Raw genomic sequence first — 131,581 nt, forward strand, 5'->3', positions numbered from 1 at the left:
CCCCAGGTAAATGCTGTCTTCTATAAGTTTCCTTGGTCATGGTGTCTCTTCACAATAATGGAACAGTAACTAAGCCACCAAGCTAACAGAATTCATCCCTGCTGCCAGGTCTGTTTCTGCTCTTGAGCTGTCCAGGTACTGTTGAGTCCCAAGATTCAAAAGAGTGAAGCTTAAAGGGCAGTTGAGAAACAGCTGTCTCCAAGAGAAACCACTCTCCTTTATTAGGTGTAACAAGGGTTATATAACTTGGAGAGTTGGTACATGCCTTTTGGGTGAGCATGCATTATTGGCTGGTGCTGAGGTGGTGGGAATGTTTCATTTGCATGAAAAAGAATTCTATGTGCTTTTTGGACATGTCCTTATAGGCAGTAAAGTTAAACCTGTAATTTGGCCACCAGGCTGTGTGACTACCTCAAGGGTGGCAGACGTGGTGGTGGTACAGGCTACATGCACGGGAACATGCAGGCCCCCAGCAACGTGGGAAGAGTCTTAATCTTGCCTGTCTCAGGATGAGATTTTTCTGAGTTTGGATACGTCTCGACCTCACTTTTGTGTGGAACTGGGTTCCCAAATTACACAGCTTCTCAGCCCCATACACACCTTCCTGAAAATTTCTTCTTATAGACCAACAGTTAATGAATGGATGAATAAATTCATAAGATGACCATTTCTCAAAAAACATTATGAGTGAAAGATGCTAGATAAAAAAGAATGCCTTAAAATTCTACTTTTGTAATATTTGAGGAAAGACAGATCTAATATATAGAAACAGAGAACAGATTTGTTGTTGCCTATGCCTGAAAATAGAAAAGACCAGCAAGAATGGAATACAAGAAAAAGCCTTTGGGGTTTTGGAAATATTTTGTATCTATGTGATGACACAAGCATTTTTATACATCTGCCAAAACTAACCAAAGTATACATTAAAAATAGGTGCATCTCTGGGGCCAATAAGATGGCATAGCATGTGTAGATACTTTTCACGAAGCTGGATAACATGAATTAAATACCTAGGTACCTTAAGTTTCATCAAAGCTGACTCTTGAAATTTGTCCTATGATCTCCACATATGTCTCCATCCCCAAGGAGGAAAAAACGGGAGGAGGGAAAGGGATGAAAATTCTATTTCAATTAAAAATGTATTTAAAAAGAAATAAATATGTAAAAAATTAAGAATAAGGTATATTTCAGTGTCTATAAACAGCATGTAAATTTAGTTCATTAATGTCTTATTTTCGAACAGGCAGTCATTAGTTTTTAAGAGTAATGAAATATCACATTGAAACGGTCCTGTGTGTTATAGACCAGTTGGTCTGCATTATGCCTAAAATGGTAAATTCTATAAACAAATGCTACCTCTGTTTACTCCTTTCTTTAGCTTCTCCTCTGGATTAATTTTATTTAACCTTTATTTATTTTTTTTGCTATTTTTTTATGTTTGGATTGTTTCTAGTACAGCATAAAGCTGTTTTAAAGTAACTGAAATAAACTTATTTGTACTTCCTTTTGCTATAGATAAAAGGGATGTGATTTTACCCCAGTACCTTTACACATAGCATTTTCTTACACACATATATAAAGATGCTAACCACTAAAAGGTTTCAGTGAAACTGATTTCAGAAGGTACCACATTACTATGGTAAGTTAAATAAATGAAATGGGTTTTTTTGTATTCTACAACTCTTTTCCTGAAATAAAATTCAACCAAATAGATTTACCAGTGGATTCCTTTTATATGAGACACCTGGCCAAAAATCATTCTAGACAAATATATAGAAAAGGTATACTGTGGATTTAGGTACTGTCTCCCATTTTTATTGACGACAACTGAGATTAAAAAGTCCCTAAATACAGAAGCACTGGGCCTACACAGGGATATACCGGGTCTTCTTCATATATATTACAGATTTAGCTTAGTATTTTTATGGGACTCCTGACTGTGAGAATGAGTGGATCTCTGACTCCTGTACCTGCTCTTGGGGGTCTTTTCCTCCTGTTGTGTTGCAATGTCCAACTTCAATATGATAGTTTTTGCTTCAACTTATTGTATTTTACTTTGTCAATGTTTGGTTGTTATCACTTAGAAGCCTGATTCCCCGCCACCCCTGAGTGAAAGACACAAAGGGAGTGGATCCAGAGGGGAGAGGAGGTGGAGAGGAACTGAGAGGGGTAGAGGAAATGAAAGCTATAATCAGGTTAGAGCAAATGAGAAAATAATCAGTTTTCAATAAAAAATGGATCTAACTGATGCTTTACAGGGAAGCACCCAGGGCAAGGCTCAGCTCGCAAGCCACATGTGGAAACGTGATATAAAGACTAGTAGAGCAAGGCAATAGCTTAGAGCAGAGCACAACCTTATCTACACAGTGGGAAATGATTCTCTGGACAAATGTCTATTATCTTATTTTTTCTTGTACTTTACAATTCTGATCACTAATTTTAAGTACTAAGAGAATAAACAATGACTAGACAGATATCTCAGAGGTTAAGAGTCCTGGCTACTTTTGCAGAGGACACAGGTTTGATTCCCAGGACCTACAACATGGCTGTTCACAACAACATCTTGTCAGTTCTAAGGGATCTGACACCTTCTTCTGGACTTCATGGGGACCAAGCACACATACTCTTCACAGATATACATGTAGACAAAATGCCCATACATATAAAATAAACGTTTTTAGTTAAATAAAAAATAGAATGAGGAAAATCTCTTAGCTCACTATCTTGTTGGACCCTTGCAGCTCCTTGGAGCCTCCTAAATCAAGAGGATATGACAAAGAATGAGATCCTAAGAGTCTTGTGTAAAAGCTGAAGAACTGGCACACAGAGTAGCAAGTTGGGATAATGAAAGGCCGGATGCTACCCAAAAAATCCACTTGAGAATGTCTGAAACTGACCGATACTTCATCTTAACACTAAAATGTACATCCTGAGGTGAGACTGAAGATGTTATTGAGACTTATAATGTGTGAAGTTGTATGTAAAATTACATATAATAGAGAAGTCACGAGAAAGCCCCTGAAATGCTAATGAGCCCATAAGCCCACTGTCATCAAAATCGCACCATTTGCACAGCATGGCCCTTTAAGACACTCAACTCTCTCTTAGCTCCATCTACATTGCCCCTCCTCTGAAGCTTATACTTTCTAAATCAAATGTCTCTGCTTCTACTGCAATTGTACATCTCTATTCGATTCCTTGTTCTAGACACAAAGACCTGTAATCCTCTGGGAGGGACCTTCTGGGTCCTGATGTCTACTGGCATCACTCCTGTGAATCAAAACACAAAAGATCAGCCTTGAAAGCCTGTGAGTGCAAATGTGTTTTGCCAATAAGTTTTTACCTGTAGGTTAAAGTACTTGTTTATCTCTGGCAAGTTCTATTCTTTTTCTTGTTTTTCATTCTGCTATTTTGAGCTATACCTCTGGCCTGTCTGTGATCATCTCACAGTTACAAAACTTCCATGGAAGGCCACCAGAGACACAGCTGTTTGCACTCATTAGCAGGAAAACAAAGCTCTGTTTGTTCCTCTCACTAGTGTCAGGGGAATTCTGGTTTAATTCCAACACAAGTCAGTGTGTTGATTTCACACAGAGGGATTACCTTGCACGTCTGTGAAATTTCAAAGGCAGTCTCATAGGAGCCATCTGACTCAACACCGGGTGACTAGGGAAAACCTGTATGCATAATACACTGGAATTTTCTTTTAGCATGTGATTAGCAAACAGTTGTGAAGGCAAATCAAGTAAATAAAATACCAATGACATCTTCTTATTTATCTGGAATAGAGTACTGGTCTGAAGTCATCCCTAATAATGCTCCTTGTGTACATTGCTAACATCCCACTAAATGGTAGATCACTCCTGGAAGTGGATACTGCCAATGTTCTGCCCATGTTTCCAATTCCTTTATCATTTCTTATGCTTCTTAGTTCCCTGTGGGCTTGTCTTCTCAATAGGCTGCCTCTGTATCTCTTAATTGGGTTATTATTGGTGAAGAGGCAGACATACAGCTTTATGTTGTCACCTTCAATGCGTCTAGGATTTCCCTTAATGTTTTAGGGGTTCTGACTCAGGCAAACCCAGGGTGTGTGGCTTGCATCATGAAAGAAAATATCAGGATTAGCCAGCACAAGGCAGCATTAGAGATGTGCTATAGGGGCTAGAGAGAGATCTCAGCAGTCAAGAGTGCTTTCTGCTCTTGTCTGAGGACATGAGTTCAGTTTCCAGGATCCATGCCAGGAGGATCCAAGGGACCTGGTGGCATCTCCTGATCTCTATGGGCACTTGCACACTTCCCTCCCTGCCTTTGTCTTTCTTTGTCTCACTGTTTCTCTCTATCTCTCTGTCTTTGTCACTCTGTTTCTCCATCTCTGTCTCCATCTCTCTTTTACACACACACACACACACACACACACACACACACACACACACACACACATTTTAAAAGAGTAAAATCACACCCAAAGCATAAGCGTTGGTTTCCCAAGAGATAGAATTGTAATTAAGTGTCTTAGCATTAGTCATACATATCCATTTGTGGCCTTTAAGATAAATCTCAAAGGGTTGCTAAGAATATCTGCATACCCCCACCCCAACACACACACATTGTAAGGCAGCTCAGGAGATGTCTTTGATTTATGAAATTCCAAACTGATAAGATAAAATCAGGAACTACTATGGTTTCACAAGGGTTTCCAGTGAAATTCCCAGAAAAGTGTAAGCTTCAGTCCTACTGACCGCCATTTATGGTACTGAAAGGTACTGTGTTTACTATTGGAGGAGAGAACTGAGCATCAATATTATCCAGCTACAAACCCTCTGACTATAGCAGCAACCTGCTTGCAGAAACTGGTACCGGTAGCACAAAAATTATTGGAGTAAGCAATCACTCTTTGATTGGAGTTAAGGTCCAATCCATGAGATAGACCCTGTACCTGAAATTACTAAAATAGCCAAGAACTTGAAACTAGATGTGTCATAGACCCTATGGGAGAATCTCATACTATTAGTCTGCTAAATGAACATAGCAATAAAATTACTTCCAGTGACATATTTCTAGCAATTATAGATCAGTGCCTCACACAGCCATCATCAGAGAAACTTTTTCCTTCAGCAGATGGTAGTCAATGAAGAGACCTACAACTTCGCTATGAGCAGTGAAAGACCTTAAGACACTCAGCCATACATGGATGGCATCATCAAACCCATCCCCTTAAGTCCACATAAATCCATGTGGAAGAGAAAGTGAGAAGATAGTAAAAGTCAGAAATAGTGGACCACACCAAGAAAACAGAATCTTCTAGACACACAAAAGAGATGATGTACACAGAGACTGCGGCATCATATGACACCTGCACAAAGTCAAGCCAGACAAAATTTTAGTATGAAAATGGGAAAGTGAACACAAAGTTCCACCCCTAATCAAGAGGCTGTTTGCTATTGATAGCTGCTGGGAGAGGGAAAATCATTTTTCTTTGATGGGGTCTATCAACCACACTATAGGGAAAACCTCATGCTCAGGAGTAGTTAATTGACCCAAAACTAACATGTTTTTTATTGTTGTTGTTCCTGCTGTTGCTGGTGGTGGTGGTGCTGGTGGTGGTGGTGGTGGTGCTGGTGGTGGTGGTGCTGGTGATGATGGTGTGTGTGTGTGTGTGTGTGCACGCACGCACACACGCATGGTTTTTTGGTCTTTTATTGTTGGGTGTTTTTCGGTTGTTTTTTTTTTTTTTGAGATTTTTTTTAAAAGAGATAAGTGACAGGTAGGCTGACTGCAGATCTTCGCTTCTCCCTCCGTTTCCCCAGATTTATTCCCCCAGTCACATCTCCATCTCTGCAGCAGAACACCTGTGGTAGCTTTCCGACTTGTAAGGCTGTTCTCATCTGTGAATTCCATAGGTCTTCTTCTTCTTCTAATCTCCCTCTTCCCACTCATTGCTTTTTCCCTAGTTCCTTAACTCCAGCACTGGGGAATACAGCAGTTGATCAGGCCAGGGAAAACGGGTAAGCCAACTGAAGACCATCAGCACTCCCTTCTCTCCTCCAAATCTAACCCTCTAGTTTCATCCCTACCTCAGTAACAAAATACCTGCTGCAACTTTCCTTCCTCCTCTGCCCATATCTCCTGTGGATCCTACAGAGTTTCCTCTCTGTGTCACCTGGCTTATTGCTTTAAACCAGTCTTCTACTCTGGCAGGCACTCCCAACTAGTCCACAGACCACTTCTGCTAAGAAAGCAGGCAGGCTGCCTATAGATCTTCCCTTCTCTTGTTTCTCTAGATTTAACACCCACCCTCCAGTCTCTTAACTAGCTCCATAGCTGAGGTGGTCTGGGGGTGACCTCTCTTTGCTGTCTCTACCTATTCCAAGAAGGGAAACAAGCAGATACCAGTAGAACACTCTGCTCTCCATCCCCTGAGAACATGTGCAGACCTCTAGACCATCCCTATTTCTAAATGTCAGCTCCCAATACCCACAAACATATTTTACCTGGGCACAACTATCAAATCCACAGGTAATTTCCTACTAGGCATCATACAATTAACTTATTCACTGAAAATTCAGGAAGGAAACAGAAACCAAGAAGCAAAACACCTACTCAACAAAGACAAATCTAGACATCAGTATCAAGACCTACAATCATCATAGAGCGATATGTATCCACAGCAGGCCCTGAATAGTCCAACATAACTGAAACATAATAAAAAGACCTTAAGATCACCTTTATGAACATTATAGAGGTCCTAAAGGAGGAAATGAATAAATCCTTTAAAGAAAACGAGGAAAACACAAACAAAAATGTAAGAAATTGAATAAAATATTTCAAGATCTGAACATGGAAATAGAATAAAAATGAAAACTCAAAATGAAGGAATTTTGGAAATGAAAAAATGTAGGAATTTGAACAGGAATTACAGAGGCAATCTTCACAAATAGAATACAAAAGATGGAAGAGAGACTCTCAGATATTGACAATATAATCAAAGAAATGGATACCTCGGCTGAAGAGAATGTCAAATTAAAAAAACAAAACAAATCAAAACAAAACAAAAAAAAACAACAAAAAAAAAAAACTCCTGACACAAAACATCCAGAAAGTCTGTGACACCATGAAATGACCCATTTAAAAATAATAGGTATAAAGGAAGAAGAAGCAGCCAAGCTCAAAGGCCTAAAAAATGTTTTCAACAGAATCATAGAAGAAAACATTTTCTAACCTAAAGAAGGAGATGCCTATAAAGTTACAAGAAGCATACAGAATACCAACTAGATAGCGCCAGAAAAGAAAGTCCCCTTGGCACATAATATCAAACAGCAAATATTCAGAACAAAGAAATAATATGAAAAGCAACAAGGTAAAAAGACCAAGTAACCAAATCCACATCTGATATAGAGCTAGTATTCAAAATATATAAAGATTTCACGAAACTAAGTCAGAAATGAGAAACAACCTAGATGTCTCTCAACAAAGGGATAGATAAAGAATATGTGAAGTATCACTCAGCTATTTAAACAATGACATCATGAAATGTGCATGCAAACTGATGGAACTAGATAGAATTTTCCCAAGTGAGGTTACCTAGACTCAGAAATATATATTACTATTGAATTATTTGCATATGTTTTCCACTGAATAAATAATAACCAGCCTACAATTTGTACACCCAGAGAGGTTAGGCATAGAATAAAGGACTAGAGGAGGAAATACATGGATTTCCTTGGGAAAAGGAAGTAGAATCGATTTTATGGGTGGACTGGGGGTGGGTGGCAAGGAAGCGGAAGTATCAGGTAAGAACAAAGAGTAAAGATATGGTCCAGGAGGGAACTATGGGGAAAGACAACTCTAATTGGGAGTCATGAGAATGATATGTCCAGCGAACAGTATGGTATATTGAGTTCCAGTTGGCTATCTCTTGTCATCAAATGAAGCCTCTGGTACCTGGGCTAGGTTACATTCAATTGAGTTGCTGACCAAGGGAGTCCTGTGGAAATCTCCAAACAACCCAGGCTGCTGCCATAATGATAGGTTGTTTTCCATAAACTGGCAATGGGGCTCCATTGCTACAGACAACACCCATACAACTAACTGAACATTAAGAAGTCAAGTTGGTGCCTACGTGGAACCTTCATCCCTACATTCTAATGCTTTGGTGCAGGAACATATTCTGCAGGCAACTGAAAGAAAAATATGGACACTATTCCAGCTACAGAATCTTTTACCTACATTTTGTTTTACTGCAAAATATGCTAGGTCAATGGTGGCACAAAGGTTGTGGGAGTAGCCAACAAGTGTCTGATTCAACTTAAGATGCACTCCACAAGACAGAATCTATACCTGACGCTGCTTGAGTAACCAAGAATCTGAGACTAGATAGCCCAGAGACTTAAGGTAAAACAAAATACTACTGGTCTAAAAAAATTACCAGCAAAATGACTCTGACTGATATTCTGCTATACTCATACATGAGTTAGTGCCTCATTCAGTGTCATCAGAGATGCTTCATCCTGCAGCACATGGTCATAGACACAGACCCATAGCCAGACTTTATGCAGAGAGAGATATTGGAACATACTTCTCTAAATGGGATGTCTCCATCAAATTCCTAACTTCAGAGCTCAGAGGACCCCACAGACAAGGAAGCAGAAAGCATGTAATAGCCAGAGAGGATGGAGGACACCAGGAGAGCAGGATCCTCTGAGTCAACTGAGCAAAACACATGTGAATTAACAGAGACTGAAGCAACTTGCATGGTCTCTAGAAGGAATTGCACCAGGTCCTCTGCATATGTACTATAGGTGTTAATTTAGTGTTTTTACAGGATTCCCAGTGTGTGAACAAGAGGCCCTCTTATTCTTGTGCCTGCCCTCTTGAGTCTCTTTTCCTTCTGTGAGGTTGTCTTGTCTAGCCTTGATGTGATGGTTTTCATTTTATCCCTTTATATTTTATGTTAACATGTTTGGTTGTTATGTCTCAGAGACTTGTTGTTTTTTTTCTAATAAGTAACAGAAAGTGGGTAAATCCAGAAGGAAGGGAAGGTAGGGAGGAACTGGGAGATGTAGAGCGATGGTAAACTTAGTCACATTGTATTTGAGAAAATAATCTATATTCAATAAAAGAAAAATTTAAAAAGAGAAAGAACATGAAATTGAGTGAGCAAGAAGGTGGAGGAAGATATTGGAGGGATTGGGGTAGAAGAAAGAATCCAGTTCAAAATATAATTCAAAAAAACTTTTCAAAACAATTTTAAAATGTAATAAAAACACCAGTTGGGGACAGTGGCTCATTTGAAGCACTAGGAAAGCTAAGGCAAAATAATTGCAACAAATTAAAGACCGGTATGGGCTCCAGGTCAACCAAGGCAACACTATAAGACTCTACTTCAAAATAAAAGAAAAATAAAGGAAAAGAAAGAAAACAATACTGAGATACTAGACAAGGGCAATACCTCCAGGCCTTGACAACATACTATTCCGGTGATGTTTTTATGGAAATAGGCATTTCCAGAACTGTTGAATGTGCAATTTATTAGAAAACTTTGAAGTTTATTTTAAAAATCAAATACACATTTATGCTTTTGTGATATAATATTCTTTCATAGAAATTTATCAAAAATAGATGGAATTTACCAAATGATATATTTCACTGTTAGAAATAGCTAAAGAACTGTAGTGAGAATTTTAATTTCTTTAAAAATCCAGAAATATTATAGAAAATGTGTTATTGTTCGAGTCCCAGGTATGGGATATAGGGCTGCTTTAGATTGTCCACGGCAGCTATGATTTGTCTTGTACTTTGGCAGGGTTGTTATTTTGCGAGCTGCAGATAATTTTTGAGAGGATGTGACATTTGGAATTCTGAAGACTTTTCAGGGGATATCCTATAGCCCCAATATGGGGTGATGGCTGGTTGATGTTTGGATGCTGTTGGTTGCAATTTGTGAAGTAGTCCTACATAGAAAGACACCAAGAAGAAATTAGATATCCTGATGGTGGCAAATATTAAACTTACCTCAAAGGACCTGACTCCCCTAATTGGCAGAAAATAGTCTAATTATATTGATGTTGTTCCCTTTCCTACCCGTCTTTATTCAGGGATTCTCTCTCTCTCTCTCTCTCTCTCTCTCTCTCTCTCTCTCTCTCTCTCTCTCTCTCTCTCTCTCTCTCTCTCTCTCTTCTACCTAGTGTTATGGGGTTAAGGTGTGGAAGAAAAGGGGTTGGAGAAGGATGAAAGAACAAAGAACCCACAAAGTAGCAGAAATCTGGTGACAAGAACTCTAAAGAAGATACTAGCTGAATAAACCACAATAACTTTAAACAATGCCAATTTGTTGCATCAAAAGGAGAAAGATGTTTACATTCTGCTATAGAATATTAGCTGAAATAATTTATAGAAAGTAAAATAAAGGATACTTGGCACCTTTGATAAAAGAAAGGTTTTGGGATCTCCAGGTCCTGAAAGAGGCAAGAGGGGCTTCCGGGCGGCCAGCGGGGAGAAGTTGGTGTGCTCCGGTGAATCCAGCGGGCCCCAACGGGAGCCTTCAGGTGCCTGCTTTGGGATCTGAACAGCCTGGGCCACAGCACTCGGTCTCCAGGAAGTGCGGGAGACCTGGTGTGCACCCAGAGGCAGTCTGGGAGCTCACAGCTCATTCCTGTGGCACAGAACTTAGGCTTCAGTCCTGAGGCCTCTGGCAGTAGCCCTCAGACCTCTCCGCTTCCGGATTCAGATCAGCCTGGGCGGCAACACCACATCTCCACGTCCTGAAAGAGGCAAGAGGGGCTTCCGGGTGGCCAGCGGGTGGCCAGCGGGGAGAAGTCTGTGTGCTCCAGTGAATCCAGCGGGCCCCAGCAGGAGCCTTCAGGTGTCTGCTTCAGGGTCTGAACAGCCTGGGCAACAGCACCCTGTCTCCAGGCAGTGCAGGAGGTAAGCTGTGCACCAGAGGCCACCTGGGAAGGGGCAGCTTGCACTGGTGAGTCCAGCATTGACAAGACCAACTAACACCAGTGAGAACTAGATGGCAAAAGGCAAACGCAGGAACGTCACTAACAGAAATCAAGGCAATATGGCAACATCTGAACCCAATTCTCCTTTACCAGCATCTCCTGGATACCCGATCACACCAGTAAAACAAGATTTGGATTTAAAATCACTGGTCATGATGCTGGTACAGGAACACATGAAGGACATACTTAAAGAAATTCAGGAGAAAATGGATCAAAAGTTAGAAGCCCTTGCAAGGGAAACACAAAAATCATTGAAAGAAATCCAGGAGAATACAAAAGCAAATAATGAGGAAACGCAAAAAACACTTAAAGAAATACAGGAGAACTTTGGTCAACAGGCTGAGGTCATGAAAGAGGAAACACAAAAATCTCTTAAAGAATTACAGGAAAGCACAAACAAGCAAGTGAAGGAGCTAAGCAAAACCATCCAGGATCTAAAATCAGAAGTAGAAACAACTAAGAAAACTCAAAGGGAGACAACTTTGGAGATAGAAAGCCTTGGGAAGAAATCAGGGGACAGAGATGCAAATAACAACAACAGAATACAAGAGATAGAAGAAAGAATCTCAGATGCTGAAGATACCATAGAAACCATGGACTCAACAGTTAAAGAAAATGCAAAAAGCAAAAAGCTTGTAACCCAAAATATCCAGGAAATCCAGGACACAATGAGAAGACCAAACCTAAGGACTATAGGCATAGATGAGAGTGAAGATTTACAACTTAAAGGGCCAGCAAATATCTTCAATAAAATTATGGAAGAAAACTTCCCTAACCTAAAGAGAGAGATGCCCATGAATATACAAGAAGCCTACAGAACTCCAAACAGACTGGACCAGAACAGAAATACTTCCCATCACATAATAATCAAAATACCAAATGTACTATACAAAGAAAGAATATTAAAGGCAGGAAGAGAAAAAAAACCAAGTAACATATAAAGGAAGACCTATCAGAATCAGAGCAGACTTTTCAACTGAGACTATGAAGGCTAGAAGATCCTGGGCTGATCTCATGCAGACTCTAAGAGAACACAAATGCCAGCCAAAACTACTACTTCCCAAGGTTTTCTATCTCCAAAGTTGTCTCCCTTTGTGCTTTCTTAGTTGTTTCTACTTCTGTTTTTAGATCCTGGAAATTTTTGCTCAGTTCTGTCATTTGCTTTTTGTGTTTTCCTCTAATTCTTTAAGCGATTTTTGTGTTTCCTCTTTCATTACTTCTGCCTGTTGATCAAGGTTCTCCTGTATTTCTTTATGTGATTTTTGCGTTTCCTCCTTATTGGCTTTTGTATTCTCCTGAATTTCTTTCAATGATTTTTGTGTTTCCCTTGTAAGGGCTTCTAATTTTTGATCCATTTTCTCCTGAATTTCTTTAAGTATGTCCTTCATGTGTTCCTGTACTAGCATCATGACCAGTGATTTTAAATCCAAATCTTGTTTTTCTGGTGTGTTGGGGTATCCAGGACTTGCTAATGTTGGAGAATTGGGTTCAGATGCTGCCATAATGCCTTGGTTTCTGTTAGTAATGTTCCTACGTTTGCCTTTAGCCATCTGGTTCTCCCAGGAGTTAGATGGTCTTATTGTCACTGGCTGGAGCTTCAACCTACTGTGGATCTTTACAGTTATTTCTGTAACACTGGATGACTGAGTTTCTTCTGGCACAGATTACTACTGGCTTCCTCTTTTGTGACTTTGGAGCCCTTCTCAATCTTGCCTCAAGCAATGCTATACTTAGGTTGTCAAGGTCAACCAGGTGTTCTCTGTCTGCTCTATTATGGAGGGAAGAAGTTGTGGTGGGTGTCACTCCCTCTGTTGATTCTCACATAGGACACAGGTCCTACAATGGACTGGCTTGCAGATGAACCGCCTATGTGCTCAGTTCCTGAGTGCAGGCAGACCCCTGTCGGTTTGCACCACCAGAAATCTAAGGCTCAGGGTGTTACAGTACCTAGAAATCCTTTTGTGTCCCTGCAGACAGCGAGTTTGGCCGCGGGGCTTCTCTCCTTCTACAGCTTCCTGGGCAGGACACCCAACTTTATCTTAAGAAGTCATGATCAACTAAGTACATGAGCTGTTTTCTTTTGGGGAGACACCTTTCTGTTTCTAATAAAATCCAAAATCTACATCATCTTGGTTTATCCTGAATTTCTTTTCTTCATCAAGGCCACGAATCCCAGTTCTGCCAGAATGAAGATTCCCTATGGAGAAATGGAACTCCTTAGACTATTGTGGAGGCCAGGCCAACACACAGAGTGGAACTGTGCCTCTGCCTGTAACATAATCATTGCTAACACAGAATGCAAGCAACTAGCGAGATAAATGCTCTCTTTGCTTATCTTCCTATTTAGTCATATGTACATATATACCAATGGGTAATAAGGGGCTATAGCCCATTTAGCACAAGTCTGCCTGGTTAATAGGCATAAAGGAAAGAAGAAGCTAGGTACTCCATTTTTGCTGCATGTTAAAGACAAATGGGAAGGACTGAAGGAATAGGGCGTGGTTGCTGAGCCATGTGGCATGTTTAAGGTCTGGTGTCCAGTTTCTAGTACAAAATGCTAGAAGGAAAGGAAAGACAAGCAATATGAAGCAGGTTAGTTTTGCAATCAAGCCCATCAACAGCCTCAAAATGAAGGTTACAGTGACCTAGTTTTCAAATTGAATCAACAGCAGGCAGACTGAAATACCTACAGTGAGATTAAGGGAGATGCTGAGAATTCTGAGCTCTAGGGACTCCAGAGAAAGATAAAAACCTGTGGCAAACTCTTTCTTGTTCTCAAACACCTGTGCTTCACTTCCTGGGCATCATTAATGGTCCCTCATCCTCATCAGCATACTGCTTTTCCATGTCCCCTAATCACAAGCCACATTTTAAGGAGCACATTTTTTAGATAATACCCACTCCGAGGAAGCTATTGCCGTGGTAGTCAACAGGTGCATGAATTAGTGAAGATGAACCCCTATTGACGAATCTTAACATAGTGTAGAATACCAGATGTAGGCTAACACAAAAACTAGTTCACAGTGTTATGGGATAGATGTGAGTTTGGAGGGAGTCCACTGAAATTTTCAGGATCTTGTGTCCTAAGACAAATGTCATATTGGGGATGCATGTTTAGAAGTAAAAATAGAGACAGATTTTTACCTTCTTTTTTATTTTTATTTTTATTTTTACTTTTTAACACAGGGTTTCTCTGTGTAGCCCTGGCTGTCCTGGAACTCACTCTGTAGAACATACTGGCCTTGAACTCAGAAGTCTTCCTGCTAATTAGCTAATACTGCCCGACATCTTCTTTTTTATTAATTAATTAAATAATTTAATTTTTACATTCCATATTTTATTCCCATCCACCCTCTGACAGTTCCATATCCTGTACCTCCTCCCCACACCACTGTCTCCACGTGGATGTCCCCATCCCCTAGCCCCCTGACCTCTAAACTCCCCGGGGCCTCAAATTAGAGACAGTTTTTTTAAGGAAGGGAAATTATACTTGGGAATAAGAATGGACCAGTGAGCAGGGAAAAGACATGCACTCAAAAGGTGTTGGGCCACAAAGCTCATGACTACATGATATTTAATCTATGACTCCTATTTGGGTATTGTGCTTTGTTTGCTTATTTTCTGAATGTTCTATCTGTTGCTCACAGCTTGGTAGAGAGGGATTTGCAGTCTTTCTTTGCAAATTGATTTCTTTTACATGTCAATTTTGATGTGGCTTTCTCCAGTCCCTGTTCTGATGCCACAATAGAACATGAACAAATTTTCTCCAAACCTCACCTACCTGTCTAGAATGGCATATGAAACCCACACAATGTCAAATGAACTATTTAATGCATGTGGACTATTAGAAATGATTTTTCTTTAATAAAGAAAATATATAATCAAATTGTTTTGTTCTGCTATTCATTTTGGAAGGTATTTTGAAATTTTTAAAAATAAACAAAAAGCTTAGCTTTTTGTTCTGGATTCTAAGCAGAAGTGAAGCCTTTTTACAAAAGCACAGAAATGAATTAAAGGCCTGCTCTGACACCTTTGTGAAGCATTCAAGTATTGGTAGCAAGGTTTGGGGATAGAGACTAGTGGTTCCCAGTACTTGGATAATAGAAAAAGGAGGATGGCAAGTTCAAGCATGCCTGAGATACATAGTGAGAACTTTTCTCAGCAAAAACTAACCAAGAAATGAAAAAAAAGAAAGAGAAGAAATTTTCTAGTTGATATCATTATGAACAAATTTTGATGAATTTTGGAAATCTTCCAACTCAATTACTGTTGGAGCTGTGGTTTACCAAGTAGAAACAGAGGCTATTGTTATTATCAAATGATTTTGTTTTGGAAAAAAGAAAAGAAAACCATCACTCAATGTAATAAGCAGCCAAAGCACTCAAAACAAGATTTAAGTGTATTAATATGTAATATGGCAGGTAGATAGCCAAATCATATTGGGATGGAGCCTAGCTTCTTGAAATTTGACAGCTTCTGGCTACTCCCCTCAAGATTTCCTCTCAAATGGGCTATCCTATTATTGCCCTCTTTCTGTCCCCCAAGAAGAGACTTCTGAAGACAAACTGGTTTAAGAGTGTCAGTATTCAGGAACTTTTCCCCTGTGTCCATGTCCTCAAGGGTCTTCCCCAGTTTCTTTTCTATTATTTTCAGTATGTCAGGAATTATGTGGAAGTCCTTGATCCACTTGGAGTTGAACTAAGTACAAGGAGATAAGAGTGGTAGAACACCAATAGCTTATGCTCTAAGATCAAGAATAAACAAATGGGACCTCATAAAACTACAAAGTTTCTGTAAGGCAAGGGACACTGTCAAAAGGACAAAACGTCAACCAACAGATTGGGAAAGGATTTTCACCAACCCTAAACCCGACAGACGGCTAATATCTAATATATACAAAAAACTCAAGAAGGTAGAACCAAGAGAACCAAATAACCCCATTAAAAAGTGGGGTACAGAGCTAAACAAAGAATTTTCACATGAAGAACTTCAGAGGGCTGAGAAGCACCTTAAGAAATGTTCAACAGCATTAATCATCAGGGAAATGCAAATCAAAACAACCCTGAGATTTCACCTCACACCAGTCTGAATGGCTAAGGTCAAAAACTCAGGAGATAGCAGGTGTTGGCTAGAATGTGGAGAAAGAGGAACACTCCTCCACTGCTGGTGGGATTGAAGATGGTGCAACCACTTTGGAAATCAGTCTGGTGGTTCCTCAGAAATCTGGGCATGTCACTTCCGGAGGACCCTGCTATACCACTCCTGGGCATATACTCAGAGGATTCCTCGGCATGCAATAAAGAATCATGCTCCGCTATGTTCATAGCAGCCCTATTTGTAGTATCCAGAAGCTGGAAAGAACCCAGGTGTCCCTCAACGGAGGAATGGATTAAAAAAATGTGGTATATTTACACAATGGACTACTATTCAGCTATTAGAAACAATGAATTCATGAAATTCTTAGACAAATGGATGGAGCTGGAGAACATCATACTAAGTGAGGTAACCCAGTCTCAAAAGATCAATAATGGTATGCACTCATTGATAAGTGGATTAGCCTAGAAACTTTGAATACCCAAGACATAATCCACATATTAAATGATGTCCAAGAAGAATGGAGGAGTGGCCCCTGGTTCTGGAAAGACTCAGTGCAGCAGTATAGGGCAATACCAGAACAGGGAAGTGGGAAAGAGTAGATGGAGGAACATGGGGAAGGAAGAGGGCTTATGGGACTTTCGGGGAGTGGGGAGGCAGAAAAGGAGAAATCATTTGAAATGCAAATAAAGAAAATACCGAATTTTAAAAAAAAAAAGAGCATCAGTGTTAAAGAATCAGAAGAAAATGGTGAAATAAAGCATTTGGACAAGGGTCTCACAGAACCAGGAATTGTAATAAGTGGATTGTTGTCATCAAAATGTTTTGGAAAAAAAAAAGATGTTTTGGAAAAGGAACTCCTGGGAGGCTTGCTTGTTTATAGGTTTATGCGTGAAGAATAAAAAAAAAATGAAGTTAAAGATGATCATTCAGGACTACATGTTTTCTTTCATGGATTGAAATTTATCACGCAATTTACTATCAAAGTTCTAGAAAATGTGTTCCTGGAAAGACAGTGCCATGTGATGAATTGACACTAGTGTATTACATTTTTTAAAACTCTTAATATAAACTAGTGATATTTGGTCTGTCCCTCTCAAAGTATTCACTGCTTAAAGTGCCTTCTATACCAGAGCGACTATTGTAATTTTTGTTGTTGTTGTTGTTGTTTTCCTTTTTTTTATTCGATATATTTTTTATTTACATTTCAAATGATTTCCCCTTTCCTAGCCCCCCCACTCCCAGAAAGTCCCGTAAGCCCCCTTCTCCCCCCCTGTCCTCCCACCCACCCCTTCCCACTTCCCCATTCTGGTTTTGCTGAATACTGCTTCATTGAGTCTTTCCAGAACAAGGGGCCACTCTTCCTTTCTTCTTGTACCTCATTTGATGTGTAGATTATGTTTTGGGTATTCCAGGTTTCTAGGTTAATATCCACTTATTAGTGAGTGCATACCATGATTCACCTTTTGAGTCTGGGTTACCTCACTTAGTATGATGTTCTCTAGCTCCATCCATTTGCCTAAGAATTTCATGAATTCATTGTTTCTAATGACTGAATAGTACTCCGTTGTGTAGATTTATTATAACTTTTAAGAATGTTGAAAGGTTTGGTGCATCACAGACTTAACTCTTTAGTTATGGTCATTATAACATTAACTCCCTTAAAACTTGGGCAGTGACGTGGTGTTAGTTTTATAAATGGCTGAATTTAGATGCTAAAGATTACATACTTGATCTAGGTTCACTTGGTGGAATTGAATCTACTGATTAATTCAATTGAAGGGCTGGCTTGGACTCCTAATACTTCTTTTTGTCCTAAACAGAACAACCATAGTATTGTGACCGTTGGGGAAGACAGCTATGGGCACAAAAATGAGATTTCCCAACAGTGTGCTTTTTACACAAGCCAATGTAATCCCAAAATCTTGCTACCAATACCTGAATGCTTCATGGATGTGCCATGGTTAAAGGATAGAAAATACAGTCTAACTCTCTAATGACCCCAAGAAGTCAGAAGTTTAAAATGCTATCTCTCTCCAAAGAAGCTCTAACTCCAGCCTTCTAAGGAGCCCCCAAAACTTCATATTCCAGAGCCTGCTCTTTGTTAGAAGCTAGGTAAAAATTCATGAGCAGGTGATCCTGGCCCGGTAAAGTAACTGGAAATGAGCTAATTATCTGCTTATCTTGCTTCTGTAAACTGCTTACACCATCATACCCACACAGGAGTTCACGCAGCTATAGACCTCCAAGAAAATAGGAAACTAATTGGTCCATAATTAATACAATAATTTAAACTGATTGGCCTAAAAACTATGGAGTGGTACAAATCGATTGGCTCGCACTACGCAGGCTCTTGATGCTAAGGAATGATTGGTTTGTGATTCTCGGGCTTTGTTGTAAGCTTATAAAAACTGTCACAATTCTGCACTGGGGTTCCACAGTACTCTACCCCTGTGCGGTGTACGACTGTGGGCCCCAGGGCCTCTGGAATAAAAATCCTCTTGCTATTGCATCAAGACCATTTCTCACGCATGATATGGGTGTCGCTCTCCGAGGCGTGGGGTGCTAGGGCTCCCTTGTTTTTCGGGTCTTACAATGCAGAACATTTATTCATTTCTGTGCTTTCATGAAAAAGCATCACTTCTGCTTAGACTCCAGATCCCGGCCTCAGCTTCCTCTTCCCACATCTGATCCTGAAAAATATCCATGCAAGTCAGCTACAGAAAAACTGTGTTGGCATCTGGATGGGCTGGGGCACCGAAACCCCATAAAGTACGTTTTTATTCCACTTTTAAAATATGTCTGTACATGTTTGCATGTGTTCACAGATGTGTGTATGTGTTTGCACGTGTGGCCTCAACGACAACCCTAGCCATCTTCCTCAGTGATGCCATACATGTTCATTGAGACAGCATATTGCCTTTGCCTTGAGCCCAGCAATGGTGGTAAACTGTTTGGCCAGTAGAGTCCCAGAAATTCTCATGTCTTTGCCTCCCCCGCTCAAGGTTCACAAGCTCACACTATTACACTCAACATTGTAACATGAATCCTAAGGACAAGGAGAGTACTGTATGGGCTAATTTAGACCCCTCCCAATACTACTTAATTGTTTTGAGGTATAACAACCCAGAACAAAATGGGATGGGACAAAGAGAGAGTATGGATTTTGCTTGACACTACTTATATTTTATTATGCTCTAAAATCTTAGGATTATTTCTAATAATATATACATGAATAATTAGGTCAAGAAGGAGCTCTCTGAATCACCTCTGTCACTAATATAAGAGAAGGGAGTCGCCATCCTCCAAACTCCTCTCCCATGGGGAACATATCTATTAGGTAGCTACCATCCCCTCTCTTCTAGCAGAACACAATTAATGTCATAGAAAATGTTCAAGACTGGCTGGGGAGAGAGAACTCTCTATATGTTTTCAACTGTCTAAACACTGAAATGTATGTATTTAATTTTCTCTAGAAATCGTTTATAACCATCTTGCCTTGTCATTGCCTTTTTCAGGATGGAGAAAGTATGTGCCTTTGTGTTTGCAATACATTTGACTTTCTTTGAGTGATTGATAACACTGAAGTCTTAGTTAATAGTGGAAGAATTTTAGTTCTCTAATGTATTCTTTTAATAAATAAATTTAAAGCAGACTGTTTCTCCATCATAATTGATTCTGTGACTTCCTAAACCAGTGTCAATTGTTTAGACAATAGGACTGACTCTGTTGGAAGGGTGATGTACCTGGTCAGAGTGAAGAGAATTTATTTTGAGGGTTGAGGGGTAAATTTACCCCAGCATTAACTCATTTTTTTCAGATGCTGTAGTAAAGTGTATAGCAATAGGTATCTGCAGTTTGGTCAAGGACTCGTTCATGTTCTCTTTCTGGTTCTTGCAAGGCAGCAATGCAAACTTGGCATGCAGCATGTAGGCAATTATGTGTTTTCTCTTTAGTTATAGACATTTAAGTATATAATGTAATATATGTTGTTTCTGATCCTCTGAGATTGGAATGACTACATGACAGATTAATTTAGAGAAAGGCCTTTGAGGAAAATGGAGGTAGGCGTAGATGTGATTTGAGTGAACCCCTATGAATTATAGACCAGAACTTACTCCATGGTCACATTCAGAAAGAGAAGATTAGTGAGATGAATTCTGAGCCTTGGGACTAGATTGGACTTGGAGTTGCAGTTGCTGCCTATTCTTTTCTCAGCTGCCAGCCCTTCAAATTTTCTATCACCCTGAACCCTCATCCATACAGGTCTGACTGATTCATCATGTAGTTTGACATGAGATATCCATCATCCTGGAGTGAATTAAGTCCTTGACAATCATCCTCTCTAAGGTTAGTGCCACTAACCCTAGTCATCATTAGGCAAAGGAATACTGAGAACCATCCAAGTAGCAATTGGTGCAGATAAATTTTGTCCTAGTATATGAGAGCTGGCCACAAGGTGTTATGAGAACAATGAGGCAAAAAGATACAAATTGCAGAGTTGCATTCATTTGGGACTCACAAATCGTGTAATGTAAGTATCAGCAAGACCAGTGAGTAGATCACTGAAATTCAGGTCATAAGAAGACTTATATAGTAGTTAGGATAAATACAACTTTCATCTGAGCTGAGAGATGTACCTGGTTTAATTCAAGGTGAAGTAAAAATATTAGGTACATTCCTGGTGCTGGCCGAAGCACATCTGGCCATAAGCATGTACCACTGGCATGTTGTTGTTTATTTGTAGTATTCAATAAAACTATGTAAAGGAAACAGAGCAGGGATCCTTAGAGGTAGTCATGGTGATTACAACTCAAGATAGCTGCAATCAGGCAAAACTGGATATAAAACACAATAGCTCATTGAATAAAATTAGCCCCTCTTTCTCTTGCAAATAAGTTTTAGTCAATTTGCTTGGTCCACAGTAGGTGAACTGTTTGGGAAGAATTATCTCAAAAGCCCATACCTAGTTAGGACTCCCCCCCCCCTCTCTCTCTCTCTCTCTCTCTCTCTCTCTCTCTCTCTCTCTCTCGCTTGTGGATTATGTGTAACCTCTCAGCTACCTATCTAGTAGCATCATGCCTTCCTGTCTGTTGCCAGCTCACTAGTCATAGCCTAATCTTCTACAACTGTAAGCAACCTTCTACCCACCCCACCCCCAATTTAATGCATTTTATCATAAGTTGCCTTGGTTGTAATATTTTGTCATGGCAATAGAAATTTAAGGCAGTAATTGAAGGCTTGCTCCTTTTATAACAGCTGTCTCACAAGAACTCAAAAGAGTCAGATTATAACTACCAAAGAATGCCCCATAGGTTATCTCATATACCAAATAACTTAAGGACCTCCCTCACATTAATTTCAACCTTCCAAGGATTTTGCCACCTCCCGACAGTACCACCTTAAGAACCAAACCTTTGCCAGGCGGTGGTGGCGCACACCTGTAATCCCAGCACTTTGGGAGGGAGAAGCAGGCAGATCTCTGAATTGGAGGCCAGCCTGGTCTACAGAGTGAGTTCCAGGACAGCCAGGACTACACAGAGAAACCCTGTCTCCAAAAAAACCAAATCCAAAAAACCAAAAAAAAAAAAAAAAAAAAAAAAAAAAAGAAAGAAAGAAAGAAAGAAAGAAAGAAAGAAAGAAAGAAAAAAGAAAAAAAAAAGAACCAAACCTTTAATCACAGTGGACTGTAGAGAGCCTTATTGGAAGACTTGACATTGACCAAGGTGAAGTTCCCCTCCCAGCCTTTGTGTTAGCCTTAATCCTGTCCACCTAGGTTGGAGCTCTAGGACTAAGGTAAAGTTCCTCTTTCTTCCAGATCTACAAATTCCTGAATTAGGCAGGTGACCCATCCAGCTGCCTGAGCATTGGAGACAACGCCCAGTGAACCTCCAGACCAGTTTCCCTGAACACACCCTGGAATTTAGGGGAAGAGTTTTCCCTGTGATTTTATATTTGGAGACACCCCCTCCTTAAACTTCGAGCCTTGATCAGAAAACCTATTGTCTTAGCTCCTTATTCTCTCTAGCAGGCCTGTTCTATTTCATCCCCAGCTTTCCTTCCAGGTAACCTGTTCAATGTAACTGCGAACAGTTACAGTGGACAATAAGTATATACTCAGACCACACCTAAAACATAGCACTTGGTGAGTTATTTTACATGGGAATCCTTGCTTATAAATCGGGCCTTCCATAATCCTTGGATGGAAATGCCAGATGAAGCTTTGTAGGCAGGAAAGGTAAATTTAGGTTAGAAAATGTATCCATTAGTGTGAGGAAAAATTGCTGACCCCTGTAGAAGGGCCCAATAGTGTCAATTTGAAAGCAAGTATTGTGATTTCAAAAGGTATGGCCCCCATAGACTCATGTGTTTGAATACTTGTTCTGTACGGAGTGGCATGGTCAGGAGGTATGGCCTTGTTAGAGTAGGTATAGTGTTGTTGGAGGAAGTGTGTCACTCTGGGGGCAGCCTTTGAGATCTCATATGCTCGAGCTACACCGAGTGTGGCACACAGTATCTTTATGATGACTGTGGTTCAACAAGTAGAACTCTTGGCTCCTCTAGCACCATGTCTTCCTGCATGTTGCCATGCTTCTTGCTGTGATGGCAAATAGGCTAAATCTCTGAACTGCAAGCCATCCTCAATTGAATGTTGTCCTTTATAAGAGTTGCTGTGGACATGGTGTCTCTTCATAACAATAGAATCCCTAAGACACCCAGTGACCAGGAAGAAGAGCTATGGGTCATATCTGAGGAGTTAAGTATTTGTCACTTGCTAACATTGCTGACCGTTCAAACGCATCTTTAGCTAGATCAGTCTTGGGAAATGTCGCTGGTCCATGTCTTTGCAGCCATGAGCATCCTGTATGTTGTGCCTGTTGTACAGGTTGTAAGGGGTGTAGAAGGCTGGTTAAATGGCCAAATCACTATACCCCCTTAGGTGATTAGTGGCACTTTCTGTGATGGGTACTTACTGGTGATAATATGTCATTTATGTATGTATGTATGTATGTATATATGTATGTATGTATGTATATATGTATGTATGCATGTATGTATGTATTCACTTTACATCTGAATGCAGCCCCTCCTTCCTGTTCCCAACTTCATAGAGCTTCTCCCCCATTTCCCTTTCCCCTTCTTCTCTGAGAAGGGGGAGCCACCACCCCTAGGTATCATCCTATCTTAGCACATGAAGTTGCAACAGGAATAGTTGCATCTTCTCCCACTGAGGAGAGACAGGGCAGCTCAGTTAGGAGAACAGGATCCACCAGCAGGCAACAGATTCAGGGACAGTCCAAGCTCTAGTTGTTGGGGGACCTGTATCAAGATCAAGCTACAGATCTACTACATGTGTGCAGGGGCCTAGGTCCAGCCCATGCTTTCTCTGTGATTGGTGGTTCAGTCTATGGAAGCCCCCAAAAGGTCCAGGTTGGTTGACTGTTGGTATTCTTATGACTTCCCATCCCTTTCAGGTCTCTCAGTCCTTCTCTCAACTTTCCTACAAGACTCCCCAAGCTTCCGCTAATGTTTGGCTGTGGGTCTCTGCATCTCTTTCTAAGGGATGTTGGCTGGATCTCTCAGACTCTAGTCATGCTGGGTTCCTGTCTGCAAGCATATCAGAGTGTCATTAATAGTGTCAGGAATTAGTTCTTGCCCATACTATGGATCTCAAGTTGTGCTAGTTATTGACTGGCCATTCCCTCCATCTCTGCTGCATCGTTGTCCCTACACTTCTCATAGGCAAGCCACATTTTGGATAGAAGGTTTTGTTGGTGTATCCATATGTTTATTCTTCCACTGGGAGTCCTGCCTGGCTACAGCAGGTGGGCACTTCAGGCTCCTTATAATCCACTTCTGGGAGTCTCAGCTAGAATCACCCCCATAGACTCTCTGAGGCTTCTCCTTATCCCAGGTCTCTGGCATGTCTTAGAAAGGACACCCATGCCTATAGCTGATTTCTACTCTCTCTCCACAGCACTCCCTATACATGATCCTCAACCCATTTCCCTTCCCATCCTCTGTCCCATCCAATTCCTTCCTCCATCTACATCTAACTTATTTCCCCTTCTGAGAAAGATTCAAAATCCTACCTTGCTTCTTTTGTGTTTCTTTGGGTCTATGGGTTGTAGCATGATTATCCTCTACTTTATTACTAACACACACTTATAAGTGAGTACACACCATACATGTCCTTTTGGATCTGATTTACCTTGTTCAGGATGATATTTTCTAGTTCCATCAATTTGCCTGTGAATTTCATACTGTCCTTGTTTTTAATAGCTGAGTAATATTCCATTGTGTAAATGAACCACATTTTCTTTATTCATTCTTCAGTAGATAGACATCTGGGTTGATTTCAGTTTCTAGCTATTATGAATAAAGCTGCTATGAACATAGTTGAACAAGTGTCCTTGTGAGATGGTGGAACATCTTTTGGGTATATGCCAAGGAGTGATATAGATGGGTCTTGAGGCAGAACTATTCCCATTGTTCTGAAAAACGGCCAAATTGATTTTCAGAGTGTTTTCATTCCCACCAGCAGTGAAGGAATGTTACCCTTGTTCCACATCCTCCTCAACATGTGCTATTACTTGAGTTTTTTTTTTTTTATCTTAGCCATTCAGATAGGTATAATGTGGAATCTCATAGGTTTTTTTGATTTGCATTTCCCTGATGACTACAGAAATTGAACATTTCAGTGTTTCTTAGCCATTAGAGATTCTTCTGTTGAGAATTCTGTGTTTAACTCTGTACCCCATAGTTTGCTGGATTATTTGGGTCATTGGTATCTGACTTCCTGAGTTCTTTATATATTTTGGATATTAGCCCTCTGTCAGATGTAGAGTTGGTGAAGATATTTTCCCAGTCTGTAGGCTGTCATTTTGTCCTATTAAAGATGTCCTTTGTCTTACAGAAGCTTTTTAGTTACATGAGGTCCCAGTTATTAATTGTTGATCTTAGTGCCTGAGTGTTCTGTTTAGGAAGTTGTCTCCTGTACTTGTGATGTTTTTGTGTGACGGGAATATCTTTACATCTTAAATTTACTTTCAAAGTTCTCTCCACCAGCCTCTCTCCCAGAACTTCTTTTTTTTTTCTTACTCTATTTTAATCTGTGAAAAGGGATATATGTATTTTTTTATTCGATATAATTTATTTACATTTCAAATGATTTCCCCTTTTCTAGCCCCCCACTTCCCGGAAGTCCCGTAAGCCCCCTTCTCTTCCCCTGTCCTCCCACCCACCCCTTCCCACTTCCCCGTTCTGGTTTTGCCGAATACTGCTTCACTGAGTCTTTCCAGAACAAGGGGCCACTCCTCCTTTCTTCTTGTACCTCATTTGATGTGTGGATTATGTTTTGGGTATTCCAGTTTTCTAGGTTAATATCCACTTATTAGTGAGTGCATACCATGATTTACCTTTTGAGTCTGGGTTACCTCACTTAGTATGATGTTCTCTAGCTCCATCCATTTGCCTAAGAATTTCATGAATTCATTGTTTCTAATGGCTGAATAGTACTCCATTGTGTAGATATACCACATTTTTTGCATCCACTCTTCTGTTGAGGGATACCTGGGTTCTTTCCAGCATCCTCCCAGAACTTATCTTTTATCTAGATTTCCCTTTCTTTCATCCTTCCAACCATATGGCCAGAAAGTCAGCTGCCCATTAATCTGTAAATATTCTCAACACAGCTTACTTCTCCACCCACCACAGTGGCTGATCAGGGATCCTACTGCTTCAGCTCCACATGTTTAGAGATTTCTCCCTCCGTCTTTCAGGCCACCATTAGTCATCGATAGCTTTCACTTACATATTGAACAGATCCCCCTGAAAACAAATCAGGAGCTTTCTTCTTCTCATACAATTATACATTTACATAAGAGCCCTCCACTGTGTGAATATATATAGGTGAAAAGCATAGGAGAGAGTATCAGTGTACTTCACAAGGAGGACATGAGAGTTTGGCCTACCTGCTCATACAGCTTACTTGTATCCCAGGATTTCTCTTCAATTCCATCCTGGATGTTACATGTCCATGGTAAAATTGATTGACATTAAGCCCATTTGACTTTCTAACTTGGTTTATCACAAGGTACCTACTCATAAGAGTTAACTCAAGGTCCATTATTTTCCACCCAGCATCAAGTACACTACCTTTTGTATGGCCTTGTAACATACTAGGCCCTGCTTCTCAAAAGGCATATAATTAATTATTTTAGACTATAGGTTCTTGTTCCAGACTCCTAAGACATAGCCTGTTTTTCTCCCATAAGATCATGAAATCCACACTGCATTGTTTTTCATCACTGACAACTGTAACACTATCTGGTCTAGTCAGTAAGTGACAGCACAGATATGTTTGTTTTGTTTTCCTTTTTTCCATTAGGGGGAATGGTCCATCATACCTCTGCCCATTGAGTTCCTCTATTGGTACATTCTCTCAAGTTTCTATCCCTGAAGACGTTAGCAACTGATCCACACCTAGCTTTGTTCCAGGGCTTAGTTAAGCCCTGCTTATCAGTCAGTACAATGTACTCTTTACATACTGGATAGTAAATGCCTCAGTCACAGTTTCACATACTACTTATTTTATTCTCAGGTCATGCCTAGTACTATTTCTATAATCCATGTTTTCCAAGAATTAGACACTATGGTGTGATTAGCCATGTAAGAGCGGTATTATGAGCAGCATATGTAAGGAAAGTTGAGAGGGAACCAGAAGAAGCTGGAGGTTTCAAAGCTTATCTGAAAGAGAGAGCAGAACAAAGTGGAAATAAAAGAAAGGGGAGATTAAATGTAAATACCCAAGACTGAAGTCCAGTTCTTACCGTTCAGTAAGCCAGAGTTACCAACAGGCAAGTCCTACATCATTAGCAGGACCAGGTTATGGGAAGTGTGGCATTTTCTTTAACTTGGTGCTGAATTTCAGAGTGCTAGGTCAGTCCTATACTACACTAGAAGTAAACCTGGCAGATGTGTTTTCATGACTTTCACAAAAGCTTTGTTTTCTTTTCCAGGTAAACACTAATATATATGTAAAAATGCCTAATATCATTGGGCTCATAGATCCTTGTTAGAACATTTAAATCCACCATGGGGGTGGTTAAGAAAAAATTTTCACAGTTTACTATTGATCTTGTTGAACAAGGACAGACTCTTATGGAATGAAAGATATGTCTTTTTTTTAATTACTGTAGATTCTTGCTGTGATTTTAATGGCTGTGCTATTCCATATATAAATATAAATATAAATATAAATATAAATATAAATATAAATATAAATATAAATATATATATATATATATATATATATATATATACATACATACACTGGACCTTTAACTCCAAGGAAATTGTATTAGAAGGTGTAGACTTTAGAAAGTGACTGGGTCATGAAGACTCCTTTTTCATAAATGAGCTCAGTACCCTTATAGATGCAGATGCAGACATTGATCTACGTCTTCTACTATGTATTGGAACAGCAACAGGTTATATCTTTAAAGAAGAGAGCATACGTCAATATGATAACATCTTGAATTCATAGATTCTAGAACTGTGAAACATGTTTTTTCTAAATTCTGAATTATCCCAGTCTGTGTTACTTTGCTACTGTGGGAAGATGTAATATGATAGTCTTCAAAATGTGAATAACCTTTTCATTAAAATGCAGGGAGGGGCTACATATTCAATATGAGGAACAGTGTCATATGCTGCAGGCAATTGGAGTGTTGAATAAGTATCACACAAGAGTGGCAAGTCCTATTTTAGAAATAATTTTGACAAATAACTTTGTTATTACTAATTTTTTGACAATTTTATAGAAGTAGGAAACAGCAGATACTTTTCACCTTGAACTCTGCTTGTGTCTTTGCAGTTTGCAGATCTAGTTATTATAAACAATGTGCCAGTCTAATTATTTCAATCACATGAGATGATTTAAATGTAATTCCTTTCAGATAAACAGTTCAATTAAAGCAGCAGAGTCTCATACACTTCTAAATTTAGACAAAATATAACTTTTGGTGATTCATTTAGTTTCTATACTTTGGATTTCTATATCTACTTAATGTTTACAGCACGTTGTTGTGGATTGCCCTGGTACTGTTTGTATTTCGGTGTCAATTCTGCTTCCTCAAGAGGGGATGCAGAATGAAAGCAGTGCTAAGAGGAAAACTCAGAGCTTTGAGTGCCTCCAAAAAGAAATTCGAGAGAGCTTACACTAGAAGATTAACAGAACAAATGAAAACCCTGGAATAAGAAGAAGCTAATTCACCCAGGAGGAGGAGAAGACAGGAAATCAAACTCAGGGCTGAAATCAATCAAGTAGAAACCAAGAGAACCATACAAAGAATCAACAAGACCAAAAGTTGGTTCTTTGAAAAAATTAACAAGATACATAAACCCTTAGCCAAACTAACCAAAGGGCACAGAGAAAGTATCCAAATTAACAAAATTAGGAATGGAAGCGGAGATATCACAACAGAAACCGAGGAAATTCAAAAAATCATCAGATCCTACTACAAAAACCTGTACTCAACACAACTGGAGAATCTGGAGGAAATGGACATTTTCTTAGACAGATATAAATTACCAAAATTAAACCAGGATCAAATAAACCATCTAAACACACCCATAACCCCTAAAGAAATAGAAGGGGTCATAGATAGGCTTCCAACCAAAAAAAGCACAGTACCAGATGGTTTCAGTGCAGAATTCTATCAGACCTTCAAACAAGACTTAACACCAATACTCTTCAAACTTTTCCACCAAATAGAAACAGAAGGAACACTACCCAACTCCTTCTTCGAAGCCACTATTACACGGATACCAAAACCACACAAAGATCCAACTAAGAAAGAGAATTTCAGGCCAATTTCCCTTATGAATATCGATGCAAAAATACTAAATAAAATTCTTGCCCACAGAATCCAAGAACACATCAAAACGATCATCCACCGTGATCAAGTAGGCTTCATCCCAGGGATGCAGGGATGGTTCAATATAAGGAAATCCATCAATGCTATCCACTACATAAACAAACTCAAAGAAAAAGGCCATATGGTCATCTCATTAGATGCTGAAAAAGCATTTGACAAAATTCAGCATCCTTTCATGCTAAAAGTCTTGGAAAGGACAGGAATTCAAGGCCCATAATCTAAACATAGTAAAAGCAATATACAGCAAACCGGTAGCTAACATCAAACTAAATGGAGAGAAACTTGAAGCAATCCCACTAAAATCAGGGACTAGACAAGGCTGGCCCCTCTCTCCATATCTTTTCAATATAGTTCTTGAAGTCCTAGCTAGAGCAATTAGACAACAGAAGGAAGTCAAATGGATACAAATTGGAAAGGAAGAAGTCAAAGTATCACTATTTGCAGATGATATGATCGTTTACTTAAGTGACCCTAAAAACTCTACTAGAGAACTCCTACAGCTGATAAACAACTTCAGCAAAGTGACTGGCTACAAAATCAACGCAAGCAAATCAATAGCCTTTATATATTCAAAGGATAAGCAGACTGAGAAAGAAATTAGGGAAATGACCCCCTTCACAATAGCTACAAACAGCATAAAGTATCTTGGGGTGACTCTAACCAAACAAGTGAAAGACCTCTCTGACAAGAACTTCAGATCTCTGAAGAAGGAAATCGAAGAAGATCTCAGAAAATGGAAAAATCTTCCATGCTCGTGGATTGGCAGGATTAATATAGTTAAAATGGCCATCTTGCCAAAGGCAATCTACAGATTCAATGCTATTCCCATAAAAATCCCAACCCAGTTATTCATAGAGCTAGAAAGAGCAATTCTCAAATTCATCTGGAATAACAAAAAACCCAGGATAACTAAAACTATTCTCAACAGTAAAAGAACTTCAGGGGGATTCAATATCCCAGAATTTAAACTCTACTACAGAGCAATAGTGATAAAAAACTGCATGGTATTGGTACAATATCAGGCAAGCAGATCAATGGAATAGGATTGAAGATCCAGAAATGAACCAACACACCTATGGTCACTTGGTCTTCGACAAAGGGGCTGAAAGCATCCAGCGGAAAAAAGATAGTCTTTTCAACAAATGGTGCTGGTTCAATTGGAGGTCAGCATGCAGAAGAACGCGCATCGATCCATTCTTATCTCCTTGTACCAAGCTCAACTCCAAATGGATCAAGGACCTCCACATAAAACCTGACACACTGAAACTAATGGAAAAGAAACTGGGGAAGGCCCTGGAGGACATGGGCACAGGAGAAAAGTTTGTGAATAGAACACCAATAGCTTACGCTCTAAGATCAAGAATTGACAAATGGGACCTCATAAAACTACAGTTTCTGTAAGGCAAAGGACACCTTCAAAAGGACAAAAGGTCAACCAACAGACTGGGAAAGGATCTTCACCAACCCTAAATCCGACAGAGGCCTAATATCTAATATATACAAAGAACTCAAGAAAGTAGAACCCAGAGAACCAAGTAACCTCATTAAAAAGTGGGGTACGGAGCTAAACAAAGAATTTTCACATGAAGAACTTCGGAGAGCTGAGAAACACCTTAAGAAATGTTCAGCATCATTAATCATTAGGGAAATGCAAATCAAAACAACCCTGAGATTTCACCTCACACCACTCAGAATGGCTAAGGTCAAAAACTAAGGAGACAGCAGGTGTTGGCGAGGATGTGGAGAAAGAGGAACACTCCTCCACTGCTGGTGGGATTGCAAGATGGTGCAACCACTTTGGAAATCAGTCTGGTGGTTCCTCAGAAAACTGGACATGTCACTTCCTGAGGACCCTGTTATACCACTACTGGGCATATATCCAGAGGATTCTTCAGCATGTAATAAGGACACACATGCTCCACTATGTTCATAGCAGCCCTATTTGTAGTAGCCAGAAGCTGGAAAGAACCTAGATGTCCTTCAATGGAGGAATGGATACAAAAAATGTGTATATTTACACAATGGAGTACTATTCAGCCATTAGAAACAATGAATTCATGAAATTTGTAGACAAATGGATGGAGCTGGAGAACATCATACTAAGTGAGGTAACCCAGTCTCAAAAGATCACTCATGGTATGCACTCACTAATAAGTGGATATTAGCCTAGAAACTTTGAATACCCAGGACATAATCCACAAATTAAATGATGTCCAAAAAGAATGGAGGAGTGGCCCCTGGTTCTGGAAAGACTCAGTGCAGGAGTATAGGGGAATTCCAGAACAGGGAAGTGGGAAGGGGTGGATGGAAGAATAGGGGGACGGAAGAGGGCTTATGGGACTTGTGGGGAGTGGGGACCCAGAAAATGGGAAATCATTCGCAATGTAAATAAAAAAGAGGAGTGGATCATGTACTGCACTCAGGTGATTTCATGTGAACCTTCTCCCCATTTTAACTGGTCAAAGAAAGGCTAAAGCCTGTGATCGGGCAATGGAAGGGTAAGGTGGGCCTTTTAGAGAGGGAGAAGAGAGGAAGGAGAGAGACAGACAAAGAAACAGAGGAGACAGAGGAAGAGGAGGTAGAAGGAAGATGGAGGAAAACCACGTGGCCTGGAGAAGCTGTAAGGAGCAAGGGATCTCATAACTGGGGACTAGAACAGGGTAGTGGTGAATCTGCCCAATCTAGGTGTGCAGCTTGTAAATAGTATAACTGAGTTGTGTGTTCCTTGCAGGGGCTTATTGGGGTGGGAGAGTTACTGCAACAGTATGTGGTTGCTTTTATACTGTTAACTGCCATGAAATTTAAATACACCCAAGTATAGATATGTTAAAGTGTTCCATAATATTCTGTCAATATGAGTTGCACAGCAGTCTACCAGAGTAAGAGCTGTAACTGGCTCATGAATGTATGTTTAGCATTGTTGATACTGCCAGATGTTTCTGCAGTGTGGCTATAGCAGTTCACATTTCCATCGGTGAAGTATAAGACTTTTAGTTGTTCCATCTAACCCCACAGACAGCTGGAATTTTGCTTTCTTTAGATTTTTGCCCTTTGTGTAAGAACTGCCCCGTTTTAAATGAGACTTAACTGAGCTGTGATTGGTTAGCAGATAAGTGCTCTGAGAGCTTATTCACTTGAGATAGTTTGATCCTGCTACAGAACTCAAGCTGTGATGTTGATTCATTTTATTGACTATATATTAAGACATTCTTAGTGTTTTATAAATGCACAGGACTTGGAAAGGGGCATTGGAAGTGATCCCAAAACGGAAAGTTAGCTTTCCAGCCAAAGCTGAAGTGGTGCATGGATAAAAATAGACATTTCAAGGGCCAAAGAAGTGGCCAGAACTAGAGAAGAGAATATATCATGTTTTTATTACTGAGAACAACTTCCCACTCTTAGTTTACATATATCTATAATTTCCTTCCAGTGACATTTAGAAGAATATTCATTTAATTATGAAAAATTTGGACTTTTGTCAGATCAATAAAACAGAGATGTTCAGCTAAGTAATGCAATGTTATTGAGCTTTTACTATTGGAAGGAGGAGGGTAGAGAAGCCACTAGTCAGAATAACAAGAAAACAATATTTGTCTGATGTATTTAAGTGGAAGTCAAATTTAAAGATAACAAACATGACCAGACTAGTGTCTTCTTTATAATTTCCTTTAGCTACTACCAAAATTTCTTGATTTGGCCATAAGGCTCTATTTCTAATGGCAAAAATAATTTTAAAATGAGCAGACACCTAATAATTGCTTTACTTGTACTAGATTAGTAGCATAAAGGAGCCTGCATCACGCTTGGGCATTTTCCATTTCTGGGAAGCAAGAACTAAATATCTGATCACACAGTTTACTTTTGCTGCTTTAAGTATAGCAGTATGGCAGCAACTAAGCAAAGTGGGATACATTTCTTTTCCTTGTAATAATTTCAGGGTAAGTGTGTTTAGTCCTTGATTTGATTTTTAGATGCAATCACAAAGTCCTGGTGCTCACTTCCTGACTCAAGTCTTCCATTTCCACAACTGCTGTTTAATTCAAGGAACAGGTGTCATGATCCTGACTTCCCCTGCCCCCAACCTGACAGACTATCGCCAGGTCAATCTTGATGCAATTTTGCTTTGATAGCATATTTCTCTTAGTTCAAAACTCATAGAAACAAAACAAAACACACCCCTCCAAACTGAAAATATTGCTGATGAAGATGCACCCTAGTTTAATATTAACAATTTTCCCCAAATACTTCTACATACGAATCCCCTAATTCTAATTGTGCAATATCAAATAAGCATCGAATAGTCTCATCTCACATATTTGCTCACAATCCTCTCAACATTAATGCCTATCCATTTTTTCTCTGTTTTTTCCTTTGTTTGTTTCTTTGTTTCTTGCTTGCTTGCTTGCTTTCTCTGTGTAGCCACACTGTGCTGGAACCTGGACAGCCTCAAACTCAGAGTTCCACCTGCTTCTGTACCCCACTCCCTAAATTCTCGGATTAACAGTGTGTGCCATCACCACAAGGCACTGAAAAATTTTGGTCTTGGCTTTAAAGATGGCAATTTCCCTTCATTCTTGAGTGCTACTCTATTTCCAAGTTGTATCAAGAAGACTGCAAATATTTACAGAGTGCAAGGTGACACAGTAGACTTGAAAATGGATGATACATTCCTTAAATTGAAAGAGGACAAACTATAAACGTGGACATTTTAAATAGATTTCAAGAATACGTTGGTAACTTTTTAGCATGCATTACACACCAGGCCATGAACTAAGTATCTTTTTTCCAGACTTGCAGGTTTATTTCTGTAAGTAGGCACAATAATTCAGTATTCATAGGTGATGGATTTGATGCTACAGATCTTATCAAAGGTCATCACACCAATAAGAGGAGAAGTGGGGTTTGAATAGTCCATATTCTTATCACTTAGGCTGTCTCATACTTGAGAAGGAATACGAAGTGTCAGAGAAACAGAGAAGGTTGTATGGCAGGAAACACCTGGAATGTGGGCCCCTGAGTACACTAGTGGGAGACTATCCTAATCACATTAACCAATGTGGGAAGAAACTCTCTAATTTTGGCTGGATCATTCATTGGGCAGAGGACCCAGGGAACATATAAAGTAGAGAAAATTTATAGAGTACTAGCCTGCATCCATCATTTTGTCTCTTGGTTATAGATTCGATGCGCAAACTGCTTCAAGGTCTTGCTGCCTTTGCTTCTCCATCATGATGGACTATGAGTTAAAATAAATATTTTCTCCCTCAAGTTTATTTTGTCAGAGTATTTTATCACAGTAACAGGAAACAAAGCATAATTAAACAAAGGTTGGGAACTAGCAATGCAGAAATAATGTAGAACGAAGCAAAAGCCAGCAAAATCAACATTATGGTCCTTCAAATACTCTTTTTATATGGACACATTCACCCAGGTTTGTTTGTTCGTTCATTCATTCATTCTTTCTTTTCTTTTCTTTTTTCTTTTGCCTTGTCAAAGTTGAATACACTTCAGGGACTAAGTTATACCAATTAAGTTGAAAAGAAATCAATGCAACCATGCATGTAGCAGATGTATTAATAATGACTAAATTTTAAAATAGGCAATGACATAATTTCATGATATATTGACTCAGGGTTGTCTTCACAGACCACTACTGATAAACAGGTGCTATTAATGCCCTCTAATTGCACTGAGAATAAAAACCACACTTCTTCCAATAGCCTCAAAGGCCAACATGGAGGAACCCCTGCCCAAATTCCCAGAATATGTCTATGTTCATTTCTTTCTTTGTCACTGCATTTTCACTAGCTGGCCCTCTCAGATCCCCTTTCCACCCCACACTGATCCAGTCACTAGTCTCTCCAACTGGACCTCTCTTCCTCTGCATTCATTCTGCACTTAATTATATAAGAACCAGATATTAAATACTTTAATTTATTTTACTGCCCTTAGTTAAAGAAATGTAAATTTTACAATTATATTTAATGAAAACCCTTAAGGGGAGATAATCTTATTAGCACATGTACTTTGAGAATTAATTTGAAGTGTCATTCTGGTTGTTAACCTTAGCAACACAATGGAGTGAATTTTGGAGAACATTTGTAGTCTTCTGAACATGTAAAAAGATACTGTGAGAAAAATATTCTGTTAAGACAAAAATTTTAAACATGTGCAATCTGTCCCATTTGTTTCTTTAAACATAGGACTTTAAGTGTCTGTTAACACATTTAAATCTTTTGCATATTTTAGATATCTTGTCAGATAATTTTTGAGATTATAATATAATTATATAATTTTTCCCTTCTCTTTACTCTTTCTAAACCCCCTTGCACTATTTAAAATTCATGGCTTCTTTTGCATTAATTGTTGTTACATAAATATGCCTATATATTTGTATATATACATATGTATATACATATTTATATATCAATTTTTTTCTAAATACAATCTCCTCCTCTATATAATGTTAATTGTATGTGTGTTTTTAGCACTGGTCATTTGGTATTGGATCCAATTGGTATGTCTGTCGATTTTTTTTAAGATTTATTTATTATATATTTACATATATACACTGTAGCTATCTTCAGACACTCCAGAAGAGGGAATCAGATCTCGTGATGGTTACGGATAATGTGGCTGCTGGGATTTGAACTCAGGACCTTTGGAAGAGCAGTCAGTGCTCTTAACCGCTGAGCCATCTCTCCAGGATGTGTTTGTTGAATTTTAAAGAGATAAATATTCTATGATAAGACTTTGAATATCTTATATAAACATCTATGCTCAAAACTTATATTTTCTAAAGGAACCTGAAGCTGTTAATTTCTGTAATAAAATAGTATTACAATAAGAAATAGAATGCAGAGTTCAGTGACTAAGAGCACTGACTGTTTTTTAGATTCATATTTAATTCCCAGAACCCACACGGCAGCTCAAAACCATCTGTAACTCTGATTCTAGAGGATCCGATGCCCTCTTTTGGCCTTCATGTATACCAGACATGCACATGGCACACAGATGTACATTCAGGCAGAACACCCATACACATAAAACAAAGCAGTGGAATAGGTTCACTTAGTGACTCTGTGATCTTGCCAGTACTACAGGTGGGCATTCAGCAGAATAGTATCACCTCCAGCAAATCTCATCCAAAGCCAAGGGGCAGCCTGTCTTCTCTATTGAATAAAAAATGAATCCAGACTACCTTTTAAGGTCACCTTCTTTGAGAGGTTTGCACTGGGTATTACACTTCTAAATTGGGTACTTCTAAATTTTTGTCAATCACTGCGTAAAGCCACAGAAGGCCATACTCTCTCCTCTGTCTTCTTCACTCAGCTCTCTAAGGGATCCTGCTGCCCAATGAAATTTGAGATCTACTGATCCAAATGTGTACTTTTGCTAATATCCCTTCCTTTTTCTATGACATTTGTTTCCCACACAGCTCTTGTCACAACTTCCATTTACAAATGGCTGTCAGTTTCAGTGTCCAGGCCAGGCAACATGAGAACAAGAAACAGATCTTTCCTGTCAATTACTTTTACCCCAGACCGCAACACAGTGCCTGGCACAAACCTGGAACAAAACTCTTTCTCTAGTAAGATTTTCTTTGTCAGAGTGAGTCACACAGTTTTTGCTATCCATGATGATATTTTTGGAAGACAAAACCAGTTGTTCTAGTTTAATCAAGAATGAGCATCCCAGAGCTTTTCTCATTTGTTTTATTGTTGGTTTTCTTTTGTTTTGTTTTGCTTTTTTTTGCATTCCTGAGGGATGAAACTATGATTCACAAAGTAGTCCCTGGACATGGAATGATGTGAATGGAATGGTGGGTAAAATTCTTGACACTTTAGCAAAAATTGAAGCTGGACAACCAAGAGCTATTGTATTCTTTCTAATCACACAAAAGCACTTTGACAAAAAAGCTAGGTTTACTTTAACAGGTCTTTGATTAAGTGGTAAAAAGTATTAGTATCAAATTTCAACCTGTGGATACACATCTTTTTTTATATTCTCTGTTTTGAAGTTTAGAGTGAGCATTAGGCCTTGTACTGCATAATAAAATATTATGGTAAAATTATATTGAAAGGACATTTCTACAGTTCTTTGAATTATGCATTAAGCAAGCCATTATTTTAAAAAAACTGGGATACTCATTTAATTGGAAAAATGGCTAGCTAAGGTTATGTAGATCTGGAAATTTGCAAGATATCTTCCTGCTAAAACAAAGAGGGAAGGAAAGTTGACACTTCCAAGAAATCAACTGGTGACTGTCAAGACAAATTTGAGCATATAAAAGAAATTTCAAATTCTATAAATTTGTATTAGTTTCTAGTACTTAAAAGGGTTTTTTTCTTGGTGAGCCCATTCCTTGTGCTTATGTTTATATCAACTATCCTACTCAATATCTTTGTTATGATTGTACACATGTGTGTGTATTCACACTTTATATTTCTTTAAAAGAATTTAAGTTTTTTCAGATAAATAAAAGGTGAATAACATTTACTTAGCATATGTTCTGGACCATATACTAATACACTTTAATTCATTTTATCTTCCTGATAACCCTGTGAGATGAGATGGACATTATTATTTGCATTTTGTGTATAATAAGAGCATAATAGTAGATGAAACATAGGCTTCAGTGATATCAAAGATTGAGCAATCATTAAGAGACTTATGCTGTGTTGACCATTTTACATTTGTACTTCATGGCTATGGGGAAGAAAACAGCTTCCATAAATGTTCAGATCTATGTCAGTCCAGTGATCTTCCAAATGATGTACCTGGACCAACAGTACCAGTATCCCTGAGAAATCTTTAGAAATGGAGACAGGCCTCACAGGAGCTCACAGAAACTGAAACGACAATCATGGAACCTACAGGGGTCTTCTACATATGCATTATGATTATAGGCTTAGTGATCTTTTATGAGCCTGATGATAGTAGGAGTCGAGAGTGTCTCTGAATCTTTTGCCTGATCTCTAGAGCCCTTTCCTACTACTGAATTGCCTCATCCAGCCTAGATATGAGGGTTTGTGCCTATATTTATTGTAACTGGTCATGCCATGTTTGGTTGATATCCCTGGAGGGCATGCACTTTTCTGAAGGGAAAAAGAGGAGAAATGAATTTTGAGGAGAGGACAGTAATACTGGGGGACTGGGAAGAATGGAGAGAGGGGAGGCTGGGATATATTGCATGAAAGAAAAATACACAATAAAGAAAAAAAGAAGTAACAGAGACATTCAGGCCTTGTTCTAGACCAGTAGAATCAGAAGTTTGGGTGTGGGATTCAGTATGTTGTGAAGCCCTAGAGGATTCTGCTACACCATCAATTGGAAGAAGAACTAAAGTATGCCAGCACTACTTCAGAAAGCCAAAGCAAAGGGCAGAACCACTAAACAGTTGTGAGGATTCTGTAGCTATAGTAACATAGATAATCAAGCTAAACACATCACAACTACTGTGTCAGTTAGCTTATGTCTGCAACTTTACAGTGAAGTAGACTGGGCTCAGTTCTGTCCCATCTGGGTGATACATTCCATATTATGAATTTGAACATGTGAGAGAAAAATATTTGCCATTACTAATATTTGGAACGCCTATGTATGGTCACTATTCATCTAACGGCCTCTTGCTCCTTCTTTGATGACAGAAAGATGAGTAATATGATACCTTCCACCCCCCAAAATATCTTAATCAAGGACATCTACGATCTAATTCCCTGGAAGCAGAGTCTGGAGTGGAAATTCTGATGTAAGTGATGTACTGAGGAAGCATTCTCAGAAAAAAGGAAACAGATTAGAGCAGTGAGGGGAAGCTAAATACATTGGTTGCAGGGTGGCAGTGAATGTGACTTCCTGGCTAAGAGTATTCTCTGAACACTCATAGCAGTATTTTAGAGAAATACACAGTGGAGAGCCATTATCAGAAAACCATAGTAACAACTGGAGGTGGGCAAAGTGAGTGGATAAATGTAGGCAAAGAGATGCAGATGGAGCACCACTGGGAACTACTACATGGATGCTTTTGTAACTCTTCATAGTTTTAGATGCTGGTAACTAGGTATCGATGCCTCACATGGGACTCTCCTATCTGACCCGACAGAGTAATAACTATGGACCAACCACTTTCCTATTCTCAACCACATCTGTGTATAAATCAAGCCAAATGGCTATATCCTAAACAGTTTATAAAGAAGTGCTTAGTCCAATAAATTACCCTTCTTAGTTGGATGTATATTAATTTTAGAAACACAGCTATTTCTTATTTCTCTGTAAAAATGAAGCTACAGAATGAATTATATTAAATCCTGTTCCATTTTTAAAATTCATTTGCCTAATGGTTTTGTTCAGAAAACAGTTGTTGCATAAAATCATGGATTAGAAACTAAATCTGGTATTATTGACAAAAATCAAGTAATAGGTCAGAAACATTTGAGCCCATGACAAAAGAAAATGAGGCAAGATATTGAAATGATTATTGAATTGTGTCTGTAGTTCTTGTCTTCAAGTGCAAGGTGCTATTGATAAACTTCCTGATGTAAATTGTTTAAGGCTGTTTTACTTGCCAGGGGATACTAGACCTGTTTGTGCTTCAAAACAAGGCACCAATCCAGGCATATGGAATATTGAAAAATGGCCCCATTTAGGGGAAAGTTCCAAGAGCGACACCAACAAATGACACTTCTGGAGGAAAGACCTGGAAAGGTACCATTGAATGATGTGCTCATTGATGTACTGATCAGTCTCAACGTTGACTTGAATTTTTTACTTAGTACTTTTGCACACATTACAGCTTACACAATCCCATGTGGCATTTCTGTTTGTAGGATCCCAATCATTGTCACTTGATTGACTTTCTGTTCCTTCATATTTGTCAAAAGATACTAGTCCTAAAGAACTGCTGAGTCAGGCCATGTCTCAAGGTATGGCTTAAAGAATTAATCAGTGACAACTTCTAAGGCAAAAGGGTCCTGAAGGAATGTGGCCTGGATAGCTTCACTATATATACATTCACCACTCTTATTACACATGCAAGTAGAACATGGTATCAGTTGTTGATCTTCTTGGAAACCCTTTTTATCCCAGGATTTTATAATAGCCAAATAATTAGAATTACCAGAGGTTGGACAGCCCAGAAACCTCAGCTAAAATCAGACATAATGGGCCAAAAAAAAAAGTTAATGGAATACTACTTAGCTAATAAAAACAATGACTTCATGAAATTCACGGGCAAATGGATGGATCTAAAAAATATCCTGAGTGAGGTAACTCGGTCACAAAAGAACACACATGGTATGCACTCACTGATAAGTGGCTATTGGGCAAACAGAGTGGAATACCCACGATACAACTCATGGGCCACATGAAGCTCAAGAGGAAGGAAGACCAAAGAGTGGATGATTCAGTTCTACTTAAAAGGGGGAACAAAATAATCAAGGAAAGTAGCGGGTGGGAGGGACTTGGGAGAAAGAGTAAGGAAGGGGAAAAAGAGGAGAATTAGGTATGGGAGGATATGGAGGAGATATACAGAGGGTCAGGAAATTGAACAGACGTATATAGCAATAGGGGATGGGGAAGTGGGGGTAGCAACCAGAAAGCCCCAGATGTCAGGAAAGCAAGAGCCTCCCAGGACCCCACAGGGATGAATTTAGCTGAAAATCCCAACAAGGGGAGAACCTGTCAAGACCATATCCAGAGGTTAGGTGTGGTCCCCCAGTTGAGAGATGGGGCCACCCACCCATCTCCAAAATTTTAACCCAGAATTGCTCCTGCCTAAAGGAAATACAGGGACAAAGAGTGGAGCAGAGACTGATGGAAAGGCCATCCAGAGACTGCCCAAACCCAGAAAATACTGTGGATGCCAAGAAGTTCTTGCTGACAGGAGCCTGATATAGGTGTCTCCTGTGAGGCTCTGCCAGATGCTAACCAATACAGATGGGGATGATTACAGTCAACCATTGGACTGAGCACAGGGACCCCAATGGAGGAGTTAGGGGAAGGACTGAAAGAGCTGAAAGGGCCTTATTTGGCATCAATGGGAGGGGAGGCCCTTGGTCCTGTGAAGGCTTGACGCCCCTGTATAGAGGAATGCTAGGGCAATGAGGAGGGATTGGGTAGGTGGGTATGAGAGCACCCTCATAGAAGCAGGGTAGGGGGGATGGGATAGCAGGTTTGCAGAGGGGAAACTGGGAAAGAGGATAACATTTGAAATGTAAAAATAAATAAACTATGCAATTAAATTTTTAAAAAGTCAATGATTACTAATGCTATTTTTCTTTTCTTTCTTTCATTTTTTTTTCCGAGACAGGGTTTCTCTGTGTAGCCCTGGCTGTCCTGGAACTCACTCTGTAGACCAGGCTGGTGTCAAACTCAGAAGTCCGCTTGCCTCTGCCTCCCAAGTGCTGGGATTAAAGGTGTGTGCCACCACCGAACGGCTAATGCTATTTTTCTTAGATAGGGTTTTACTGCTCTAAACAGACAACATGACTCAGGCAACTTTTACAAGAACAACATATAACTGGGACCGCCTTACAGGTTCAGAGGTTCATTCCATTATCCTAGGCAGAAGCATGGCGGTGTCCAGGCTGGAATGGTACAGGAGGAACTGAGAGTTCTACATCTTATTCTGAAGGCAAACAGGAGAAAACTGCCTCCCATGTGATTAGGAGGATGGTCTCTTTGCCCACCCCCAAAATGACACCCTTCCTCCAACAAGATTACACCTACTCCAACAAGGCCACACCTCCAAATAGTGCCACTCCCTGGGCCAAGCATATACAAACCACCACAATATTCTGCTATCTTCATAGGTTGGAGCCTAGCCCAATGATCATCAGAGACTTCATGCAGCAATTGATGGGAGCAGATGCATAGACCCACAGTCAAACATTAGGTGGAGCTCAGGGACCTATGCAGAAGAAGGAGAGGAAGGGGTATAGGAACCAGAGGGGTTGAGGACACCACAAGAATACAGTCCACAGAATAAACTGAGCAGACCTTATAGGGGCTTACAGAGACTGAAGTGGCCATCACAGAGACTGCATGGGTCTGTGCTAGGTCCTCTGCATATATGGTATGTTTGTGTAGCTTGGTGTTCTTGTGGGATTCCTAACAGTGGGAGTCTGACTCTTTTGCCTACATTTGGGACCCTTTTACTCCTAGTGGGTAGCCTCATCCAGCCTTGATATATGTTCCTAATCTTATTAAAACTTGTATGCCATGTTCAGTTGATACCCCTGAGAAGCCTTCTCTTTTCTGAAGGGAAACAGAGGATGAATGGATCTGGGGGAGAGAGAAGGAGGGAAGGAGACTGATTGGAATAGAGGGAGAGTGAACTGTGGTGAAGATGTAATACATGAGATAACATGTATATGAAATATCTGACTTTAAATTGTTTTTCTGGGAGTTGCTAAAAATTTATCACCAAAAAAATCCAAAACCCTACGGATGATTCTTTCTCAACATAGAAATCATTGCAGCACAATTATGCGTGGTTTTCTAGTCCCGATGTCACAGTGTAAAGACTATTTTTATTAATTAAATGGCTATTTTTATTAATTAAATGGATAGGATTTCATGTATATGTTGGGACCAAAGGGTCATTGTTCACGTTTTGTTAATCTTTGGAGTTGCAGCAGTTATATACAGGGGGATACAATAAGGAAAGTGTAAAAGAGAAGAAAAAAATAGAATTGATAAAATTTAAGGTCGAGCTGTCTTCCTTCACTGTTATTTTTTCCTGATGCTGTAACTAACATTTTCTTTAAAAGTTTTCAGATCTAACAATTCCCTTCCAGTTTTGTTTGAAATGGAAATTAAATCATGTGGACTACATAGCATAAAGAATTTTGAGGAAAGAATAACTACATTTTTAACTAAAAAATTTACAAGTTATTTCTGGTTTAGGAACAACCCTAGACCATCAATTTGGTTCAAAGAAAGTATGATATCCCATCACCATTGGAGACCATGTGGTACTTGGAAGAATATGTATGACTTTGTGTATTTGCCCATGTGTGGATATGAAATCCAAACGTCAACATCTGATTTCTTCATCAATTACTCAATTACTAACATGCCCTATGCCATGTTAGGGTTACAGGTACACAAACCACACCTAGCTTTTTAAACACGGAATCTTGGGATCAGAATTCAGGTCTTCATGTTTGTGTGGCAGGCACTTTACCAACTTAGCCATTACCCTGGCCTCACTACTTTTAAAGTAGTAGTTTGAATGTGAGCCTTCGTATTCCATATAGCACCTGTTGGTTGAACTGTTCCAGTTTTCTTTGCTAAAAGAAGATATTCCAGTAAACCTTATTTTCTTTGTCTCTTAAGTGCTTCCAATAAACTTCAATTGATGTGAACGTCACTCTTGACATTTACTAGAAAGTTTGACATTTTCCCTCATGTTACAGAATGTATCTTCATTGTATATCTAATTTTTATTCATCTCTTGCTTACTCATTTAAGTCATCAGTGTCTATTAAAGAATATCTGTCGACCAGACTGAAAACATTTTTTAAAATAGGGGTGGAATGTGAAGTAAATTACATTACTTGGTCAGGTATAAAATGTGCTATTTTAAAAACAACCTCCTATATTATTTAAATTATCAACTAAAATATTTATAATCATTTCATAGTCATCTGATGATTTCATCACCCACAAAGGAGATCTATTCAAATTGTGATGATCACAACTAGAGAGAAAAAGGCAAGTGAAAAATTGGCAAATAATAGACTTATGGAAAAAGTCAATGTGTGATATGAGTAGATTTTGATAAGCACAGATGTGAAAAAAATAAATTGTTCCTAATGAAAAAATTATAATTATGGACTATGTTAGTTTGTAATGGACCCACATTTCTGGATGGGTACCCACAGTTCTACCATATGTTAACAAACCTTTCCAGTTACAACATGAAGTAATCGACACATAGAGAGATGGATGCACTTGACACGACTTCAATCTTTCCATAAATGATTAGAAAAATACTTCAATATGGGCAAATAGTCCTTTTTAAAGAATTACATAATCGTTCTGTGACTGTCTATCTTTCCTCATTGGTCTGAAAATTGAACTCATTTGCGGGATGTATGTCATTTGATTTCTGCATTGGTCTTGAGGCCCATGAACTTACTAGAAGTTGACTTCCTGGCAAATGTTTATTTATAACTGAGCATGAATGATCACTTATTAAGGTAATAAGCACAGATTACATTTAATGAGTTAGACATTATGCATTGTAAGCATAGTGTTTAATGTTTAGTGGAAGGAAATGTGTATGATAATTAATATGATACCAAAATGTCACTCAGAAGTTGTGAATTGAAGAGAGTGTTTAAACCAAGTCAAGCGGGATAATAAAATGCCAGGCACTTAAGCTAAAAGCTTTAAGAAATTCTCACAATAGCAAAGCAATTATATCATTATAACATGCACTAGGGATGAGTTTACAACTTTAAATTCTTCTCTTTTTCCACATAAATTGACTTATTCTGTTGCTGAAGAGCAGGTTTTTGTTTGTTTGTTTCATTTCATTTTTTGTTTTTGTCCTCTTGACAGGCATCAAAACTTTGGCTTCTGGAGCATAGGTGAGTAGTCTGTCAGCAGGGCTACCATCACAGCCTGGGATGACAAAAGAAAGAGAAAACAAATGGAGAACCATTAACAACAGTCTGCCTTGGGAACCAAACCAAGAGAATTTGATTGCAGTTTTTCAGGCTTCGACTTTCAAATGTGTTTTCCCAAGGAAAGAATAAGGAAACAGGTCTCAATTAATACTTATTTTTGTTTAGATTAAGGAAGGTCAAGAGGGATTAGTCATACCCAAATATTTTCATGAACACCATCCTTACTTAAGACTCATTACAGGTAAGAGTCTTAAAGTGTCATGCCATGGCTCTTGCACAGAGTGAGTTTTCCAGTCATTAGCTGGAACATGGGCACTGGCTGGTCTTAGAGCGATATAGTGCTCCCTAACTCAGCTCCCCTTGTTTACTCTGTGGTTTTGCCATTTGTAACCTAGAGAAATTTGAGAGAAGACATATGTAAGTAATACACATAAACTATTCAAGATAATGAATGCCTCCTCTCTGAATTTTTGTCTCCTGGAGCAAAGAATTAGTTTTACAGACAAGAGGATAACTTGGTCTTGGGCTGGCAACCACAGTTACTGTCATTTTTACCTTTCCCAATATCCATGCTAGAGACAGTAGAAATGTTACCAGAAACAATCACAATAATTATGCGTATATTCACTAATATATAATCTATCATGCATAATATACATCACATATAAATTAGTGAATATATGTATAGCTACCATATAATAATATATAACATATAAAAATAATATATTAAGAATATATAATATGCAAATCAAAACAACCCTGAGATTTCACCTCACACCAGTCAGAATGGCTAAGGTCAAAAACTCAGGAGACAGCAGGTGTTGGCAAGGATGTGGAGAAAGAGGAACACTCCTCCACTGCTGGTGGGATTGCAAGATGGTGCAACCACTTTGGAAATCAGTCTGGTGGTTCCTCAGAAAACTGGGCATGGCACTTCCAGAGGACCCTGCTATACCACTCCTGGGCATATACCCAGAGGATTCCCCAGCATATAATGAGGACACATGCTCCACTATGTTCATAGCAGCCCTATTTGTAGTAGCCAGAAGCTGGAAAGAACCCAGGTGTCCCTCAACGGAGGAATGGATACAAAAAATGTGGTATATATATACAATGGAGTACTATTCAGCCATTAGAAACAATGAATTCATGAAATTCTTAGACAAATGGATGGAGCTGGAGAACATTATACTAAGTGAGGTAACCCAGTCTCAAAAGATCAATCATGGTATGCACTCAATGATAAGTGGATATTAACCTAGAAACTTGGAATACCCGAGAAATAATCCACATATTAAATGATGTCCAAGAAGAACAAAGGAGTGGCCCCTGGTTCTGGAAAGACTCAATGCAACAGTTTAGGGGAATACCAGAACAGGGAAGTGGGAAGGCGTAGATGGAGGAACAGGGGGAGAGAAGAGGGCTTATAGGACTTGTGGGGAGTGGGGACCCAGAAAAGGGGAAATCATTTGATACGTAAATAAAGAATACATCAAATAAAAAAAAGAATATATAATATGTAATTATATAATATATTTTAGTGAATATATATTTATATTGTTTTATTATATTAAATATATAACATTTAATATAAGATATGAATATATGTTATATGTATAATATTACATGTATTATATGTGCTGGATATTACATAAATTATGATATCTATGACATATATTATAATATATTATATGCATTATACAAATATATAGCATATACATAAAGGATACATATATACATAATACACATATAAAATATAATATATGTATTATATTTTATACATATTATATATAAGTACCAAAATGTTTACTCATTTTGGTACTTGTCACTATACTAAATACCATATTATGTGTAAGTGAAAAAATATTTGCTGACCACTAGGCTAAAGAATTGGATGAGTTAAAAATGAACTTCCTGAATTTTTAATCTTAGCCATTCTGACTGGTGTAAGATGAAATCTTAGGGTTGTTTTGATTTGCATTTCCCTAATGACTAATGAAGTTGAGCATTTTTTAAGATGCTTCTCCGCCATCCGAAGTTCTTCAGGTGAGAATTCTTTGTTTAACTCTGTACCCCATTTTTTAATAGGGTTGTTTGGTTTTCTGGAGTCTAACTTCTTGAGTTCTTTATATATATTGGATATTAGCCCTCTATCTGATGTAGGATTGGTGAAGATCTTTTCCCAATTTGTTGGTTGCCGATTTGTCCTCTTGATGGACATTCAAAAATTCAGGAGACAGCAGGTGTTGGAGAGGGTGTGGAGAAAGAGGAACACTCCTCCACTGCTGGTGGGGTTGCAAATTGGTACAACCACTCTGGAAATCAGTCTGGCGGTTCCTCCGAAAACTGGGCACCTTACTTCCAGAAGATCCTGCTATACCACTCCTGGGCATATACCCAGAAGACTCCTCACCATGTAATAAGGATACATGTTCTACTATGTTCATAGCAGCCCTATTTGTAATTGCCAGATGCTGGAAAGAACCCAGGTATCCCTCAACAGAAGAGTGGATGCAAAAAATGTGGTATATCTACACAATGGAGTACTCTTCAGCCATTAGAAACAATGAATTCATGAAATTCTTAGGCAAATGGATCGAGCTAGAGAATATCATACTAAGTGAGGTAACCCAGACTCAAAAGGTGAATCATGGTATGCACTCACTAATAAGTGGATATTAACCTAGAAAACTGGAATACCCAAAACATAATCCACACATCAAATGAGGTACAAGAAGAAAGGAGGAGTGGCCCCTGGTTCTGGAAAGACTCAGTGAAACAGTATTCAGCAAAACCAGAACGGGGAAGTGGGAAGGGGTGGGTGGGAGGACAGGGGAAGAGAAGGGGGCTTGCGGGACTTTCGGGGAGTGGGGGGGCTAGAAAAGGGGAAATCATTTGAAATGTAAATAAATTATATCGAATAATAATAAAAAAAAAAGACAAAACCAGAACAGGGAAGTGGGAAGGGATAGGTGGGAGAACAGGGGAGGGAAGGGGGCTTCTGTGACTTTCGGGGAGTGGGGGACCAGAAAAGGGGAAATCATTTGAAATGTAAATAAAAAATATATCGAATAAAATTAAAAAAAAATGAACTTCCATGCATTTTCTTATTTAATGAAATGACCTGCTAAGGTGGCTTCCTTCATTATTACTTAGAAATCAAAAGGCAGATAGTGCAGAAATCGGTCTAAACCCAAATTTTCTTAAGAAACAGTTTTATTGCCTCTGAGGCAATTCTCTTGCAGTTCAAGCAAGTATCCTGTACAAGTGTCCACAGGTTACAGCAGAAGTGCAGTTTTGCATTTCAAAGAAATTCACTGAATATATTTTTAAAATTATTCTATTGTAATTTTGTCTATCTGTGTGCACCAGTGTGTTGGTGTGTGCATGTGATTATAGTTACGTGCCAGTGCCCACAAAGACCAGAAGAGAGCTCTGAAACACCCGAGGTGGAGTCAGCAGGTAGTTAGTTGCTTCCTTGTGGATGCTGTGAACTGAAGTCATGTCTTCTTTGTAAAGCAGTGTACATTCCTAATTGAGGCATTCTCTCTCCAGCCCCATGAATGTACGTTTAAACAGCTAGACTGTGCTGCATTGTTTCTATGCATCATACAGATTCAAAACATTGTATGTTGTATGAAGGGGAAAACAATATGAACTGTAAACAGTAAAGATGAGGTGCAATTCTTCTGACTGCATGATGGTAAGCAGTGGATCTAGATCTGGACTTGCTTGTCCTGGGAATCTGACCTCTGTGCTTAGCTGACTCTTACTTGCTTAAATCCTTAAGACCATTTTTTTTCTGTTTTAACCTCAGTTGTTTTTTTTTTTTTCTTTCTGTGAGTAGATTTGCTTAAGGTATTTTTTTTTCCACGATCAGGGGACCAAATTTAAACCCGTTTATCAAAGCCTACATTCTCAAACTAGTATCATATATGCCTTCAGAGTGAAAACAAATGAATTGATTAACTATCCAGGCCATGTTGCCAGCATTCTCCCAGGCATAATGGAGAATATTACCAGTCTTTATTTTTAGGAGTGATCATTTTCTTTCATTTCAGAGTGAGAACAATGAATAGAGAAAGGAGCAAAATTACAAGGTGTTCCTTTTAGGCAATAAAATTTTAAAGTGGTTAAAAGGATGCTGAAGATTGGACAGCCCAGGAGACTGTGGTCAAGCAGGACCCCGAGAGGACATTTCAGTGTTATGGGGTGGGGGAGGGCATGTAACAGGTAAAACTCTTCAATCTGTTTTAGGGCATAACAGATCTGCATCTTAGGTTTTCCTTAGGTTATTGCTCAGAGTCATACAACTTGTCAAGCTTAGCTTCACAAAAACAAACAAACAAACAAACAAACAAACAAACAAACAGCAATGGTTGGTTTTACCAGAGTCAAAAATTTCATCTTTTTTGTTAAAAGTTTGTTCTAAGTAGTGTTAGAGCATACTTCTATAAAAATTGTTTATCTGAAATTGCAATTTAACTGGACATACAGTATTTTAGATTATAGTCTTAGCTTGGAGAGGAGAGAATGATTTTCAGTACTATGAATTATATTTGCCAAGGTGTTACATACTTAAGGATCATCCAGGTAACAGTGCTTTTAAGTGTAGCATTGGAAAAGCCTCTTTAGGTAATTTTAGTACTATGGGTTAAATAGATATATACAGAGGGAAAATATACCAGTAGGTTTATAATTATGCTTTCTCACTAATCACAGAAATATATAAAAACAAATTTTCTGGGGAGGGACGTGTGTGCTTTCTTTTTCTATTTTTAAAGATGTGTACATTATGGGGCAAATATTGTGTTGGGAGTAAGTAGATTTGTTCAAAAGTACTTAATGTGGAGGCCTTATAAAGGAACTCTAACAGCACACTTTTGCTTAATGATCTTACACAGGTTAGGAACAGGCTTTCTCTGCATTCTTAGAGTGATAGAACTTAAAATAGTCATTGCATGCATCTCAGATGTGGAAGCCAGGTAGTATCTTTTCTTCTTGCTCATATCTTGATTTTAAAAGAAGTTATATAGTAGAAAATCATTCCCTAGAGTATTGCTGTTCACTAGAACTGTCAGCATTGGTGAAAATGCACTGCCTATGCTGTCTAATATGGTAGCCACTAGCTAAAGACAATATTGAACACTTAATGTGAGGTTTGAGGTTAGTTTGACCAAGGAATTAAATCTTTAATGTTTTAAAGTTTAATATAAATTTAAATAGCTATGTGTACCCAGTGGCTCCTAGAATGACAGAAAAATTGTAGGATATTGTCCATTTAGAGCATCCTGAAAAAACAAATTATCACAGCAGTGCTGAAACTAAAGGCCATTCTGAACAAGCAGAGAATAATTTTATGGCCTTTAAAACAGAAATGCAGTCCAGATGACCTCCAAGGTCTCATCCTGCTTGAAAATGCTCTGCACTTAGAAATTGTAACAGGCTGTGTGAGGGCTGCATATTCTTCTTTTGTATTTTCATTTTTAAATCTCGCAATGCTGGGCAGAGCATCTGGCAGAGTTTAGAAGCTCAAATCACATGGCTGAAATGAAATGAACTCCAAGGGACCTCCAAATCCTCCAGCACAGGCACAAGGACACAGCTGTCAGTAGCCAACTGCCACCTTCTCAGCATTCATGTCAAGAATATTAATTAATCAGTTATGCCTTTCTTTCTGTTCTATACCACAGACACAAAATTCCCCTCCACATAGGACTCAAAGTAGCCTATAGATGGCATTAGTGACCTAAATGAAATTATCCTTCATTTGTAATCTCTGTGACTCAGTGGGCTCATTTTATGGGTAAGCTCATTGAATGTTGAGACAATTTATCCAAGATGACACAGATAGTTTGTTTGGAAGCCCCCTGGTAGAAGGGCTTTCTTGACTGCCAGTGCAGCAATGTTAGACTCTCTACATTCACTTCAGCAGCATAGCCCTCCCTTCAGAATTTCATTTAAGCTAAATGTTTGCATAATAAGAGTGGTTCAAGGCAATGGGCATGGTGAGACCCCAGTGAGACCTAGGTGGATAAAGTGGGCTGTCAAAGGTCACTGTGTGGATGTATGTTCTTATAAACATGTTAACCACATTAACTCATTATAGATTTAACTTTGGAAGTAAACTTAACTTAAACATGTTGTATAATATATGCTTTAAATGTTCAGAAACACAGACTATCTATCTCCACAGTTGAGATTTTAACATGTTTAAGCAGTTCCCCTAGTATGTATACAACCTTCCTTAACACATTTATTTAGATCATCTTTGGAACTTCAATTGTCTTCTGGTAAAAAGTAGAGTTTGAAGGCAAATTTTACTATGTCTTTTCCTAAGGTGAATGTTAGAGAACTTCCACTTTCTATTTTATGTCATCTAGACCTTTAATACTCAAAATGTGGTCCTTATGACAATGGCACCTGAATTATCTAGGCTCTCATTAGAAATACCAACTTTCAAGCCCCTTCTCAGAATTACTAAATCCAACGTTTCTCATAACAATATACTGAAACGAACACTAAATCTTCAGTGACTAACCTAGATGACAGAGCAATTGCAGCTTTAACTAAAATTAGCATCCTGCTGTTAACTGTATCAGATCAACCCTGAAGAAAATTATGATGATAATTATGATATTTATACCACATTAGGTACAATACTAAAATTCTCAAGTCTTATTTAATGATCACAATGATCCTATAAAGAATTAAGAGATAGTCCTTCCCAACTTTACCATACTATGGTGGTTAGAGCTAATACTACATTCTCCAGACTTCTTGATGCTTTACTGAAAGAATGGTAATAAGTTACATCTAGTGAAGATTGGGTATACAAATGAACAGCATGCAATAAAAACCATTGCCTGAAAGATTGAATCTTCTGTTCCATGTGCAGGTTAAGTATCTGTTTCAACTAGTGCATCTGATTTCAGTGGCCCTAGATACCAGGCTGTGGGTGGTTGTATTTGTAGCTTTTCTGACAATAAAACATCTACAATGATTTGGTATATCTTTTTGTGGCCTGTGATGTCCTTGATATGTGATGCTCCTTAATGATTCAATGTATCCCCTCTACCAAGGGCTCTTAATATCTGTTAACCTCTTTGCACTCTCCACCTAGGATGGAGTCTGTTGTTTGCAATTAAGACTCTGCTAGTACAGTAATTGAGATAAGCTAAATCCCTTAAAAATGGAGGAGCTAACTTATGTGTATATTCAGTTTTCCATACACATTGCCCAAGGAATATTGTAAAGCAATATCATGTTAATATTTCTTAGCATGCCAGTGGAAAGATGACCAATGGCTTCATCTTGAAAGGGATGAATAACGTCTGAAATTAGATTTTGTCATGAATTTTAGAAATGTTCCATACTTACAAACAAATTTATCTCTATGACCAAACTCAGAGAACTACAGTTCTTTGGTTAATATATGAAGAAAATAATGAAAAAGGAGAAGAGTCAAAGAAAGAAATGATATTTTTGAATGCCCATTTTGTACTAGGCACTGAATTACCAAATCCAACGAACACAGACATATTAAGAATAGTTGCTGATGGCAATAAGAATTTTGATTAAAATTGATGATTTTGGGAGGGGATCAGTTTTACTTCATTCCACTATTCTATGCATGCTTGTGATCTTCCTGAACAAAAATAGAGACCAGCTTGACAGTTGGCTCAGCAGATGAAAACAACAACTTGCCAAATCTGAAGGCCTGTGTTTAAACCCCAGAGCCTACACAGTAAAAGCAAAGAACTGATTCCTATGAAAAATTCTTCTTACCTCCAATTACACTCTTTGTTAAGTGAACACTCCATCGGGAGAACAACAATATCAACCAATCAGATCCCCCAGAGCTCCAGGGACTAAGCCACCAACCATGGCTCTGACTGCATATGTAGCAGAAGACATCATTGTCAGGCGTCAATGGGAGGAGAGGTCCTTGGTCCTATGAAGGTTCAACAGATGCCCCAGTGTAGGGGACTCAAGGGCAGGGAGATGGGTGGGTGGGTGGAGGAACACCCTCATAGAAGCAGGGGGAGCGGGGATGGGATAGAGGGTTTTCATGAGGGGGATAAACTAGGTAAGGAGATAATACTTCAAATGTAAAGAAATTTAAAAAAATAAATTATTAAATAGAATACAATTTAAAAATGTAAAATAGATGCCAAAAGAGCACTCCGTATACTTGGATAACCTTGGATGCTTATTCTTTACCTCAAAGCATGAATAACCAACTTGAAAGCATGCTTAGAGTTTCTTACCCTTTCATTGCCCCCTTCTTCCTTACCATGATTGTCCACTTTCTATTTTCTGCCTCTGGGAACACTAAGGATCGTGGAGAATAAAACACTTCATCGTCCACTTCTTCTGGCTTTCTAGGCAAGCAGTGTAAAAATGTCCAGTCAGACGCAGCCACTTTAGCAGTCTAAAAAGGTGGGGATAAGATCATATTTTGAGTATAAACTCTTACACAGGGCAGTCATATATAGCTTCTTTGATGTGTAGTGATACATTTTTCCTGGCATGATATACCACTACAAAGCAAAGGGGCAGAGTGAAGTTTTTAGTTGAGGACACTAAGGATAATGTATTAATCCCTCCAACCTATGGCATTTTGTAGTCACTCTTTTAAATTTGGGCGATCATCACTCCAAGCTAAACCAGTCAATTACTTTTCTGATATTCTACCTGCCGAGGCGATGGATATTTTAGGAATGAACCCGCATAACATGTATCTGATAGCAAAAGTTGCCAATATACTAAGAAGTTACTTCGTTGCAATGGCATTATATTTTGAGCTGTTTTTCAAATTATGAGTTTTGGCATATGAAGCATACCTTGCCACAAATTAAAATAATTTTGAAGAAAGCAGTGAGGTAGGAGTGCATTAAGGAGGACTCCAGCACTCTGCACTGCTTACTTTCTTCAAATGCAAATGTGCTAGCACTCTCAATTTTCACCCGCAGTTAATTCCCAAAAGTAACACCCCCCATCCATTTCCGTTTTTCACTTACACATTTAAAACTACATTGCCTCATACTTCCTTACCTCAAAATTACTGCCTTTGTACTGAAATTTTATTTCACTTCTAAGTTGAGAATAATTGAGCTTCTAATGTACTGGCAAATGAGATGAAAAGGAAGGAGCATTTATACCTGTCATATGTCAGGAAAATTATTATTCTTCCAGCTTACAGTACAGGCACCAGAAAATTGTCCAAGCCAAGCATGAGGCAAAGTATAGGTAAGTTAAAATAGCTCCACCAAATATTTGAAACATATATGACAAAAGATTAACCATGCTGTATAAAAAAAATCATACAACCACTGATAAAGGGGAACAGATAGGAATCAAGTAAAGATATGACAAGAGATATAAGGACATAGAAATGGAATGACCAGTCAATATGAAAAATGCTTAGCATAATCAGAAATTAGGCAAATTTTAGAAATCACAAGATGCCATTTCTCTTCAATTTGCAAGATGTAAAATATAAATAACAAAGAATGGTGTGTGTGGAGAAAGAACTGTAATTTACAGTTTTCATCCTGTTTGAATGAATGTCACTGGTATTTTTTCAAGCATATAGGATATAAAAAACAATCCTTCCTTCAGAAACATATTCTCTAGTAAAACTTCACAAAGAAATATGAATAAGATTCTTCTTTGTAGAATTGTTAGAACTTAAGAGTTTTAAATCTATTAATAAGAACCACTGTAGGCAAATTCACTTGTGCTTTGAAATTCTAGGTGCAATACTGCAAAGAATAAATTATCTAATAGAATTATCCTCTGGAATTGAGTTGTGACCGGAAGCAGGTATCAGGAATAGTGGTGATGTTTCTCCATGTAGATGCTAAGAGTAAGTTCACATTGTGGAAATGGGATCATTATGGTTTGTGCTATTTTGTTTACAGGCATGCCATTCCTTAATACAACTTTTTCAGGAGACAGCAGGTGTTGGAGAGGGTGTGGAGAAAGAGGAACACTCCTCCACTGCTGGTGGGATTGCAAATTGGTACAACCACTCTGGAAATCAGTCTGGCGATTCCTCCGAAAACTGGGCACCTTACTTCCAGAAGATCCTGCTATACCACTCCTGGGCATATACCCAGAAGACTCCCCACCATGTAATAAGGATACATGTTCTACTATGTTCATAGCAGCCCTATTTGTAATTGCCAGATGCTGGAAAGAACCCAGGTATCCCTCAACAGAAGAGTGGATGCAAAAAATGTGGTATATCTACACAATGGAGTACTATTCAGCCATTAGAAACAATGAATTCATGAAATTCTTAGGCAAATGGATGGAGCTAGAGAATATCATACTAAGTGAGGTAACCCAGACTCAAAAGGTGAATCATGGTATGCACTCACTAATAAGTGGATATTAACCTAGAAAGCTGGAATACCCAAAACATAATCCACACATCAAATGAGGTACAAGAAGAAAGGAGGAGTGACCCCTGGTTCTGGAAAGACTCAGTGAAACAGTATTCGGCAAAACCAGAACGGGGAAGTGGGAAGGGGTGGGTGGGAGGACAGGGGAAGAGAAGGGGGCTTGCGGGACTTTCGGGGAGTGGGGGGGCTAGAAGAGGGGAAATCATTTGAAATGTAAATAAATTATATCGAATAATAAAAAAAAAATGTTAAAAAAAAAAACTTCTTTTGAAACTCTCCGGGAAGTGGAGAGGTGGGCCAGCAGTTTAGAGCACTGGCTGCTCTGTCAGAGGAGCTGGGTTTGGTTTCCAGCACCCACATGCTGGTTCACAGCTGTCTGTAACTCCAGCTCAAGGGTGTCCAGTGCTCTCTTCTGGCTTCTATGGGCACTTCATGCTAGCAGTGCACAGACATTCATGGAGGCAAAACACCCATACACATAAAATAAAAATGAAAGGAAAACCATTTTTACAAACTATATATCTCAGGGAATTAATAAGAAAAATCTCAGTTTTGTTAAGTGGAAAAAAAACCAAGTGAGAATAATATGTCTAAGGTACCATGTAACAAATATCAAACCAATACTTATATGTAAATGGGCAAACTCTATGTAAGTGGGCAAATAATTCTGAAAAGAAATACATCATAATGTTAAATAGTAGCTATCTATGGAAATAGTCACGAGAGAGAGAGAGAGAGAGAGAGAGAGAGAGAGAGAGATGAAGAAAATAAACATGTTGGTTTTATAACTTCTTAAAAGGGGAAAATATTTTTGCTTTGTTTTTCAAACTTTGATATGTAATAAAAAGAAAATGATTTCTATTACTTTATTCATAAATGTGTTTTTGTATAATCATTATCTCCAGCATGACCCACTGAATCAGACCCTCTGGGGTTGGGACCATCCAGCTGAGGATAACTATACACACTGGTCATTCTGATGATTGCTCAAGATTGAGCATAGTGTGTGCAGAGGAAGGTATCATTCAGTGGTAGAGTTTTTTGCGTAACTTGCTCTAGGCCCTGGGCTCCATGCAGATGCCCAGCACTGCAGCCAACAAATGAAAGAGGTAAGAGGAGAGAGGGAGGCAACCAGGAAGGAAAGATTAATATGCAGTTTTTCTTATCTTCCAGGAAGGTATTAGATTGAAAGGGTGTCCCTTAGGGATCCCTGGGGACAGTTGACAAAACTACCATGGGTTTAAGAAACATTAGAAAATAAAAATAAAAGCAAGAACTAATATTGCAAGCAGTTTGGGGGGTTTTCTTATGGAAGAAATCTTAAGAAATTATATATACCCTAAGTAACCCAATGTATCTGAACTTATGCAGAAAAAAGCATTTTGGAACTTCTGTTGTTGTTAGACAGAAAAAGCTTCCTCTTCTACAGGCCAGGCTTCAGATTTGTCTAGCATACCTGTCTTTTCTATAGAATATTGCTATATTCTATAGAGAGAGATCTTGTTGGGTTGCAGTGAGTCCTTAATAGGATATGAAAGGTCAGTTGACTGTCCCTAAAGTGAATGAATGATGAGATAGTTCTAGGTTTTATGAGTGCAATTAATGAACCTTCAGAGAAGCATCAATTTGTACCTTCATTGTAACCTGGTAACCTTGGAAAGCTTGAAGACGCTTTTTCTTCTCCTCCTCTTGTCCCATGCTTATCCAAGTATCTGTAATTAATACATTGCCTCCACGTGCTGCTTCCAGTGGATCATGTGTCATTGACAACTTTGTACCATTCTAGCACAGAGAAGTTTACTGGTTAAAAAAAAAAAAGCAAAAACTTCATGGACCAGAGAAAGACAATTAGAAGATTACAAATAAAATGCATACCTCCTTGGCATACTGTTCCGCTAGCTTGACAATATTAGGATCTGGCTCATAGCCCTGAAAGAAGAAACATTAGCTGTTATTTAAGTGTTAATTATACATGACACTATTTAATAGCTCTTATATTTAACAACTATCTAGTATGTCTTAAAACAAAACAAAATAAAGCCTAAGAATAGACTCCCTCTTCTCTTTTAAACCATGTGCCTTATCTACATTCAGTAGGGCACACAATGGTGTCCTTTGGACTATCTGTCTTCCTCAGTCATAAAGACAAACAGAACATGGCACTTTCTACCTCATGACAGGCCTCTCCTTGACCTTTTAATGGCACGAGAATGCTATATTCATAATTGCATAACCTAATGCATTTTTATCTATGCCTTTGTACGTACGCATGGCTCTTTTTAGTCTAACATGCTTTTCCTCACTCTTTCCATGAAAAAGTTTCGAAATCTCCACTTTAATGAGTACTCCACAGAAATGCCCACTGTGGCCACTTCAGCTAAATACAAATGGGCTCCTGCCTTATTTCCCAGAGAGTGGGACTTGCTTTAAAAGGTCATTTATACATATGTTTGGAATAGTTTGGAGAGCTAAGCAAGGTACTCATTTTTAGGATGAAATGATTTGGCACCCTGGGAGCCGTGCTCACTCACGCTAGTCCCACCTCTAATGGACAATCTGCAGGCAGCTAATGTAGCTAACGCTATTGCCGTGCTGCCATGAACAGTCTTTCCACACCTTCCTGTCTGTGTAAATTGTTCAGTACTTGCTTCTTATGTCAAAGCTGATTAAGAGCCTCAAGCCTCTCTGCTTACATTCCTTGCTTCCATCTCCTTGAATTCTTCTCAATATACTGACACAGGAAAGCTAACCTTTCTTGTCCTTTTACACATTTTGCCCTTTTCTACAATCCCAGCCTTTCCCCCTTGAATATTTTCTCCCGAGTATCTTCATCAGAACATGTCAGCTCATGAGCTCGTATGGAATTCATGTCAGTTCAAACCCCACAGTTAGACCTCCTCCATCTTTCTAATGTTTTAAGGTCATAGCACCTATTATGAATCGATTTTGTATGTTTTAAGTATGGGTTTCTGCTGAATGTTATGATATCCCTTTCACACCTCCACTACTATGAATAATCATGATAAAAGGACTTGCTTCCTTAAGTTGCTATGGTGATGCCAACGGCTTTCATCTGTCTTCCCTCCTCCTTTGGACATGCCTCATTTATAGAAGGTCACCTCACTCAAGCAAACATACCCTTCTAGGGCCCCACATATTCAAAGAGTGATTAATAGGAAGATATTAAAACCAGACCCTTTCCACCCAAGCCCAGACAGATCTAAATGACCATTCCATACAAAATGCTCTGTAGGTCACCTAAGGCTGTGGGTTAGGCCGCATCATGGTCAACTTTTCCTTCTGAGCACTCCTACTTCCTTACCCTGCCCTTTCCCCTGACAGCCTTTGAGTTCAAGGACATACTGCGATGGGCATGTTAAACATCCTACACACTAAGCTCTCAGATTCTGCTTTCTGAGATGCTCAGCTTAGGACAGGCATGCTCAGGTCTGTTCATCTGAAATCTGGATGTTTTTTAACACATACTTGTCTACCATAGTCCTTTTCTCCTCACCAAATTCTGAAAGAAAGACACTGCCAAGATAGTGATTAGAATAGCCGTAGACATTTTAAAGCAAACTTCCATGAGCTTTTGGAGTATGGTTTACGGAGCTTTCAATGGAAAGGCAATTAATAAAGGTTTGTGAATTTGGAAACTAATGCTGTAAATACTCATATAGGTAAACATGCATAAAGAGCCATGGATATTACTCCAGGTGCCTACTGCTCTGAAAATGAAGTCTTGCCTTCAGGATGGAGGAATTGGACTCTCTAAGAATAATCATTCTTGGAGAAGGAATCAATATGTACTTAGAGAACTGAGAGAGAAGCTTGAAAATTAGAAAATCAGCCAACCTTGCCCACCATGAACTGTGACTTACAAGGCAGAGAGAAATTCTTCACTCACCTCTCAATTTTCAATACTAAATCACCCATTGGCTTTTACATAAATCTTAAAACCAGATGAAGATGGTGATTAACAAACCAGTCTAACAATGTTAAATTCATCATCATCCATGGCTTATGGAACACTGTTGAAAATCATGGACAGAATGATATATTTTTGGAGCATGTAAGTTATTCTTGGTTGAAGCATGAGGAAATGGATTACTTATGATTTTGGAAACTCTTCAGTGTTTCTTAAATTTAAAATAAATCTAGCTCTATCTTTAAGGCAAATAGTTCTATTAACAAGAGAAGACTTACAAATTGATGGCCAACTTCTGCATTATCGACTTTGCAGCAGTATTAAAAAAAAAACAAACAAACAAAACCAAAACCAAAAACCTCGCTTTTACCAAGATTTAAGTGGATTTTGCTGCACATTTATCATTTAAATGAGTTTCTGTATATGAACATTACTGAAATTACTCTGTAATATTGGAAAATTTCTTCTAATGTTAATAAAACATTTTTGACATGTAATACAATGTTTAAGCTGTGATTTTTTTCAACAGAATGGAGCCATTCCAAAATCTCCTTATAGCAGGGAACAATTATTTTCAATGCACATTTTCTCTGTAAAAGTAAATGCACTCACATTTTGTCTTAATATGGAGACTTTCTGCAAACTAGCATTCTAGTGAGACTGTGCTCAAACATGTCTCACTTGAGCTTCTTCCCGAGTGCATGCTAAATGAAAGGAGGAGGAGGATTTGTTGGAAAGGCCATCTCTCTGAGTCACTAAAATTTGCTGGAATAGGTGAATCTCCAGAGCATGCTATTATTGCATGTGCTTACCATTTGTTCTACAGCATGACAGGCGCTTCTGGGCAAACAATGTCCTTGGAAAAGTCACGCTCTAGAAGTAGGGCATAACTCAGTGGTAAAGTACTTAGAAAGAACATATGAGCCCCTGGCTTTGATGCCATGACAACACACACACACACACACACACACACACACACACACACACACACACCAGTGGGGACCTCAGAATGTAACTTTATTTGGAAATAGGACCTTTGCATATATAAGCACTTAAGCTGAGGCCTTGGTGAGTGGTAGTAGGTCTAAATTTAATAGGCCATTGTTTTGACAATCAGGGACATTTGCACATAGAGATCTATGGACCCAGAATGAAGGTGGTAGAAGAAAGGCTTGGAATAATCCAGGAAGAAGCCACTTAACAAATGGAACTTGGCTAGACTGTGTCAGCACCTAGATCTCAGGCAACATGTTACTGTGCTTTCTGAGCCACCCAGTTTGTCTTAATTTGTTCCAGCCTAGGAAATTAAGTAAGAACAATGCATTGACCCAAACTGACTCAGCTAGAACAGGAGAGAAAATGATTTTATTTAATTATTTGGAACAAAATAGGCCACACAAATGTGTCACCAGCACAGAACTTACAGCTCCTTTTTTCTTTTCAGGAGGCCACTCTGGCTACCAGACTGCTGTTCTCATTGTAGGTGAAGAGAACTTGCCACTCTACTTTGCCTGTCGTCCCTCAGCAATAACTGGTCCAGAAGGATGAAAACCTGCTCTCCAGACTCCAGGTTGGGACAACTCTGAAGCATACCTGACACTCTGAAGCTCATTTGTTGTATACAGTTGAGATTTGTTACATTGGGCTGAACATGCCATAGCACTAGGATGACAAAATCCTCCTGCTTTTCTAAACACTCTTGAAATCTTAGCATTGACTCTTTCTCATCTCTGGAAACACCCCAGGTCTAGGAAACCAAGATGCTTGGTCCCTATAAATAGTACTCTTCCTTGATTTTCCCTTTTCCTGATATCTTCCTATCACTTCCCTTTGAGTCTCCTAGGCATGGATATGTTAGTAGGAATCTCGACTGAAGACCCTGGACAGAGGTGGGATAGGTGAAACATTCATGAGATACTCAAGAACTGGGTGATCACTATCGGAGAAAGCCAGAGAGTCATCTTCACACTATGTTCCTGGTAAATAAACATCTCGAATTCAAGAAACAGAAGCATGGAGAAAAAAATTGAAGTTCCCCTATATTCATCTCAGAATGAGCCTCATGAAAAACATCAAATATGTGCTTGGTGAGTGATACACTGACACGTGATCATGGTGACCAGCTGTGTACTAATGTGAAGGCCAATTCTCTGTCTGGAAATCAACATTTAGTTTCCAAAATGGTTTCTACACAGGAAAATTTCCCTTCTAAAAGACTCCTGAAAGCACATGGGAAGCTAAATAAGAAACATAATGGAGAAAAGGGAATAGCAGATCTTGTAGGGAAAAGTCTTACTTTTACCAAGTCCTGTTTATTCTGCACAGAACAAGGATATCATAATGTAAGACTACTTCTAGGGGGATGTATGTTAATATACAGATCAAACATCTATGTGTTAAGAAATTCAAACCATATTAAAGAACATCCCTTGAAGAAAAAGAAGAGGGAGGAGAAGGAGGAGGAAGAGGAAGAGGAGAAAGAGGAGGAAGAGAAGGAGGAGGAAGAGGAGGGGGGGGAAGAGGAGGAGGTGGAAGAGGAGGAGGGGAAAGAGGAGGAGGAGGAAGAGGAGGAGGGGGAAGAGGAGGAGGGGAAGAGGAAAAGGGGGAAGAGGAAGAGGAGGAAGAGGAAGAGGGGGAAGAGGAGGGGGAAGAGGAAGAGGAGCAGGATGAGGAGAAGGAGGAAGGAGGAGGAAGAGGAGGAGGGGGAGGAGGAGGAGGAGGAGGAGGAGAAGAAGAAGAAGAAGAAGGAGGAGGAGGAGGAGGAGGAGGAGGAGGAGAAGAAGAAGAAGAAAGAAAGAAGAAGGAGAAGAACCTTTCTTCTCTCTATCCTTTAACCTTCTAGTTTATACAGAGACAACAACTATGACAATTTCCTTAAATAACAAGTGTTCAACATCAAAACGATCATCCACCATGATCAAGTAGGCTTTATCCCGGGAATGCAGGGTTGGTTCAATATACGGAAATCCATCAATGCAATCCACTACATAAACAAACTCAAAGAACAAAACCACATGGTCATTTCATTGGATGCTGAAAAAGCATTTGACAAAATTCAGCATCCTTTCATGTTAAAAGTCTTGGAAAGAACAGGAATTCAAGGCCCATACTTAAACATAGTAAAAGCAATATAGAGCAAACCAGAAGCCAGCATCAAACTAAATGGAGAGAAACTTGAAGCAATCCCACTAAAATCAGGGACTAGACAGGGCTGCCCCCTTTCTCCTTATCTTTTCAATATTGTACTTGAGGTACTAGCTCGGGCAATTCGACAACATAAGGAGGTCAAAGGGATACAAATTGGAAAGGAAGAAGTCAAACTATCATTATTTGCAGATGACATGATAGTCTACCTAAGTGACCCAAAAAACTCCACTAGAGAATTCCTACAGCTGATAAACAACTTCAGCAAAGTGTCAGGTTATAAAATCAACTCAAGCAAATCAGTGGCCTTCCTATACTCAAAGGATAAGCAGGCTGAGAAAGAAATTAGGGAAATGACCCCCTTCACAATAGCCACAAACAGTATAAAGTATCTTGGGGTGACTCTTACCAAACATGTGAAAGATCTGTATGACAAGAACTTCAAGACTCTGAAGAAGGAAATGGAAGAAGACCTCAAAAAATGGGAAAACCTCCCATGCTCATGGATCAGTAGAATCAATATAGTTAAAATGGCCATTTTGCCAAAAGCAATATACAGATTCAATGCAATACCCATCAAAATCCCAACTCAATTCTTCACAGAGTTAGAAAGAGCAATTATCAAATTCATCTGGAATAACAAAAACCCAGGATAGCTAAAACTATTCTCAGCAACAAAAGAAAGTCTGGGGGAATCAGTATCCCTGACCTCAAGCAATACTACAGAGCAATAGTGTTAAAAACTGCATGGTATTGGTACAGTGACAGGCAGGAGGATCAATGGAACAGGACTGAAGATCCAGAAATGAACCCACACACCTATGGCCACTTGATCCTCAACAAAGAGGCTGAAAACATCCAATGGAAAAAAGATAGCCTTTTCAACAAATGGTGCTGGTTCAACTGGAGGTCAGCATGCAGAAGATTGCGAATTGATCCATCCTTGTCTCCTTGTACTAAGCTCAAATCCAAATGGATCAAGGACCTCCACATAAAGCCAGATACTCTGAAGCTAATAGAAAAGAAACTCGGGAAGACCCTTGAGGACATCAGTACAGGGAGAAAGTTTCTGAACAGAACACCAATAGCGTATGCTCTAAGAGCAAGAATTGACAAATGGGACCTCATAAAATTACAAAGTTTCTGTAAGGCAAAGGACACCATCAAGAGGACAAATCGGCAACCAACAAATTGGGAAAAGATCTTCACCAATCCTACATCAGATAGAGGGCTAATATCCAATATATATAAAGAACTCAAGAAGTTAGACTCCAGAAAACCAAACAACCCTATTAAAAAATGGGGTACAGAGTTAAACAAAGAATTCTCACCTGAAGAACTTTGGATGGCGGAGAAGCATCTTAAAAAATGCTCAACTTCATTAGTCATTAGGGAAATGCAAATCAAAAACAACCCTGAGATTTCACCTTACACCAGTCAGAATGGCTAAGATTAAAAATTCAGGAGACAGCAGGTGTTGGAGAGGGTGTGGAGAAAGAGGAACACTCCTCCACTGCTGGTGGGGTTGCAAATTGGTACAACCACTCTGGAAATCAGTCTGGCGGTTCCTCCGAAAAATGGGCACCTCACTTCCAGAAGATCCTGCTATACCACTCCTGGGCATATACCCAGAGGATTCCCCACCATGTAATAAGGATACATGCTCTACTGTGTTCATAGCAGCCCTATTTATAATTGCCAGATGCTGGAAAGAACCCAGCTATCCCTCAACAGAAGAGTGGATGCAAAATATGTGGTATATCTACACAATGGAGTACTATTCAGCCATTAGAAACAATGAATTCATGAAATTCTTAGGCAAATGGATGGAGCTAAAGAACATCATACTAAGTGAGGTAACCCAGACTCAAAAGGGGAATCATGGTATGCACTCACTAATAAGTGGATATTAACCTAGAAAACTGGAATACCCAAAACATAATCTACACATCAAATGAGGTACAAGAAGAAAGGAAGTGTGGCCCCTTGTTCTGGAAAGACTCAGTGAAGCAGTATTCAGCAAAACCAGAATGGGGAAGTGGGAAGGCATGGGTGGGAGGACAAGGGGAGAGAAGGGGGCTTACAGAACTTTCGGGGAGTGGGGGGCTAGAAAAAGGGGAAATCATTTGAAATGTAAATAAAAAATATATCGAAAAAAATTTTAAACAACAACAACAACAACAAAAAAAAAAAAAAAACCAAGAGTTCATATATGAAAGACCATGCTTCCCATACATTCTATGGGAGTGTATAACCAGAATTAAAAAAAAAAAAACATGTAGGGGTAGGCTTTTTTGTAGGCACATGAGACTCAGATTTAAAATCCCAAAGAGACACCAGTGATGGTGTTTGAAATCTAAATCTGGATGCTACCAATGGGTCCTTCACATAGGATTGATATTTTTTCTTTATTTTTTTTTAAATCAAATTGCTGTATTAGAGAAATTACAGCACCGTTTCTATGCCTTGAAGATTTTACACTGTCTGGTTTTCACTGCTTTCTTCTGCCTCCTTTCTTCTGTGTGGTAATAATGCACAAAGATACCAGTCATCATAATGTCCAGTATCAGGGCATCCAAAGGCAGAATTCAGATGGGCTGTTATCACAGACTCATGAAATAAAAGGCATCAGCTAAGACTAGTTTCCAGTATAAAAATGGAAAATTGGGTTCTTAAGCTAGAAATTGGGTTCTTAAGCTAGATTCAACAGAAGAGTTGGTAATATAGCTTAAATTACAAATCTTCAGCTAGCTTTCCTTGATCAGAAACTTTATTTCTACTGGGCAATAGCTTCTGATCAACAAAAAGTTTTTTCAGGCAAGACAGTGTTCCTACCTTTGGAGTAGCTGCTTGAAGGTGCATCCCGAATTTTGCAGCACTCATCATGATGGAGTGCAGGATATTGTTCCCATCCCCTATCCAGCTGAGGGTAAGACCTTTGAGAGAGCCATAATGTTCCTAAAAAACAAAAGGTAAAGGGATTAGATACTTTCATGGAACAGTTACTAGAGTTAAGATAAAGGAAACATTTTTTCCTCCAAATAAATGCCGTATTGGAAGGATAGACCACATCTGGAATTATATTCATTAACATGAACACACAATCACAAAACTGTAGAGCTAAAAGGTTGTAATATCTTAAGCCAAGACATGGTCATGAGGCTTCCATCTTCTGTGTTATCATTTAGGGAATTAGCACTTTCAACGTCCAGATACTAGCCTTGCTGCTGCTGCTGAAACAAAGAAAAGAGGCAGGAAGTCACTAATTCCATGTAACTTGCATTTGCTATTGTAAAGAAGTGGCTGCTCTCATACACAAGAAGTAGTATAACATATGTGATTCTGAGAGCCTTGCCATTGAGCCATTGCCACAATCAATGGTCCAAAAAAAAATGCCCACCATTACATTGTTTATGGATACAGTTATGTGTAAAGTATAAAGGCATTCCTGGGGAGTTATGAATACAAATACCATTGTAATGGCATCTTTGTAGGGTAGGCGTAAAAGAAAAGATATAGTCTGTTTATTTCAACTCAATTATTTTATTTTAAAGCAATAAATAAACCTAAAGTAATTGCTTCATTCCTTGAGAAATGGCCAAAACTGCTCTAAAGATGGGGCTCACTAGTAAAGAGCTCTCCAGTTATGCATGAAATGTCTGTAGGCTTAATACATTTAAAGTTAAATCCTTGTGAAGATGAAAAAAGGAGAGAGGCTGAGTCATTTGGAGATCGCGGAACTAGTAGGTGACTAAGCTAGGATGTGAAGGCAGGTTCACCTCACTTAGACCTGGCAATCTTCATAACTTGTTCTTCAATCACTGCAATCATATCTTGATGTCTTGGCCAAGCATTGCACAAGGGCCAGCAGGAGACTCTATGATGAGTAGAACAGTTCATGCTCCCTTGGTGAGTTCATGATTTAGCAATGATACAGTCCCAGAGGGAAACAAGAAGTCATCTCATGTCTACATAAGGTTTTCCTCAAGAACAGCAACTTTCTATCTGACATTGTTTCTTCTTCTCTGTGGGAATCTTGTCTTCACCTCTGAACAGCATTTCTTTGTGTTTGACCTCTCATTTAAATGGTCACAGATCATTCAAATGAGAAGGTATCCAGTATGCCTTTTCTCTTCAAAATCATCCAGAGACATGGAAACCATGATTGTTAAGACTCTGAGTGAAAAGAACATGTAGTTTGGCTGGGTCAACCCAAATAAATAGTGTAAGTCTTAAAAGTCATTCAAGTGTCTGATTTGGGCACACATGGCCGAATTAGATTCTTAATACTATAAAATCTACATGTTCTTTGTTCTATTTTTAATCAATTTATAAAGTGGCAGAAAGTGCCCCTTCCTATTATTAAATAGTAATAGACCATATTGAACATTTAAACTAAATTCCTGTACTCTTCATTTCCAAGTTAGAGTCTGGTGTCTGTAGGATCACTGTATTAGTTACTTTCCACAGTGGTAGGATGAAATACCTGACAAAAGCAACTTAAGGAAGGAATGAACAGGCTATGTGGGGCTCAAAGTTTCAAGGATACTGTCTATCACTGTGGGGGAGTGAGGGAAGCCAGAACGTGAGGCAGCTGGTCACATCGCATCCACAGTCAGGAAGTAGAGAGAAAGGGGAGTCCTAGAAAGTAGCTCACTTCCTCCTTGTCCTTCACTTTAGGGCCCCAGGTCATGCTACCCAGAGTTAAAAGTCACTCTTCCCACCTCTACTGATCTATTGTAGACAGTGACTCCAAGACATATTTAAAGGCTTGTCATTTATGTGATTCTAGATCCTAACAAGTTGATCACACAGTCACATAAGTAATGTTGATTCTACATGCAATTTCATTCCTTATTCATTCCTTGTTAAATTGAGCAAGAGAAAGCAAAGAGATTGAAAAGGCAGAAGATGCAAGAAGGGCTAGAAGGGGTTTGGAAACAGAATTGGGAAGAAAAGGTCATACAGTCTGTTTAGAGCAATGTTCTACTTTCTAGTTCTGTGGTATTCACACATACGCATACTTCTACAGATAGGAGTTATTCATAATAAAACCTAAACATCATTTAAATAAATGGTTCCACTTGTTGATAGGAATTATTTGTTAACTTTTCTGTTTTGTAAAGCAAAGAAATACACCAACCTGGAGTGTAAGATAATCAGCCAGGATCTGGATAGGATGATACAAGTCTGACAGTCCATTGACAATTGGGATGGATGCTTCTTTAGCCAGGGTGTCCAGATCGGATTGTTTATACACTCGAGCTAACACTGCATCTGTCATGCTAGATAAGACACTGTGGGAAACCCAGAAGAGACATTCTTAACAATTGTTCTCAATAACCATTCTTTAATACAAGTTCCTTAAAGGTATGAACAAGTGCCAATAAATGAAAATGGGTGTATTGCAATGTACCTAGGAATGTGACAGATTGAAGGCTAACACTAAATATATAGTCATTATGGAGGGCAGATGTTGTTCCACCTGCATCTTATTCAGTGACCATGTTACATTTCTGTAGAGCTAAGAAATCAATTTTAAACCCAGCAGACATGATGATAAAGCATGACTGATAAATGCCACTTCTCAGTTTACCTAGGTTTAAAGGGGCAAGACCAAACAGCAAGACATTCAAAAGAGCCTTCATGACTTGGTATATGGCAAATTTTCTTGTACATTAGCCCAAAGGGGGAAATTTTTCACTGTTTTCATAATCTATAAAGCATCCATGTAGTAGCTATGGAAGCACACACAGAAACCCCACAAGAGAGAACCATCAGTACACAAAACCATGCACTGACAGACTCTGGATGTCACTGTCTACATCTATAGCTTCAAGGCCAAGGGCACCTTCTCCTCAGGCTGTTCCCATCCAGGGACTTGGCTCGGCAGAGGAGAATGGAACTGTATCATTAAGTCTTTCCTCTGGAGCCCCCCACATCCCCGTCAAACTTTTTTTTCAAAGCAACAGTGCCATTTAGTTTTCTCCAATCCATATCTTCCTTCTTACTTTCTTGTGTACATGGGTCCATTCTGCATGCTGGCATGAAGGCTCTATCTCAATCCCTGCTTCATGTACTCAGTGCTCATAACTGCTGAGCCATCTCTAAAGCCCAGTAAAATAGTTTATAAAAATATATGGTGTCAGTTATCTTTTGGTTGTGTTTCAAGCATCACCAACGCCGGTGGGTTTCAAATCATGCTCCACAGGAAAATCATTCAGAATGTTTTTGAAATCTTTGATATTCACTCCATATAGTATATTTTATATAAGAAAAATCAGAAACTCTAGGGGATGGTACTTAAGGATTGGTGCTTTTTGATGACTTGTTTTGCTTTTTTTTTTTTTTTAATTTTCAAGGAGATGTCATTTTTCAGCTATGGCTGAGAACTCCAAAATAGTGCATTGCTTTTCAGACCAATATTGGCAGCACCTGGAATCTAAGCAGCTGCTCAGTATTTCAAACTCCACCCAGATTTACTGCCACAATCTCGATTGTGACTGGATCTCCAAGTGGCAAACTTGCACATTGAACTTCTTACTAAAGAGGGAACCAAAGCTACTACTGTATTTCAAAACTACCACTGATCCAGAATAGTGTCTGGGTTGTGACTGTATATGAGATGGATCCCTAGGTGGGACAGTCTGTGGATGATCTTTCCTTTAGTCTCTGCTCCACTTTGTCTCTGTATCTCCTCCCATGGGTATTTTGTTCCCCCTTCTAAGACAGACCAGAATATCCATACTTTGTTCTTCCTTCTTCTTGAGCTTCATGTGGTCTGTAAATTGTATCTTGGGTATTCTGAGCTTTGGGGCTAATATCCATTTATTAATGAGTACATACCATTTGTGTTCTTTTGTGATTGGGTTACCTCACTCAGGATGATATTTTCTAGTGCCATCCATTTGCCTAAGAAGATACCAACAAGTGCTTGCTGACAGGAGCCTGGTATAGCTGTCTCCTGAGAGGCTCTTCCAGTTCCTGACAAATACAGAGGTGAATGCTCACAGGGTCCCCAATGGAGAAGCTAGAGAAAAGACCCAAGGAGCTGAAGGTGTTTGTAGTCCCATAGGAGGAACAACAGTAGGAACCAACCAGAAACCCCAGAGCTCCCAGGGACTAAACCACCAACTAAAGAGTACACATGGAAGGCCCATGGCTTCAGCCACATATGTAGCAGAAGATGGCCTTGTTGGACATTGTACTGGCTGGTTTTGTGTGTCAACTTGACAGAGGCTAGAGTTATCACAGAGAAGGGAACTTCAGTTGGGGAAGTGCCTCCATGAGATCCAGCTGTGGGGCATTTTCTCAATTGGTGATCAAGTGGGGAGGTCCCCTTGTGGGTGGTGCCATCCCTGGGCTGGTAGTCTTGGGTTCTATAAGAGAGCAGGCTGAGCAGGCCAGGGAAGCAAGCCAGTAAGGAACATCTCTCATGGCCTCTGCATCAGCTCCTGCTTCCTGACCTGCTTGAGTTCCAGTCCTGACTTCCTTTAGTGATGAACTGCAATGTGGAAGTGTAAGCTCAATAAACCCTTTCCTCCCCAATTTGTTTCTTGGTCATGATGTTTGTACAGGAATAGAAACCCTGACTAAGACAGACATCAATGAGAGGAGAGGCCATTGGTCCTGAGAAAGTTGGATGCCCCAATATAGGGGAATGCCAAGGCAGGGAAGCAGAAGTGGGTGGGTTGGTGAGCAGGGGAGGGGATGGAATAGGGGGGTTTCAGAGGGGAAATGAGGAAAGGGGATAACATTTGAAAAAATCTCAAATCTTCTGAGTCATAGAATGATATACCCACCTATATTCCCCAGTAAAGTCTCTTGCATTAGAACAATCAGTTACCCCATCTATCTAATGACCTGGGGACAATAGTACTTTGTTGAGTCTTTTGTTACTACACAGAAGCCTGGCTCCCAAATATAGAAGATGACTTCTGAATTCCTGAGTGTTTCAGATAACCTTCCAAAGTTTAAAAACCACTCTTATGCTGGTGGGGTTGCAAATTGCTACAACCACTCTGCAAATCAGTCTGGCAGTTCCTCAGAAAACTGGTCACGTGACTTCTGGAGGATCCTGCTATACCACTCCTGGGCATATACCCAGAGTGTTCCCCAGCATGTAATAAGGACACATATTCCACTATGTTCATAGCAGTCCTATTTATAATAGCCAGAAGCTGGAAATAATCCAGATGTACCTCAATGGAGGAATAGATACAAAAAATGTGGTATATATACACAACGGAGTACTATTCAGCCATTAGAAACAATGAATTCATGAAATTCTTAGACAAATGGATGGAGCTGGAGAACATCATACTAAGTGAGGTAACCCAGTCTCAAAAGATCAATCATGATATGCACTCACTGATAAACAGATATTAGCCTAGAAGCTTGGAATACCCAAGACATAATCCACATATGAAATGATGTCCAAGAAGAACGGAGGAGTGGCCCCTGGTTCTGGAAAGACTCAGTGCAGCAGTATAGGGGTATTCCAGAACAGGGAATTGGGAAGGGGTGGATGGGGGAACATGGAGAGGGAAGAGGGCTTATGGGACTTTCAGGAGTGGGGAGCCAGGAAAGGGGAAATCATTTGAAATGTAAATAAAAAATATATTGAATTAAAAAAAGAAACAATCTTCTAAGGCACTATTAACAGTGTTTAAATAATTTCATATCTGCTTGGCCTTTTTGAGAATCATAATACAAATTTTCTTCCCAGAAGCATGTAAGTTTCTTACTCTACTGTAGAAAAGTTACTCAATGGAACTGGACAACTTAGTAAGAAAATTCTCTATACTTTACTATCACAAAGGGCCTGGAAGTGAAATATTGTAGTTACACTGCAAACCATCATGCAGAAAGCAAAATCAATGTACGCAGTATTCCAGCTCCTGAGTCATTTTGGAGAGGTATGAATGAACTCATAAAATGCTCTACAAGTTTGATGTTATATCAAGTTTTAGCATATGCTCTACAAGTTTGATGTCACAATAAAGGGACGGAAAGATAAAAAGCCAGCAGATGGGACTGAAGGTGTAAGTCAATAGAGTACTTGCATAGGGCTCTAGCTCTACCACTAGCACCAAAGGGAAAAAGTTAGGCATGGTAGTGCACACCTGTATTTACAGTACTGTGAAGGTTGAGGTAGGAGGATCACTACCAGTTCAAGGCCAGCCTTTGTTTCATAGTAAGACACTCCCTCATCTACACACCACACACATGTACACCAAGTATAAATAGATGTACATTCTATTTCCATTTGTAGGATTCAAAGGAAACTGTCATTTGGGATAATCTCTTTTATGATCATGCAGATCCCATAGCCAGAAAAGAAGTTTGTAATGACAAAATGGTATACTATCCTTCAGGAATGAACTTTTCTCACTACTGATCTGTTACAGCTATTCAAATCCCTGAAAGAATCCTTGCATTCCAATAAAGTTCCTCTTGTGGAGAGAGAGAGAGAGAGAGAGAGAAAATATGAGATAACAACTCGATGTATTATACTGGGTGAATTAAGATTTTAGACACACATTAAGTATTTTCCTTTAATCTCAGGCAATTACCAAAAGTGAAAATATAGAAGCTGTTGTTTTTAAACCCCTAGATTCCTTCAAGAATCCTTAGGATAAGGAATTAGCTCCATCACAATATTCTATTAAAATATATATGTGGAAAAGAAATTATTAAAGGATATTCAGATCATCATCCTTGGCAGGATAAAATGAGAATAACTCTGTAACATCACATTGTTGCTAGGAAGCAAGAGAGGCCCTTAAATGGCAAGGGCACTGCTGATGAAGAGGAAGTTATCTTAAAGAAGCTTCTATTTTTCAAGCTATAATTATTTATAGCAGTAAAATTTGTTCTATTTGGAAAAGGCCTTGATACTTGTACAAAATGAATTAATATAAAGAGAGTATACAAATATAAAAGGGAAATATGAAAAATGACTGTTACCTCTACATTTAAATGTATTTAAACAAATGGTAATACATACATAGGTACATACATATATAAATACATATATGTATTTTCAAATAGATATTTTATGGGTATTTTTGCTAAATATTTTTTCTGAATGTTACATACACACACACATCACATATATTATTTTCAATCTGCTTAATACATAATGAAGTAAGCTAGTTTATCAGACATATGGTTCTTGAAACAACAGAAACTGTTCTAAAAATAGGCTCCATCACCATCTGTGGTCTTCTACAAAGGAGAAGTAGTAGAGAGTCCAGCATTTAACTAGCACCAGTCGTCATGTGATTTCCAATGCAATTGAACTGTTATTCCAAAATAAAGACTTAGTTAACTATCAATCTAAAGGTCCAGATTCACTTTCTTGTTTCTCTGAAAGGGAAATCTAACTAATTCTAACTCAATGCCATGAAACAAGGTCCATACTTTAACACATTGAAAGAGGGCAAATGCCTTTTATTACAAAGCTGTGGTAATGGTCATGTGCAGTCAAAAATTAAAGGCAAATAAATGGAACACAAATAACACCTCATCTTCAAAATTTCTTAAAATCCAAGAATGGACATGAAAGATGACAATGAGGAGCCTGTAGTAAACAGAATAATGGTTCACAAAGATGACCATTTACTAATTCTCAAAATCTTTACAAAATGAAGTACACAGATATAATCAAAGTAAGGGTTTGGATGGAGGATGATCCCCCTGGGTTGGATACCATATGATCTACATACCTTTATAAGAGAAAGAAACAGATGAGAAATGGGAGATGATGCAGTGGTGAAAGCTTTGGGTGTGAGCTGAAGGATGTGGGCAACCTCTGGAAGCTGGAAAAGTGAAGGATTTAAATCTGCCCCAGAACCTCCAGAAGGAGGCACCTCTTGTAAATTTCAGAACCCCAACACAGTAAGTTCACTCTTTAATTGCCTAAGTCATGACATTTGGGATAGTATGTTAAAGAAACAGCAAGAACCAAATATAGCCCCATGACAAAACTGAAAACTATTTTGATAAGATACACAGCCAGGTAGACAACAACTGGACTTCATCTCACCTTGATCTTAGCTACCAGTTCTCACTAACCAATCAGAATCAAGTGTTTAACAATCCATTTAAATTGTATCCCTGTCTTCCTAAGATTATTATTTTTTCCTTTCCATCCTGGTCAAATTACAAAAACCTTGAAAGGATGTTTTTTTTTTTTTAAAAAAAAAAAGGAGGTATAAGAATAAATAAAATAATATCAATGAAAGTACTAAGAACATTATAGCCTGTTTTATCATCAAAATATCAATTGACTCTGAAATCAACACGATATGTTATGGGTACAATTTCCTTTGTGATTAACCATAAAGGTATTTGATTAAGTTAGCAACCAATACGGAAATGTTTGAGTTGGGCTTTGTTCACTTCTTACACATTTGACTAGATAAGCAGTATGGGTCTTTTTGCTGTTTGTAGTGCTAGGGATAGAACCCAGGACCTCATGCATGGTACAAGTGCACTACCACCGAGCTATTCGGTCAGCCCTTGCATGCAAATTGTTAAAGAAGTGCAAGCTCTGAATGCACAGCAGAGTCACTACGAGGGCTTGCAAAGCATCATCAGCTCCATGCCTCATTCAGAGGTCTGGTTTATCCCCGAAGAGGTCTCATTTCTAAGAAGCACCCAAGGGTTGCTTGTGTTTTGCTTTGGTAAACACGTTTTGAGAATAAGCGATTTAGAAGAATGCATCGTGAATTATCTTTAAAGGAATGGTACATGTTTGATAAATTAATATGGTTAATAGATTGAACTGTAAGCAAATGACAGTATAAGGAATATTTCTGTATTCACAAAGAGTTTCTTGGGCATTCATGTACCATAAAAAGGAAGCATGTCAATCTTTATTGAAAGTACCACTCAGCCCTCCTATAGCCATAAAAGCTGCAAGTGAGGTGCCATCTAGTGATATGGCTATAATGTGGGCCAACTGGGAGAAGCAGTTCCCAGAATGCTTTTTGCATTAGGAATACTTGGGGGGGGAACAAAGATATTAAAGATGCTTTATGTGATTAGTGCATATTATTTTCTGTAACATTGGTTCCCTCATGCTTAAAGTGTCTAGACACAGAGAATTCTTCCTTTTTATGCTTTTAGGCTAATGAAGATCATGTTAAAATATAAACATTGAAAACAATGACAAGCTTGCAGCTAGAGCTGGAAGCTTCCTGCAGCTCATCATTTCAACCCTGGCTTGAAACATCTTAAGAGCTTGATTATACTCATTACAAAGGAAAGGCTGACAAGTTAAAAATACTTCCTGGCTCTGGAAAAATTTGTCATTTTGGTCTCTTTTCACTTCTATTGAATAGAAATGGAGCTCTGCTTGGGTTCCAGTAGATTCCTGCAAGTTCTCAGATGCTCTCAGGCCTCCGCCAACAATTATAGCAAAACAACATTGGCATGATCTGTATTTCTTGTATTTAAAATGTTCTGCAAACAACAGTGTGCCACATGTATTTAACAGCTAATGTTGGAATTTTTCAAAAGATATAGACAGCTTAAAATATGTATCCATCCTATTTTGTGTAGTTGTTTGACATGTCAAACATCATGTGTTCCTTTCTATACAGTAAAAGTTAAAATGGTTGAATTCTTTCAATGTGAAGATTCTGTAGGACAATGAATGTTACCTCTCTTTTCTTGATGGTGGTGCTATCATTTCCAGTAACATCTTTACAGTGGTTATTATCTAAGGGACTATTACTGTAATAATCAGAAAATAGCTATATCATTTAACAAAAAAAAAACATGTCTGCTTCTGGTGGTGGTTCACAGCTCTAACACCAGCACAAAATATGCTGAGGCAGGAAGTTGGCTGAAAGTCCAAGGTCAGTGTGGTTTGCATGGTGATCTCAAGGCCACCAAACAATACAGACCAAAACTGTCTCAAAAGGGAGTGGTGGCAGGGCAGGCTAAGCACTTAGCCCAGTGAAAGAGTGCTCACTTTCCATAGGCAAGGCCTCAGTATGGCATTAAAATTTCTCTCGAATGTGATTTTAAAACAAATCAAACGAGGCATAGAGCTTTTTACAATAATAGTGAAATCTGGCTCTGTTAAAGAAATGAGATGATTCTGGAATGTCTAGTCATCAAAGATGGATGGAGTTTGTTTCAAACTGAATCAGGTGGAACACATATCACATTTGCCAAGTATGGGAGGATATGTATATCCATAAGGATAAAAACTGTTTGTATTAAAGCTTTCTAATATTTTAAAACCCCTGAGTTTTTAAATATGTTAAAATAGAAGAATATTAAAATTTTTAATAGGACCAATTTCCAGTCAATTTGAAAGAGATATCTTAAGCTGGGTAAGTTCTTGGTCAGAAAAGCCAGTTGACATTAAAAAATGGAAGAAGGCTGTTCTGTATATGAAGAGTGCTTTGGGGCTGGAAAGATGGCTCAATGGAAATAACTCTTGCTATTTCATTGAATCTGGGTTTGCTCCCCATCACTCACAATGTGCCTAACAACCTTTTAGAGTGGGATCAGATACCTTTGTCTTATGTCTAAACATACATACATACAAAGTAACCTACACACAAAATATGTAAACAAATACATCTGTAAAAAATGAGTGTCCTAATGATTGGCATATCCATGCAGAATTCTGACCATCTTGGAAGGGTGATATAGAAGAAACTTGCCAAGGGTGGTTGATCTAAAAGCACATTGCTTCTGTTGTTCTTTGGTAGGTTTTACTTCCACATAAGACTAGAAACTGCTTTGGGAATAAAACACTTTTAAAAACAAAAAACAAAACAAACAAACAAACAAACAACAACAAATAATCAAGTCTCACATGATCCCTGGGAGGTCTGGTGCAGAGTCTGGCAGATTAAGTGAACATTTTTTTGTAGTTGTTGGTTTTTAAACACAGGTCATGGTCTGAGACAGATCTTAAAGGCCAATGTAAATGTTGATGAGATAGACAATCACATGGCAGTTTTCATGCCTTCAAGAACTGGTTGAGGGATATCTGACATTGGTAATGAAAACCAGCCACAAGGTGCCGAGACTACAACAAGACACGGATAGATAAAAGACTAAACAGGGTACGACTTATTGGGGATTTTTTTGATGGTCAAGTGAAGAATTAAACTTGAGTAACAGGGAATTCATTCTTCAGTGTGACCATGAGAGAGGTGGCTGGCAATCAGGCTGGAATGTCCCTGACCATATGTTGACACAATTTAACTTTAAAAACATCAGCTATATTCCAGCACCTATGATGTGAGGATTTTGTTGGAAAGATCCAGAATACTATTCTCATGGGTTTTGTGTACTTATCAAGAGACAGGAATGATTTAGGGGACAATCAGGATCACCACAAATTAGCCTGTTCACAGATGCAGGAAATCAAGATAGATTTCCTACAAGGTTATAAAAGCCAAAGGCAAATGTAGGTTTATTCTAATAGGGTCCTGCAGTTTGTTTCTCCCATTGCTCCTATCCTACCCTCTTCCTGACTGTGGACCTTCTGGAGGCCAGTCTGTTATCAGTCACACATAGGACTTGAATAGCTGACTAGGAGACAGTGGAAGGAAGTTTGGTTATACATAATAACATCAGGGAGAACATTTTGAGGTGAATTCTCTCTCTCTCTCTCTCTCTCTCTCTCTCTCTCTCTCTCTCTCTCTCTCTCTCTCTCTCTCTCTCTCTCTCTCTCTCTCTCTCATGTTTTTCCAAAATAGTCCAAGGCCCTACAAGACACAAAGGCAATCTTTCCCATATAAATTGATCAATACTATCTAACTGAGTGTGCTTTCTGTCTGAGTAGGACAGAAAGTATCTCAGCTCTCTAGCATCTCTAGTCAAATTCAAATAACGGTGACCTGTTCGCATTGTATTAAGAATAAAAATTGATAAAGAAACAAAAGGTATAACGTCAAGAAATTGAAATGCAATCTTATTAAATGGGTTGGTGTTAAAGAATTAGGAGTGAATTCAGTTGCCATATTGCTTTTATTACGAAATTACCTCTAATGACCAGCTTATTTTGGCCTAGATGTTGGATTCTGAGTTTGAGAATCACAGAGAAAACCCTTTATGGTATAATGGTATTTAGAATGAGCTCCTCATAAGGTCCCTTAGTAATTACAGAGTTGAAGTCTGTGAAAGCTATCTAGGGAACCACAGAAGAGGCTGGAGCCGAGTCATAAGAGTGTCCTGAGATTGAATTAAACTATGACTCGCTTCAATCAACATTACATGAACTCCTTTTGTACCCATGTCTATTACAATATGAACTTATTTCCTTTAATGAAACCCATGAAATATTATCGTCTCTATTTTACAACTCAGGAAACTGCAAATCAGAAATAATTAGCACAGCCCACAGGGGCTGCTATGTGGGAAAGCTTTGAATTGAACTCAAACTGGTCCCACTTCAAAGTCCTTGCTCTTTACCCTACACTGTGGTTCGTTTCAGAGCAGGATTCAGGCTTAAAAGAGCCTAGAGTTTTGTGACCATTTAACCAAGACTATACAGCTCTTCGAGACACATCATAGCAGTCATAGCAATTTGCTAGTATCTACTTACGCTCATATTTCTTGTTAAGTGCAACTTTGAAAATATTTTATACAAAAGGGCTAAAAATGTTTACCTTTCTAATGCTAATGTCACTAACAGAAATACTTTTAAAATAACATTTCATCTTTTTGCAGCATTCCTTTCAATAAGATGGTTGATTGCTCTCTTAATTGTTCCCCATGCTCAAATCCCTCCCCAAAGTTTATTGTTTGAATATCAGTATGGCATGGATAAGAAAGTCTCCCCTGATGCACAAAGATAAGTGTGTACATGGTCAGAGTAGCTTGACTCATGTCCCCTCAATACATCTGGCTGTTCAGAAACTCAGAATGTGACCTTGCTTGGAAGTAGAATCTTTGCTCAGTGTTAGAAGATGTGCCCAGTCCTGGAGTGACTTGAGATGCCAGGGTAGATTGGTAACCAGGGGAGAGCTTTCCCCTTCGCAGAAGAGAAGGGAAGAGGCACATTCAGGAAGGAGCTGTGGGAGGGGGAACTGGGAGGAGGGAGGCTGCAATTGGAATGTAAAGTGAATAAATAAATAGATTAATGGGAACAAACAAAAGAAAAAGAAAGTAGCATTTGGAGACTACATTAGTTAAGATGAAGTGCTACTAAAGTAGGAGAACTCCTAAAGCCAAGAGCTGCTGTTCGTGTTGAGGGGAGGACATTCATGGACACACAGAGAGGCAAAAGGCTGAGGTGAAAATGGAAGCTAACTTTGAAATGATGCAGCTACAAGGCAAGCAATATGAAGAACTGCTGGGAGACACCGAAAAGGGAACCAGGATGCTGGTGACATGTGTCTGGGTTTTGTATCCTCTAAAATTATGACAGAGTTAAAAAAAAAAGTCCTTCTCTGAGTATATGGCAATTCTTTATGGTAGCTCCAGAAAATGAATACGGTGGTTTCTGCTGGCTTTCTTAGTGTCTCAACAGCGGACCGCTCTAACAATCACCACCATAAGTAAATTACATCTGGAGTGAAACTAATTAGAAGTGAAAAACGTCATACTATTTGGGTTTTATATGGAGCCTCTCATACACGTGGCTCCTGAAACCATATTACTAAGTACTGTATTAAAGTGCAAATGACTGTGAAGCCATTATGCACCTTTCAATCCTGCACTCAGCACATTAGGCACGAGCAGCTGTCATTATGGTAGAAACACAAAAAGCCTGGAACTGGAAAGATAATGCCCACCACTGTTGCTCAGCTCCAGCTGACAGTAAAATTCCAAAGAATCGGTTGGTGATTTGAGTCCGAGTGGGGTTCACTCCTTGTGTGACTCCTAAAAGTACAATTTCAGAGCAAGGGAAAAAATAGAGTATTCAACTCTTAACCCCAGTAGGACACCGTAGAATCTGAAAATACCTTCAAATTTGAAGCACATTTCAGGGGATGTACAAGGGCATACTTTTTATTTTCTGATACATTAGGGGTTGGGAGAGAGTTGCTAAGAAAGATTTGAAAGAAACGGACGAATGCAGCAAAGCTGATCTTATTCTCTGGGGTCCTAGTATTTCAGTGGTCTATGCTACCTGAAGGAAATGACTAAAACTTTAAGGCTGCTCTTGCACAGTATAGGATATCTTCAAGTTCTTTGGCTAGTTTTTAAATTGGGTTTTGGTTTGTCACTGAGAACCCACCCGCTTTTCAGTGAACACTAGAGACAGAGAGACAGAGACAGAGAGACAGAGAGACATAGACAGAGAGAGACAGACAGACAGACACACACACACACACAGAGAGAGAGAGAGAGAGAGAGAGAGAGAGAGAGGCGAGACTGGAGAGACTGTATATCCTCGGGAGCCTTATCCTGCTTTGAACAAAAATTAAAATATGGAACATTTGTTTAGAAGGATTACAAAGCTCTCAACAGAACCATTGTGTACAACCAAACTTCCTTTTACTGTTTCCTGAGCAGCAAGGTTGAAAAGTTTGGTTGTGCAGGAAAGAGCTAATATCTTGAAACCTCTATCCTTTGGAGGCCTGCTCACACGGGTGGCTTCGGGCTGCTATCTGAAAATGTAGAGTCTAGAATTTTCCTGAACTAGTAAGTATGCACATTCTCCTCCTCTCTTCTAGGAGGCTGGAATGTAGATCTGTGCTCCACAGAGTGCTGAAGTAACCAGTCCCCAGTGAAAACCCTGGGATCTGTTTTTCTGGAGGAGTAATTAAGTGTGCTTATGTTACAGCTGCCAATAAAAACCTTGCAAACTGTTTTGCTGAATGATCTAAGTACACCCTGTGTGATTTCTGTTAGTGGAAAATTAGAGAAACTTATGCCTAGTTTGGTCCACATTTCATCCCATATGTAATCCCCACCCCTGACCCCCCCCCCCCCACCGCCGCCTTGCCCGCAGTATTGAGAATGAAACTCAAGGCCTTGTGCATACTAGGCAAATGCTCAGTCACTGATTTGTACCCTCAACCCTCCTTTTGCAATCTGCACTTGGAGTTTTTAGCTGCCAGGAATCTTGGCCCTGAAGCATATGCCTCCTAAAGAATCATTGAACCTGTATGTGATGTCGAGAATCTTCAGCATACCAGCTTCCCCCAAATATCATTGGACAGCTTAGGCCTATTGTCTTCATTGACCCACCTTCAGACTAGACAGTATTCAACCCAGGCTTAGTAAAGGGGGACTTATCTTCAATATCTTGTGTAATAATGCAACATTATCTTGTATAATATTAAACAGGTTTATATTATGACAAATTAAGAAGAAAAGTCGAATGTTTTCTCATTAATTGTAAAGTCTTCTTTGGGGTACTTTTCTATTATGGATTAATCTTTAATATCTTGCTTGACCCTAAATATGATTATTTTTAAATGTGGAAAACATATGTGACAAGAGAGCTGAATGAGAAAATCATTCAGAAGTGCAAAACTGTATTCTTCAAACAAAGAAAAAAGGGTTCAGAAAGCACGTATCCAAGAATGGGGGTCAAAATGTTAAGGAACTCTTAAGACTCAATAATGAAACAGATAACAATTTTCAAAATGGATACTTGAGTGAACATTTCTGCAAAGAAGCTACATGCTGGTCAACATGTATTACAGAGCATGTCCAACATTGATCCTAAGGGAAATGCAAATGAAAACCACCCAGAGCTATCACGTCTCACCTGTTAGAATGTACAGCATCAGCATTGAAAAGACAAAAGAGAAGTGGAGGTGAAGGTGGAACTACAGCAAAGCCTTGGGTACTGGATGTGAATGTAAATAGGTTTAGGAATAATGTGTGTCCTCAGAATATTGAAAGGTGCTTATCATAGGCTGTGCTACTGTTAATTCTGGCTACATATTCAAAATAATTGAAATTAGGACTGGAAAGGCATTTGTATTTTCCCATTCCTGGCAGCATTAGCCATAAGAATTGAGATGGGGAAGCCACCAGACCAACACAAGGGTGGACAATGAAAGTGTAGATGCATGCAATGAAGTGTCAGTCAGCCTTCAGCGAGAGGAAATCCTGCCATTTGCAGAAGCACATGTATGCCTGGAAGACAAAATGCTCAAATGAACTAGGCCAGCTTCAGATGGCCACATGGTACAAATGCTAATCAGGTGACATATTTGAAAGAGACAACATCACAGCAGTAATGAGTATAATGGTGTTTTCTAGGGAGCTGAGGAAATAATGACATGGAAGAAAATTAGAATTGCTGTTCAATAGGCCTAGACAGCCTGATGCTATACCAATGGGATGGATACGCTTCAGGGGCATTCCATATGATATACCTTGTGATGTTTAGATAGTTATTATTCAGTTTTCCATTCCCTGATTGATTTTTGTTTTGTTTTGATTTTCTGAGGTAGTCTAGGTGGCCCAGACAGACTTCGAACAAAGGATCCACCTGCTTTAGTATCCAAGTGCTGAGATTATAGGTACACAGTACACATAGCTTCATTTAATATTCTTCCCTTTACTAAGCTTGAGGACACACATATTTATATACACCTATATATGTATATATGTAGTTTTTAGATTTAAAATATATTTATCTGCTAATTTTAGGACATTTCGGGCTTTCCTTCTGGTGTTAAATAACCAGCTGCTGCCGTCGGCCTTTCTCCAGAAGTTCATTCTCTATGTAATGATCTTCCTATAGCTCTTTATATCTGGGTCTCTCATTTAATTGAGCTCTTGACTTGACCGTCACATGCGGACTTGACCATCTCATGCAAGGTAGCTTCTATACCAATGGCAAGTCACCCTACCTTGTCTCCATCTTAACCAATTTTTCAATCTACTCATATTTACTTATTTAACAAAGTAATTGCATATATTCCGACCCCATGAAAGATCTTGTTTGATATAATCAGCATTTCATCCTCAATGCTAAAACAATTATTGTTTTAAAAAAAACTGGCATGTAACAAACGTTCTTGAATAATTAAATCATTTAGAAGAATAAGTGATATTCTAGAAACAGCATTTAACAGTTATTGAGAGAAGGGCCAGTTTTGCCTTTATCCCCCATCATTGAGCGGCTACATCTATTGAATTCCCACCCCAGTTTCATCTTCCACCAACACACAGGCACTTTTTATTGTCCCAGGCCCCCAAAGCAGCAAGACAGGTAGATTGGAAAAGCAGTTTCCATCAATCAGTGTCAGCCATGCACTGTTCTCTTGACTAGAAAGGGCGAGTACTGTCATTCAAACACCACACAATGCCGGTGCATCTTCCAAAGTTAACGTCTACAAAAGGCAAAGGATCCCATTGCTAAGGGTTGCTCAGTGCACACTGCAGGATAGATGCCATTAAGATTCACTTCCCTCCTCCTCCTCCTCCTGTTCAATCACTTCTCTGGAAGGCAGTGAATTGCTTTAGTCTTTTTCAATTTGGGTTTATTGAATTTCTGAACCTCAGAATACCTTGTTTGTCAGATAGTTTGGCAGATTGAGCAGTCATGGGATACACAAAAGAAAGTCACATTACAACAATAACTACTACTCTTTACTGGCAGCCCCATCTCCCAGCCCAGCTTCTTCATATATTTGAATACATGTCTTCTCTTTTTACGCTAATTGCATTTGCCCTTGAGGTATGACCTTCCACAATTCTCTCACAGGGAGCCTATGGAGTTCCTTTTTTAAAACCACTGAGCGAATACATACTTCTCCAGCTCTCAATATCACCCAAGACTCATCTCCACTGGCATGTAAATATATGTACTTGGAATGACATATAGCCAATAGCTAACCTATTCCTTTTCCCAAGAGCAGAAATACACACACACACACACACACACACACACTGCTGGCCACACACAAATAAAAGAAACAGATGACATCATCCCACCCCTCAAAAAAAAAACTGGACCTTAAGGATTGAAAGTCCTTCATTTAACAGGGGAAACAATATTTAATTAACAAAGCAAAGCAACCTGTTATCTTTTAAAAGATCAGAACTAAGGCTGGTTCTTGAAATAACATCTGGGAACTTCATTTCGGGGAGTTCCCACCATTTCCAGGAACTGAGAGCACCGTGCCTAAAATGTTCTTATAAACAATATGATGTGAAGTAAACATATGCTTTCTGTTGGGGGCATGGGGCAGGAATTTGGTTACATGTCAGATAGGCTGTGCTAATGTGACCAGTCTTCAGCAAAAATTGAGAGGTGAGTCTACTGTGGGTCTCTTTTGTCCACTCTTTCATATTCTGTGTTACATGGCTTTGCTCAAGGAATTAAATGTGGCTCCACAAGGACAGGTTTGGAAGCTTGCACCTAGTTTCTCCTGAACTCTACCACATGTGTTGGTGTCATTGCTGATCGTATGTGGTATTTTATTGTTAAAAGCACTTTTAACCATGGGTATGACTACAAGGGCTAATATAGCATGTCAGCAAAGACCAAACCTCAGCACAGTCTCGGGGAGCTCTAAGTCAGGACTTTCTACACCATTTCTTTCCATGGATAGAAGCAGAATCCATGGGTAATCAACACATGTAAAGGCTGACCTAACAGCCAAGTTTCATTACTTCTGTGCAACACAGCTTCTTTGTCTAAAACACTGGACCGATAACCTTTACTTGGCAAAAGTTTTACAAATGTTTACCACAAAAGCTCTGTGGTAAACATCCTTGAAGACATATTGTTGAAGGAGTAACTACTATTTCTATTTAACCTTGTAGGTTAGGTTTAGTGGTCAGAAAGAATTACATGGATCCAATTTTACCCTTATTCTACCATACACAACAATAAGAAGTGATTATACGAACTCAGAGGGTCACAGCTCTGTTGGAGCTTGTGAATAGATTGCTTTGCTCAGGATATAGGTGGAGCTTCTCTAACACCTCATGGGCTGTGGGGACTACTTGGAGGGCAGACAAAGAAAGCACATGATAATATTCATTCCCAGCTCTCAACTGTGCTTAGATATTTGACTCTGGATGCTTTGAGCATCCTTAACAGTCCACTCAATCCTGGACCTTAATCTTGCTCTAGCTGCCAATCTGTACTGCTTTCCCTTTTCTTGGGTGCTCATTCAGCTGGGTACTGCTGCAACCATTAGTTCATACCGGATTTATTCATCGCTGCTCACCTGGTGCTTTCTAGAGACACTCCATCAAAGCCGTTCACCTAAGTGTAGCTTTGTCTTCTTCCTTTCATTTGCTTTGGTTATTTGCTTATGAATTAAGTCTGCTTTACTTTTGTGGAATCAGAATTACTAGGCAAATATAATCTCAGTTAGTAGCAGCATACTTGAAAATATGCTCTAATATGTATTCAGTTTTTCTCTGTGTCCCATGCTGTCCAGAGGACAATGACATCACCTTTTAGTTCTCTCATTGCTTTATATAAAATAATGTAACACCTTCAAACATTAAAGGCTTGAAGATGAGTTGTTGAATATCTATAACAAGTCAACTAAGGCAAATTCTCTAGCATATATTGAAGGAGCTGCTGTAAAAAGCAGATATTATCTGGATAGAGGTGCTTTGTGTTATAAGTTGTTTAGGGGAAAAGATAGGCTTCTCTACTGTTACAAAACATTTAACAAAGACATTTTCTTTGGATTTATGAGCTAAAGGTGGTAACAGTCCTAACATTATTACACAGGAAATCAGAAGACCTATGTTTTTATGTTTCAGCATTGTATCGGGAGCTAGAGTCATTTTGTTGCCCCAGTTTTCCTCTAGCTGAGTATGGCTTACTAGCATTGGCCAATGTAGTATTGCTTCTATTAATTGTGGTCCTTCTCTGGAAGTTGGGTAAGAAATAAATACAGCCTTCTCATACTCTCTTCTCCTAGGTTTTGGTTGCAGATTAGTAGACATGGTGACCTTGAAGAGTATATATTGAAGGGTGTAGAGCCATTCTATGCTGATTTCTCAGTGAGTATGTATTTTAATGGTCTGCCATTTTCTTTTAGCAATCTGTGCTACATTAATACCTTAGACGTTGAGACTCTGCCATCACAGCTAGTATGTGTGTTCCTGGTTATGTTGTCTCACTTTCATATGTCAATCTGTTTGGATTGTTACTAGGGTTAAAGAAGTAAGGATAATACTTACCCATAGTTAGTGTCCAATAAGTGTTACCTACTCATAATATTGATGCAGATGATCTATGACTCACTGAACATGACAGTTTCCTTACATTCTCACTTCCTTGATTGTTAAATGTAAGAGTCATCTTGATAAGATTTTTAATTTTATTAAATTTTCAACTTTATAACAATCCTTTATAAAATTACTAAAAGGGGTGAACAGATTGTTCAATGGTTAGGGGCATTTCTTGTTTTTCCAGAGGACCCAGGTTCAATTCCCTCTCAACAGAGGGAACTGACAGCTCAGAGCCACCTTAAATATTAATCCTGGGGCATCTAATGCTTACTTCTGGTCTCAGAGAGTACCAGATGTTTGCATTGTGCACAGACATTCAAACTAGAAAGTCATCTATACACATAAAATAAAAAATAAATTGCTAAGAAATAAAAACTTCAACATCATTCTTGTTAGTTTTCTTTGTCTTATCAACTTAATAGAAGCTAGAGTCTAATAGGAAGAGGAACCTCAATTGAGAAAATTCTTTCATCAGATTGCCTAAAGGAGCATTTTCTTGATTGCCAATCAATAGGAGAGGGCCCCACTCAGTGTAAGTGGTGCCCCTTGGCGGGTGGTCCTGGATGGTTTAAGAAAGCAGTTGAGCAAGCCATTAAATAGCATTTTTCTATGGCCTCTGCTTTAGTTCCTGCATCCTGGGTTCTGTCTTAAGTTCTATCTTGGCTTTTTTCATTTGTTTAAGAAAAGGTTTATTTCATCTTAAAATGGACTTACTTACATGGACTTTAAGATGTAATAACCCTTTCCTGTGCAAATTGCTTTTACCTTGGTCTTTATCATAGCAATGGGAACAAACTCAGACACTCATAGAAAGGGACTACAGAATGAAAGCATGGCATTTCAAACGTTAAATAAAGAGCCTGGTAAAGGGGGAAAGGCACAAAAGACACTGAGAGAGGAAACCGTTATTTAAGGAGAAGCATCATCTTCTTTTTGAAACTAACCTACCAGAGTTTGAAATAAACTTTGGAAAGAAGAAACGTTTTACAAACCGAGCAGTGTCCATGAGACTTTCATTCACACCCAAGTGAATATCTTGTGTGGTAAGAAAAGAAGGGTGTCCTCCCAGAAGAGCAAAGCCTATAACAAAGGAAAAAGACAGTTAATGTTTTGAGAGGAAAAAAAGAACTAAAATGTAAACCAAAATAATGAGGCATCAGAATTAGCACCAGCTATCTCAATTTAAAAAATCCTCAAATCTCTTCATACTCCCTGGTAGAAAATTCCCAAGCATAGCAAAATTAACTACCTTTTGAGTGCATGCTTATATCTCACCCCTATTTTCTCAAGAGGTAGCAATAATGGGACATTGCTCTCTTTAGGGAATTATGTGTACTTTTTATCTCTTCAAATTATGGAAAGACATCCTTTTAGGAGGGCAGAGAAATAAACTGAAGCTATATGGGATATCCTGGATTAGAGTGGGGGTATTAATCAGTAATGAAAAAGAATGACCCTTCAGAAACATTATGCTAAATGAAAGAGTAAATATTGCTGAGCAGTGGTGGCGCACGCCTGTAATCCCAGCACTCTGGGAGGCAGAGGCAGGTGGATTTCTGAGATCAGCCTGGTCTACAGAGTGAGTTCCAGGACAGCCAGGGCTACACAGAGAAACCCTGTCTCGAAAAAACCAAAGGAAAAAAAGAGTAAATATTTAGTGTTGGAAAATGTCTAGGAATAAGTATCGGAAATAGAAGGAATTAAAATCACTGATAAGTGGATATCAATTAGCCAAGAAGCTCCGAATTCTCAAGACACAATTAGCATATCAAGTAAAATAGCTGTTGCTGCAGCATGGAAGGATATTATTGAAATATTTTACATCTTCATAGAGCTTCCAGGTCACACAGTCATACATGATTGTCAACCTTGAAGGGCACATTTAATAGCTTCATTTTCCTATGCATAAATAATACTTTAAGTTATTAAAGTATGCAAAAACTAAAAATATAAATCAAGTGCTGAGATGACAGTTTAAAGTCACTAAGAGAAAGGGTTACTGGCCTTCATCTTCTAATGAAGACAAAGCTAAGTACCAACTAAGAGACATTACCTCCCTGCTCTGCCGCTGCCTTTGCACGATTAGTGCATTACAGATGCCTGAGCACAGGAGCCTGGCTCCTTCACTCTTCTCACAACACATTCTGTTGATAGGGTGATGAGGACTAGACACATAGGAGTCCGCCTCAAGCCCCAGTTAAACTCTGTGAAGACAAGCAGCTGAGGCTTTTGACATAGGATCTGAGGCAAATTTGTGGGAGATGGTGACAGCTGACAAGAACTTTATTATGCCATTTGAGATAAAGTCCATGTGCACATCTGCTCCAGACTATAAATGCAAGGCAAAGAAGCATAATTTCAAGATAAATACTTGTCTAAAGTATTTTGCAAATATACTTTGCCCTTTACGTTGTAATATGTCAAATTTATGTCCTGGAAAATATATAACTGTCATAACTTGCTAATTCCATCTGTTTGGGGATTTATCCTGAGAGAAGGAAATCATTAATTGTCCATTGAATTGAGTGAGGAATTCTAGACTTAGAAATGGAAGTTTGGCTAAAAAATGAAAGTTTGACTCAAAATTTCCTGACACTATTCACTGTTGTATTAACACAATTTTAATAATAATATTTCAATATGGAATATTTCCTGGCTAGATTTTTTTCATCAGTTTGACACAAGTCAGGGTCATCTGGGAAGAAAGAACTTCAATTGAGAAAATTCCTCTATAAATTGGATTTTAGGTAGGCCTATAGGACAGTTTTTTATTAGTGATTGATGCAGGAGGGCCCAGCCCACTGTGGCATCATCCCTGGGGTAGTGATCCTAAGTTCTATAAGAAAGCCGGCTGGGCAAGCCCGGAGGAGGAAGTCAATAAGCAGCATCCCTCCATACCTCTGCATCAGCTCCTGCCTCTGGCTTCATGCCTTGACTGCCCGCCCTGAATTCCTTTCATGATGAATTTTGACCTGACAGTTCTAATTAAAGTGAAATGAGCCATTTCTTCCTAAAGACGTTTTCTATATAGTGTTTATACAATAATGGAAACCCAAACTAGGACAGAGTGTTATTCAATATTATTAAGGAATCATTTTGTTAATGATAATGCAGCTACAGAGGAAAATATTTGGTATGCTTTAATAATATTAAGGAATGTTTTTGGGATAAAATGCCATAGTTTTAATTTCATTAAAAATACTACACTAATGAGAGGAAGTAGGCAAACTAAGGCAAACAATATGCTAACAATTGTTAAGATTAATATAAGGAGTATTGTGTGTTTGTTATGCTAATCTTTCTACATTTGTATTTACTAAATAAACTTCTATTATAAAAAAAGCATTAAAAGCTACAACAACCATCCTTTATATAACTATACCTGTCATTGTACTAAAAATTAGTGTGTCCCGAATCATACAATACAAATCAAGAGCACTTGCTGTCACTGTATACACTCATCTCCATTGATTTCCCCCTTAGAAACACTCTAGCAGGTGATATTGTAGAAATTTTATAAAAAAAAAAATAACTCACTGCTTTCCTGCAACATATTCTAGTGGTGAAAGACTGACCAAAAAGTGAGTAAGTAAACTGAATATATTATAGGTTATATACTGATAAGGGTTATAAAATTTGAGTAAGAAAGTGTGGCAGGAAATATAAGACCAGAATTGCCATTTTAAGTGCCATGGTCACTGAAGCCATACTGAGTGAGGGGTATTTGCATGAAGGTTGAGGAATACTTGAGTGTGAACCATGAGAAACATATGATACAGGGGACGACTAGTTATATGTCTTGTGCAATGGTCACAATTGGCTGATATAAGAGATGGCAAAAAGATGGGTGTGGAAAATAAAGAGTATGTGAAAAGTAGAAGGTGGGAAGAAAATGCAAAAGCTGTAAGTTTTGCCTGAGAAAAATGGAAATATACTAAAGGTTGGACCAGATGAGTAACACAATTAGTCTTTGGTTTTAATGGAATATATAAATGAAGGGTCAGCATCAAGAAGGCCAGTTAGGAGAGACATTTGTAAAATTTGAATGAAAGTTCAGAACTTAGACCAAATTGATTGCAGCTGAATTAGTAAGAAAGTGGTTGTATGACTAATATATAAGTATTTTGAAACTAGCCTCAGTAGTCAACTGTTGGTCCTATTTCCTACCTCAATGTGCATATTACAGCTATCAGAGAATTTCCACTTACCAACATCTGTATCCACACATTCTGCTTTATCACTGTTTATCACTGTGCTTAGGCACAGATAATCTTCTCATCTCTTGCGTTTCCATGTCTCTTCCTACTGTCTTACTGGCAAGTCTAATTCACCCACATTCTTTAGATGTTCCCTCAAAATGCTTAACAATGTGTCATCTTTGTCTCATACTTCCATTCATAGACTTGAAGCCAACCCCTTTTGAGTGTTCATGGACATTATCAATTCTTGATTTCTTATGTCTTAACCTGTAGGAACTATACTCAATAGTTAATAAAAACACTTTTCCTTGGTACCACATTCACTTTCAAGAATAACTTTATTTCTTTGCTCCTCTCTAATCAGCCCTTTCTTCTCCTCATTTCCATCAAACTCAGCTCTATAAAGCATTGCTAGCCATCACTGAAGCAAAACTCCTTTCATCAACATTGCCATGACCTCCATGTTGTTTCATCTTTTTACCCCTCTTTTTTTTTTCTCAATCGCTTCAACAAAGCTGTGCACCAGTCTCTTCTGGACAAACACTCATTGTATAAACCCCAGGATGACGCATCTTCTTGGTTTTATATTTACATTGATAATTTTCTTTCTTGGTCTTGATACTTGAAAGTGAATGTAGTGCTTTATTTAAACACCCTTGATTTCTGGTTTCTATTTTCCATGACTTGTAAACCTTGGAGCATCCCAGAGTCAATCATTGGTCCTCTTCTCTCTTCACTATATCAAGTTCTATGGTTTCAAATGCTATCTCTATGATCATGACCCTTACACATCTGTATTCTGGATCGCACTTGGAAACTCCAGACTTATATCCAAGTTCTTTTACAACATCTTTCTTTGTATGTCTAACAGAGATCTCAATCTCAATATGAGCAATGAATGTCTGTTTATTCCCTTTCAGCACACTCCACCTGCAGCTTTCGACAGTACTCAGGGAAAGATCTAGAAGTCATCTTTAACATCTATCTTTTGCAAGTAAATTTAACCTCTTTGGATCTCCTTTCAAAACATACTTAGGATCTGTCCTTCCTAGCTTGCTCATTACTACCACACTGGTTCTAACCCTGCCCCTACCTCACCACCACCCACCCACCCCCAGCCCTACACCCCCACACCTACCCCACCCCCTCCTCCAGTTCTTACCCCACTGATGCACTTCGATGTATTTGTCTTGTTTCCATACCCCTTATACCCACAGTCTATTTTTAATAGAGTAGCCAGGGTAACTTACAGAATGCAATTTAGACTGTGATCCACCTTTCCCCAGAAATGCCAGGTGATTTTTCTACTTCATCCAGGGTAAAAGCACCAATTCTATTAATGGTGCAAGCCTTTGTGCCTCATCATTAAACCCATTCTCTGTGCTGAAGATATGCCTTTTCTTCAACATACTCTATTTTTTGCACATTTATTATGTCTATTGTTTCTTTACCTACTAGAAAGTAAGTTCCATGAGGGCAGAAGGTTTCCTATGCTTTGTTTACTGTTAATCAAGTCACAAACATTTAATATAAAGATGTCAAATTCTAAGTGTATCAGGAATATTTGTTGAATGCTTTGATGGATGAAGGAAGGACATTGACTCTGGAGAGAGGGCCCATTCCCCAAACTGATAGCTCTTGCTCTTTTCATCTCCACCAAACTTTTTCTTAGTGTTGATGAAAAGAACAGAAACTTCAAATGCCTGAAGTCAACTACTTCAGTGAAGTCAGTGATAGTTGAAAATGCTGACCATTCCTGAGCACTACATTTGTGTATAAACATGCAAAGTTAAGCTAAACAAAGATGGACACTGAATACTCATCAAGAAAATATTTATTGTGCACTTCTACCATATGCCAGGGCCAAATGATAGGCACGACTGAGGTTTAACAGTCATTTAACACACAATGACTGTTAAAGGAGAGCTCATTTGGTAGACTGCTTGCCAAGTGAGCATGAAGACCTCAATATGATGCTCAGAAGCTATGTTACAAAAGAACACACTGGACACAGTGTAATGTGTTTATAATCCCAATGCTGGCCAGGTGACACAGGCAGATCCTCAAGGCCAATCAGCCTAGCCCAGCTTGCTAGGTCCAGACCACTGAGATGATTGGTCTCATAAGATAAACAAATAAAAAAGGTGGATAGTGGGTGGGGAATGAGACCCTAGGTTGTCCTGTGCACTGCACATGCATATACATACATGCACTCATTTGCACACAAACATCTGAGCACATGGCAGTTTAAGACTGCTTGTCATGTCTGATCCACATTATAGCCCATCAGGTAGAAGTCATTCTGTGGCAGCAACTTGGGACTAATCTGATACCCTCAGACTTCCCTCCTTGTGCTACAAAGTAGATTCATATCTAGCATGGACTTTAATGATGGAAGTAGGAAGAATGGGTCAGAGGAAACATTTTTAAGAAGGCTTTAGATCATGAGAAAGACCAAAGGTGTGGGGCTTACCTTAGAGTTTCTATTGCTGTGATAAAACAAATGACCATAAACAACTTGGGATGTAAAGGGTTTGTTTCATCTTTGACCCATCAGGTAATTTTCCATTGCTTAGGGAAGTCAGTGAAGAAACTCAAACAGGGCAGGAAGCTGGAGGCAAGAGCTCATGCAGATGCCATGGAGAAGTGCTGCTTACTGGATTGGTCTTCAGGGCTTACTTGGGCTGCTTTCTTATAGCACCCAAGACTACCAGCTCATGGATGGCACCAATCACACGGGGCTGAGCCCTCTCACATCAATCACTAATCAAGACAATGCCCTATAGCATAGCCTACAGGAAAATATCATGGAGGCATTTTCTCCATTAAGAATCCCTTCATCCCAAATGACTCTGCGTCAAGCTTGATGTAAAACACTAAGGGTTGGATAGCGACCACTTCTGAAAAGGAATTTTCCTTTTTTATTAACTGGTCAGAAAGAAACTCAGACCCCTATGCAAAGGTTCAAGACAACTGTTGGCTAAGTTATCAGGCCTGGGTCATGATGATTCAAAGGTTGTTAAAGGATCTGAAAACCACCGGAGCAGCTATGGTGGAGGAGAGGACAGAAGGATTTCTTTCCATTCCCCTGCCACCCCTCTTTCAGAGGAATCCTTTTCTGTCTTACATTTGCTCCTGCTTTCAAAGCAGCTATTTTTGTTCAGTGGTTTTTGTTCTGTTAATTTCTCAACTTCAGTTTGAGGAAATGCAGTAAATATTATGTTGCTCTTTGTTTTCTTTGCATATTTTTGTGGGCTTCGGAACAGGGGATGTAAGTGAGAATTCATTCAGTATGAATAGGAGGGTCTGGTGTCTCTTGCTAGTAGAATGGAGGCTGTCATTAACCTCTCTATGATTTGCCATCATAGCTTTAGAATAACATCCCATTTTTTGTATTTGTGTCTATGTAAAAATAATGAATTTGAAACAGATGCTGCAGCACCAACTTCAATTTCACCTTGAAAGTGACATGCCCATGTTAAATAATGGGGAGAATCATCGCTTGGTATTCACTGTGCATTTTTTATCAGAGACTGCATTTACTAAGATTAAAAAGTATCTGTCAATCAACCCAATTAATTTGCAATAAAAGAATGCAATTGCCAGTAGATACACAGGAGAATTGCCTGGTTTGCCAGGGAGACATACATTGAGGGATGCAGAATGAATGATCTAAAACTACACACAAAGACAGAGACATTATCTTACCAATATAATGCAGAGGAAAAAGGCCAGATACAAAAGAGCACATGCTGAAAGGTTCTTTCAATATAAAGGTTGAAAAAGGCAGAACTCATCTGTGGTGGTAGAAACCTAGATGATAGTTGCCCTTGGATGGATGCAGAGCAGCTTGATGAAAAAGCAGGGTTGATGCAAAGAGCTTCTGAATGCTGCTAACGTTCTGCTTTCTTGGGCATTTGTAACAGTAATGTATTTATTGTAAGAATCCACTTAACTATCATATACTTATTGATATGTACAGTTTCCTGTAAGCTTGTTAGACTTTAATACACATGTCTCATAAATAATGAATGTGAGTAGATACCAACGTTCTATTTCCTGAGATAAGTAGAAACGTTGCTGGATCCCTGGATCTCAGGCTTAAGATAGAATCCTCAAGGACTAGACTGTAAGAATTAGCCCATCCCAGGGGATAGTATAATTCTGTTCAAGTAATAGATGATTAGATACAATCAATGTATTTTCATTCTAAATACCAAGGACATATGTTGTATCTGTTGAGAAAGTCTGCCAAAGGACCACCATTACTATGCACACACGGAAGTGGGGATGCAGTGCTGTGAAAAGGTGCACAAGCAAGATCCCCATGCCTATCCCCCAGTGATGCACGTTTACTTAGGAGAACACTTTTGTCATGGCATCCATTGGGCTTTGTCGGGTTTTGTAAGCATGTAAGGCAGCTTCTCCCTCTGATTGGTCTGTTACTGAGCTTCGCTGGCAGCATTCCATGTCCAATTAGATCCATAGGGATTTACTGAGGATAATGACAACTATTCTATGAAGCATACATTTTAAAGGGCAAATAGTCCTGTCCCCGTGCATTTGCTAATAGAGTTCGCAATATTGTTTTAGAGTGCTTCTTTATAGACAATTGTCATCTAACAAAATGCTTAGTGCCATTTGTGGTGACAGTTTCACTAGAATAAACTGGGACTATCTCATGCTTCGACTGAACTAGCTATTTTTAAAACTACACTTAATAATAGCATCCAATCACATGTCTGCCATATGTTAGCTCTCTGTACTTGGACCATTTCCTAAACCTAGTTCAACATGCTTTCCTCCCTCTTATTTTCATAGCATTGTAGTGAGGATGGAGTGAGGTGAACCGTATAATTAATATGGAGCACTTGCCATAGTCTTTATCAAAAATCACATGATAGCCTCATTCTTGACATTACTGACAGATCTAATACATCATTATGGAGGAAAATGTTCAAGAACATTTCAATATCAAGCATAATATTTAAACAGAGATAATTGTAGAACAACCAAGACATATTCATTTAAAAATTAAAAATTCAAAACTTCCTATATACTAATTATTTTGGTGGCTTGGAAAAAGGCTATCTCTCTTAAAGTAACAACAGTTACACTTTTTAAAAGATAAAGTACTTCTAGATTCATGGAAGATCAATATTGGAAGTGTTTAAGAATTACTGACAGGTTTCTTCATTTCTCCCCACTGTCGCTCAGATGCCAAAGAGATGTCTTGCAGGAGCCAGATTTAAAGAGAAAAATAGAGCCATCTGTTTCCTTCCTAGAACTTCTAAGATCAGGTGACATCTTACATATTGCTCCTCTTCCTGTTTCCTTCTCTCAAAGGGCAAAGAAAGTATTTTAATAAGAAAAGTGGCCTTAGCTGGGGCGGTGGTGGCGCACGCCTATAATCGCAGCACTTGGGAGGCAGAGGCAGGCGGATTTCTGAGTTCAAGGCCAGGCTGGTCTACAGAGTGAGTTCCAGGACAGCCAGGACTACACAGAGAAACCCAGTCTCGAAAAACCAAAAAAAAAAAAAAAAAAAGAGAGAGAGAGAGAGAGAGAGAGAGAGAGAGAGAGAGAGAGAGAGAAAAGAAAAGAATAGAAAAAGAGGCCTTGAGCTCCAAATCTTGGTGTTGTTTTTACTGAGTGAAATTAGAGGTCACTTAATCCTTGTGAAATTCACTGGTTTTATTTTGTTTTGTTTTGGTTTGGTTTGGTTTGGTTTGGCTATCTGTTTGATGAACTTCATTATTGGTTGCTATCACAGCAAATCATAAGTAATAGAGGAGTAGTTAAGATCTAAGCCTGAGAAAGTGCTCTCTGATGCTTTTAAGGCATCTGAGGATTGAAGAGTCTGCCAATGTCTTTGTGGCACTTCTTTCTCAACTGTGACTGCTCATTTGGGTCACACTGTTGACTCAATGAAGATCTGGTGGAGGAGAAATACAAGGAAAAAGAAAAGAGGTCATTCATGGCTTGGAAGTTTCAAAATCGACTCTTTGAAACTCACTGTGGAGATAATCTATTTAGAAAATGACAACCACTTGCATTTTGCCTGCATGGAGTCTAGGCACAAACAGTAGTAATGCATTTGGATGTCAGAGCAGGTTTGTTTCTAGCTAGTCTTTTCCTCACATGATCTCTAATACTTGAACCTGAAATGGAAATGAAAAGAGCCCAAGAAAAGAGGTAACAGCAGTAGAACTCAGTGGACCACTGTCACTGTGCATGCTCTGTACGCCCCAGACCAACTTCCAAAGGATGGGGAACATGGAACCCTCATAGGCGTTTGAGGAACTCCAGTATTGAGAACATCTCTTTTTCAGCTTTTAAAAAAGAACTCTGATAGGTAATAAATGTTCCAGAGTTCCCTTGCACTGTCCTTGAGAAAAAGAACACTTAGATAAAGATGACCTTCTGGTATCTCCATTCCAGTGAAGTGTGGAATGCTTTAAGGAGCTAAAACAAGAGAATCTTAAGACAGTCTTGCAGTCAGAGTACATCAAAGCCTGCATCAAACTGCTGATCCAACACAAGTGCAGACGTCCCAGGAGGCCCCAGGGTAAACATTCATTTGGTGGTGTGTGATGACCAAGCACAGCAGCTGATCCCTAGCTATTGAGACATTCTAATATCTACTAGAGCTTAGGTGTAACCAGTGAGAGAGGGGGGCAGAGATCTGATACCCACAACAGAAACTTCTAAATATATAAGGGCTGCCTAATGCAGAAGAGGTTCAGTTCCTACCATCTAATAGTATGGGAAAAGTTCAGGAGTAAAAGTTACACATTCTTCCCCCCCCCCCCCCCCCCGCATGTGTTTAGGACCACAGGATTTGTGTCTAGTTACATTTTGCCATCAATGAGAAGCAATGTCTGAAATTTCAAGTCAAGATTCTAGTCATCGTACAGATGAAGCTGATCTTTCTGCATATAGCTTTTTACATGAATTGAAAGACACTTCTGTACTACTGCTTCTAGAGAATCACTTGCTCTCTGTGGTTGTTAAACAGACACACAAAACTCCTCACCAGGTTAAGCCCTCCAGATCTCCATACTCTGGCTAGCTCTTCAACACAAGTGTGAGCTTGTCTGTAGACTTACCTGTTTCTGTGGACAGTCTTGTTCGAGTACTTCTTTTCTCAAAAATCATTCCTAAGGATTTCCCTTGCAATAAAGGTAAATACTGAAAACCAAGGACAAAAATACAATTAAAATGCAAGGCATACTTACTATCCAACATCAAGGATTATATTTCAAAATGCTAATAAAAATACAAATCAATTTACTAATACTTATGAATAAGTAGTCACAATATTGTTTAAAAGTAAATTTAAAGGTGTTTTGTATTTGCTATACACATATTATTAGCATGAAATTAGAAATTAATATTATTTTTGGTTACAGGTTTCTCATGTAGCTCAGGCTAGCCTCGAACTTCCTGTGTAGCAGAGGTGGCCTTTGAACTCCTGATCATCTTATCACCACCTCTGAAGGCCTAGGGTTACAAATGAGTATCACTATGCTTGAGATACAGTATTACTGATTAGTGGGATCAATTTGGGAGCTTGTTCCAAAGCATAATACTTCACACTGGAGGCATTATCTTACTTAACTATACTGAAATTGCCATTACATTTGATTCAGAAGGACTTTCTCAATTAGTAAGATCCTACTTTGCCCTACATAGGACACTAAGAGTCCTACTTAGGACACTGATGAGCCTCAGTTTTTAGCTTCCTATTTCTTAGTCTCCCTCACTTGAGAACATAAAGGCGTTCCTGGAAGTGACTTCGAATCTCTCTGGGAGCTTGAGTGGTAGGCGGAGCTCTTCTGCTGCCCTCCTGTATTATTGGACTTCCGCCTAGGATGTATTATCATCTTCCGGGTCTCCAGACAGCAAAGCATTAAAGGACAATGATCTGTGATCTAAAAATGCCTTTCCCCCCATTTCAGGTGTTCTACAAGAACATCAGCCCATAGACATTGGAGCATATCCTGGTATCTTTGGAACGTGGAGAGCTAACCAACTAAATAAGGAAGTCAGAGTCATACCAAACTTCCTCAGCCTCTGACCAAATCTTAAAAACAAACAAACAAACAAACAAACAAACACTTTGAGCCATGCAACGTGACACATCCCAGCACTGAGGAGGCCAGCCTGATTTACATATAGAGTTCCAGGTCAGCCAAAGCTACAGGGTAAGAACCCCGTCTCATAAACAAACAAGAAAACAACATTTGAATACAAATCTGCTTTCACAATTAAGCATTCTAAATGAAGCCACTGCATTAGCATTTTGAAAATTGCTCAAAATGCAGAACAATGCCCTTGGCTAAGCACTGCATTCAATTTCTTCCCCTATTTGACTGGAATTTACTTGTCTCTTTATAATTGGAATGTTTTTAATAATAATTTCATCATTATGAAGATCATCCTAATGATGAACGTATCCTGATATATAGCCAGAACAGAAGTGTATTGCTAAAACAGTAACATATTATCTTTAAGTTTTAGCTGATAGAAAACACAGAGAGACAAGGGACATAGAAGAATAAAATCTTTCTAGACAAATGATATCTCAGTTTCATATCCAGTTACTAATGCATTTAAGCATTCATCTGAAAGAAAAATTGCAAGAACTTGTCATAGAATAACTGCTTTTCATGCTTGTTTATATGCCTGGATACTCAGTGCTAAGCAATTACCTTGCCTGTGAGGTTTCATTACTTAGCTACAATTCAGGAATTTTAATCTGTTCTCTTTTGCCTCTGCTTTAGGGAAAGCTGCCTTAAAAGGGGCCATTGCTTTGTAATGGGAGAGAAGAAAAGGCAAATATTACATACTTCTCCTTTCTGCTTGATCCTGAATTTCAGGTCTGCAGAGAGCCATAGCATGTACTGAATCTCCTCTCCTGTGAAGTTCTTCAGGGTGAGGAGGTCACGGCCTTTCAGCTGTACTTGACTCTGTACTGGCTTCCCACACCTACAAGAGAAGGGAAAAGTCAGAAGAGGACCATACGTATTAAAAAAGAAAGATCAACGCTGTGAGGTAGTCAGTTGGCCTATTCTTGGAGTCAAATGTTAGCAAATCACATAGTGCAGCATGTCTCTATGCAAAGCGTTAATAAAACTAGTGTAGCTCTGGTTTCCATTTTAGATATGCAGAAATTGTTATGTTTGAGAGAATAAAAAGACTTTGTGGAAAGAATTCGAATTCTGGCACACTTGAGTTAGCTGGGTGGACAACTTTGGGGCTTACTAAATCATGCAACTTCCAGCAAATTACCCACCCTCTCTCTGTAGATGTTTCTCATCAACAAAAAGAATGTAGTAGTTTTTATATGTCATTGTGGAAATATAGTTATTTACATCATGTGAACCAGTGCTCAGCATAATACGCATTATGTAGAGCTTGCCTAAAATCAGTGCACATGAGCTTTATAATACACAACAGAAAAGTGCGTCATTTACCTCTATCCCTGACAGACCTCTTTATGAAGACTTGTACTTCTTTTGTCACTAGGTGAGCACACAGTCAGCCCTGTAGATTTTCTAGTATCTTGCAGAAAGATGTTTTAAAGTTCTATGGTTCTTTTTTGTATCTATGGTTATTTTGTGTATCCCAAGAATGAGAGTAAAATAATAAACAGCAATAATATAACGATGGTAATGATCTCTTTAGTTTGGCAAATTCATTGCAGGCTGGCACCTTTGTTTGTTTGTTTTTTTCAGGACAGGGTTTCTCTGTGTAGCCTGGCTGTCCTGGAACTCACTCTGTAGACCAGGCTGGCCTCGAACTCAGAAACCCGCCTGCCTCTGCCTCCCAAGTGCTGGGATTACAGGCGTGTGCCACCACCGCCTGGCAAGCTGGCCCCTTTTGCCTTCAGCTCATATCTGATTCAGATTGACCTCCCTTATTGAGGGAAGACAAGCCAGGACCTGTTTCCTTCAGTTCCTCAAGGTGAGGTCACTTTGAGAGCAAATCTAATTGTTTTTTAGTTTTCTAGTATTGGTGTAGGTGTTTGAGAGTGACTGTTTATATTGTATTTAAGGGAGTCCTCTAGAGAGACTCTCCCAGAACAGTTTTTGATGGAGATAAAACCATTTCCTAGGATACTAAAGGTTTTATATTTATCCAGCCACCACACCCCAATGAAGCCTTTTCTCCTATCCAGGACATCACATGCCATGATCAGAAATAATGCCATGCTATTGATACTTTCTTATTTCACCCTGGCCCATGGGAAATGCTCATATTGCTTCACCTGACAAGAGTAAGGTCTATTCTATTAAACACTGCTCTTTTAATCTGTCTTCAAAACAGTCAACTAGTTAGTGCCTATTATTTTATTCTTCCTGCCTAACTAACTTAGTTCCCTTTGACTAACATCTCTCATCCTTCCATCTCACCTTGATAACCACTGTTCTACTCTCAGTTTCTAAGTTCAACTTTTTCACATTTCAGATACAAGTTAGAGCCTGAGGTATATGTCTCTCCTGTTCATGGCTTATTTCACTTACTATATAGTATTCTAGGTTAGTATGTGTTGTCCAAAATGCAAGAATTTCCTGCATTTCAGTGTGTGTATATATGCTGCACATCTCAATCTATCCATCTGTTGATGAACTCTTGGATTGTTTCCTTATCTTGCCTTTTGTGACTAATGTCTGTCAAGATGGCTGGACTCACATATTTAAAAAAAAAAAACCCTCCCTGTTAATCTTCACTCCTTGGCTTGGTTTCTGTAGCCTATTTTATAATATGTAAGTGATAATGCATATATTATTTAACTGATTCTTATTTATTTATGAAACTGATTCTTGTCTATCTGCTTTGCAAGTCTGTTTTGGAGATACTGACTTCTAGCTTGAATCACTGAGAGCAATGTTAGTACTGGCTTGGCCTGGGTACAAACAAAGACAGGAATAGACCTTCTTAGCATTCTGTTGCATTGTATTACCTGTTATTTGAGTTAATCACTGTATGAAATGTATGAAATGAGCAGCTTTTATTAAATTGTTCCCAGTGTCATGGTGTTGTCTATATTTAACAGTAACTGATGCGTATCACACTAGGGGGGATGAATACTAATTAGAAAGACTGAGAAACTGTGGCAAATTGATTTAGCATATCTATTAAACATTAAATTTTACAAGGAGCATACTAACTGCTACAAAATGATCATACTTGAATTCAATCATAAAAAACAATTTGAGTATATATTCCATTGAGATTTACATATACATTTTTGCAATATGACATGGTCATAGTTATGAAAATCATAAATTCACCCAAGTTGTTAATTCTACTTCATAATCTATGATAACTTGGGCAAATTTCACTAAATAACTGTATAGTAGAGTTGACTTGTTTGTCTAAGTTCAATAAGTGAGTAAATTTTTTTCAGAACACATGATAGGATTGAGAGTCTGTGAGGGAGTTGGCTAACGAGTTGGCTGTATTAATATAAGATACTAATGATGCATTTTAATCCATATAGAAAGAAATTCATCTTTTCAATTTTTGTGTGGAACAAAATTTTGGTCAATACTCCTATTTTAAAGATGTAAGACTATCCTCAACTTTACAAAACGCATGAATAATACACTCTATAAAAGAGAATTTCTTTAAAGCAGCCATCTTCAAAGTTTTAGGTAACTTTCAGTGTGGGGCTAGAGAGACAACTGAGCGGTTATTAGTGTTCACTGTTGTTGTGGAGGACTCAGGGTTGGATCCCAGCATACATATGGGAGCTCACACTGCCTCTAACTCCAATTCCAGGAAATCTGATGTCCTGACCTTCACAGGCTTTGAATGTATGTGATATACATACATACACTCAGGCACACACATATGCATAGGAATTTTAAAAGTATTTATAAAAATTTTGAATATAAATCTATATCATACACTTATTTATACAACAGAACTGTTTTGTCATGGCTTTGATTGGGCTTAGTATTTTCTGTAAGCATTTAAGAGTTAGCACAGTGACATATTATGTATATTACAAAGCATAATGAAAATGAAAAGTAAAATATTTAGACTAAGAACAACAAAATACTTAAACATAATTTTAAATATGCAAAACATTTTCCCACGAAGTTTCTAGAACAGACTGTTCTTTTCTTCTGCTAGAACCCTAGTTAAAAGCATATAGAACTCTGTACAGTGCTAGTAAGACATACACCAGATAGCTTCGAGTCATAATATTTATGGAGAAATTTGGACTTCACATAATAAATTTTGTTATACATTTGATTCTGATAATTTTTCATATTTTTCTTTTTTATTTATTCTTCTCTCATATATTGCATCCCAAATGAAGTTTCCCCTTCCTGACCCCCATTTTCTCTTCCCATCTCTCCTTTCCTTCACATCCATGCTCCCTCCACCTCCCCTTAGAAAAGAGCAAGCCTCCCAGGGACATCAAGCAAGTATGGCAAAACAAACTACAATAAGACCAGGTACATATTCTCACATCAAAGCTGGACAAGGCAATCCAGCTGGAGGAAAAGGGTCCCAAAGGCAGACAAGTCCCCAACCCCCACTGTTAGGAGTCCCAAAAGAACACCAAGCTACACAACCATAACATATATGCAGAGGACCTAGGTCAAACCCATGCAGGATCTCTGATCTTTGAGAGCACACTCGAGTTCTGTCACTTGTTTGTGGGCTATGTTCTTGTGGTGTCCCTGACCTTTCTGGCTCCTCTAATCGTCAATTCCTTTCCTCTGCAGGACTCCAAATGCCAGGCTGTGGGACTCTGCACCTGTTCCCATCAGTTGCTGGATAAAGTCTCTCTGATGATGTTTTATTTTAGGCTCCAGTCCCAGCACACTCTGCAGGCTGGACAAAGTGTAGGTCAGAGGTTTTGTGGCTGGGTTGGTGTCCCAGTCCCTCCACTTGAGGCCTTGTTTAGTTACAGAGGATGGACAGTTTAGTTCTGATAATACTAATTAATGGTCACATTAAGAAGCACTTGGCATATATATGCACTGGTGCTGTAAGTCTTTGTAAGTAAGTCTTTGACTAAATTGTGCATTTCCAAGGTAAACTGCAACTTTCTTATGGGGCTCTGTAAAATAAGGTTTCTAAATCTGACTTTAAATAGAGGTGTGGCACATTAATCTTTACCACTTCACAGTTAGGGAAGTTTTGAAAATACATTTTCTCCTGGAATATAGTCTAAACAATATGTATGATTAGAGGTGATAAAATCTTTAGACTCCATGTGTTGTGATAACATATTACTATTATATGGCTTGAGACTTCTTCCAACATTATTTTTAAAGGAAGAAATGTGAGGTTGGAAAACTCCACTCTGTGTTTCAGGGAATATAGGAAATATCACTATAGCTGCTAGATTCACATTCATTAACAACAGGAAAACTAACTCGTGGACTCATTTTAAGGCCTTAATTTTGGCCTGGCGTTCAAGCTTAGGATTCTGGTTATTTGTGGAATCCACAAAAGCTGGGCTTACAAACCTGTGTCTTTGATCTTTCTACCATAACCTGAAGGATTCTCCAACCTCTGAGCATTCACAAAACTTGCAGTTTTACTAAAACAAACAGCAAAGCTGTAGAGCTGGGCTGCAGTGGTGACTCAGCTGGATGATCTTCCAGAAGACCCAGATTCACTCCCTAGCACCAACATGGTTCTTCACAAACATCTGTAATCCCAGTTTCAGGGCATCTGGCACCCTCTTCTAGCCTCTGGAAGCATGATGATGATGATGATGATGATGATGATGATGATGACAACGACAACAACAATAACAATAATAATATAACCATAGACCTTTGAATTATATTGTTCTGGTTGAGTTTCACAAAATGAAAAGAATAATTTTTTTCAAAGACCTTAAATTTTATTCCTAATTTCTATGAAAAAACAAACAAACAAAACAAAACAAAACTCTGAGGGCCAATGCCTTCTAGTGATTTAAAACTTCTAACTTCTAGATCTTACTACTCATTCGAAAGAAAGAAAGAAAGAAAGAAAGAAAGAAAGAAAGAAAGAAAGAAAGAAAGAAAGAAAGAAAGGTTGCAGGTCATCCAGATCTTCCTCATATTTGCTCTTGTATATGTCCAAAGTCAAAAGCTCACGTTGAGATTCATTATAAGATGTTGATATTGGTATTTCTCAACTGACAGAAGATGTGAGTACAAAGGCACAAGGGGCAGACAAGCATCATGTTTGACTATCTTTTGGTCAAAACCTTTAATGTTTAATTTATATACAACAGAAACTATTAATTCTTCCCGTAGAGTGTGAGAAGACAGCAGATTCTCTCTACAAAACATGCTAGATTCACAACAGCAGCAGTTCTCATTGCCCAGAGAAGGTTCTAGCAACAACCAAGAGCTGATACACTTTCCCCACTGAAGGGTCCTTGTGCCTTTTTTTAAAACTTTGTTTTGCAGTAAGAAAATCTAGTCTCCACAAATGGTGAAGTGGAAAATACCATCTTAGTAATTATAACTCCTGCACCATACAGATGTGATGTGTATTTAAAATTATGTAGTACCTGTCCTTCTGTGGCTGGCTGATTTAACTTGGCATAAGGTCTTCCAAAACTTTATAAGACATAAAAGGGCATTTTCTGCCTCAGCATGATAGTGTTAGCTTATAAGTAACCATTAAGTCTGAAACAAGACAAAACTAGCCTTAATAATTAGTGGAAAAATCACTATTATACTGTGGCTCTAAAAAAATTATTGCCAAGCATTAAAATCACTCTTATTTTCCACTATAGATGTGTAGATAATCCCAAAAGCAGAACAGCAAATGTATCTTTAATATACTAGAATACACACACACACACACACACACACACACACACACACACGTATATAAACTTGCAATGCTTTGTTTCTTCATAACATCTACCAAGAGTAGTTTACACTGTGCTTGCTTTTTTATCATTCATCTTTCAACACAGAGCAAGCTTCTTTTCTATTATTTGGTGAATTCTCATGTTCTTTTCTAAGACTGGATTAACTTCTAATGGTTTGTCCTTTGCACACTCAAGGCTGTATATTATCTCTCTGAATTCCCTTAACATCAACTATGTAGTCAGGACCACTGCCTCATAGTCAAGTTTGTTCTTTCCTTTCAACTATTTTCTACGTTTCAAGCAATACATTATTCTTCACTGATTTGCTCTGCCTGTATAATTAGTGTCTTTCACACAGAGGCTCAATCACCAATCCCATTGACAACTGTTTTTTTCTACAATTTCAAGTAGGTTCAACTCAAAGACTTGTGAGGCATGCAGAATAATTGTGGCCTAGAATATTGCTAAAGCTGAAGCTCTCCCTAGGACTCAGCTACTCTGTGACAGCATTGGTTCTACTGAGAACAATGAATGGGCACATATTCAGAAATGAAAGCACTATAATTGTACATCCTACACATACCTCTCTTTAAGTGTCTAGACCCAGGAAAAACTGATGGGAAAAACAGATAGGATCCATGTATGGACACAGCATCAAGATGGCTGAATTTTAAACATGATAATAGCGGTCCACAAGCCCCTTTTTGACAGAATAAGTTGCTATGGTTCTCAATTCCAAAAAGGGTAGATAAATAGATATGTTACATTTTAAGACACCAATATATGAGGGCTTGACTGATTGACTAGAAACGAGATTAAATGTAGTCAACTGATAAAGAGAGTCGACTGTTTATACCATTCAAAATTCATTAGAGTCGTCATTACGTTTCTGAATTCTATCCAGGAGGTGGGGCAGGAAATGTTAGCTTGGGAAAAGGTTGTTTTTCATAGATATCAAGAACTAACCAGGAACATGTATCATTAGAAGGAAAGCAAACACAATGGCCTCAGTTTAACTCTTATCCTGTTTATTATCAACTCATAGAACTTGCCTTGGCTACAAAATGAAATTGCCACACCCCTTTCCTAAGATCATAAAAATTACAGAAAGGTACAAGAGCTCCACATCTGGGCCATATGAAGCTACCTCTGACACAAACCTCTTGTCTCCTGGTCCTTATTAAACATTGTCCTGCTTAGGGGTAATGAACTCCCATTCAAATTAGTCAGGGAAAGATGCTGCCATAAAGTTACTAAATTCCATTTCCAGTCAGACCTGGCCTACTTTAAAGGCTCATGGAAACCAAACCAAAGCACAACTAACTCTTTTTAAAAGGCTATTTATTGCATTTTTGTTTGTGTGGTTGGTGGAGAGGTATATGTGCATGCCAGAGCAAGTGCCTGCTTGGGCTAGGGGCGCTGGAGCCCTCCTGGAGCCATAGATACACAAGTTTGTAAGCTGACAAATGTGGGTGCCAGGATCCAAACTCAAGACCTGCTCCAAGAGCAGCACAGGCTCTTAGGCATTGAGTCATCCTCTAGCCCTGCACAAACCACTTTTTATTTTTTCCATGAAGCATTTACCTTTTGCATACTAAGTTATATAAGAAAGAAACTAAAATTAAATCAGATCTGAGCTACCTTATCATTCTCTCCTTCTTAGAAATACATTTTATTTTCTCTTATTGAAATACTGGGGACCCCAGGACTTTTCTTGTGTCAGAAAAGCTCCCTACCAGTGAATTACCTCCACAGTCACATACTATCACTCTTCTGTTCACATATAACAGAAACTATACAATCCTGGGGCCAATGAGAATCATGTATACGTTTCCTATGATATCAAGGTGATGTGTGCACTAATTACCTGTAGTTGGGATTTACTCAATATATCCATGAATCTTAAAGTATTGTTTGTACCTTGTAAATGTATACAAATAGTATGTGCCAAATTCAAAGCAAAAATCAAAGATTTAAAAGCCAATATGCAGTCTAATTGGAGTCATAACCTTTGAAAAAAGCACAAACAGTTCCCTACATTACATCATGTGAAAACAATCAGTGCAGAGGCTTCTTACCTCCATATTACTGAATACTAAGACAGTGACTGAAGATTTGCAGATTGGTTTTACATAAATATCTAACGGGAAGTGGGAGAGCTTGGGCTACTGGCACAATAAAACCTTTCATCACTACAGCCTGCATTCTCCACTTCTGACAAGCTATTTAGGAGGTAGGGGAAGACTTGGATGTGATCTCTGGTATCATCATATTTCCTTGGAAGAGAAAATGCATGATTTGAGTAAAATGTGTGCAGTTAGAAACTGACTTTTCCAGAGCAGGAAAAACTTGAGGGGTAAATGACCCCCTGGTCCCTACAGAGAATTGGAGATAAAGACTTTAGCGTCTGCAGACCGTAAAGAGAGCCAATGGGTTTTATGGCTAAAATCCAGATGCTTCTTTATGTTGCAGTAATGTGAAAGGGTGCATTTCCTTATTTTGTTTATATTTATATATTTTGTCTCTATCTAAAAAAGGGTATCAGACTTTCACAGGTTGGTCACCCTCATCAATTTGGAGGGATCAACGGGCCAAAGTAGGAAAACTACTTTTTTAACTGAGTTGCAGTTCTGGCTTAGCCCAGACACAGTAACAAGCTATGACCTTGAGAAGGTCATTTGCCAGTTCTGACCTTTCTTATCTGAAAAGTTGAACCAGGGAACTAAGCCACTAAGCCAATGATTCTTTATGCTTTTGTCTTCTGAAACATCCACGAAATTAATAAGCACGAGAATTTGCAATATCTACTTTAAATCGCATTCACTTTCTTTAAAAGGCACATTAGAAAGAAGACAAGGGACTTTATTTTTCACAAAACCCTTGAATGGATTCCATTGGTGTGAACAGAAATCCCCAAGTCCTTTTCTGAATTTACAAACTTTTTTTTTACTAGCAGTTATAATAATTTTTAACAAATTATTTAAAACCTTCCTTATTGGTGCTATATACACATATGCACCATAAGTTATTGTTGATAACTCAGTGACTATTTCTGAAACATTTTAGAACATCAATATGCTAAATTGTGGAAAGCCTTTGAGAACTGAAGAATGTAGAACAGCTTTGTGTAGACCTATTATTAAAAGCCTGAAGACTTTTCTTAACTAAAACATGAGAGTACTGAAAATATATGGCTTCCATTATTTTAGTTAAATTGCTAAATGGTAGGTTGGAAAAATTACACCATTTGCCAAAGGAGATCCAGTATCTCCATTCCAGTTTTATCCCATGCCTTGTATGGTTTTCTGAGGTCAGAATAGGAAAAATGTTTTAGGCTTTTTAATTTTGGACATTAAAACACAAAGATCATTCAGTCTTGTCTCTCTATGGGCAGTCTGTAATCACTTCACCTGAGAGTCCATGTGTGGGGGTGGATGTGGGGAGTGGAGATGAAGGAAGCATAATGAGTTATGTGAGTCTTTATGGAGGTCTGGAATGAAATACCTGGAAACCAGTCACCTCCGGCTCCAATCTATAACCTCCACAGAATTGGCTGGCTTAGTTCAATATTCTCTGAAGAAATTTCTATTTGGAAGATGAAATTGAAGTGAACTTATAAATTGGTCTTCTCTGACAAAGAAGGGGATTTTTAGTGGTTTCTTTAAAAGCTATAAGTGGTTTTCCTAACAGGCAACAAATCATAGAACGCTATTATCCCAACCCAGCTGAGCTCCACGACCACATGCTTGAGGTGGCGTGCCTGCTGATTCGCTGTTTTCACCATCCCTGGTGTCTGATCTTATTGATTTTGTAGAAAAAGAAAAAGAGGAGAAAGAAAAAATAATTGACTAAAATTGATTGATCCAAGTGTCTGTGTGGATGGCTTCGGCCTCACCTCAGCTGTTATTTTATTATGCACATTATAGTACATGAAGATTCACTTCCAAACTCTTCAGTCTCAGCTCTTGGGGCACTGCCAAATCCTACCCACACATTTCCTGTCCTATTGGTAAATTCAGATGGTGTGTTGTGTGACAGGGATCCTCCATTTTCCTCCAGAGATGGTAAAGAGAGGAAAGTCAAATTTGGATAAAGCAAAAGGGTAACGGTGCTGACAAGGAGCTTTTTACTGTTATGAAGGAGGCTTATCAAAGTCTGAGGGTCAGGATCCAGACCAGCAGATTGTAGTAACTCTATATGGCAGACAATATGCCTAAATAATGCAGTAGAGGTGCCAAGTACACACACTACATGAGAGTACCCTATGAAAACCATTTCAGTGTCTATTCATAGCTTCTGCAACATTGTAATGATATAAACAATACAAATAACTTAAGAGAGAAAATCATTTTCTTCAGACTTTTGGAAACTTCAGTTCATTCTGTTGGAAAAGATGTGTCAAACAAGAGTCACTCACATCATGGCGGCCAGAAAGCAGAGAGGACTGACAAGGGTTCCGAATGAGCTAATTCTGACACATCTCGAACTGTGCTTTAGTAATATCCTAATAGCTGGTGCTCATCTCCCTCAAGTTAAAGAGATAAACCATTGCATGCTATTATGTTAGCTTTAATAGGACAAATACTATTGAGTTTCTCAAAAGTCTAGGTGGCTTTCATATTTCCAAATACAGATTTGGGCTACTGTAGCTCGAATTTTCTACAGATTCCATTTAGATTTAGAAATATCTAGCTAGGTTTTTAAGAAATGCAATCTGGTTAGCAGATATCAAGAAGAAAATATCAGGGGCTAGAGAGATGACTCAGGGGTTAAGAGCACTGACTACTCTTTCAAAGGTCCTGAATTTCAATTTCCAGTAACCATATGGTGGCTCACAACCATCTGCAAAGATATCTGACTCCTTCTTCTCGTGCATCTGAAGATAGCTACAGCATACTTCGATATAATAATAAATAAATCGAAGAAGAAGAAGAAGAAGAAGAAGAAGAAGAAGAAGAAGAAGAAGAAGAAGATGATGATATCAGTGCTGAGGCTGGTATGCACCAAGAATCCTAGTACTGATCAGAGGGCCACTATTTGACAGAGGTTTTACTTGTAAAATTAATGTGCTATGTTACAAAAAAAAATAATAAAGTAGAATGTGTGTGCGCGTGTGTGTGTGTGTGTGTGTGTGTGTGTGTGTGTGTGTGTGTGCGCTAAAAGGAATAGATGGCTAAGCTTTAAAATTGATTATTTATTCAACATAGTACCTTCAATTCAGTGATTTTTCTGTGTTAATATCTATGGAGTAAATTGGAATCACCCTTTTATTCGATGTTACTCAGTGAGGTGGACTGAAAAACAGGGAGCGCTCATCTGTTATTTTCCAGATTTTGCGCAAATTATCTCATTGATTATCACTGGAGTGTGACTTCATGTGGCTGGAGGAATGAAGTATTTTATGTCCTACTTAGGGTTTCTATGGCTGGGATGAAACATCATGGCCAAAGCAACTTGGATAAGACAGACTTTATTTGGATCATGCTTCCACATCACTGTTCATCACTGAAGGAAGTCAGGACCAGAACTCAAACATGGAAGGAACCTGGAAGCAGAAGTTTATGTAAAGGCCATGGAAAAATGTGACTTACTGACTTGTTCCCAATGGCCTGTTCAACCTGTTTTTTTTTAATAATAACCAGGATGATAAGTCCAGGGGTGGCACCACCCACAAGCCCCATCAATCACTGATTAAGAAAATGCCCTACAGGCTTGCCTATAGCCCAAATTTCTGGAGACATTTTCTCAATCGAGACTCCCTCCTCTCCAAGGACTCTACCTTGTATCAAGTTGATATATAACTAGCCAGTGTGCCTTATCTACCATTGCATTTTAACATAATGCATAGTGAATGAATCAAAATAGGCACTCAATAAATATTTGCTGAATGAATGATTGAATCACCCTACAATATGGAGCCTATATTATACCGCTATCCATTGTGTAGGTGAAGAAACATTGCAGAAAAGTTTAGTGACTTGCTCAAGGTCCTGAAGCCAATTAGTAATGCTAAGCCTGGAGCCCAGGTCTGTAGATTTCAAAACCTCAGGATAAGAGGTATACCTTAAGAATCATTTCTATAGTTTGTTAAAGCCTGAGTTTTGTTTTTCTTTTTTCAGGTGATCTTTAAAGTTTATATGATGTCACTGTTGCTAATGGATAGACCCTTTAGCCTCTCTGGGCTCTACTTATCCTACCTCTAAAACAAGAGAATTAATTATTAGATGACTTGAGTTGTCAGCTAAGTCTCATAACATAGGATTAATTTACAATATCATGAGTAATATTATGCTTGCATCTAAGAGCCTTATATTCAACAAAGAAGGGGGTTCTAAAGACTCCATCTAAGTCCTGTGAACTTAGGTCTATCAGGTAGCTGAAAGCAAGGAAGCCCAAGACCACCATCAAAAATACATTTCTTAAAAGTGAGAACCTTCCCTTAGTAATCCAGAGAGGTTGTTTTGCAGATTGGTTACAGTGAGTAGCTCATTTAGAATGTACACAAATGGAAGATGTCAAGAGCATTTAGTCTGTTGTACAGTGCCTTGGCAAGCATGGGAAAATTCAACTACAGAATGTGTGAGAGATGTCTCATGCAACTGTTAACTGTGGTGCTACACTTACTTTGCCCAAAGAGGCATTCCCCTGCAGAACATATCCAGTGTTCACTGCTGACCAGATCCCAGCCTCTGTCACTTACCGAAAATGCCGAACCATGGAAGTGTGACCCTTTCTAAGAGCTGCATTGTTGAGCAGGATCCTCAAATTAGACAGCATCTTCTTTTTTGCTAGAGTGGAGGAGAAATCTATGGTCTAGAGAGCTCCACAGTCAGGCAGGCAGTGAGGGCCACCAGCAAGCTAAGAATGCTTTCAGTTGCAGAGAGGGAGCAAAGGTCTCAGCACCCTTCCACCACCTTATCAGATCAGCCTGGTTAGAGATAGAGCAGGGCAGGGTGCAGGGGCACTTGAACTTTAAGCCTAACTCCAGCGTTGTTTTTTTTAAAGAACGAATCCTAACTCTTTCAGAGACCAGCCCCTTTATTTTTCATAATGTATTTATGCTGTCACTTGCTTGGATAAAAATCAGTTGACAAGTATCCATTGAGCATGTAATATATGCAAGGCACTGCCGTGCTGGGGCTGCTGTGAAGGTACACTGGAATAACTCATTCAGAAAATGTAAATCGACAGTACAAAACCCCAGATGGAGCTATGACAGCCCTGTGTATTCCTGTTGATTTCACTTTCCTACCTAGCACTCCCATCCGTTCCACAAAAACAAATAGAAAGGGATGGACTCAAAGTGTGGTTTCCATGGCAGCAAGTTAGAGAGGTGTAGAGGTATAATATAAAGATCTCAGTTCTGGGGCTCCCTTTATGTCTAGCACATAATAGGTGTTTAATAAGTTGGGAGGCACTTAATGATTCTGATGCGAGTTTCCATCACGTACCAGTGAATACACCACCACGTCAGCAACTCCTCAGGTCACCAAGGGCCACTGTATCACATTTGTCCATTTAGCCATTTAGTCCTTGAAATGGACTGACTTAGCCACAGCTTGAAATAGACTGACTTTAAATTCTCATCTGTGTCAGACATCGGGGGAGACTAGAATTTCAAAAGAGGAAATGATCTTATCTTTGCAGAGATAAAGATTTCAACAAGGGTGATCACATTTGTAGATAATATTCCTGTATAAACTCATATGAAAGGTCCAGATAACACTGTCCTGCATAACACAGAAGAGGGAAACCTTTAAGCCAAGAAGGGTGGAAGACAGGGGCAGAGGGAGAGGGGAGGCAGGTGCCTCCCATTGTCAATTCATAAGTCTTAGCAAACCCTGATGTGAACTTGCTAGAAGTGTATAGAATACCACCAGTAAATGCCATTTGAAACCCAGCTATGGCTGCTTCAGGAGCAGAGATGGTTATGAGATCATCATTGTTATTGCCAGGGAAATAAATCTTGACAAACTTGCCTTCTACTTATGGGGAATGATTTTGGATGAACGGAAAGAAACTCGAATTTCCAAACTTCTGCTAAACCATGTTGTGGAGAGAGCACTCCAGGCAGAAGCAATTGTTTGTAAGAGCCACAAGGAAGGAGGAAGGGTGTGAAGGTGTCAAGTAGGAGCCTAGGTAGCTGCTTGTCGGAAACGATAGTAAAGCGCCTTTGAAGTGGAAAGGCTGGATAGCTGGGCAGGTCTCGGGGACTGAAACTATTCTCATACTGCAAGGAAGGAAAGTGTTTGCTTTTAAGGAGTCTGAAGAGCACACACTAAGAGAAAGCTCCCATCTTCACCACCATATCCTTAGTCATTTGTACTTACCAAACAAAGCATAGGAGTAAGGTTTGGGTACAAGGGCAAGCTTTGTCTGTAGTTTTATGCTAGAAAATGTGGGCAGCATTGTACAAAGTAACTCACCAGCCCTTCTACTTTTAAGGAAGTAGAAGCCCAACATGAGAGGGGGCTAAGAGAGACTGAAGCTAGCGCAGAGACTGGGATAGAGGAGTCGCGCCACAGTTGGGAGGGCGCACATGGCTATTTCGTCGAATCTCAAAAGGTAAGCTATTTCAGTGGAATGGAGAAGTATATCTCAAGTAGCTCACTTCTGCTGATAAAACCATACATGGAGCTTTTTACCTTGCAGGCTTTTGTGTTTGTATTAGTTACTTGTCTCCCTGTTGCCAGGATACACTAAGAAAGGGCAATTTAAGGAATAAAAGAATTACTTTCGCTTACAATTTGATAGAGAAACTTCATTATAGTGAAAATAGCATATGGTCTGGAAAGAGCACTCCAGGCAGGAGCAATTGTTTGTAAATGTCACAAGAAATGAGGTAGAGGGCGAATGTACCAAGTAGCTGGTCCCATTGTATCCACAGACAGAAAGCAGAGAGAGATGAAGGCTAATGCTTAGCTCATTTTCTTCTTTTCATTTAGTCTAAGACTCAAGAACTTGGAATGGTATTGCTCATATGCAGGATGGGTTTTCTGCCTCAAAAAACCTAATTTAGACAGAGCATCTGACAGACCCAAACATTTGTTCCCATGGTGGTTCAGAGTCCCATCCAGTTGGGTAAGATTTACCATCACAGTGTTCAACCTCAGAAGTCATCCACGTGTAAGGATTGATCTCTCCATTTCTCTGATTTAGCATCACTATACACACACACACACACAGAGAGAGAGAGAGAGAGAGAGAGAGAGAGAGAGAGAGAGAGAGAGAGAGAGATATGCTAAATCCCTGTTCTGGGCTCTGAGAAATATAGTGATAAACAGGGAAGATGAGCCATTGTCTATGTAATCTTCATGATTTGAAATGACCTAAGAACACCCGCTTCTGTCTCTGGACATATACCCTAACTGAGCCCAAGTGGCTTGTCACTGATTCTTTCACTTCAGGGCACATGAGACACCCACTTCCCTAGCTTGGCATGACTAAGATGTTCTATTAGGTGGGTTTCCTAATGGAGCTATTGCTCTTTGGTGAGTTACTAGAACTGGGGGCTTCCCAGAACTGCAGAAAACTAGATACGATCTTACAGGAAATCAAAGGAACTCAGTGCAGACTCAAAGGAACAAACAGGCAGCAGATGAAAGGTAATCCCAAATGACCGCACCAGGAAGGGTGGACATATTCTACCTACTGACTGTGTAAATGAAGCTCTATCACCACCAAGCATACCAAACCATGATGTGTGTCCTGTTTCCCCTGGTGTCACCCTTTACTGCACTCACAAATATGCCCCACTTTCTAATTCAAACTTTCTGCTTGAGATTCAATTTCCCACTTTTACCTCCATGCCCCTTATATGAACAGTTATAAAGTATGCCCAACACATGCCTCTTAACAGCCTCCACTGGAATTCATCTAATTTCTTTCATAGTGCCTAGTAAGTTGTATTCAGTATACCCAGTATCAGTGGCTTTCCTGTCTCATTTTCCTTTCTATCCTGTTTCTGCTTTCTAAGATCATGTCCTGGCTAAATTTATGGCAACCCATGATTGAAACTAAAGCCATCTGAAATGTAAATACCTCAAATTATAAATTACCAGCATAAGATCATGCTGTAGACAAGCTTGTAGGGCAGTGGTTCTCAACCTGTGAATTGCAACTCCTTTACAAGCCTCTAACTCCTAAAATATTTACATTACAATTCATAACAGTAGCAAACTTATCATCATGAAGTAGCAATGAAAGTAATTTTATCTTAGGGTCACTTAAGTATACTTTCATATCATCAGCGAGACAGCAGGTGTTGGCTAGGATGTGGAGAAAAAGGAACACTCCTCCACTGCTGGTGGGGTGGCAAGATGGTACAACCACTCTGGAAATCAGTCTGGCGGTTCCTCAGAAAACTGGACATGACACTTCTGGAGGACCCTGTTATACCACTCCTGGGCATATACCCAGAGGATTCCCCACATGCAATAAGGACACATGCTCCACTATGTTCATAGCAGCCTTATTTATAATAGCCAGAAGCTGGAAAGAACCCAGATGTCCCTCAATAGAGGAATGGATACAGAAAATGTGGTATATTTATACACGGAATACTACTCAGCAATTAAAAACAATGAATTCATGAAATTTTTAGTCAAATGATTGGAACTGGAAAATATCATCCTAAGTGAGGTAACCTAATCACAAAAGAAAACACATGGAATGCAGTCACTGATAAGTGGATATTAATTACACCAGAAGCTCTGAATTCTCAAGACACAATTAACTTATCAAATGATTCCCAAGAAGGAAGAAAGGAGAGGTCCCTGGTCCTGGAAAGGCTTGATCCAGCATTGTACGGGATTACCAGGACAGAGAAATGAGAGGGGATGATTGGGGAATGGGTGGAGGGAAGAGGGCTTATGGGACTTATGGGGAGGGGGCAACCAGGAAAGGGGAAAGCATTTGAAATGTAAACAAAGAATATAGAAAATTTAAAAAAATGAATGTAATTTTATGGGCAGGGGGCGGGGGGGGGTGTCACCACAGCATGAGAAATTGTATTAAAGGACAACAGAATTAGGAAAGTTTAGAAGCACTGATAAAGTAATTCTTAATTATTTTTTGATGAGGGAGAGCCCAGCCTGTTGTGGATGGTACCATCCCTAGTGGTTATGAGTTCTATAAGAAAGAAAGCAGCACCCTTCCATGGATTCTATATCACCTTCAGTCTCCAGATTCCTGCTCTGCTTGAGTTCCTGTCCTGACTTCTTCAATGACGAACAGTTATATGATAGTGTAAACCAAATAATCCCCCACCACGACAACTTGCTTTTGGTCATGGTGTTTCATCACAGAAATAGAGTCCCAAACTAAGACAAAGCTCTTTCTTGGTGTCTGCTTTTTGGGGAATTCAACCTTATCCCATATCTACATTTCCAACATTAAGACACCCTGATTCTATTGCTTTCCTTTAAAGTTCAGAGCTTAAAGCATCCTACCATTGATTTTGAGGTTATTAGTCACACCATCTTAGTCTTCCATACCTACCACACTCATTCTCATATTTAATACAAGTTGGCTTGAAACCACTGGGAAATGCTTAATAACTAGTTCTTTAAAAATAAGAAGTTCTGGATGACCGTTTTGATGTGTTCTTGGATTCGGTGGGCAAGAATTTTATCACATGCTCCACTATGTTCATAGCAGCCCTATTTGTAGTAGCCAGAAGCTGGAAAGAACCGAGGTGTCCCTCAACAGAGGAATGGATACAAAAAATGTGGTATATTTACACAATGGAGTACTATTCAGCCATTAGAAACAATTAATTCATGAAATTCTTAGACAAATGGATGGAGTTGGAGAACATCATACTAAGTGGGGTAACCCAGTCTCAAAAGATCAATCATGGTATGTACTCACTGATAAGTGGATATTAACCTAGAAACTTGGAATACCCAAAACATAATCCACATATTAAATGATGTCCAAGAAGAACGGAGGAGTGGCCCCTGGTTCTGGAAAGACTCAGTGCAGCAGTATAGGGGAATACCAGAACAGGGAAGTGGGAAGGAGTGGATGGGGGAAGAGGGGGAGGGAAGAGGGCTTATGGGACTTGTGGGGAGTAGGGACTCAGAAAAGGGGAAATCATTTGAAATGTAAATAAAGAATACATCGAATAAAAAAAAGAATATATCTAATAAAAAACACATTGCAGTGGAAAAAAAATAAGAAGCTCTAACTCATACCACTTCCTTATTTGGGTCCTATGGATATTCCTGAAATAGCCAACTGGAAGCTATGGATGTGACCTCAATAATTACAGAGTTTGGAAAAGTGAAGCAAAAAAGAATTGTTCCTGCAAGCTGCTTTGATCAGGTACCAGGGGCACGCTGCTGCCTACAACCAATTCCTACCCTTTGTCTCAAGGCTTGGAAGGTATTACAGAAGTCACACTGTTAAGGGCCTTGAAAACCAGTTGGGGGAGTTTATGGTTAAATCTATAGTTAAGAAATTATGGTTAAGGTTCTAAAGCAAGGTAGACCAGGGGGCATACATACATCATCTTCATTGAGTCTTGAATCTGGTACTGTCTTTTGAGACATGCAGTAAGGACAAAAGTGGAGGCAAAACATAAAGAGGATATTGTGGGGTAAGAAGGAGCTGAACATATGGAGAGAGAAATAGAAAACAAGAGGATTGGTGGGACATAGATTTAGAAAATAGAACTCATCTTTGAGGAAAACCTATCAGCTACTAAGGGAGGGCATATTGAGAAGTTCGGGAGATGCCAAGTTGCAAATTTGTACTATGATGTTTGAGTCTAAAATTCCAAATACCCAAATATTAATGCCAGTCATCTCACTTTGCTGGCAGTTTCAGCTAATGAGCCTTGGGTATGAACCTGAAGTATTTCTGTGAAATTGCCATCATGCTTCCCTAGTTAAATCCAGGCACTGAAAAGAGAGCCAATGTGATAAAAATAAAAATATGAAGAGAATGATGTTGAAAATAAAATGTGACCTCTGTCTGACTTAGGGGGGGAGGGGAATTTGGCCCAGTCACATGAAACTCTCAGAGTCTAAATCTAAATTTCTCTCTCCCCCCTTCCCCTCCCTTTCGCTCTCCCCTCATCTGTGTGACCAGTTATAATGCTTTACAAAGGTTTAGCATGCTAGCCATGGATGAGAAAATATATAATAAGTTGGTATAGCTAAAAAAGAGGGTGATTGTAGCAGTGATTTTTTTGCTACATCACTCCAGCTTCTGGCAAATAGCATATGCGCACATGCCCAGGAGCTATTTTTCGGTCCCAAATGAAAGACACACACATTGGCTTATTTTTTTTTAATATTTTTATTTTCTATATTCTTTGTTTACATTCCAAATGATTTCCCCTTTCCTGGATCCCCCCTCCCCATATGTCCCATAAACCTTCTTCTCTCCATCCCTTCTCCAATCACCTCCCTCCTTTTTCTCTGTCCTTATATTCCCCTCCAATGCTAGATCAATCCTTTCCAGGATCAGGACCCTCTCCATACTTCTTCATGGGAGTCATTTGTTATGCGATTTGTGCCTTGGATATTCAGGGCTTCTGGACTAATTAATATCCACTTATCAGAGATTGCATTCCATGTGTATTCTTTTCTGATTGGGTTACCTCACTTAGGATGATATTTTCCAGATCAAACCATTTGCCTAAAAATTTTGTGAATTCATTGTTTCTAATTGCTGAGTAGTATTCCATTGTGTAAATATACCACATTTTCTGTATCCATTCCTCCTTTGAGAGACATCTAGGTTCTTTCCAGCTTCTGGCTATTATAAATAAGGCTGCTATGAACATAATGGAGCATGTGTCTTTATTGCATGCCGGGGAATCCTTTGGGTATATTCCCAGGAGAGGTATAGCAGGGTCCTCCGGAAGTGTCATGTCCAGTTTTCTGAGGAATCACCAGACTGATTTCCAAAGTGGTTGTACCATCTTACAGCCCCACCAGCAGTGGAGGAGTGTTCCTAGCTCAGTGTTTGAGCACTTCTAAGCTTCCATCGGTTAGCATGCCCTGCCCACAAGTACTCCTTGCTCAACACCTTCTAAATCTACTTTTAACTTTACTGCCCTGTGACCTCCTGTGAAGCTCACTGGTCTTTGCTGTCCAAGACACTTCCGGGAAGCCCTTCCAGGCTTTACTCCTACATTTCCTCCTCCATTTTGGATCATCTCCCCTCTGCAGCTCTCCATCTCTTCTGTCTGTCTCTCCCAGGGCATGGTGATTCTCTCTCTTCTTTCTCCTGCATCTTAGCCCTTGCTACTCTAAGGGTCCCACCCTGTCCCCCTTTGCCTAGCCATTGGCTGTGTGGCAAAATGTTATTGGCGATCAACTCTAGCTGGGGACAAGCTTCCTTTACCCTATGTGCAGGACACTGCAAGCAGATTTTTTTGGGTAACACAATTAGCAAAAGAACAGCATTTCTCCTCCCTTTGACCACTGAAAAGGCCATTTCTCTCCAATATACATTTAACATAAATGTAACAGTCATATAAACTATGAGGCATGATATACACTAAAAGCATCCAGTCCATCAACTTTGTCAATTTTGATAAAGTATTCTACCATCATTCCTAACTTAAAGAGTTTATAATTCTATACATGAATTATGTTTTGATTTGTAACATCATCTTAACCATGTTTGAATATTATATCATATCTTTTAATGTTAAACAACTTAAGTTTGCTCATGGCACTATAAGTACTCGTCAACCCTGTCAGAAATCTGAGAACAAATTACTTATTACCTGAGTATATGGGGAGCACCAAACATAGCTTCTAAAACTTAAACAATTATAGAAACAGCTGACTACCTGGACAGTCCCCTAATTTCTTATGAGGTTGGAACATCTGTTTTCATCCTTTTGGCCCAGAGCCATCTGGCAGACCCAGTAATGAAGTATGAGTATAAAGGACTAGATTACTCTGTATTGGTAGAGATTAGTAGTTGACTATCCCACATCTGTTTGTCCTTTGGAGCAATATTTTGTCTGCAGATGAACTAGGCAATTTCTGCCACATGGCTACCTTGCCACAATAAGCAACATCACCTGGAGGTAAAGATTCTCTATCTTCTTTGAACTGTGAGAGGGGTACTGTTAGAAGCAGACATACCTCCAGTCAAATTTTCTAATAAGAATATAATGATTAAATGTTGTATTCTGTGGACTTCTGATGTTTTTGAAGACTATATATGTAAAGTATTTTTGAACTGTTAAATAACCTTAGAGTACCCTTAGCTACTCCTAGCCATTTCTATTTGAGTAAATTGAAAGCACTTTATTATAACTAAATTAGAATTTAACCTAACCATGAGTTTACTATCTGGCCCTTAACTTGTGTTACTATCATTCTGAAACAGTTTGTAACAGCAGCTATAGAAGGACTGGGTCAACGTCTTGTCTTCTTAAATGCACAATGCCTATATAAAAGTAACTATTAATTTCAAATATTTTATCAATATACAGATTTATACCAATGAAACCCTTAATTCTATATCAATATATAAATTATGCACCAATGTAAGAAAGTATAACTTCAATTTTAAATCAATTACAAATATTTCTACCAATGTAAGGTTATGGCTACACAATGCTTTGTTCAAGAATAAACTCAGTGCTGCATGCCATCTATTTCCTCCCTGTTCAAAATTATGACCATCCCTAAATTATCCCTTAAAATAACAACCTATCTATGATTTGTAAAATAACCATAACCAGACACCCAAACTCAAGAAATCAGGCTGACTTTCCATGGCTTCTTCCTGCTGAATAGGGGAAATGAGAAATTCTTTCAAAGGGCGGAGAGGGATAGGAAAATTAGAAGATTGGTTAGACTTAAGAAAGATAGCTTTAGTATCTCTTATTCAGTCTCTACATGCTTAGAAGGCTCAGGGTTTGGCTGAAGTTCTGAATGGAACCATCTGAAAGGTTGAATGAGGCAAGATCATCTGGAATCAGTAGCAATTCTTGAAGCTATTGTTGAAGCAAGTCTCTGGACAGCATCACAAAGCAGGGTGCTGGAACAGCAGGTCAGTTCAACATCTCTGAGGATGATTCTTGTCAAAGTTTACATTCTGTAGTATATGAATCTCACAACCAAACTTTTAGTACCACTAAGATATTCATATGGATTGAGCAGGATGCATATATCAGTTAAGGATGAAATGCTGCTCCTTTTTTGAGTAGGTAAAAGACAATTGTATTTTTTATGAGTTAATTTTATCAATAACCATGTAATAAAACTTCCTTCATGCCATTTGAAGGAGGGCATGAAAATTTTTAAGATTCCATAACCAACAAGATTTTAGCTGAAGTTGTAGCTAGAGACATTTTTATGTCTAAGCCACATATTGGGCTTAGACCAGTCATTAGTTCCCATGTCAAGGAATAAGCAGATCAATTTTCCTGTCTTGTTTGATTTTTCTCGAGTTTTTCAAGATCCTCAGGAGCTCTTCACTAATCCATATCACTTTGGGGGTGTCCAGAGCCTTTTCTCCTTTTCTGTCAACACAAATACAGAGCATCTCTTCCAAAATAAGATACACTTGGCCCAGTAAACAGAAATCATTAAAGGTGTAGCTTGACCTCTCTCCCAGAGGAATTTTAATATAACCCCCAAACTCATAACCACACATATTTTGATAATTAAATAAAAAGCAATTAAAGCAATTCAAACAAATATTAACTGTTGAGACAGTGCTTCTTCACCACCTCCTGCTTTTTGACCTATAATTTAAGATCAAAAGCCTCAATATTTTATACATCTATTTATACTTAAGTCCTCCATAATAAGCAGATTATTATCTCTGTGGGTACATATTGTAGTATGCTCCTTTCTCTTTGTTTAATTTTCAAGGAATAAGCTTTTACTGTCTGAGTTAGGTTAGGTTTCTTTTTTTTTTTTTTTTTCTGGTTATTCAAGACAGGGTTTCTCTGTGTAGCATGGCTGTCCTGGAACTCACTCTGTAGACCAGGCTGGCCTTGAACTCAGAAATCCGCCTGCCTCTGCCTCCCAAGTGCTAGGATTACAGGCGTGTGCCACCACCGCCCGGCTTAGGTTAGGTTTCTTATCCCTGTTTTCAATGCAATTTTTTTTGTTTCGTTTTTCAAGACAGGGTTTCTCTGTGTAGCCCTGGCTGTCCTGGAACTCACTCTGTAGACCAGGCTGGCCTTGAACTCAGAAATCCGCCTGCCTCTGCCTCCCAAGTGCTAGGATTACAGGCGTGTGCCACCACCGCCCGGCTTAGGTTAGGTTTCTTATCCCTGTTTTCAATGCAATTTTTTTTGTTTCGTTTTTCAAGACAGGGTTTCTCTGTGTAGCCCTGGCTGTCCTGGAACTCACTCTGTAGACCAGGCTGGCCTCGAACTCAGAAATCCGCCTGCCTCTGCCTCCCAAGTGCTGGGAGTACAGGCGTGCGCCACCATCGCCCGGCTCAATGCAATTTTTTAAAGATCAAATGCCTCAATATTTTATACATTTGTATAATTAACTTTAATTAAAGTCCCTTTTGCTTACTGTATAAGCCTATTTCTAGGCTCTAATATTTGTCATACCAGGAAGACAATCCCAGAAATCCTATGTAGACCACATTCAAAGATCCCAAGAATTTGCCCTGGCAAGACTTTTAAATATCTTTAAAGCATTTGTTCATTCATTCGCCCTACATTCTCCTTTCTGTGGAGCTTAATATCTGCTGCTAACGTGTTTGTGTCTTTCATCTTGGATCCAAAATTAGCTCCTGAATGGGTACACATGTGAAATCCATCAGGCATCGCTGAAGGCATCACCTGTAGCGGTGAGTTTTGCTGTATCACTTTGGCTCCTGGCAGATCTCACACGTGTACCACCCACTCAGGAGCTAATTTTGCTCTTACGGAGAACCCAGGTTCAGTTTCCATCACCCACATGACTTTTGACAACCAGCTATAACTCCAATTCCTTAGGAACTAATGACCTCTTCTGATATCCAAGGGCACCAGGCATGCACATGCTATTCAGATGTCCATACAGGCAAAACACCCATACACATTAAATAAAAAAAAATACTTTTGAAAGATTACAAATTTTAACTCTGTACTAATAGGTTAAATTGCTGCAGTGATAGGTTTTGATTTACTACATAGCATTACTAATTGCATAAATCATTTTTAAAGATATTTTTATTTACTATGTATACAGTATTCTCCTTACATGTGTGCCTGCACACCAAAAGAGGGTACCAGATCTCATTACAAGCTACCATGTTGTTTCTGGGAATTGAACTCAGAACCTCTGAAAGGGTGCCTAGTGCTCTTAACTGCTGAGCCATCTCTCCAGCTCCTGCATGAGTAATTTTATAGCTTGTTCTCTGTAATCTTCATGACTTTTAAAAATCAGGACCAGACTGATGGCTCAGGGATTAGGAGCATTCCCTGTTCTTCCAAAATGCCCAATATCAGTTTCCAGAACTCCCTTGGAGTGGAGCTGCCTTTAAGTTCAGCTTCAGGAAATCCAAATGCTTCTGTCATTTGCAGGAACAAACATAAGCACACACACACACATACACGCACATGTGCACACACACACACACACACACGCGCACACACGCATGTACACACACATACATGCAAACACACACACAGACATATTCCCACATACCTATATAAGAATAAATCTTTAAAGAGTCTTAGAAGCCATAGCATTTGAATGCAGTATATATATGGATCCTAAAAGTTTTCTGAAATTGTTGAGGGTGATATAATGGAACAAAAAAGGCTTGTTGTATTGCCTGAGAGGATGCATGCACATCATGTGAGCAGGAAGGGGAAGCAATGAGGCTTAGAATGAGGCTGTAATTAGCAGACTTAGAAGAGGGCATGAATCTCACTTATTCATGACCTTATTAAATTTCAACACCAGCTAACCTCACAATCTTTCCTATAACCCCATTGCAATGTAAAATGATAAATGTCTTTAATATTTAAAATAATTCTGAAGTTGGATTTTTTAAAAATTGTGCACTGGTAGTCAAATACCAACAAAATTATCCTAGGGTTTGAAACTTTATTTCTCCTATAACAACAAAGAAATAGCAAAATCTTTCCAAGATGTGTGGATTCTGGCCCAGATCCATATTTGTTGGTTAAAATGGCCTTGAACAAGTAAAATTACCCCATTAACAAATGGAGAACAATACACATACATTTTTATTTTTGTTTAAATGAATATATTTGACATCTAAAGACATTTAATTTTTAATTATGTATTAGTATATGTATGATGGGGAGAGACTCCTCAGTGTGTGTGTGTGTGTGTGTGTGTGTGTGAGAATTCAGGCACCCATGAAGGGGTAGAAGGTAGCATTAGATCTTCTGGAGCTGGAAATACAGACTGAACCTACTGGTGTGTGTTCTGGGAACTGAATTTGGGTCCCTTTTAAGAGTAGTATGTACTCTTAACCACTGAACCATCTCTCCAGACTGATGTGCTTTATTTTTGTTTGAAAGCTGTGGGGAGATGGCTCAGTGGTTAAGAGCACCAACTGCTCTTCCGAAGGTCCTGAGTTCAAATCCCAGCCACATGATGGCTCACAACCATCCGTAGCTAGATCTGATTGATGCCCTCTTCTGGAGTGTCTGAAGACAGCTACAGTGGACTTAAATTTAACAAATAAATAAATATTAAAAAAGATTTTAGAAGTTGTAAATTAGTATATCATAAACTTAACTTTGTTATGTGTTTTATGATGTATTTAAATTTGAGAGTAGATTATTGAAGCACTGGACTATTAGTGTGTACATTGTACAGATTGGGTAATCATTGCTATAATTGGGCACAGAACAGTTCTACAATAGAGAAAACTACCTTTTTAAATGAATATGTAATCACATGCAACAGATTATAATCCCATTCTCTTCTCTCATAAGCCATGAAATATTAATCATTTCTCTCTTCCCTATACTTTTGCTTTTTTTCCCATGACAAAATGCAAACAGAACTATACAGTATATAATCTTTTGAGACTGGCTTTTCACTCAGCATAACATCTTAGAGATTTATCATTTATACATATTGTTGAACTGTCACTACTGTGTTCCCTTTTATTGTTAAGTAGTATTTCATTGTGTGGGTATATCAATTTATTTTCCAGTTTCTTCCATTAAGGAATTTATCATTTATCTCTTGTTTAAGGAGCTTGTCAATAGATCTACAAACATCTATATATAGATTTTGCAAAGAATATAAATATTATTTGTTTAAAGTAAACACTTATCAAAGAACGGTTTATCAAACAGTAGATTTAGGCTGAACTTTTGAAGAAACTGTCAGGGATTTCTAGGATGACTGCATGAGTTTGTAGTGTCATACAGAATATAACAAAGGTGTAGTTGCTCCACATCCTTGTCAGCATGTGGTTTTGTCATTAGTTTTTCATGGCTGTCATTCTAATTGTTAATATTTTGCATTTCTCTAAAAACTAATAATGTCAAGAAAATTTCCCTGGGATTAGTTGTCATCTATTATATCTCTTTTTGTGAAATACAGGTTAAATCTTTTGCCTGCTGTCAAAACTTGTTTGTTTTCTTAGTACATATACCTACTGCTCGTGTGCATGCATGTACTTGCACCTTTGTGTGTGTGTGCTTGTGTGTGTGTGTGTGTGTGTGTGTGTGTGTTTGGTATAAGACCTTTATTAGATGTAGCTTTTTAAATTCTCAGAAGAGTTTATAAAGCATAAATAAATAAATTAATTAATGTAATTTGTTCAAATTCTGTGTCCTAGGTCATAAGCACATGCTAGAGAATCCAGTAATTCTTAGTATCTTGCTAGTGCTTCATTAGCTGTATGTAGCTTGGATGTGCAGGAGAACTGGCAATAGGAAATGAAATTGACTTAAGATAGCGGAAAAAAACAAATTACCTATCATCTGGCTATATTTTTCTTTTCAAGTATAAATATGTTATCCAAGTAGCTCATGATTTATAGAAAATATGAAAATTACTGTTCAATTAACAGATGGTAATGGGACTTTGACTAAAAATATTGACTCAGGGATGTTTTCTTTCTACGTCATTGCTAAATATTTGTTCAAATAGGCAGGCCTTAGGGAAAACTGTGAAATCAGTAAAGATTTTCTCCACCCCCTTCCTCACCATACGCTTTTAACTGAGACATTGGAAGACCAAAATTCTGAACAATGTGAAATGCTGATCAAGGGATTTAATTCTAATATTTCTAGTAAAGCAGATTACCACTGAAGTCAATCTCCCTTTATCGCTTACCCTGTCAGTTCTTGATTTTGAGCAGAGCTATGAATTTTTCTGTGTTTAGAAAGCAGTAGAAAAAAAAACTCAACTGTTTCTGGATGCTTTTTATGTAGTTATCTGGTAAAGCAGACAAGGTTATGAAATGCACAGCACAATTAATGAGATTGGAAAAAGGCAAATAGGTATGGTCAGTGATCCAAGTTTGTATCTGAGGCAGATAAGATGAAAAGGGCCAATTCTCTTCCAAGGATACCTTTTGTTTGTTCATGATCCCACTCAGAATTCTAGAGCCATCTCCTTTCCCATAGGCTGGTTCCTATCCCACCCCTTAGAAGTTCAGAGATCAAGCTGTGCATAAAGGAGATTTATTAGCACACCAAAGGCTATCAGGCATTAAGCAAACAAGGAAATCACAAAGGTTTAAAGTTCATCTAACAGCTAAGTGACTAACAGACACTTCCATGGCCAGGATAGTGGAGGCCCTGTGAGAACCTTGGCATTGTTTCCTATTGGCAAGTGCTTAGTATAAAAGCACTGTTTGGATAATAATTTCCATGACAATATTCACTCTTGGAGGGCAGTTAGGTCACATGTCCTTGAAAACCCTCAAGGGCCATTGCTTGGTGAATGCCCCTTTCCCAATTCTAGTTCCTGACAATCCTGTAGTCATCTTTCTGGTTGATACTAAAGACTACTTCTGAGCTCTTCTTCCTCTGCTCTGGGTTGTCTTGGGTCAGTATCTGCTACACAAAGGTCTTACCTCACTTTAAGCTATTGGTTTGGTGCAGTCATCTTTTCTTAAGGTTGTTCCACTATTAACTACTCTGCTCTATGTAAAATGGGACCTAGACATATCTTGAAGATAGATGTTATGAAAACCTTTTTAAAACCAATATGAAAGTTTGCATAGAACTTGGCCAAGGCTTGCTTATTGGATTTAGATATTCATCATTGATTTTAATCCTTCACAGTTCTTCAGTGGGGTTCAACTGGAAAATTTCTTCTAGGGAATCAAGTAGTTTGTGGATATTTAGTCACACTGGATTATTACCCAGTGTTTTGCCATAAAGGAATATTCAGGTCAGGTCATGTGGAAATCACTATAAAAAGAACTGACCCAAAGATTTTGGAGCCAGTTATAGGTTAGAGAGAGTCTTATTATGCATGAATTATTCAGTCTCTCTAAAGTTTCAGTTTCTTCCCTGAAAAGGTCACTTTTAAATCAAATTACCATCCTCTAAACTAATTAAAAACCAAAAAGAAACGAATTCAACATTTCTCAGTGAGAAGTGATGTCTTCTCATCGGTCCTTTTGTTCATAAATGCTACGAAACAAAGAATGTTGTTCCCACTCAGCTGCCTAACATTGCAAGTTTCTAATCTCTTATTGTTCTTACAGAGTGCTGCTGTGCTAATCAAACTATCTCATTTGAGATAGAGAGGAGATAATGTAATTAATGTTTGTGAAGTGCTTCAAAAATACAAAGCACTCTATAATGCTTAGTACATTATTTTCTTGCCCTCCAGTGTAAGTAGAAGTATATTAAACATGGTTCACAAAACTGCTTGACTACTATGTCCATAACCCTATTTTTTCCAGTTAAAATTTATAATTAAAGCCTGTTTATTCAAAGCAATAAGAAACATGAAAGCATTTCAGTCATTTTATAAAGTCATTTTATAACGTAGGTTTCCCCCAATCAAGAACAGAAGACAGTAATTTATTAAGATCACCTTCAATTTCTGATAATGTCACTGAATCACCTAACCCATAGTCCTTTTCTGTAATTAATGAATGTGCTGTTCACATCTCTTTTGAATGTATTGGTTAGCTATCGAATATACCTCAACTATAATGGGGTTATGTCCATATAAACTCATGCATTCAATATGCCTACTATATGGAAAGTCATAGCTTAGCAACATAGCACATAGTAAACTGCTAGTTGTTTCCCTTTGGGATCATGCAGTTGAGTGGGCACTGTGGCTTGATCTTAAAGTCGAACACAGGAGCTAATTAGACTTACGGTATTAGAATGAAAGGGGGGTTAAAATTAGATTGCATGCTCATTTTTCTGTTAAATGTGTATTATTTCATATCACTGTGAAGTTATAAATCCCAGCTAAGACAGATTTCACTACCATGTATTTTTTTTTTTTCCTTATTTGTACCCTGGACAGATAGGATAACTAATCTAGGCAATCTTTGTTTAGGAAGGGGACAAAAGGGTAAGTGCATTCTTTACTTTAAGTGAAACCATATGATATACTTAAATGAAAGCTATTTGCTATTTGTCCTGCTTTCATTTGAAGTGTAATAGCACTTTTAACTTGCTAGATGAAACTGCCTGGAAGCCCATCCAGTCCTGGGTTTGAAGGAGCCTGGCGACTTTCATAGGAGTCTACAAATTATCACAGCATGAAAGGATGAAAAAAAGAACATGTCCTTCACTCATATTTTAGGGCTACTCTGGAACCAAATTGATGTAAAAGTATTTCACAGTTTTGAAACTAACCAAAAATCTTCTAAACACTCAGCCATTTTCTTGTTTCCATCCCGCCACTGCCTTTTGTTTTGCTAAAGTGAAGTTGGCACCTGACATTGTTCCTTAACTCTATTAAGTAAGTATAATTAAAAGTTATTTGTGTTCAATTATTTGCTTATCTGCTTGTCTGATTGTGCTCTCTCTTTTCGTCAATACCAATTTTACCTTTAGTTAATCAAGGCGGCGAAATAATTAGATAGATAAGAGATTTAAAGTAAAACTGATTCCTCAACCTTGATAAGACCTTAAGGCCTCCTGAAATGCCAACTTCCTTTATTGTTGACCTCCGTTAGATTCACCTTGATTTTATATGCATTTTATATAGATAGAGAGGAGGTAGGTTATTAAGGAAACTGTTAAAATCAATAGGAAAGTGTCAAGGAGCAAGTAAGGAAAAATGCTTCTTATTTAATATTATAGAGAAATTCAATAAATACATAGAATCTAGCATGTATAAAAGTCTCATATTCAAAGAGAAGCTGTCTTAACATGATCCTTTAAAATGATCCATTGTATAAAAAATGAAAATCTTGCATGGTGTATTTCTTATATTTTTAATATGAGCATATTAATAATATGCACTTCTAAAGTGCAGTCAGGAGATGTCTACAATCACAGTGTTTTAGACAGATGGACCCTGAATATCTTAATCCATTTCTACTCTCCAGGAACACTAGAAAAGTACAGTTACATTCTCCAAGTAGAAAAGGTGGGAAGAAAGTGAGAAATCAAAAATAACTTTGGGGTTCTTAATAAAAGCTTTTCCACTATGGACTGGGGAATAAAAGTTTTTAATATGTAGCAGGAGACCCTCATATCCAGGTCACATCCTGGAACTTACTGTATAATCTTAGTGTTTCTCTATACCCCAGGGGGAAATAAGCCAAGTTATATAATACAGAGGACCCAGTGGATGCTCCCACCTAGGACTCTGAAACTTGTTGGTTGTATTGTTGAGATGAGATGTAGTATTGTAAACAATGAGCAGTGCTGATTTTGTCAAGTTCTCAGCTTGGTCTTGACTTGGCAGTCAAGACCAATGGTACCTGGAGACCACGTTAAGGCATCAACTATATTCAGACCTGCCCTTTTGTTACCTGTGCCTTTCCTTCCCAGTTTCTACTCTTGCTCAGGCACTTCTCTTCAGAATTTCTGTTAATTCTGCCTTACCTTATGTTTTCTTACTAAATCTTTTTTCTTCCAAGAACTCTGACTGATTCCGAAATTGCTATCATAAACCAAGCTGCAGTCAAACTTGATAAAAATCAGAACTGGTTGACAGGCATTAACAGCCCTCTTCAGAAACATAACATAGTAACAAACTAGCTTATCAGTTGCCAATACCTCACCTGTACTGCCTACCATGTATCCGATTCAGAGAGAATAGTATGGAGGGCCTGAGGAATTCAGTGACAGCTAATGAGGTGGCTGCTCTTTATAATAAATAGCTTGATAGTATAAAAACCTCATTTGCCTCAGTTGAACTGAAATGGTCAAATAGAAATTCAGACTTTGATCCAGTATGCTGATGAATTATAATATTGATGAATTCACAGCCCCGACAGATTTTAGAGGTGCATACTGTGGTATTATCTGATTTAATTTGAAAGCTGAGAAATTGACACGGAAATATATGAGAGGATTTTAGTAGGCCCTGGGAAGGCTGAATCCTTAATTCTCATTCAAATCTCCCTTGCCAGATTAAGAAATCTCTCCTACCTTGTCTGATGAAACTGTTGTTACCTTACTGGAAGCTTGTATTTCGCCTGAGGGAGTTGTGCAGCAGTGTGAAGCTGGTTTTCACATCACATGCCCCTCACACACACCAGGGGAAGAGGTATTAACAAAGCCAAAAGCCATGGAAAGCCAACACATTTCTAGATTTCTATTTTATTTTAGAAAAAAAAAAACTCTAGAAACTGTACCTGGCTAAGTATGTGCACAGACAAGTGTGCATGCTGAGAAGTGTAGATGGAGACTACGAGGATGCTTAGTCAAGGCTGAGTTTAAATCAGTGTGGATCTGACACCTTGAAATTCCTTGTAGATTGGGCAGCTATCCCAAATCCAGATATAAGAAGGCAAGGGATCCAGGGAGCAGAGCTTCCCTCCAGGCATTTTTCTTAGAGGGAGAAAAGAAAATGATGCACTACTACATCATTTGTAGTATGATTCCAGAAAGGTGGGGATGGGGAATAAATTTGAGGGTTGCTGGCAAAAAGGTTTTGAGGAGAATGTCAACAGACTTTTCCTAAGTTAAGACTGTTGATGGTCCTGTGAAGGTGCATTGGTGTAAAGTAGACACACCAATGTGTGATAGGCAGCCTGGTTGCTGATTGAGTTTAGGCTTGAAACCCCAGAGACCCAGCAGGTGACTGTCACCTGCAAGGGACAGCAGGCATTTGGCCATGCTCCTTGGGCCCCTGACTACTCTCACGTAGCTACAGCCCCTCACAGTCCCTAGTAGAGAAGTGTGTGCCCATCAGTCACATAGGAGCAGCACCAAGCCCTCCCACATGCAGATAAAGCATCCCAAGCTCTCGGACCAAGCCATTGAGAAATACCTGTTGCCAGACCCTGACCCACCCCAAACTGTATTTAAGAATTCTATCCAGAAGGAAGAAAGGTGTGTGAGAACTACTCTGTCATCTGAGAGCATCTGTTATAAGAGCTGTAACACTGCTGCTTGTGAAGAGGCCTGCTCTCCTGAAGAAGCCACCAGAAACTGCCCCCAAATCCCCTGCACTCCTCTCAAAGGTCCAGCCCAGCCCAACTGAGTGCAGGGCAAAATGGAGCAGCTGAGACAGCATGGCAGAGACTGAGGTGAAGCCAGCTGCAGCAGCAGGGGTGGTGGAGATTGTGGGACGACTCCCCCTTCCTGCTCTTACTCTCTCCCCTTTACCTGAACACTCATACCTGGATGGCCAGAGATCTCTCTGGAAAGCCTCCAGTACACAGGTCCACACATTGGAAGACACACCACATGGAGGAATCTTAACTCTTAACACTATATTTCTGAAATAAACTACTCTGACTCTTATAAACATCACATTGCACTTTAAGTATGTAAACATTTTACAAATGCCTCATGTGTAAATTGTGGCTAAAAAAAATAAAATCCCTAAGATTATATTGAAAGTCACATTCATTGAAGTTTAGAAAGCAGTAGTCCCAAGGGCTGAGTAAGCTTGTATATGTATTTCAACTGCACACTGTTTGAACTCTTAACCTAGATGTGTAACTTAGCCCTCCCTGCCTTATTGTATAAAGATCTACAACGATAAAGGTGGAAGGGGCATTCTTGAGCACAGGAAATGGAGGAAGGAAGGAAATGAGAGAGATGATGTGAAATTGCGACTACAAACCCCAGCCCACTGCATTCTCAATTGTCTTGCTGCCATAGATTAATAAAGACTTCAGAGGTCATTTA

At 38.8% G+C, this 131,581-nt stretch overlaps 1 protein-coding gene across 1 annotated transcript; it reads right to left on the bottom strand.

Moving 5' to 3' along the window:
* Positions 1-44,608: 44,608 nt before the first annotated feature.
* On the bottom strand, positions 44,609-111,135 carry Otc (ornithine transcarbamylase). Its single transcript, XM_052171355.1, has 10 exons — positions 111,059-111,135; positions 98,360-98,498; positions 96,617-96,698; positions 86,304-86,391; positions 67,301-67,454; positions 64,993-65,115; positions 56,961-57,014; positions 56,718-56,867; positions 52,970-53,107; positions 44,609-44,668 (listed from the first exon to the last, which is right to left on the bottom strand). Exons 1-10 carry the CDS (start codon positions 111,133-111,135, stop codon positions 44,609-44,611), a joined length of 1,065 nt encoding a protein of 354 aa, XP_052027315.1.
* Positions 111,136-131,581: the final 20,446 nt, after the last annotated feature.

This window comes from Apodemus sylvaticus, chromosome X (genome assembly GCF_947179515.1).
Source record: "Apodemus sylvaticus chromosome X, mApoSyl1.1, whole genome shotgun sequence".
Lineage (NCBI taxonomy): Eukaryota > Metazoa > Chordata > Mammalia > Rodentia > Muridae > Apodemus > Apodemus sylvaticus.

Excerpts from the sequence above, each read along its gene's own strand:
- Otc (XM_052171355.1), bottom strand. The coding sequence starts at position 111,135 with ATGCTGTCTAATTTGAGGATCCTGCTCAACAATGCAGCTCTTAGAAAG. Across the intron at positions 98,499-111,058 it reads TCCATGGTTCGGCATTTTCG|GTGTGGGAAGCCAGTACAGA; the intron begins GTAAGTGACAGA and ends CTTCTCTTGTAG. Across the intron at positions 86,392-96,616 it reads AAGACTGTCCACAGAAACAG|GCTTTGCTCTTCTGGGAGGA; the intron begins GTAAGTCTACAG and ends CCTTTGTTATAG.